Raw genomic sequence first — 128,478 nt, forward strand, 5'->3', positions numbered from 1 at the left:
GTGGAGAGGTTGTAAATTGAAATAGGTTTAATGGAAGTGTGTTTGTGTTTGTGAATAGGTGGAGAACTTGGTTGGTGAAACAGGGAATTGTGAACTTGTTTATGAATGTGGATAAGTTGTAAATGTAAGCAGGTTTTATGGAAGTGTATTTGTGTTTGTGTTTCAATTTCAATGTTGGAACTTGTAAATTTAAACAGGTTTTAGACATGTGTGTTTTTGTTTCTGAATGAGTAGGGAAGTTATAAATTAAAACATAATATGATGTGTGTTTGTGTTTGTGAACAGAATATTAAGTGTGTTTGTGTTTTTGTTTATACAGGTTTTAGACATTTTCAATTCCAGCAGCTTTACTCGGCTGGAAAAATGGTTGCTGACCCATTTTCTAGGTTGGTAACCCACATTCCAAGGTTAATAACCCAAATTTTTCTGGGTTGGTAACCTTAAGTTCCAAGTCCAGCAGCTTCACTCGGCTGGAAAAAGGTTGGTGACCCAGTTTCTGGGTTGATAACCCACATTCGAAGGTTGATAACCCAAAAAAAGGGAGGTTGGTAACCTTAAGTTCCAAGTCCAGCAGCTTCACTCGGCTGGAAAAAGGTTAATAACCCACATTCCAAGGTTGATAACCCACATTCGAAGGTTGATAACCCAAAAAAAGGGAGGTTGGTAACCTTAAGAACCAAGTCCAACAGCTTCAGTCTGCTGGAAAAAAGGTTGGTGACCCATTTTCTGGGTTGATAACCCACATTCGAAGGTTGATAACCCAAAAAAAGGGAGGTTGGTAACCTTCAGCTCCAAGTCCAGCAGCTTCAGTCTGCTGGAAAAAAGGTTGGTCACCCTCTTTCTGGGTTGATAACCCACATTCGAAGGTTGATAACCCAAAAATAGGGAGGTTGGTAACCTTCAATTCCAAGTCCAGCAGCTTCAGTCTGCTGGAAAAAAGGTTGGTCACCCTCTTTCTGGGTTGATAACCCACATTCGAAGGTTGATAACCCAAAAATAGGGAGGTTGGTAACCTTAAGTTCCAAGTCCAGCAGCTTCACTCGGCTGGAAAAAGGTTAATAACCCACATTCCAAGGTTGATAACCCACATTCCAAGGTTGATAACCCAAAAAAGAGAGGTTGGTAACCTTAAGTTCCAAGTCCAGCAGCTTTACTCGGCTGAAAAAATGGTTGGTGACCCTCTTTCTAGGTTGATAACCCACATTCGAAGGTTGATAACCCAAAAAAAGGGAGGTTGGTAACCCTAAGTTCCAAGTCCAGCAGCTTCACTCGGCTGGAAAAATGGTTGGTGACCCTTTTTCTGGGTTGGTAACCCACATTCGAGTTATCAACCTTCGAATGTGGGTTATCAACCCAGAAAAAGGGTCACCAACCTTTTTCCAGCCGAGTCAAGCTGCTGGACTTGGAACTTAGGGTTACCAACCTCCCTTTTCTGGGTTATCAACCTTCGAATGTGGGTTATCAACCCAGAAAGAGGGTCACCAACCATTTTTCCAGCCGAGTAAAGCTGCTGGACTTGGAACTTAAGGTTACCAACCTCTCTTTTTTGGGTTATCAACCTTGGAATGTGGGTTATCAACCTTGGAATGTGGGTTATTAACCTTTTTTCAGCCGAGTGAAGCTGCTGGACTTGGAACTTAAGGTTACCAACCTCCCTTTTTTTGGGTTATCAACCTTCGAATGTGGGTTATCAACCCAGAAAGAGGGTCGCCAACCCAGAAAGAGGGTCGCCAACCCAGAAAAATGAAGCCCTTGTCGGAATACACTTGATAACGGAGGAAAGAGGTTCGGAATAATGCAGGAAACCGACCAACTCCAGAGAAAAATGAGAGATCTTCACGCCGGTCACACCTCACGCCGGAGAAGATGGGTTTTAGGTGGTTCAAATGAAAATGGAGTAAAAGTAAAAAAAAAAAACCCTCTGTACAGTTAAAAACGAAGCGAAAAAAAGCCTCTCTACAGTTAAAAAAAAAAGCCTCTGTACATTTTCGTTCTCAAGAGTATTTACGTAAAAGGCCATGTCTAAGCTACTAACCTTCACTTACACTTCGTGGGTTTCAGGCGTTAATGGAAAAATTTGCAAGAGGTAGGCGGTAAACTTTGGTAGGTGAAAAGTAACAGAGAGAAAAATCTAGTATAGCGTGTTCTTTTTGCCATGAGGGGTATTTGGGTAAAAGGCCATGTCAGAAAAAGGTGTTTCGACCTCCGTTCACCAACTTTCAAAAGGGTGTCACCCATTCACTATTTTCATATTTTTCTGTCACCAGTTGACAATTTTTCCTTAAGATAAATCAGGAGAGATGATATATTAGCTCCCTTTTCTTCCTTGGGTCACCTCTTTATAGTGTAAATCTAGACTCTAGCATAAGTACGCAAGAGGGGGTGGCCCGGGAATAGTTTAGGAGATGGGCGGATATTGTGACAAAGAGGCATCATATTCATAATTAGGGAAGCGAAAAGGGGTATCTTTCATTCCACATCATATTTGTCGTTAACGAAGGGACTCGACCGAAAAAGCATAGGTCGTTTTTGGTAACTGTGTAGCATGTTTCACTATCGGAAAAGGGGGTGGCCCAAGGAAGAAAAGGGGATATGATGTACTGAGTCATATGATAGGGGAGTGTATTAGACGCCAGAGCTGGAGTGAAGCTCATGGTGGGACCCACCACTAGACAACATGATCACGACTCACGAGTAGAGCGTATCCAAGCATTTGTTGGTCCCCTACATTGCTCGCACTCGATTAAGATCCAACGGCTGTAATGTCTTGACCAATGGTGCCTTGCCTGTGCGTAATTCTATTCAAAAGAAAAGCATGTGCACTGAAAAGGTTTTAAAAATGGGAAGTAAGTGATAATACTCACCCTTGTTTTTACTTGGGACAGCCCCCTCTAGTGTATTTAGGACTTCTTTTTTTACACTAGAGGGGCTGTACAAAGTAAACAAAGGGGCTGTACGTAATATATCATTTTATTACGTCACAAACCTGAAAATCCCTTATCCCCTTTACGCACTTTCTGTTTTGGATTTTGAGAACTGATTGGAGTCCAAATCTGATAATTGGAATCAAAATTACATTTAATTTGTCATTATAATAAATAAGAATAGCTACTAATATTGGCACTACTCTGTGTTTGGGAAATGATTTTGGGGGAGGCAGGCACAACGTATTCGCGTTGTGGCCCATCAGATGGACGGTTTGGATCATCATATGCTCTAAGCCGTACGATATTTCTGGAAAAATAGCGGACTGTACGGGCTTACAGCATATAAAATGTCTTCCAAGTAGGGGTGTAAACGAGCCGAGCCGAGCCGAGCCTGGCCAGGCTTGGCTCGGCTCGTTAAGCTCAAAAGCTCGGCTCGGGCTCGGACCAGGCTCGGGCTCGGCTCGGCTCGGTCAGGCTTGGCCAAGCTCGCGAGCCTTACTGAGCTCGGGTTATATTAAGTTCACACCCCTCTTCTTCCCTAGACAGCCCTATCTAGTGTAATTTGACTATTTTTTTTACACTATGGGGGGTGGTCCAAGTAACAAATGGGGTTCCAAAAATGAAGTGACATATTTTGCCTCCCCCTTTCACTCCCTGGACAACCCTTTTAGTGTATATAATAATATTAAATATATATATTTAAATATATTAAATTCTTAACGAGCCTTAACGAGCCGAGCCTGGCCTAAATCGGGCTCGGCTCATTAAACTTAATGAGCCTGGCAAGCCGGCTCGGCTCTTTAAGGATTCGAGCCGAGCTCGAGCGAGCTTCCGAGCCCGAGCCAAAATTGACACCCTTACTTCCAAGTCATAAAAAGACAAGGAAAGGAGGTGAAATAGCTTAAATGATTGATAACCACACTACCATATATTTATTTATAATGACAGTGCTCACTCTGTTTTACATATTTTTAATTAGCATTTTAGAGGTGTTACAATTTCTCCATATGCTATCAACATCAATGAGAAAAATTTCAAAGAAAGTTAGTAGTGGTGCTATCACAACATAGTAGTGCACCAAGAAAAATCTAAGGAAGACTGACTGCCTTTTAACAAGTCTAAAAAGAAACCAAATTCCATTGGATATCTTTCAAGGGCCCACTGGGGAGCCAATAGAGGTGGGATTAGTGTCTATAGTGCTAAACTGCTTTCTTACACAAGCTTTGGAAAATGAAAGTGGAATCTTGAATTTTTCAATTTGGTGGAGACACATGCTCCCTCAGCATTTCCTATCTTCATTATTATCTTATTTAATTCCTTGATCAAACAAAACAAACTCTAAAACAATTAAACTAAGGGAAAGTGATTTATTCTCCTCCTTTTCTTCCTCAGGCCACGCCGTCCGGTGTATTTATGAATGCTCTTTTTACACTATAAGGGTGGCCCAGGAAAGAAAAAAGGGGTGAATATATAATAATTATAATTTCCCTTAAATAAGTTTAAAGATAACCTACTCTTATAATCAAATCAATAAAAATATTTAAGGAACATACATTTCATTTCCCCACTAGACATCGTACCTAGACTAGACTTCGAGATCGACAGCTATCATTCTTTGGAACCTAGCTCCGGCAAAGGTGGGGTCCCTTTCTCATCTTTAGAATCAGATATATGTGTGTTCATCTGTCCCTCTTTTTCTCTCTCTAGCATTATGAGAGGGACCCATATATCTGATTCTGATTAGTTAGCTATCTCTATCATGTTGAGATTAACCTCACATAGTCACATATGTGAAGTCATGTCTATCATGATGAGATTAGGTTATGGACCCTATTTATCCTTTTAATTAATTAGACACTTAGATGTGTGGGCTAATTGAGGGTTGACATTTTTAAACGTGTATAGCTGGAAATGGTTGAATCTCAAAACCTGTACGGTTGGAAATGGTTAAACATGTATATTCCTCCCACTCCCCCCAAAACCCCATTTTTCTTCTTACCTGGGACTGCCCCCATCTAGTTTATTCATGACTACTCTTTTACACTATAGAGGGCTGTCCCAAGTGGAGAAAAGGGGCGAATGTATCATTATCCATATAAGTACAAGGGAAAAATGATAATTCTACCAATTACCATTAGGATTTTTTTTCAAAATGGTACGGTTGATCCAATGCCTGATCACCAGTCCTTTTTTTTGGGTAGGTAAGCTGTTACGATTAATCTTCTGAGAGGGAAGATCAGCCTCTTGACTCGCTTTGAAGGAAGGGTCGTTCCTCCTTTGTGCGCAAATACACACTTTTCTTGAATAAAGTTTCTACTCCTGTTTTCTTCTTCATTCATTACGTTAAATACAAATTACATAATCGTTCAACACCACAAAACTAGGACAAGTCTCTCTTCCAATATAGAATCCTACCCTATCAAGACTCCACAGATAAATGAAATAAAAGACAAAATAAAACTCATCATTCTAATCTAACTAATAGATAGAAAGATAATCCTACCAATGTACGCACATAAAATCTAGATAATTTATTCTCGCCAAATGAAACCCATGTACGCACGTAACATTCCTCCCCCCTTGAAATCAACCTTGTCCCCAAGGTTGGATTAATTGGAAAAAATTATTTATTCCACCGGGATCCCAAATCGTATTGGACATGATTTTGTTGAGCCACACAAGTAACATCAGACATTGAGAGTACCAATAAGGCCGTAGAGATATTGGCTTGTTGTCTCCGCAAAGTGGGATGTCATGATCCTATGACCGATTGAGCAAGCTCTTCATCCATGGCTCCATCGAATATTTATTAGAATTTTGATGCACGGATGGTCGTGGATGAGGATCTTTTCGGTAGCGTTGAATATGTTGAGAGGAACGACAGATTTTCCGATGACAACCCTGTCGGAATTGACAACGCTGATAAACGCCTTTCTTTAGTGGCTTTTTCTCTTTTTCTTTTTTAGCTTGGGAATATAAGAATTCATTGAACCAAAAACACCTTTCACATAAAGGCCATAAGTTCTACGTCAACCATTACGGTTCTGGTTGTTGGAGCTTTCCTCCTGGCCGCGCGTATGTGTAGCCGCCATCTCGTCAAACCGAGCATGCATAGAAGAAAACATCACTCCATCTCCTTGATCATTCTCTCTTGTTCCACCACAAGAGAACGCACTGCAACTTCCAACCGTCCGATCCACGCCTTGCTCTGATACCACTTTGTTACGAACCTGATTCGGATCGCAACGTGATTGATCTTCTTAGAGGCCGGAAGATAGTCCTCTTGACCCACTTCGAGGGAAGGGTCGGTCCTTCTTTGTGAGCAGATACACACTTTTCTTGAATAAAGTTTCTACTACTGTTTTCTTCTTCATTCATTACGTTAAATACAAATTACATAATCGTTCAACACCACAAAACTAGGACAAGTCTCTCTTCCAATATAGACTCCACAGACCAATGAAATAAAAGACAAATAAAACCGATAATTCTAATATAACTAATAGATAGAAAGATAATCCTAATCATAATCCCACCAATATAGGCACGTAAAATCTAGATAACTTATTCCGGCCAAGTGAAACCCTTGTACGCACGTAACATAAGCTGGGATGGAACCTGCGACCTCAAAGTGGAGATACAAAGCGTCAACCATTGATCTACAGACCCAACCTGCTGACCATTGGTCTCGCCCATTGATCCTAACATATTAATGTATTCAGTTATTATTTAGACCCCATTTGTTTTGGCTTTGAGAATTGCGTCCACTATTGATTGTCGGACTCAAAATTAAAACCGATTGTGAGTCCAAAACTGTTTACAGTTTACTGGACTCAAAATTAAGGTCATGTTTGTTTTGGATTTTAAGAACCAATTGAGTCTAAAACTGATTATTAGACTCAAATTAACGTTTAATTTCAAGTATAATAATCAGTTTTGGACTCGCAATAAATTCTCAAAATCCAAAACAATTAAGGCCCAAACATAATTTTGATTCCAATAATCGGTTTTGGACTCCGGGATACTTAGAATCCAAAGGCCCTGTTTGTTTTGGATTCTGAGAACCGATTGTGAGTCCAAAACATAATTTTTGGTCCAATAATTGGTTTTGGACTCGCAATCGGTTCTCAGAATCCAAAACAAACAGAGAATAGTCAGTTTTGGACTCACAATCGCTTCTCAAAATCCAATACAAACAGGGCTTTTGATTTCTGGCAAGAGAAGCTGAACCATTAATTTTTGTAGGGTCCCGATCACACTGATGTGCCATGTAGAACCCAACGTTGCTTGTTAGGTATAAACTCTTAAGGGTGGTTGTCAGGGTAGTCTGCCTCAGTATCAAAATGTAGAGTAATAGGTAACCGAGAAGTGACAAAAATATCCACATCTTGGTTTGACACTTGGATAACTTGGGACAGTTTGGTTCGCAGATAATAGAGTCCAAACAAACTGGCTAATGCTTGTACATATCTGACAAGATTACTGCTAAGCCAGCAAGAGAACTAGGCCCAAACCTGAGTTTTATGCTTTGTCACTCAAGCATGGTTTAGGACTGTGGGCTTAAAAAATGACATGGTTTATTGGGCCTAAAATTTAGACCCAAATATATTTTGATTAGACTTGCACTCAAATAAGCCCATTTGGAAGATGGGTTGATTTCAACCCTAATCTTGACGAGAACTCCTCAATCCCTTGCAGTGAGATCTACAAGATAGGCAGCCTGAAAAAGTGGGTCTGAGATTTCCTCTTGATGAATTATCAGGATTATGTTCCAAACAACCACTTTAGAGATCTTTTAGGGCCCATTTGGATAGCCCTTAAATTTGAATTTGAGATTTTGAAATATGTGGAGGTCAAATCAATAATTCCCAAATCTACAGATTTGTAAATATTATGTTTGGATGGTCATATGATATTTGAATTTGAAATCCAATATTTCCAGATATCTCAATTGACTACTCTTTGGATTTGGATTTGAAATCTCACAAATAAAACAAAAATGTCCCCTTTATTTTATTAATTAATGACACTACTCTCTTGGGATTTCAAATCATTCTATTCTTCTTCCCTACATTGCATTCTTTTCTTTATTAGTAACAACCATTAGAGAACACAACAACTACTAACTTGTGCCACTAGCTATTTGTTCATTGAAAATAATCTCAAGCCCAAAATTTTCCATTGAAGATATTTTATAGGGCGGGCCAGTGCATGAGGCTCCAACCATTGCGGGGTCTGGGGAGGGCTAGATGTATGCAGCCTTATGCCTGCTTCACCGAGAGGCTATTTCCGTGACTCAAACCTGTGACCACCATGTCTAAATGGAGCAATAATGAGAAATGTCATTGTATGCAAGATGTTGAACTTGATCCAAAAAGTATCAACTTGTTGGGTCGCCGTCGACAGTAATGATTTGATCCTCTTTTATGACTAATAAGCTGTTCTATGTTATATGTGAGTATTTTTTTAGGAGTATCCAAAGAAGAAATTAGTTTAAAAAATAGTTGTTTGCCTAATAAATTTTGATTGGGACATAAACTGGATTAAAAGGGCTCTTAGGTCCCTCTTCCCATGCAACTTTAAAACTTCATAAAGCCTTTAGAGTCCACATCCAACAGTGTGTTTCCATTGCCCACAGTCATGCAAGGGAAGAGAAGATCAGAGGTAACGGAAATCAGAAAAGATAATGGGAATGAAAAGTGGGTGGATGAATGCTTTTGCAAAACGGGATTTGAGCTTTGAACTCCAAACTTGATTGTGCTTACAAATGACCAAAGAAGAAAATATCCCAACAATTTATGAGAATTACACTAATAAGCTTCTCAAAGAGATCGTATAACTGATACAAATCTTTTCTACGATAAACATTCTGCATGTTAAGAACAGAGAGGTTTGTTGTTTATTGGTAGATAAGATGGGATAAAAACAATGATCTATCAATAAAGTTATAGTGAAAGTTTTGTGGCAGATCAAGCATTAATTCCATTCATTTTGGAAATATTCAGCTGCATTTTTTTCATCATTTTAAAACGAATGTCTTGCTAATTGTATTTTGAACTGGAACCTTTTATGTTAATTGTGTACTGTTGGAAAATTTCAAAAAAAAAAAAATTATTTATTCAAAGTGACACTTTTTCCTGTGAAATGGTGTTTCCGTTCGAAAGACAAAAGGTGTGAAAATGGTATTTTGATCATTCAAAAGACTTGCATTCAAGTTTATTTATTGTGAGTTTTTATATGGTGTCCAACCGTCAAGTACCGTCAAAACAGTACCACCCTTGATATTCGATCCAACAGCAGCCCACTTTTTAAGAGGCTGCTATCCGATCAAATATCAAGGGTGGTACTTCCTTCACGGGACTTGACAGTCAGGCATCATATAATTTCTCATTTATTGTATATAAAAGGGGATTTACTAGCATCCATCACAGAAGGTGTGGCCAGGGGCGGAGCCTGTGACCACCATGTCGGTTGCAAGTCGGAGCAGCCACATCATGAATGAAGGCAAAATCAATCTGTTGAAAAGTGAGACGGTGTGGCCAGGGGCGGAGCCAGGGATTTTCTCCTGGGGGGGCAAAAATAGTTGTGATAAAATAATCAAAAAATTATTATAAAGTAAAAAATCAAATTCACATAAATTTCAATTCAAATTACTTCCAATTTAAAAAAAAAAACATTTATATTTTTTTGCCTACAGAAAATTTGCTCAATTTTATTTGTCAATTTTTCATGTTTTGATGTATTTAGTTATGAAGATTGGATTTGCGAATTATTAGGGTAGAAGAATGCTTCTAGAACATATTTATGAAGTTGTTTGAAGAGTATTTAAAAAATTGCGCGTATTTCTCCATTTAACACATATATATTCTTAGTACAATGTACTTATTTTTCTTAATAAATTGTAACTAAATAGTGGGCCCCACTACATACATGGGTTTGGGTGGAGATGGTGGGTCACACCCCATGAAAACATGGTATGAAATGATGGGCCCCATCCAAGCTATGCATGAGGTGGAAAAATATTCCGCAATATGAAAAATTCCAAAACTGAGGCCGATAATCAGTTAGACTCAAATCAAATTTCAAAATTTGTTGGGTATCCATTTAGGATGGTACCAAGACCATGTGGGCCACCGGATGATGTTTTTACAAGATCAATGGTCTTGATTTCATATACATGTTTTCCTTCTTTAAACCCCAAAATTCTTTTTTTCTTCTACTATTGATCATAAAAATTAAAAAGTGGACTTTGGAGGGTAATTTGTAAATTACAAGAAAGTTAAAGGAAATTTGTCTTTATCCTAACTTTGCCGCACAAACTTTATCCTAATATGTTCATCGCATTGTACTATTTCCAATAGCTTATAGTTATACCCGAGTGCATCTTGATATATTCTCTTATGATCCTTGTACGGACGTCTTCTGGGCGAGCGAATAAACATAAACATGTCTCAGCTACCCAAGCTGTTGTAACAAGAGGGTGATCATTGCCCCTTATTTTAGTTGTACACGTATGATTGGTAACGAACAACTTCACTATCACAAAGGTCATACGATTCACACTCATTATACGCCATTTGCAACCAGCTTCCTTGCATCGAACGGAATACTTTTTGCGTGTTGCCTTTGACTTCACGAAAATAAATCTGTGTAGAATAGCAAATTCTCGAACAACCTTCTTGAAGTATCTCATGTCAAAAATCATTGCCCCAACCGTTAACTAGTCAAATTGTAAATTATCATCTTCTACCTCATAGGCTCCAACAAACATGTCATCTACTTCCATTGGCAGACTAGTGTCAGTCAGAATCGATTGAGTACCACCTCCGATAGGAGTACCCCCTCTGATAGGATAACCTACTTCGATAGGCTAAGCGGTTGGACTAACACTGATGTTTCCATGATGATCCTCCTCCTCCTCCTCTGCATCATCATCATCATTTCTTTCTTCTTCAGAATCTAAACCCCTTAAACGGAATCCATCTTCAAAAACATTATTGAAGTCCAGTTCAAGATCTCCAACATTTTGTAACTCATCTATACCTCCGTTAGCATGGATGGCATGCAAACCACTTGCCAATGTTTCGTTTAAGTCAAATCGAGACCTGCATAGTTCGGCAATATATAATCGGGCTCGATCAATATGATTAATTCATAATTTGAAATATGGAAGTCTTCAGTTATTAACAAAGAACTAAAATACCTTGGGTTGAGCTCTCTTGGAGCACCTCCTATAATGGTATCAAGGATCTCTTCAATTACATATCTCCCATCAAATTCACTTTCGTAGTCTTTTTTCAAGTTCGCTTCAAAATGCTGGAGAAGTTTGACATTTTTCTTTTCGCGTTGACGTTTTTGGAGCAGAATCGAAGTAGATGGAATGTCAAGACTAGTAGAGGGTCTACTGATACAAACATTATTTGGGGGAAGCATTGACGAATTCAATGAATTAATACCCTTGTCACTTATGGTTTTCGTTATGTATATCATCACAGAATTGAACATGCATCTGTCAAACATCATCAATATTGTTTGGAGGTCATCATCATCATCGACGTCGATTAAAGTGATTATATATGGATCAACAACATATCGACATTTTATCGATAACAAAACATGCCTTTCTATTATACCAATTCTTCTTTGGATTACAGCTTGAAATTCTTCGAAATTGATTCAGCGGCTAACCGATAACAATGTTTTTCTCTCCCCGGCATATTCTCAAGAAACCTCATCCTTCAAATGCCTATCATAGTGTAAAAGAATAGAAACTATTGATTCAGGCTTTTTTCTACAATTTTACACAGGACTTCTAAACTCTCTAACATAAACTTCGAGTCTCTAAAATGGGCTATAAAGTTGTGGCTAAATGGGGCTTATCTAGGGTGTTTTCAATTGGGCAGAATGGGTTCTCAAGTCTAATAATAGGGTTATGGACTTCAGTACCTAAATTGGGGTCTTCTAAGAGATTATCAAGGCCAACAAATAAGGGATTATTTTTTGGATTATCCCTTACATAACCCTTATCACGTACAAATAAGAGATTACCACGTTCATAAACCACTGTTCATCTACATGCTTGTTATGAAGTGCCTAACAAGGGTTCAAGTCAATGGTAGCAACTCTATCAAACACTAAGAACCCTTATACACCCTTATACACCATATAAAAGAAAGGGTTATCAAATACATTAATGAGAAGAAACAAATATGAAAGCACATACCCTAATAGGACAAAAAAAAACTATCCTTTCTCTCCATTCTTTTTTTTTTTTTCAGGCGTTAATGGGGATTGGTGAAGTGAGAGGGGAGGTCAGTGTGGTGGGTGGAAAAAGGAAGAGAAAGATTTTCTTAGTTAACGTGTCTTTTTTGGATGGAGGGGTATTTTGGTAGAGTGAAATGTCAAGAAAAGTGAAATGGACCCATTTCACAAGTTTTAAAAGTGGTGTCTCCATTTCACTATTTCACCTCTTTTTTGTCCCCATAGGGCGACTTTTCCTATAAGAAAAACCTATCTAGGTTTGTTCATCAAACATCACCACGATACACGTGGTCTTATGATGGGTTTTGTCCACACAGTCCATATGGCTGGCACTTAATTCCTTGGATGATACTAACCATTCAACTAATTGTCTTCTGATCGTTGATTGTGGAAAGTTAGGCCATGTTTGGCTGCCATGAAAAAAATTTCCATGGAATATTAGTTTTGACTGTGGTGAGAGAGGGCCCACAGAATGCAGGGTCCAGATGATCTGGCTGTACCAGTATGTGTTGATGAACCCTTCAATATTAAGCTTGGTGTACCACGGATACCCTCTTTATTTCATGGTGGGATCATTATACTATCCATTGTCACAATTTGTCTAGGGAACTTCTCAGGATGGGTGCATCTCATGATATTTTAAATTTTTTGTTTAAAATAATGAAAAATAATTAAAATTAAAATACATAAAAAAATAAAAGTGAAGAACAAAATTAGGCCAACAAATAATAATGTGAATTTATAATGATATATTTTGTGATTTTATAAAAAATGCAAAATATAATGATATTTTCAAAGGAATGTCGGAGAAATTTGTAACTAAATGTTAGGGATTTGCTAGGGACCATCACAAAAGGCAATTTGAGGCTGATTTTGTCTTATTCAATTAATTCATCCGAGGTGGCTGCTCTCACATGCAACATTCCAGCCGCGAAACGCCTTCTGCGCTTGTCCCTAGCAAGTCCCTCTATGCTATTATCTGCTTAAAACTAAGGTGGATAATCCTAGCACCACCATTTTTTGAAATTTATTCTTCATTGTTTACTAGCTTCTACATATGTTTTTTTTATTGAGATTCACATGGCTATGTATTGTTGAATATTCAAAAGCACAGAAGTCAAAACTATGGACAGAGATTGAGATTGCTTCTCTGGCAATCCAAGCTTGGTTTTAACTTTTAACTACTCTTTGAGCTTGGCTAGTTTTTTAAAGAGAAGAAAACCATATCTGATCACAGCATTTAATAAAAAATGATTAAGTCATAACATACACGTCTAATTCATCACATAGTTCCCTTCACCAGTTCTTGCCACGGAATTTCAAACAAGGGAGAAGCCCACAGGAAGCATCCAGTCTGTAGGTGTTGGATAATATTCCTAAACTCTTTTGGGCAATCATTAACTCGGCCGAATCTACTCAGTTTGGCAACGAACAACTCAGTGAAAACTCAAACGAATAGTTAATTACAACGTTCGAATTTTAGAATAATTTGGTATAAAAAATTTAAAAAAAAATGATGAGGAAGTGATTGACAAAAAACCCAGTGTTGTCTTATTTAGAACACGAAATTTCATTTAAAAAATACTAATTGTTATCAATAAGACGTAAACAGTGTCAAAAAATAGTGATTTTGACAACTTACTTACAACATATCAGACAAGTGACTTCGGAAGATTTGCTTTCTCTCATTTCTATGATGTGTTCACTAACATGTAGGCTGAAGCTGGGGATATGAGAGATGATCATCACTACTGTGCTGGTTTAGGGATTAATAGAATCTGGATTGAATCTGATAGTCATGACCTTGTCAACACCGGCAAAGGTAAAAACATGACTACCATGGCTCATTCACTATATTTTAAAAGAAATAAGAAATATTCCATCTACTATAGATTTTGTTATTACTCATGTTTTCAGAAGGTAATAATGCTTGTGATACCAACATAAATGTTGGGAATGGGCTACTCTCCCCCAAAGCTCTAGAGGAGCGGTTAGATGTATCCCTTATATTCACACAAAATAAAGATGTATTGCTTTCTTTGTAAAGGGGTTTTATTTTTTCCAATTCTTGTATCTTGATGGGTTAGAGGCAAGGTTCAATGTCTTCCTCTTGTAACTATTTTTTTTTCCTATCAGTAAAATTTAAGGTGCTACCCTAGGTTCCTAGATAAATTCCTTACTAAAAAAAAAAAAAAAAAAAAAAAGGCAAATGACTTCTTGTCATTATCAAAACATGGTTGTTATGATATCAGTGGCTTTCCTTTCATATGTCTTTTCGTATAAATGGCTACATTTCCAATCCTTCCCCAAAAAGACATGAATGGAGATGGTCCAAAAGAGATGGGTGCATCTTTTATTATTCAGAAATTGACGTGGAACTAAAATTTTCATTTTAATTTGGAAAATTCGTATTTAAATAGAAGCCCATTAATGCAAGCATTATGGGACTCATTAACTGCATTTTAAGAAGAGCGTAAAATTCACTAAGCAAAAAAAAAATGGTGCTATTTTGTGCCAGGCCAACCCGAACCCAGTCCAACCCGCCCCTATTTGGAAAATAGGTTCGGGCTGTGCCGGGTTAGGGTTGAGGTAATGCTACCTTGGGTTGGGTTGGGTTGGGTTATAGGGTTTACCTCAACTCGACCAGGAATAACTAAACGTATAAATTTGGAAATTTTTTATACCTTTCACATTGGATATTCCTACCGGGTGGGACCAACACCACGTGGGTGTCACCTAGTGATGTTTTACAAGACCAATTGTCTTGATCTCACATACATGCCCATTCACACATCTTGTAACATCCAAATATTATCTTTTACCATTGGTCCTAAAAGTGGCTTTTTCGTTTGGTTCATAAAATCTTCTAACGAGGTGGTGGCCTAAGCTCTTTGGGTCAGAACACAAAAAATAATTCACCTAAACACTAAGGAAAGTTGCTGACCTCAGCCGTCAGAAAGTAAAATAATATAAAATGTTAAACTCAGTCGAGTTTAAACGATTCAACTCAGTGGAATCAACAAGTAAGCCCATGTCTGAGTCCGAATCCGAATTTTTAAATATTTATTTGTTATCTCACAGTGTTTACTACTTAGACCAAGTTGTGGGATTCCTTATATTAAATGTTTGAAAATGTAATTGTCTAGAGAAAGAATCAGCAGCCATGTACAAATTAGAGAGGGGCGGCCATGAATGAACCAGTCAAGAGTCTCTTTCAATCAAAAACACCTTTATTAAATATGCACCCATGGTTGTAAAAGATTCTTATAACAAGCTGGCAAAGACTACCAAACCTTATAAATCTTAGCTTCTACTTGTCATGCAAGGCAACTATTGTTTACCTTTCTTCCTCTTTCTCTCCTTTCATCTTTTTTTAATGGGGCGATTAGATACTAATCTAATTTATTTTAGGCTCATTTTGAGCGTTTTCCTCTTTGCTCAATTAGGATCTGCTCAGCTCAAGCAAAACTATTATGCCAACATCTGCCCGAATGTCGAAAACATCGTTAGACGAGCCGTCACCACCAAATTTCAACAAACATTCGTCACCGTCCCCGGGACGCTTCGCCTTTTTTTCCATGATTGCTTTGTCCAGGTATGGAAAATAAAAAAATGGGTTTAGACTAATTCTCTCTTATTTTCACTAATCATTGATCATGAATATATCCCCTCTTGTTTAGGGCTTCTTTGGATGCCACTAAGATATGATCACAAATGAGATATTAAGGCCACTTAATTTGGAAGTCATTAATTACACCATTTCTAAAACTTATAACCATGATTTGCTTCAAATAATCATAATTTGCTTCAAAACCATATGGATATAAGATTATATGCAGATAATGTTTAGAGGTAGCCATAAATTTTGTGTTGGCAATATTCATAAGGATTTGATACATTTTTTTTAAAATCTCTTCTAATTTGTTTAATTTTGGGTTTAGGGGTGTGATGCTTCGGTTATTATCGCATCTACACCGAGTAACAAGGCAGAGAAAGATAATCAAGACAATTTGTCATTGGCCGGAGACGGATTCGATACCGTGATCAAGGCCAAGGCAGCCGTTGATGCAATCCCAAGTTGCCAGAATAAGGTGTCTTGCGCCGATATCCTCGCCATGGCTACAAGAGATGTTGTTGCTCTGGTCATACTCTTCTCTTCTCCTCTCTTCTTCGTATTACTTAGATTATAAAAACTGAAACCAATGCTAAGGATTGTTTTGTTACTAACAAACAGGCTGGAGGACCATCCTACGCCGTTGAATTGGGGAGATTGGATGGTTTGATTTCTACTTCCGCAAGCGTAAATGGAAAGCTCCCTCAGCCAACCTTCAATCTTAATCAGCTCAATTCCTTGTTTGCAGCTAATGGTCTTTCTCAAACGGACATGATCGCTCTTTCAGGTGAAATGAAAACCCTTATGTTTTTACCTAAGAAATTGTGGCCGGGGGGCCGTGCATGCACGTGCAGACCAAAAATACAGTTGGCCCCACATTAACAGCATAGTATAAAAATCACCACAGATCAGAGGCCCACAGTATAAAAATCACCCACTCGATCTGTGGTGATTTTTATACTATGCTGTTAATTTTAAAATCTCCAGAAATTGGAGAATTAGGATCACCTTATGGTGATGAATTTTGGGGCACACCCTATCTACATCAGGGGCCAATAAATGAACGGTTTGGATCGCACAAACAATGTCGGGCCCACTGTATGTTTAGGCATGCACGAACGGACACCATATAATTTCTCTGTTTTTCTACACCCAACATGCATCACTGTGTTCATTACAAGGAGAAATTATATGATGTCCCACGTATTCAAGGGCCGTACCGCCCTTGAATACGCTTTATGGGACAACTGGGTGCAACTGGGACCGGGTTAAGGTCAACCCTAACTCAACCCGAGGCACTGCTACATAAAACCAAACCTGACACTACCATAAATTTCGGTTTCGGTACTAATTTCAGACCCCACCGAAATCCGAAATTTCGGGCCGAAATTTGGTACTTCGGTTCGAAATTTCAGACTGAAATTTGGTAACATTTTTTTTTTTTAAAATGGCATTTTCTTGAAATTTCGGACCGAAATTACCATGAATCTCCGACCCTAACCAAAACTGGCTAATCTGATTCTCCAAATCAGGTCAGGTCAGGTGGGGTTTGGGTTAGGTTAGAATTGAGAGATTCAAAGGAAGGATCTATGCAAAATGATATATGCAATCCTTTGTTATAGTAACACCACTCCCTTTTTTTAAGCTGTCAAGAGCTTCTTGGGAAAGATTTAGACATGGGATCCATGCAAGCAGTTCCACCATTCTTATCAAAATGAAAATCAACAACATTCACCCTCTTCCATTTACCATTTAATTTAAGAACCTCTTCCATTTACATACAAACAATGGTAATAATACTTCTATATTTGTCTTTGTTAATGTCATCCATTTGCAACAGAAGGATATACAATTTCATTTTGGTCATTGGACCGTCCATTAATATAATCATCGTTCAAAAAACATGTTGCAGGTGCCCACACATTGGGATTCTCTCATTGTGCCAAGTTCTCCAATCGGATTTACAATTTCAGCCCGAGTAACCCAGTGGATCCCACACTGAACAAGACCTATGCGACTGAACTACAAGGCATGTGCCCACGGAACGTGGACCCCACAGTAGCCATCAACATGGACCCAACCACACCCCGGACATTTGACAATGTTTACTACCAGAACCTCCAACAAGGGAAGGGCCTCTTCACGTCCGACGAAGTCCTCTTCACCGACACCCGGTCCAAGCCCACTGTAAACACTTGGGCCCAGAACTCCGCCGCCTTCCAGCAAGCCTTCATCACTGCCATTACTAAGCTCGGCCGCGTTGGAGTTAAGACTGGCTCTCAGGGTAACATTCGTCGAGATTGTGGTGTCTTCAATTGAAAATCATAAGATTCGCCTTATGGGGCCCTTGTCTCTTTTTTCTCTATTTCTTCATTAATTTCAGTTGAGAATGGAAGAAATTTTCGTCTGTAATCTGAATAATTTCAGGCAAGATTGGCATAATTGCCTTTTATTCTATGAAATGATATTTGTACTCTCTGGGTTTTTTTAGACCTGGCAAAAGCGACCCGACCCACCCGCAAATTTGCGGGCACGGGTCTGAGTTTTAGTGACCCGTCAAAACTAACCAGCGGGTGACCCAACCCGCAAAAACACGAGTCTGGTCGGGTCAACCCACGGGCACGCGCAAGTCACTTGGCTTTTTTAAGGGTGGTGATTTTGTTATGCTAATCTAGTTAGATGGCTTTTTTTTCTAATGTAAAGGATGGTGATTTTGTCATGCTAATCTATTTTTTAAGAGTTTGATGCCTGAATAGGTTATGGCTGGCACCATAGAATATAAATAGGTTGTGGCTAGCACCATAGGTTGATCCCAACCCTCCGATTTGAATGTTAGAGGGTTGATCACTTGATCCTAACCCTGTATAGATCAGAGGGTTAGGATCAACCTATTGAAATGATTTTTGGGGCACAACCTATTTAGGCTGTGAGCCATCTAATGGACGGTTTGGATCATCCCACGGTGCCGGCCATACCCCCCTCATCAAAATCCAGTGATAACATTTTCAAAAATAAACAACTGTTTGAATTTGCGGGTGACCCGCGGGCCGCGCGGGTCACCTAAATTCTGACCCGCAAAAATGTGGGTCATCTCCTGACCCGACCCGTGTGACCCGCACCCGCATCACCCGCGGGTTGACCCGGCCCGACCCACCCGTTTGGCAAGTCTAGTTTTTTTTAATACTTTTCCAAACTTCTTTGTCCTTGGAATAGCATTCCTTTGGCTTGACTATGGCATAACCCCTTTTCGATTGGTTCTTGAAAGCTTCTTGGGAATTGAAATAGACTCGGTTGCCGGAATTTTTTTGGTTCTTAGGACTTTTGTGGAATTTCCGCAGGAAACCCACGTTTGGTTGCTGGTTATATAGTGGGCCCAAAATAATCCCAGGAACCAAAATAACCCCGCACGAAACCCTACCCTGGAAAAAAAAATACTCCCAGGAACCAAAAATAAGCTTGCAGAAGAAATTTTTTTCTTCCCAACAGTTCAAGCAACCAAACAAAGCATTTTTTTTTCCTACCATAGTCCGGTCAACCAAACATGGGATTTTTATTTTACCAGGATACTTCCAAGGAGTTTTTTTTTCCCACCAATCTCCCAGGGAGTTTTTTGTTCCACAAAAATCCCAAGAACCAAAAAAATTCCACAACCAAACGGAGGATGGATTTGCTAGGCAATTTTGCATGAGAATGGCCAACTTACATGAATTAAATGAATAAGACAATTAGTTGAAAAGTGAGTCTCCGTAGTTGTTCTCTCTAGCAAAAGTCCACTCCTAAACAACTGCCATTAATGATACAGGGAGCCTTTTCTAAATGCAATAGAACGTGGTTTACTGACTAGAGTATTGTGGGTCCCACCTTTGATGAGCTAAATTGATACATAAATCATAGAGCACCAACAAAAGATGGAGATCACACAAAGCAGTGACTAAATCATCTCACAAGGGCTTGAAAACCCATACCACAGTTTTGGAGAAAAACTCCAATATGGCACGCAAAGCTCCTTCAATCACTTGAACGAGCCAAGGTTCTCTTCGCAAAGGATATTCCAAAAAAAAAAATTCATATTTGTTTTCTCCTTCTTCATGTCTTATTTTATATAGATGGCCAAAACCAAAATATAGAAACCCTAACAAAGCAAGTTTTTAGATAAAATAATATTTTGATGCATATGCAGGGATAATGCTATAACTGTGCTGGATTACTCACCTAAGAACACTTTAGTTTTTCCCTTATTCTTCTTCCTTCGTGATTCTCAATCACCTAACTATACAAAATAATTATCACAAAACTTGTCCCCAATTTTCAAGTTTGCCTTAGTCAAAGAAAAATCAATCTTCCATGTCTTTTTCTACAAAGAAATCTCAAAATCTTCCCAACATTAAAGTTGGTTCCTTTTCTAAGACCTACAACTTTCATGTCGGTCACTCCGACGAAAACGACCGTAATAATAAAATTACATTCTGCTGATTTTAAAGAGGATTTCAAGGCTTGCTGAAAACTTTCGAATACTATATCTCTTCATCAATAAAAAATTTTGAAAAGTCCCCAACATGAAAGTCGGTCTCTTTTCATCAAGACCTAGAACTTTCATGTTGGTTACTCCAGCGAATTCCCACCGAAATGGCTAAAAAAATCACACCTTTATTCATATTAATGAAAGAGGGTTTCAAGTTCAGCTGAAATCTTAAACTTAGTATATCTCTTCCTACAAACAGAATTCGAAGATGTCATAAAATAAAAGATGTTCAATTTATCATTTCCAAAAACTTCCATTTTCAGTCCTCCAGCGAATTCTCGTCGGAGGTGGCCGGAAAACATGAAAATCACCATTTTAAACCCTCTTTTTAGTTGGAACTTAAATTAACATAACTCACTCAATACTTTACCAAATTTTGTAAAATTTATATGAATTCCGATCTACACAAAAAGTTCTACAGCTTCCATGTTGAACTTTCCAGCCAATTCTCACCAGAAAAGTTCAAAACATCAAGGTTCAATTATAAACACAAGAAAATCCAATATTTAATTCAAATTTCTTCGTAACCTTGGATTTTTCTTGAACTCTTTCCTTTCCACCTTAATTCTTTCAACTTAATCAAACTAAGACCTCTGATTTTCATCAAAGATTTGCGCACAAATCTCCAAGCTTATTCTTTTTCTATTTTCTCATGTTTTCTTTATTTTATCTTTATTTTTTATTTCTTTCTTTAAGTCTAATCTTTATTAGATTTTTATTTGTTGTTTGACATCCTGTTTTCCAGATGTTAATCTCTCTCTCTCAGCAATGCTGAGTTTATCTTATTTAATTTATATGTGAAATTCCCATTTTGCCGTTAAGACAAGCTAGTTATTACATTTTTAGTCTTTTGTGTTAACTTTACTATTCTACCCTTATTTATTTTAGATAATGACGCTCACATCTTTGATGAATTTACCAAAATATCCTTTGATATCTTGTCATTTAAAAGGTTCTAAATGTGCTTACACTAATAATGGTTAATTTTCTTAGTCACTTGTTAGTGAAAACTCAAGTTTAGGGTACTTCTGTTGAATGAGAGAGCAGCCACATAAGTTCACTTTTCAATAAATCTTGTCATGATTCATGAGGTGGCTACTCTCTCAACAATTAGATCTCATTCAATCTAAGTATCTTTTCTAAATATTTAGAGGGATTTGCTAGCCAATTTCGCGGAAAACCATTTCGCGGCAGGCAGGCATTTGCATGTGAGAACAGCCACTTCGGATGAATTAAATGAATAAGACAAAATCTGACAAAAAGTCAACTTGTGTGGTTGTTCTCACATGCAAAAGCCAGTGGCGAAATGGCTTTCCCTTAAATTGGCTAGCAAATCCCAAATGCCGAATGTTAAGCCTACTATTAGCATGTGTCTGTGCTGTCCATTTAGTGAAATGAGTCCAGCACCTGTGACTGAGTTAAAGTTCTAAAGAAATAAACTAATGCTTGTCAGAAGAAAGAAAAAAAAATTTAATTTAAACTGCATACATGGCTTAGCTTATATGTAATAAGTTAATGCCTAGTTAGTTAGATTTGGAAATATACCAGAAAAGCAGTTGTACATTAGGCCGAGAGCACATGGAGTAGAAAATACTCAAAATGGCTCCATACCATAGTGCTTACACATAATTACAGTCAAGTAATAATAGATCATTACAGCTTGTAACTGGAACTGCCAACTTTGCCAGCAGACGGTAGTAGTAGGGATTTATCTTTTGGACTAATAACACCAAGGACCACCGTATCAGAGTTATTTGCTTGGTTGTCAGCATACCCAGGCCGCATCCAGATCTTTACATGTCCTTCTCGGCAGACAGTAAGAACAGACTCAGTTGTAAATATCAAGCCAGAAAGAGGTTCTGCATGCACGCGATGGGCAACTAGGGGTGATAGTTTTGGCACATCTCTCATGCTTGGAGCTGGTTGAAGAGTGCCTACAGGAGAAACATCGTCCCAATGAGAAGACTGGTTTCCACCACTCGATGTAGGTGATCCCCCTGGTGGAGGAATCCGGCGCAATGGCACCACAATCTCGTCCATTACCAGGTCCCATAAAAGCAACTGAGTGTCCTGCATGCAATAGAATAAAGAAACAAATTATGCTGTATATCTTATTAAAGCCCGCCCAAGATGCACAATAATCGGGGGATACATGCAATTTTATGGGTGAAAATGGGAAGCCACCCTTTTCTTCAATCAGAATTCAGAAAGAAAAAGAAATGCGTCGCCACACACACACACACACACACACACACACATATATATATATATATATATATATATATATATATATATAGAGAGAGAGAGAGAGAGAGAGAGAAAACAGTTTCTACACACAAGTGTAGATAAGTTATCTACACACTAGCTTAAAATATAGAGGCGGCCCACATTGTTTGGGTGATCCAAACCATTCATTTGATTGGCCCTCACATAGATAGGGTGTCCACAAAAAATCAGCTCCATAGGATCATCCTAACGCTTCGAACCGTGGAGGCAAAAACTGGACAGATTTGTGAAGGTTTATACACGTCCATTTTACCTCCACATATCGTAGGGTTGGGATGATCCTATGAAGCTGATTTTTGTGGACACCCTATCTATGTGAGGGCCAATCAAATGAATGGTTTGGATCACCCAAACAATATGCCCTCCACTGTATTTTAAGCTAGTGTGTAGATAACTTATCTACACTTGTGTGTAGAAACCATTCTCTCTCTCTCTCTCTCTCTCTCTCTCTCTCTCTCTCTCTCTCCATATATATATATATATATATATGTGTGTGTGTGTGTGTGTGTGTGTGTGTGTGAGAGAGAGAGAGAGAGAGAGATTTGCTAGCGTCCATCACAAAAGGCATTTCGCGGATGCTCTGTTATTGGTGTTGCGTACAGCTGTTATTGGTGTTGAGTACATCAGTACAATCAATACTGTAGGAATTTGTAAGTCACTCTCCCGACTTAGGCTTGGTAACTCTCTATCCTCTGAAATGTTAAGGTCGTGACAGTTGGGTTTTTTTTTTTTCGAATGGTAGGTCATGACAGTTGGTGATTTGCAGATCCGAGAATACATGTAATGCAGCTGCAAGATGTAATAATTAGACAATGGGACAGCTACATGCGCTGGAAGAAGTAATAATTGGCCAATGGGACAACTACATGCACACACGCCTGAACTCGGATTAAAAGCAAGGCTCCACAGTTCACGAGAGGGTCGGGCAACTCTTGATGTCTAAGCTTGCATAATAGGATCCATGCAGTTGCTGCATGCATGAATCTGCAAACTATGAGACCTTTTCATGGTCAATGACACACATAATGAAAGACTAACACAATTTAGCAGCGTTTTTGGGTTTTTTTTTTCTAATACTTGTTGCTGACGAAGTCATATCCTCACATTATCACCAGGAAAGCCCTTGGTTCTTTTGTATCAACTATTTTATTTTTTTTGAAAGTGGACATATTTCATTAAAATTAAGATAGCGATCGGGGCCAGTAGTCACATCCTGCTTTACAAAATAATAAGGTAGACTGAACCGACATGCCGGCACCAGTCCAAGAGACAAACAAAGCAACACCCAGACATCTATTCAATATTCAACTACCATCCAGGTCTTCCCAACATTCACTTGTTTTACCCAAAAAAACAAAACTAAAGCTCCCCAAGAAGACCCATCCATATAAACTATTACCCTAAAAATCCCGTTATACTTCCTTGCCATCTTTACATTTTCTCCATCCAGTCAAAAACTAATTTCTAGTTCCCCAAAAACCATCTATCAGAATCCCCTTTTAAAACAAAAGAACCAAACTAACTCTGGCACAAGACTATCATGCACAGTCGCACAACTCCACCAATAGAATCCCAATGTCTAATTATAATTCCATATCTTCTGAAAAATAATTTGAGGCGAACTGCGGATAGGGGACCTTTTCTAGCAGATTCATCTGGATTGCCATCAGTTCATATATCTTTCGAATGCAGAGGGTTTGCTTCGCCTCCCATTCTAACCGTCTCAAGTTATTCACGTACTCCAAACAACCTCGGAAGAAAGGAAATTTGTAGATTGGTATACGTATATTCTTTAAATTGTAAGTACCTGTTACCGGGAAATATTCTTCAACGATCAACCTATAGTCTTCCTGAAATTGCTTCCATTGCCGTTTAATAATTCCTTTAACTTGTTCAGGGATGGTAGGAGCTCCCGCCGAGGCTTTTACCCTATTGTATTTCAAATTACGGGCCCACCGGCGATGTTGATACCACTCAGAACAATCCGGAAATTCTCTCCTTAATCTCTTGTAAGTTCGAGATTCCGAAGGAGAAGAGGAAGCAGCCATTTTCCTAAAACTAGATAAAGATCGTACTACTTTTTCGGAGGAATAAACCGCCCATAACTCCATATCCTTGAGCCCACAACCAATTCTCGAAAAAAGCGGTTACTATGATACTAGGTTACTTCCCTAAGAAGACTCATCATAAAGACAACAAAAAGAGCCGTCACCACCTTATAATTAAATCTCTTCTCCCATGTTGCCAAAACACCTCTACATACCCATAATCGTCTACTCATTTTTCTTCATGAAGAAACCCTATGCTTCTCGATCCTACCACTGTAACTCACCGCCCTTTACTCAATATAGCAGTGATATGACTTATTCTTTACCACAGACACTCTTCCCTAGAGATTTGTATTGCGTAAGCTGGAATGCAACACTTTTCTACCTATAATAATCTTTAACCTTGAGGTTACATTTGGAGAGAAGAAAAGGCCTTTCGCCAAGCCTAACGACCCATTAGGTGATGTAGAGCCTGACACGTTCGAATCAGCCCAAATTTTGGAGGGGAGAATTAAAAGTCTTGACCCAAGAAGTTGCTCAAAAAACTCCCCATGATTTTGCGTGCTTTTAATTTTCGGAATTTTTTAATATCCTGACTTTGACATTCCCTCTGGCCTTTCATGACTATAGTAGTATCCATGCTGCTTTCCCTGAGCTTGTCCTTGACTAGAGAGTTAGTGAAACCACCTTGTTTAGGCAGTCGGTTTTGAAATTTGAATTTCAACAGTAACCCAAAGGATTCGCCCTGGTCAGAGCCACCCGGTTGACTCGACTGAGTTAGAGCCGCTTCCGAGTCCTTCTGCCGGATCGCTCCACCACCAACCATCTTTACATTATCTGCATCGTTGCCCAAGCTCTGCTTCACAGCAGACACCACAGTCTGATGGTCATGAGTAGGGGTGTAAATGGATCGAATTCGGAGCGGATATGGCTTTATCCGAATTCGATTACAATATACACTATCCGAATTCGGATTCGGATTTGACGGATATTTAATATCTGTTACCGAATTCGTATCCGCCGGATATTGTTCGAATTCGGATATTATCCGTATCCGTTTATCCGGTAAATTCGAACATTTTATTGCAGCACTTTATCTTTTTCTCCTTCTTACTCCTCGAATGAATTTTCCAAACCCTAAAACTAGACCTCTACATTCTCTTCACAAAATTAACTCTCAAACCCTAAAATATATGAGATCCTCTTCTTCCTTTAAAAAAAAGTCAGAGAGAGAGAGAGGTGGTGGGGATGGATGATGGTGTTGGTAGTAGTCATTGATCTTTGGAGTGTCCTTCTATGATGGAATGAGTTTGGACTATTTTGAACAAGAGAAGTGGGCGTGCTGATAGTGGAAGATGAAGAGAAATGGGGATGGAGATGGGGATTGGGTTAGAGATGGAGGTGACTAGCGGTGATGGAGGTGGCTGTGAAAAGGTGGAGAGAGGCGGCGGTGGATTTGGTGGGGTTGGAGGCACCAAGGAATGCCGAAGAGGTGTCTCAGCCTCCTCCTTTCTCCTCTCTCTTGCTTGCTTCTCTTTGCAAACCTTAGAAGTCCCCTATTTTAATTGCATTTTGAGTTTTTTTATAACCCTAAGTTGGAAAATTGATCTGAGCCGTCAATTTACCATTAATGACTTAGATGGGCTTTTTGCTTTAGAATTCTCTAGAAGCTATGCCATCTTCTTTCAATCACCATCATCCATTTGTCTCTTTCATCCTACAACCCACATCTGTTGCTTCATAAAGAAGCCATGTCAAACTCCAAGAATTCCCTTAAAATGAGAGATTACTTCATTTCCTACCAAAAACACTTTTTGTTTTGTTTTTTTTTTCTAAAAAGAAAATTCACTTTTCTTTTAGAAACAAAAGATATTGGGTCATAACTAAAAAAAAATATTAATGATATTATTAATAATAAATAAAAAGGATTTACTTCTCGGATTCGGATGTTAAAAGAATCGGATATACCATTTACCAGATTCGCATCCGCTAAGAGTCGGATATCTCATAAACGGATTCGGATAATATCCGCTTGAAACAGATTCGGATAATATTCACTTTAAACGGGTTCGGATGCGGACGGTAATCGAATTTCCGAATATCCAGTTACACCCCTAGTCATGAGACAAAGGGTTCGAATCCAATGGATCAAACAGGGAAGAAGAAGCCTTATTCAGTGGATCCAGTTGCTTAGGAGGACAAAGACCTACGCCAATTTTGAAGTTACTGTCCTGGACACGAATGTGAACGAAAGGCTCAATTTCATCCGATTTCAAGCGAAGGACCAACGCCGAGGCAAGATCCATTCCTTCCAGATTTACTCTTAATACATTTCCAAAAATCAGGCCTAAAGCTTCAACCGTTGATAGCGCCCATACATGAAGAGGGGTCCCTGTAAAATTGATCCAAACCGCCTTTTCCTCCTGATGGATAACTGGACTCCAAGCAAAGAGGGAGGAAAGAAAGTTTTGATAGATGGTTTTTTTGGGAAACTGGAAATTAGTTTATGACTGGATGAAGAAAATGTAAAGAGGACAAGGAAGTAGAACGGGATTTTTAGGGTAATAGTTTTGGATGGAATTCTTGGGAAACTTCAATTGGTTTGGTTGTTGGGAAGACCTCGATGGTGGAATTTTGAATAGATGTCCGGGTGCCGATTTGTTTATCTTTTGGACTGGTGCTGGCATGTCGGTCCAGTCCACTTCAATATTTTGTAATGCAGGATGGGACTACTGGTCCCGATTGCTACCTTAATATTAATGAAACATGTCAATTTTCAAAAAAAAAAAATCTCCCTTCATCTTCATCTCTCCATAGTTTGCACAAGGTTTTCTTCTTAGGCCCTCTTTTTCGTAGACAATGTGTTCAGCACACGAGTACTGAGATCTAGATGGGTTTTCCTTTTGTATCAACTAATTGTAAATAGTAGACCTCACCAGCAACCTTTATTTTCCGAACTAATGAACCTTGCTTTAATACTTTATTTTGCAAGTATGGTGATCGTTGCTCTTCCAAGAAACCAGAACAAAGTCGAGGTAATATGATGGGACAACTTAATATGAGGCTCGTGAGAAGCACCAAATTGGCTAACTACACATGCAACATGTGCGATATCAGTATGATTCAGCCAAGTTCTTTCGATGTTGGATGAGCTCTCAACTCCATTGGGATAGTGCTAAGCAGACACTGGAAAGAACAACCAAGAGAAAAATCTAGGAGCTAGACTAGGGATAGTGCTGAGTAGCAAGAAATCCAGAGCGAGAATAGAGCAGAATTTACACTGAACAATGTTAACATAAATACTGCTGAAAAAAAAGTGTTGACATAAATACTCAAGCACTGATTTTGATAACGAGGCACTGAGATAAGAGGTTCACTGCCCCAGAGGACATGGGTGAGACTGTTAATTCCGATACGTGTTGGCGAGGGTTTTATGGGTTCGGCAAAAGAACTAGATTTCAGTGAGGGGTTTTAGAAGGAAACATGGCGGCATGGTTCATGAGGGTTTTATCAAGTTCTTTTCTTTTACTTTAAAGGAAGAAATTGTCTGATCTTCAACTCAAGGGCAAATCATCCCAGAGCATAGATGAACCAATAGACATCTCTGGGAAGCGGGTTTTCGTAAATAGTTCTAGGAGGAAGCTGCGTTTCATATTACCTTATTCTTAAGTAGGTTTTGGTGAAAAGTACTTGAAAATTAAAGCAGGCTTCTGTAATCGTTCCTATAACATTAGGGTGCCCTCCCATTTTTGGACCATTTGCCATCCTGTTTCTCTTACTAAAGCCTCAATCCATTCATCTGTCGTGCTCTCCTAGGATTTAAGAACAAAGACAAGTCATTGTAGGACAAAATCTCAATTGGAGGACACAACCCACACAGTTAGTTTCGGGTGAAGGAAAAGCCCTCAAGATTTTTTTTTATTTTTTTTTTTTGAGACGGTAAAAGGAGAATATATTAAAAGGCGAACCGAGAAGGTTCAAAACAAATTACAGAAGGAGAAAGAAACGAAAATACAAAATCATGGTGGGAGATAATCAAACCGCTCCAGATTAGACCTAAAAACACCACCCCTTGCTAGGGAGTCAGCATCTGAATTAGCAGATCTCCTCACATGCGTAAACAATATAGACGAGTCATGAACTATATCATCAATTTCCTCGAAGAAAGATAAAAACCGCCACGGAGCAGAAGCCGCACCCAAAAGCCAGAGAACAACATTAGAGGAGTCCCCTTCCACTATCACCTTATCTAACACAGAATTATCCAAAAACTTGATCCCACAATGAACTGCTCTCACTTCCGCTTCATTAGAGTCCGCCACACCAATGGGGCCCGAGAAAGCCCAGAGAACATCCCCCTTGGAATCTCTGCATAAACCCCCAATCCCTGCATCACCAGGATTGCCAAGAGAAGATCCATCGAAATTCAGCTTTAACATCCCATCGGGAGGAGGGATCCAGGATTGAGTAATTTTGGCTTTGCTAACCCGCTCCTTGCAAATAATCTGCCAACCTTCCCATAGATCATACGCTGAGACGAAATGAAATAGAGGAAGGCTTCTAGCCCAAGAAATGACCGCTGGAATGATCTTGATAAATATCCAGTAAGACGATTTTGCCACTCCTTCAAATACTCGGGAATTTCTTTCCTTCCAAATGAACCACCATGAAGCCATCATACACATCTTCCACAGCGTCTTACCCTTTCTTTTCCAGGGGCACCAATCCCAGCTTTTAATAAAATCTGATATGGTGTTAGGGAGAGCCCATGATACCCCAAAGCGAGATAGGATAAAGCCTCACACATCTCTAGTAAACTTACAGTGAATGAATAAATGATCAATGGATTCGCCATCCGCTAGACATAAAGGGCAATGGTTCACCAAAATCATTCCTCTCTTCCTCAAAAATTCAATTGTCTGGATACGACCACAACATACTGCCCACGCAAAAAAGGAAACCCTCGGCGGGCAAGAAAACTTCCAGATCGAAGCAGATAGAGGCTCAACTTCACTACACACCAAATGTTGATAAAAAGATTTAACAGAGAAAAATCCAGATAAACACCAAAACCACACACGGGAATCAACCCCCCTCCTCTTAATATAACACCCTTCAATCAAAGACATCAACTCTAAAACTGAATTCAACTCTCTCTCAAAAAAGTCTCTTCTAAACTTTGGCTTCCAAACCACGTAACCCGCTCAAAACAATCCGCCACCCATGCCACCTTTTGAGAAGACACCAAAAACAGATCAGGGAATAATACCATAAGAGGAACTGCCGAGCACCACGGATCTGACCAAAAACGGATTCTATCTCCAGCATAAACCTTAAAGCGAATACCTTTGCTAAATAAAACCTCGACCTTCAAAATATCCCGCCAAACAGTTAGACCTTTGAACTTAAAATTATCCGCAGTACACCAATTCCCCTCCCTGAACCCATATTTGCTCCCTATCACTTTAACCCATAAGGCAGAGGGTTCAGACCCAAACCGCCACAGCCACTTTCCCAACAGAGCCGTGTTAAAACCTTTGATTCTCTGAATTCCCAAACCTCCATTTTTCAATGGGATGCACACATAACTCCATTTAACCAAGGGAATTCCACCAGAGGAAGAAGAACCTCCACACAAAAACCTCCTTTGAATTTGTTCAATTCTAAGCGCTACACTCACAGGGCATTTGAACAAGGAAAGAAAATAAATCGGAATGTTTGATAAAACTGCTTTAATGAGAACCAACCGACCTCCTTTAGATACCAAATTACGTTTCCAGGAATCTAAACGCCTCTCAACTCTGTGGATGATTGACTTCCAAAAGTGTTTATTCAGTCTTCCCACCCCCAAAGGAAGACCAAGATAAGAAGCAGGCAGAGAATTCAATGTACACCCCAGAATCCTTGCAAAAACAGAAGCTTCAGAAGAAGGAACGTTTATAACAAATAACCCTGACTTCGAAAAATTAGATCTTTGACCAGAAACCATCTCATAACACCTAAGGACAGCTTTAAGATTTAATATCTGGAAAAAAAAGGGGCACAGAATAGCAAAGTATCATCTGTGAATTGAAGGAGCGAAACCTCCACTTTATTGCTCCCAATTAAGAAACCTTCAAAAAGACCCAACTCACTTCCTTTTTTCATAAGCCGGCTAAGAGACTCCGCAACAATCACAAAGAGAAAGGGGGATAGAGGATCCCCTTGCCTCAACCCCCTAGAAGATTTGAAAAAACCTTTGGAAGAGCCATTGATAAGAACTGAGAACCAAGCTGAAGATACACACAGGTCCTAATCCAACCTCTCCACCTAGAACCAAAACCCATTTTTCTCAGACTACAGTCCAGGGAAGCCCACTCCACCCGATCGTAAGCCTTTTCCATATCGAGTTTACACAAAACCCCTCCTTCACCACTTCGCCTGTATGCATCAATAGCTTCATTTCCAATGAGAGAACAATCCAGAATTTGTCTTTTATTAACGAAGGCGCTTTGACTATCTGATATTATTGAAGGAAGAACTAATTTGAGACGATCCGCCAAAACTTTATATAGACAACCAACTAAGCTTATCGGGCGAAATTCCGACACCTTTGAAGCCCCCTCTACCTTTGGGATTAGGGTAATGAAGGTTGCACCAGTACCCTTATCAAGAGTCAGACCATCAAAAAATGCTTGGAAAAATCTCATCAGATCCGATTTAACAACTTCCCAACATACTTGGAAAAAAGCCAGACAAAATCCATCCGGACCAGGAGCTTTATCTTTAGCCAAAGAGAATAGACCTTTCAGTATTTCCTCCTCAGTAAAAGGGACTTCCAAGTTTGTGGCCTCCCCCAAACTTAAGCTATCAAACTGAACCTCTTGCAGGATAGGGCGTAAAATATCATCAGAAGAATACAAAGCCTTGAAAAAACTAAGAATTTCCGATGTAATCACCTCCTTGTTCGTAACTCTTTCCCCTGCCAATACCATAGATTCAATTCTGTTCCTTCTCCGATGAGCACTAGCCATAGCGTGAAAGAAACTGTATTTTTATCACCCTCTACTAGCCACTTAACTCTAGATTTTTGACGCCAAGTGATTTCTTCATTAAGAAGTAGACCCTTATGCTCTTGGCTGACCCTGCCCAACTCCTCACAATCCTCTTTCGAGGCCAAACCACATTCCCCCAAAGCATTTAATTCTAGCATACGATTCTCCAGCCAACGCTTTCGACCATGGTCAAGCATCTTTTTCTCCTTTACCCAAGCTTTCAATTTTGCCTTAACATATCTCAGTTTATTACCAATAACTAAGTCAGCCGGGCCTTCCGATTGACAAGAAGACCACCACCCCCCTAATCTCTCCTCCATCTGGTGAGACTCCAACCAAGCAATCTCAAATCTAAAAGGAGAAGGGCCCCACGATTCCATTCTAGGATCTAATAGAATGGGACAGTGATCAGACACCAAATGAGGAAGCGCTTTCTAAAAGACCTCCGGAACAATTTCCAACCACTCCCCAGAAATCAAGAATCTATCCAGCCTACTTCTACTCTGACCTCTGACCTAAGTAAAGGAGGCACCACCCAAAGGAAGATCCACCAACTCATTGGCTGCTATAAAATCAGAAAAGGCCTTCATATTATTATTGACTCTATTACACCCCAACCTCTCCCCTACTTCCTTAACTTCATTGAAATCACCTCCAATACACCAAGGGTGAGAACAGCTCTCTCTAACCTTTACCAGTTCCTCCCAAAAAAGACCTTTTTCTGCTGTTGAAATAGGACCGTAAACTCCAGAGAAGAGTCAGTCAGCCTTATCCACCATCTTTTGAAGAGAAACTGATAACGAGAAATCTCCAGTCCACACCTCCTTACTAGACCATCGAACATTATCCCAGGCTAACAGAATACCTCCGGACGCCCCTTTTGAAGCTAAGAAGACAAAATCCCACTCTCTTTTGAAACCCATACTTCTGATATCCAGTCTACTAATTGAGGCCAATTTTGTTTCCTGAATGCAAACAAGCTCTGGCTTCCAAACTTTTAACAATTCTTTTACCTGTAATCTTTTCTCCTGGGACCCCAAACCATTAACATTCCAAGATAGTATCTTCATAATATCACTTAATTAGTAGAAAGCTTCCCCAATCTAGCACCTGAAGATCTCCCTTTCTTCTTCAAGAGAGCGCTCTTCCCACAAGATCCTGAATCATAATTAATATTCGATTTTAATCGAATTAATTCCCTATCCATTCTTCTCGAACTAGATTCAGCGGACCCGTTAGAGCAAGAAATCCTACCAACATCTCTATGTTCCGCTTCCTGTATTTCAGCTCTGTAAGCTTCCTCCGGACCCGCAAGAACCAACCCCAATTTCTTACTTATGCTCAAGGTATGATCAACCATGTACTCAGACATTTCCTTTCGATGGACCCGACAATGGGACCATCCCACAAATTTCACCAAGATGTGACGCCATCAACAGAGAGGGTGATTCCAGCTTACTACAGATACTCAAATTGAAAGTATGATTGACTCCCCCAACAGAGATCCTAACTAACAAGCGAAAAGGAGGCTCCCTATGAGAACCAGAAATACAATTCATCAAGCCACAAAGACCACTAAGGTCAATCAAAAGCTTATTAGGGCCACAGAGCCATGGAAAACACGAGCCTCCCTCAGAAAACAAAGAAAAGTTCCGATCTACATCGACCTTCCCACTCACAACTTCACTCGAAACCCATCTCGTCAAATTAACACCGATAGAAACATCATCGACCTCTAACTCCACCTCCTCTATCCGATCCTCCTCAAAAACCAAATGAGCAATTATCCCACTCGCTAGGATCTTGTCAAGATAGCTTTCCTGATTTAGAGATTGACTTAACAATGACAAAGCATAAGTTTCAAGGTTATCACTACCAAAGACAGCGACCTGGGAATCTTCTCCAGGGGAATAAAAAATCTGCTCCATCTCATTACAAAAACGATTAAACCGGTAAGGTCTAACCTCAGAGTTTAACTCATTAGACTTCTATAAACCAAGGCCCAAAGCAGCTTCCGGAAAGGCCCAGTCCATAGGCCCAGAGGATAAGTCAGAGGGAGAAAAAAAGATCTGAGTCTTGTCAAACTCATTCACTCTACCGCCAAAAATTAAAGTGGGCTCTGTTACCAATGCATCAGAAAGAGAGTCAGTAGGAAAGACCAAGCTATGGCTTCTTTGCGGTGAGAGTGCAGAAATAATATCTTCAAAGCTGTTAACAAAACAAGCCGGCCCCACTCTAGAAGAGACAAGACAGTCAAGGCCACACATGCTCCTCCACCTGTAACCTTCTGGAGACCCCGATTTTTGAATTTCAAAAAAGCCGCCAGCTGTTTCTGTGCTAACTTGCGCACTATGCTGCTCACGATAGTTCTGGTGTCTAAAATGCACCGTCTCCACTGACCCTGCCACCCCATCTGAGACTCCATGCTCGGTCTCCAAGGTCTGAATTCCGTCCATGGCAGAAATGTCATTCAATGCATTAAATTGATCATTTATTGGTTTTAAAAAAGCTTCACCTGCTTCTTCTACATAAATCTCTTCATTTCCAAAGATCGAAGAATCCTCAACCTCTTCAAGCCTCTCCAAGCTAACTTCCCCAGAGAAATCAAATCCCACAAAAGGATTGTCACCTTCTTCTTCGACGGTTTCTTTTGAGGCAAAAACCCATCTGAGGGCCCCATCAAGAGAGACTTGAATCGAAATCTCCTTGCCCAAAACTCCAGACGAGATTACAAGAATACGCCCTTCTTCGTAGCCATTTCCGGCGAAGCAATAAGGGTCCACTTCCACAATCTTACCGATTTTTTTCCCAATTCGCCTGAAATTATCCTCACACTAAGCTTCCGGCGGAACTCGTGCAATACTCCACCAAAAAAGGTTGCCTTCTTTTGGGAATTTGTCAGCCCACACCCTAAGGTCTAAAAAAGGAGAGTTCACTGCATTCTTCCAGCACAATATTATCTGCGTTCTGTTTATCCCTCTTGGAATGGATATCTAAACTTCCAGTTCTGCAATTTTGTAGACCACCACACCCTCCATCATATTACTCTTCCGAGATAACCAAGACTCTAAAGCCACCAAATTCCCAGACCATCCCTCGCTAAGTTTTCCCCATAAGCCCAAATCAGCGTTGCTGATCGATTTAAGAGGAACCACCTCAATATTAAAAGCCATACCTTCCAAAATAGAGGGGTAGATCTTCTCCACACTCGAAGCAACTATTGGGTTTTCCAGAAAATCAGACTTGGGCATCCCTTTCGACTTGCCTTTTGGTTGAGAGGAAAAATTAACATCCAAATTTGACCAGAACTTGTTACATTTCCAGCATTTCACTTGTTTTCTGAAGTTTCTAAATCCACATTTACAGCACCTCCAATCCCCCAATAGCCCATTCTTTCTTCTCCCGAGGACACTTTCAAATCGTCTAACATTTCTACTTTTTACATTAGACCACCCAGAAGCTTCACCAGAATCCATACCTCCCACCCTATAGCCACCTTCAAGGCCCAAAGGAACCGCATTAGCTCCCGACGCTACTGATTTGTCTTTACCATACCCAGCTATTGATTCAGCTCCCACTCTCCTCATTTCAGGCAGAACACACACGAAAACCCCCCAACAAAATCAGAGAGATGTACAGACCCCTACTTGGGGGAACTCCACCAGAGTCCAACTCTGATACCCACGACAACACAGAAACGAAAAATAAAACAGATCCAGAAACCCCCTCAAGATATTTTTATAGGTTACATGAACTGTGGATTCATACAAAATTGAAAAGGCACCTTAAATGGCATGCAGAAATAACAAAAACCATCTTTGAAAGAAAAAGAGAGAATAAAGATAGCAATAAGATAACTGGTGTTCTCACATGCTTCAGTCATGGGAAACAAGTTATTTCTTTGAATGTTAACTAAAGTCATAGGAAGACACTGGACTGTCTTCAGAAGTTGAATATAGTTTTCACTTCGCATAAATACCTGACCAACCGACCCCAACTAGTTTGGGACAAAGGCTTAGTTGAGTTGAGTTGATACATACCTGACCAACAGAACCAAACCGATACATGACATTTTCACCAGAGCCATCTGAAGCCGGTGATGACCAATAAGAGTCAAAAGCAACCCCACTAACCTGACAATCATCTTAAAACGTATGAGATGCAAATTGAAGGAAAATATAGCAATCACAAATCTGGATATTTGACAGAGAACTTACCCATGAGTTGTGACCCTCCCCCCATGCCACTACCTTCCGATCATCCATACTCCAAACTTGTACAAGATCATCTTCCCCTCCGGTCAAAATGTACTTTCCATCAATGCTAAAAATGGCATGTTGCGACCAATTCTTAGATTCCGTATATAAAAAGGTACATGGTTAACCAAAACAAGAAAACTTACATATGCTTCTACGTGAATTTAAAGATACCAAAATAGTGCACACATAAAAAAAAATTGACTGGGAGATTAATAACAAACAAAAAACAATTATAAATTGTAAATCAAATTATCAATACAAAAAGAATGAAACCAGAAAAAAGTTCATACCTCCAAGCACAACACAGCAAAGCACCATAATAGCTTTTTCCACCGCATATTAATTGCTCTTTTGAGTAGTCAAATACTCTCAAATAACCTGCATGGGGCACTCCAACTCAGGGTATCAACAACTGAGTTATAATAGTCTTAAAGATGAAACATAAGTAACACAACTACAAGGCTCAGGGGCATCTATCAGTTCAAAGCATTACCATCTCTCCCAACAGTTGCCAAATACGTTCCATCTCTAGAGAAAGAAATGCTGTTAATTGAGCCTTGGCAAATATGCCATCTCGCGATTGGGTTGCTCTGCAAGTATATCCAGAAAGAAGTGGATTGCCACCAATTAGGATTAAATAGTGCTTGCATATGGTGAGGGAACATCAATCATTGCAGACGCAGAAATTATACCACAAACAACCAAAGATTATTCAAGACATATTTTAGAAGAAAGAAGGGGTACAAGAATAGTATGGACCCAAGGGGAGAAGTACAACTGATGTTAGCACCAAGTCCCACATGGTCTTTTGAAGCTAAAAATTTTAGAAAAGACGTTGGTTTTCCATCAGATAATCATGAACAATTTCTCAAGATTTATTGAAGCTGTTTAGAGGAAGGGATTGGCCTCACGACTCGCATACACAGATTTTTGGATAAATCTGAATATAGGAAGAGATTTACTGCAAATTTCAGAGAGTTTTGTTGGGATTGGATACTCAAAAACATGAAGGTCAAGTAAGGTTAAGGTTTTTGAATATCATAAAGAGTTTTACTTGATTTAGGTCTCTATGTTCAGCAAATAACATAAAGTTCTGGATTATAACTAAGAAAGTCCTAAGTAGTTTGACGCTATGGAAGTTTAGTTCCTGAAGTTTAGTTCCTAAGAGCTAAAAGTCTATTAGGGTCCATTTGGATCTAACAAGTATAATTTGCTGCCTTCACTACAGTGAACACACCATTCTGAGGATGAAACGAAACCCTATTCTTGTTCTGTTTTCTAGACAGAAGTCGGAAAGGATTCCAGGCACTGCACCGGAAGCAGGCGATTCTAAAATGAAGGTAAAAAGTAAAAACAGCTTCTGTGTTTCAAAAGTAATTTACATTTTACACATTCACAGAGAAAAGAAAATAAAAATGAAATACAAGAATGCAAGAGAAAATAGCAACCTATACTTCAGTTGATTTGTAGAAAAGAGTACATCAAGAAAATGGAAACAAAAATTCCTCAATCTAAAAAAAAGACAGAAAGCAGAGCAATTGCAAGCAAGAATAAGAAAACAAAAGCCTCTCGTTTCCATTTGATTGAGATAAAAAAACAGAAATATTATATTTATGTATCTCTACAACCGCCTCCGCTTTAACTAGGGTGAAACCCTTGTTTTATTTTGGCTCTCCTCTCTCGATCTTTGTGAGCTCTTGCTCTCTCTACTTAGAGATTGTGGCCTTGGCTCTCCTCTCTCAATCTTTCTGTCTCTCCACCCGTTCAACAATGTGATCCCAAGATGGCATTTTTTATCCACCTGTCCCTAAAGGCAGCCCAAGATAAGTGGATGGAAGAGAATCCACCTTGCACCCCATTATGCTAGCGAAACCATGGAGCGCATCCGACCCGATGTGTATTCCGAAAACTCTTTATTTATGGATGTTTGACCTCTGCCCAGTGATTGCTTCATAGCAACGTATGATAGCTTTGAGATTGAGAACTTATACCATATTAGGAGAGCTAAATAAAAGAGTATCGTCTGCAAACTGTAAATGAGATACTACCACCCCATCTCTCCCAATTTTAAACCCACGATTAGCCCGTTATGTTTCCCTTTTTCAATCAATTTACTTAAAAATCTCTGAAACTATCACGAATAGGAAAGGAGATAATGGGTCACCTTGTCTTAGCCCCCTGGATGACTTAAAGAAACCTTTATGCTCCGTTTGGTTGCCAGTAAAAATTTTGTCCTAGGAAGTTTTAGTAAAATTTTGGTCCCTTCCCATGTTTGGTTGCCTTTTAGCACTAGAATTTTTTTAATCCCACTCTTGTAATGATTGCTTGTGTGGTGAATTTTTTTAATCCCACTTTTGTAATAATTGCCTTTTCATCCCATCCCAAAATAATCCCAGGAACCAAAAATAAGCTTGAGAAGAATTTTTTTTCTTCCCAACAGTTCAAGCAACCAAACAAAGCTTCTTTTTTTTCCCACCATAGTCCGGTCAACCAAACATGGGATTTTTATTTTACTGGGACACTTCTAGGACTTCTTTTTTTCCCACCAATCTCCTTGGATTTTTTTCCTCCCACAAAAATCCCAAGAACCAAAAAAAACCCGGCAACCCAACAGAGCTAGGAACCCCGTTGATTAGAACAGAAAACCAAGTAAAAGAAATGCAATTCTTTATCCACGATCTCCACCTTGCACCAAACCCCATTCTTTCTTGCAAATAATCTAAGCACTTCCACTCCACTCTATCACAGGCCTTCTCCATGTCTAATTTACATACCAGAGCACCAATACCTTCTTTAGAATAAAAGTCCACAACCTCATTTGTTATCAAGGAGCAATCCAATATTTCCCTTCCATTGACAAACGCACTTTGGCTTCCAGATATTATGCAGGGAAGGATTCTTTTTAGCCTTTCTACAAGAACCTTTGCCAATACATTATATAAGCATCCCATCTAGCTAATTGGGTGAAAGTCCCCCACAGAGGAAGCTCCCTTCAATTTGGGAATTAAAGCAATGAATGTAGCTCCCGTTCCATGATCTAACTCCATCCCTTCATAGAATTCTTTGAAAAAGCACATAATGTCTTCCTTGACAAACTCCCAACAGCTCTGTAAGAAAGCAAGGCAAAAGCCATCAGGATCTGGGGAGCTCTATCCCTTCCCAGAGAAAAAACCCCAAGCTCAACTTCTTCTTCAGAAAAACGGGCTCTCTAGCTTGAGTCTATTTGCCTCCTAAAGGGAGTTAAATTCCACCCCCCTAGGATTGGCCTCTCTATTTCTTCAGATGAATATAAGAGGTGATGGAAGTTCACAATTTGGTCACCCCAACTCTTCAATCTCTTCTGTTCTGGCATCTTCGCCCTCCTCAGCTCTAGTTATTTCCTTAATTCTAGATACCAGCCAAATCTTTCTTTCATATCCTACCCTTTCCTTTTCCTGACACCATGCCTTTAGTTTCATCTTCACATACCTTAGTTTAGCTCCTATCTCCACATTTGCTGGACCTGAAATCCTACATTCTCCCCACTAAGTACCCAATTTTTCCAACATCTTAGGCTCCTCCAACCATGAAATATCAAACCTGAATGGAGAAGAGCCCCATGATTCAAGCCTAGGATCCAAAAGTAAAGGACAGTGATCTCTAGGGGTGTGCACTATTCGGTTAACACCGAATTAACCGACCGAACCGATTAGGATTTTCGGTTTTGGTTCGGTTACCTGTAAAATCGGTTCGGTTTCGGTTTTGAAACTCGGTATTAATCAGTTTCAAGTTTCGGTTTCCAACGTAAATAAATACAGTTAACCGAAAAACCGAAAAACAACATCTGTCACTATTGTTTGTCCACTTGCATTAGTTTCGCTAATATTTTTCAAGGCGTGAGGGGACTTTTGTGCCAGTGGCCATAAAAAGCAGATAGTGACAGATATGATAGGACATGTGAATATATTTAATTGCAAGTGGACAAAAGAGTAGGACCACAACAGGTGAATATATTTAATTGCATTCATATGAACAGCCCTGACTCCCCCAAGTGAATTGATATATCCACCCCTTTTTTAACTTGGTAAAGCCCCCGCTATACTAAAAAGAATACACAGTCACAAGGGGTTGTCCCGTATAAAAATAAGAGTGAATATATTGCTAAGTAATATTAACTTAAAATTCATCTTTCACTTTCGTGACCTAGGTCACACAAACAGAGCTTTTTTTCTTTTCTTATCTAGTTTTCTTTACTCTTGGTTTAGGGTTTGTCCACCGCCCCTCTAAGATTCCAACTCCGGCAACCCCATCTCTGCAGCCTCCGCCTCTCAAAGACTCCAACTCCGGCAACCCCATCTCCATGGCCAACAACTTCGGGTTCATTTGAAAGAGAAATAGGGTTTAACTGACGTAGACTAAAAGGGAAAGTTTTTTTGAGAGGTTCTATTAGGGTTTCAAGGAGGAACATAGAGAATGAGATTTTTTTGGAATTGTAAGAAGAAAACAGATAGGGTAATTATATCTTCTTCTTCCCCTGTTTATTCTTTTACTTATTTTTTTTCTTTCGGATATAACCGAAGAACCGATTTTTTTCGGTTTCGGTGCCCTTCTCCCACTAACCAAAATAATTCGGTTCGGTCTTTTCAAGCAAATTCGGTTCGGGTTTAACTGAATGAACAGCCCTAATGATCTCACACTGAATGGGCAAGCGCCTTTCGACAAATGTTAGGGAATAGCTCTAAGCCTCTAACCACCTGGGGCTAATAAAGAATCTGTCAATTCTGCTTTGAGAGCTATTTCTAGCCAAATTAAACTGAGCTCCTGACAACAGCAAATCAATTAGTTCATGGTTAGCTATTAAGTCAGCGAAAGCTACCATATTCTAGCTCAATTTGTTGCACACCACCTTTTCCTCTATTGCTCTAATCTCATTAAAATCCCCACGGATACACCAGGTTGATTCCACCTATCGCTGACTCCCTCCAGTTCCTCCCTGAACAAAAACCTATCCTCTCGGATCACCGGTCTGTATACTGCAGAGAAAGTCCAGAATGAGCCATCACAAGTTTTCTTTAACACAACTGACACTGAGAAGCTACCAGACCACGAGTCTATTAATTCCAAACAAGCCGAATCTCAAGTTACTAAAATCCCCCCTGACGCTCCAACTGCATTCCTTTATAAAAAATCCCAATAGCCATGCACTCCTAGAACTTTAACCATCACCCTGTGAATGACTGATAACTTTGTTTCTTGTACATAGTAAATTAGGTTTTTGAGATCGGATCAAAGATTTGACTTGGGCCTTTTTTCCAGAGACCCCAGCCCATTTATGTTCCAAGATAGAATCTTCATTGATAACAAATTATTTGAGAACCTTTACTCCTGGAGCAGCTCCTTCCACCACCTTCCGTCCCTTAAGCTTTTTGAATCTTTCAATCATAATTAATAGCAGATTGTGACCGGCTAGCTCACGCATCAATTTCTTTGATGTCTCGGCACTTGACATTTTAGTTTGCTCATACATTTGGATTTGGCAGTCTCTTTCCTCTGCGCGTCTAAACAAAGCACCTAAACTATCTTCATGGCCCAAGTACGCTAGCCCCAATATCTTGCATGCAGATAGAACATGATTCACCAAGATTTCAATTATGACAACATCCGGACCCTGCCAAGCTATAGGAATAATCTCCTCTTCCGAACTCACCACCATAGACAATCTGCTCTCAACTCTTTCTGCTCTACCTCGAATATCCCATTCATCCCCTTCATTGATTACCACAGTCGGTGGGAACTCATTAGGAGCAGCTCAGACAGAATGGAGAGTATTTGGACGTCGATATGGAACTTTGACTTCAGAATTAATGGAATGATGCCTGATACTAGCCCTTATTCCTTCAGGTTAGTAGAGGATGAAAACAATCCAGGCACAAATTCAATTTCATTAAAATGGGTACCTTGATACATAGAAGTATTCTCATCATGATGTCAACGAATGAAGTCCTCCCAACAAGTGCACAGCTTAACCATATTCGAAGATGCCTGCAAAACTGGCATAGGAAGGGGCGATTTAAGTGGCTCGGAAGTGCAATGATTGTCAAAGTCTATATCAAACCCGATACAGAAAAAATCCTCCCAGTCAGCAATGGTTCTATAGCCAAGATCCCGCTTATATTCATTCCAATGATTTATGAGTACAAGGGGGGCCGCATCGTCATCCACTTGAGGCATCAGAAGGCTTATCGGCAACTCTGAGGCTTCGGAGCATCTTTGAGCAGCTGCTGATGGAGGTGAGAATGAGATTATGTCCGACGAGACAATAGCTTGATCATGGCTGAAGAAAGAAGCCAGAGCCACCACTCCACCTGGCCAGAGAGAAAGTCCACCTGCGACATTTGAATTCTCGAAGCACTTGAGGGTGAAACAATTTTTGTCTGATGGATGAAAGACCCAAATACTATATTTGGGTGGGTAGATAAGACGGGCTGCCCGATAGACTCTAATTGGGCCCAAAAGGATCCGATACCAGCCCATTCAAAATAGAATTATTACTTGGCCTTGGAAAGTCTGGTGAACCCCTCGCATGACTTTGATTTAGCTCACTATTGGGACAGGTGTAAACGTCTCCTCCATTAGCAACAGCTGGCGATGCATTTACAGCATTCTTACCGAATAATAACTCTGATTCAGAAACTGACACTGGGAAACTTTCCAGATGAGTCAAAAGATATTGAAAGCTGTCAACGCACAATAGCTTTCAAAATCTAGATTTGAATTGCTAACGTGCGCATCACCTTCAACCTCCTGATCTCCTCCTATCAGCCCCACCCGCCTCCCAGACAGCCCACACAGATCTACATCTACTTGAGAGGGTATTACACCCGGCTCAGAATTTTCCTCCGATTTACACTTCCGGGCAGAAATCCAAAAAATATCCTCCTCAATCTTAACTGGAAAAGACGCCGTCTCCGGCGAACTCCCATGCGTATTAATTTTTAATCTACTAACCTTATACCCAGAACCTCGAAACATGACGGATTGATCTCTTCAATTGACCCTAAACAAGAGGCAATGATCCTAAAAACAATTTCTCTATCCACGAGTTGGCCGGTAATCCAGTGATTTCCCACTAGACAGAGGAGAAATTATCTGCAAGTTTATCCTTCCATTTCATTAGTATTTCAAAGGGGGGTCCCAGTTTGATGCGCCACACTTGGATTAACCAAGCCGTATTTGTATTCCGCAGCGGCACAATAATAACTTCAAAATTGTAGATGGAGTATAATTCCAACCCAGATAAAAGACCAGATGCCCTATACAACCAAGTAGATAGGATTTCAGGGGTTCCCGACCATCTATTTGCTAACTTTCCCTAAATTCCTCTCGCACTAACGTCCGGAAAAGCCTGAAGACCAATAACTCCCCCATACCACTATCAACCCCTTCCATGGTCATCATTAAATCATTAGGGTTACCATTAACAGCTTCTACCATATAGCTTTCTCAAGTATTCTGAGAAATAAAAACCGGCTGGCGATTAGGGATGTTCTGGTCGCGATTGGACCAAAGTTTTCCACATCTTAAGCAAGCCATTCTTCGCCGGAAATTATGGTATCTGCATTTCAAACATCGCCGATCGCCCAATCGTCTACTTTTTTGCTCCATCGCTGCTCTTTTACTCTGCCTAGACTTTCTGTTCTGGACTTTTTCCCACGGCCTTTCCTCCTCTCTTCCACTATCTAAGGGAGGAGGATCACCATCACGAAGTATCTCTCCTTCCTCCAACGGCTCTTCGTTGTTCTCCACTGGCTGCAGAATCACCATCTTTCTTACAGATCTACTCAAATACAACTCAAAATGAAAGAAAAATATAGATGTAAAGGCAAATCCAAAACTAAAAGGGGGATCATAGATGGAATCTTACTTCTAAGCAATATCAATCCTTGGCAGGAAAAGGATCAGAGAGTTATCATGTCGGGACCCTAGGGCCCAAGACTTCTCATCTTTTTATGGCTATAAATCCGCCTTCACTGGGACAAAAGAGTTCAGTGAAGGCTCCTTCCGTAGCTTGAACAGAAGGCGAGCGAACCGAGCCGGAATTCTTTATTAGAAAGGGCAGTGAAGGTCCCTCTCCTTCCGTAAACTTCACCACTCGCCCGTATCAATCTATCATCCAGGCGGGTGCCTTCACTTTCGGAGCTTTCCGTTTCGCTTTTGAAATATATTTTGAAGCTTTTAGTCAACAGGGTTTCTCCTAGGACCAAAAAGCTAAGCTGCTGATGTTGTACTTTATGAATTTTCAGGAGGTGGTTATTCTGCTGATTTCTAGAATGTTCAGCTAAATCAGTAAGTTCGGGATTCTGATATTTTAACAAGAATTTCCAGGCTGTGATTTTCATGGGTTTATTCAGCAAGTTCAAAAGTGAAATATATTTTAGAACAGTTACTTGCATGAATTGATATTATGAAGCCTGACAAATTACACATACAATGCAACCAAAAATTTCATTAATGATCCCTTACATATAAGACTCATCCCCATTTTCCTGGAAATATTATTCCAGCATAGAATTTGGAGGATGCAGACTTCAAAGCTCATGCCTTTTTTAAAAATAATAATAATAAGTTTGGTATAATATTTATTAGGAACATCATCACTAGCCTCCCCCCGCACCTCACACCACAACGACCACCACTGCCACCTAGAAATAGCAAAGGAGAAATGATACAACCATTTTGCTAGAGCATTATTCCCTTTTAACCATGGTTCAAATTCAAAGAACTTGACATGGAAAATTTTTAAAGGTAACAGAAGAACTTGACTTCGATTGGCCAACCAAAACTTTTTGATTTGGAGAGTTGAGTTGGTGATGCAAGCAAGATGAATAAATTTTGACAAGGGTAATGCAAAATTGAAAAAACAAGAATGAAAATAATGAAGAGAAGGTAAAAATATTAAAATTTTATAACAAAAAAAACAGCGATGTAAGAAAATAGATATTAAATCCCATGAATCTGATAACTGATTTTTATTTTTTTAAATTTAAAGCAAAAGATATCGATGCAAAAATTCAATTGGATTTTTCACAATCATCAATGCCCTCCCAGTTTTGCTAAATTCTTCAATACCTGATCTTTCTAGTACTTACTGTCATTATCTCACCAATATTAAATAAGAGAATAGTCTCAAGTCTCAACACAAAAACGTGAAATCACACCAAGATAGCTCAAAATACCACCAAAACATTTGATATAAAAAAACACCATCAAAACATCTATTGAGACATTACCTTGCTAGATCGTACGTGTGCAACAGAAAACTGAGTTTGATCTTTGATAAAAGGGAATGAAGAATCACCCGTGCCATCCTTGTTCTAAAACAAATAACAAGCAAACTGAGACTCATCCGGCTCATGGAAATACACAAACTTTGTAAGCATGAGATGGATTGGTGAACATTAATGAATCTTGGATTTACTTTTTCATACACGTATAGGTTTCCATCTGCATGACCAACAACAAAGGCCCCATCACCTTCAGGAACCCATGCAATGCTAGTGCATCGACTGCGGTAAAAAAAATTGCTCTTCAGACTAACAAGTAAAAGCGAACTTCTATGGAAATAGTGAAACAATAATACAGATATATAAGAAAATGCATGCAATAAACAAAACCAAACAAGATAAATAATAACTTTACCTAAAGTTATTATTTCTTATATTAATAGGGAAAAGATATCAAAACATCCATATCAAGGGAGTTGTTCCCAGTGATTATTATGAACCAAAGTGACTCAGTATTGAGCTAAGAGACTAAGACTCCATTTAAGAAACAATGTGTTGACTTGGGATTTGAGAACATTTGATTAACATAGATATTGAGTCATGTTTTGCATAACTATATTTGCTTATTTGTATGATTATATGGTTTATGATATTGATTAGGCTCATCAAGAGCCAATTAGATGTTGATTTACATGTCAAGTTAGGCCAATAACCCACTTCAGGGTCCACCATAGTGGCACAATGCGTGAACTCCTAGAAAGCCTTCCAACACATACAATTCCCCACGCGCATCCTAGGAAAAAATAACATTAGTGGAACGGAAAGACTAGAAAGAAACAGCCACAAAAAGGTGATGGCACATGGTAATTGAAGTTGTTAGAGCACAAATACACAAATAAATATTAGTTTTTATTTGTTATTAGTTTTGAGACAAACGCTTAGTTGAGTTGAGTTGAGTTAATTGTCACTTTACAAACTTTTCTCTAAATTTTCCATTTTAATCTGACATTATTTTTCCGTGTGCTTTTCAAAACAGAATAACGAAAAAGGGGAAATGCTGAAATGTTCCAATCCAAATAAAAGGCATAATGGCCTCCGGGAAAAATTGGCAATTGTAGTTCCATCTGATGTGGGAGTCTGCTTATTCACTACTAATCCTCTCTTTTATAGTATCAAAGTGCAACTCAGATTGCAGATAACTTTGTTCTTCACGGGCTAGACCAAGCACATCAACATTGAATGTTATTTTGAGTCATCATTACCAAGCTGGGACCAAAGGTGGACGAATTTTCCATATCCTGGGAAAATACTTTTATCTACTATCAGAAAAAATCCTAATTCTCCTTTTGGGGGATTCCACTCTCACATAAAGTTCTTGTTCACTAACTCAGTTTTTGTTTTATCTCCATATTGTGAAATTCTTTTCGATGTCCAAAATTCGTACCGAGCAAACTCATTCTGTGGTTTGTTTTAGCCAAGCCAACAATTAAACATTTCAAGCCTAAGGAACAACAATTAAACATTTCCGGTGGTGGCTGAAACCGACACTGAAACTTAAAACCTTGTCCACAATTTGCCGGACCTAGAAACTGAGGGATTGCTTCATATGTTTCATTTCAATTAGTGAAGAATATTGGGTGTAATAACACTTAAATATGCTCTTCAAAAGTATACCAAATAGGTTTTTATGACAACTTAAGTTCATATTTAGGGCTTTATTAGATGAAAGTTTACCTCTTTTAGCAAATTCTGGTTAGTTTCTTTTTTTGGTAGATAAGCTAGGATCGAATCTGCGACCTCAAGGTTGAGAAACCAAGCTTCAACCATTGAGCTACATGCCAACCAAAGACCAAGCCTCATCCATTCTAGTTGCAATCCGTAAGGATTAGAAATCATGGCCAATTAAACATTTTCTTCAATGAAATCACAGCTAGTCCACCAAAGACAAAGGAACATACATCATGTAGTTTATAAGTTCAGACACTAATGATATGAAGCGTATGATCGTAATTGTGTATAGTTCTAGAAGGTGCTATAAATTGGTATTTTCATTAAGTGTATCTTCTTCACATTAAATAAATGTGAGGTTGAAAAAACACATGGATGAAAAAACTTAGCCATCTAAATGAACATAAATGGCATGCATAAGATATGAGCACAATGTGAGCATGTCTAACAACAAAAGTTTCACAACAAACAAACAAGTGGATGAAAAAAAGAACACAATTAGGTTTCAGCAGGTCTACTTACCTATTATTAAGTGAACCATCCTTGTTGTAATGTAGAGCTCCAACAAGCTTCTTCCCAACATCCTGCAATTGTTGTCTCAAAGACACTGAGTAGACTAAAACACATACAAAGAGCATGAACACCTTAATGAGAGGGTGAGGGAAAATGTCATATAAGGAAACTATGTGATATATCTAGCTCTGGAAAGAAGAGATTCACCATCTCCAGAGTTTAACCCAATAAGGAGGTCATGTCCATCCTTGGCTTCGGTGTTGAATGCATGACATACAGGGTTTGAGTTGCTAAAATGGATGGACTTGATAGGTTCCTACAACAACAACAACAAAAAAGGTTCAAGTCTTAAGTTGAGCCTTTCAAAATGTATTAATTAACAAAATATTGTTGAAATTAGCACGAGAAGGACCTTGTCTTGCGAATTAAAATCACTAATGAAAAGAGTATCGCTGACATTGAAAATCAGGTATGTCCCCTTTCCATCAAAGTTGGAAGGAATTGAAGAATTACTCAAGCCAGAAACTCCCGTGGAACCAATCTTACTACTTCCAGTGACAGCTTTAGTCACACCATTTCCTCCAACAAAGCTCAAAGCTCGGGTCCCATTCCCACCACCTAATAACCTCGCAGCTGCCAGCCTTACTCCACTGCTAGCACTCACATTAGAGGGAGGAGGTGGTAAAGGGAAAGATTTATCTTTAAGATGTGCAAGAGTCACCTGAATAACTTGGCATTGTCATTCTTGATCTTGATGTCAAATATAACGGAAGAAAAACATCTAAGAAAAAAAATCCTAGTACCTGGGTGACAGCTTTCCCATGGGTATGGTGAAGGAGTCCAGCAGGGTGAGTCTTTTCATACTGGAGCTTGTAACGGCCTTCAGGAGTCTTGAAATAGGTCTTTAGCCCTGGGGATTGGGCATTCCCCAATGACGATGACATTCTACTATTGCTCATAACCACAACAACAGTTCAAAAGAGCATAAGACCATAATAATGAGATTGTCCTCTCTCTTTATATGTTGTCGATGTTTCATGTCCCCACCATTAGGAAATCAAGCCACAAAAAAGCATTTCTACTATCACAAATGCCTGTTATGCATAATGCCCATCAGTCTGAGAACAATAGGGAAAAGATAAAGATGTAATTATTATAGATTAGAGAATAAACATGAAAAAAACATGATGGTTAAACCAAAGCATATTATTTCGGGTTCTTATATGATTGATGGGAAATTAGAGGGTTAGAATCATCCAGTGAGAGTGGATTTCGATGCATTGCCCATCCATATCAAGGCCTAACTAATAAACGGCCCGGATCATTGAACAAGTGGACCCCACTGGATGCTTGTTTTTAGCTTCCAAAAAGACCGCCTCATACTTGACAAATGTTCTAAGGACTGTTGGTCTGCCTAAGCTTATAAATCTTGGTTCAAAGGTACATGTGAAAATCAATTGACACCACAGACATTGATGCTCTATGTTTGTATTACACAAATAGGCATGGGAATCAAAATGCGGGGATTGATAAGAGGTTCAATCTATTCCTACATCTCAGGTTAAACACTAATGGTCACAAGTTAATTCAAGTTGACGTCGCCATATCAGAATTATGCTATGTGGACTAATGATTTTTTTCAGTGGAAAACAGCTTTTCGATTAGGGGTGGCAACGGGGCGGGTCGGGGCCGGATGTTGGGGTCCCCTTCCCCTTCCCCTCTGCGGGGAATTTTCCCCCTCCCCTTCCCCTTCCCCTTTGCGGGGATGGTGGGGAATCCCCCTCCCCTCCCCGCGGGGAATATCTAATCCCCTTCCCCTCCCCGCATCCTTCGGGGACAAAATCCCCGCCCCGCCCCCTCTTTGGAACCCAACCAAACCAGCAAACAGAGCTTCTTTCTTCTACGTCCATTACAGACAATATTGTGATGAATGCTATGATTCTATTCATGTGATCAACAAACAGATGGACAAAATCAGAAATGCATGGATGAGACAACAAACATAAATAACAACAGGACCTAATCTTTCAGCAATTTTCTGCATAAATTATGGAATGATAAATAGGAAATGAGCACCAGGATTACCTTCATTAACAGGCAGCCAATGTGCAAAAAGTAACTATTTCAGTAGTCACAATGAACTTTAAAAGTCCATAAGTGGGCGCTCACACACACAAAATAATGTTCATTAGTTCATTCTGTATAGCATGTTAACCCCCAGATGAGCATGAGAAATGAGAATGGAGAAGAGAACAAAATCAACAAATGACTTATTTCTTTAACTGCAATTCAGTCTAGTGCTGACATGAAACAAATTTCTAGTAGCTAAATTTTTCTTGTTGAAAATTAAAACCTGCAATCCAACCCTAAAATTCTGTTGGCACTACGATTTTTTGATAATTGCATACACTCAGCGTCTCAGGCTCTCAGCTTGTCTTTATTATTTCAACATCTGTGAAAAGGTTATTATAGTTCCCAAAATGCTCTCAGAAGCTAATTAAAAGGAAAAGACAAGCTAAGTTTATGTTTAGGGGAATCTTGTAGCCGATCCACAGAGTTTCTAGTAGTTTTCCTTAAAAAAAACACTTAAAAATTTACAAAAAAAATGGCATTGATTAGCGGGGCGGGGACAACTCCATCCCCTTCCCCTTCCCCTCCCGCACCGGGGAATTTTTATATTCCCCTTCCCCTTTCAAATCGGGGAATCCCCTCCCCAAACGGGGCGGATCCCCGCTTTTTCGGGTGAAATTGCCAGCCCTATTTTCGATTCACTTCTTAACTAAATTCCATAAGTAGTGTAACCTTCACAAACACCTGAGCATAAGAGAAACAGCAACTTCAAGTTTGACAGGTGCACTGATCTTTGTGCCTGTTTCCTCGTTTTTTACATGCTTAATAGTATTTGTTAATATAGATGTTTGCTGCCTTCTATGATTTCGAATTCTTCATGATAAATGGCTTCTCTTGTTTGGAACTGAAATGACTCCCAGATCCACGAACAACTAAGGATTCTTAGAGAGATAAAAGTCTTTGTTAGACACCAATAAATCCTTAATTGAAAGTCCCTAGTTTAAGGGCTGAACATCATACCTCCTGCAACCCAATCAGTCCCCACAACCAAATATTTATGTTAGCCTGTATCAATGACTTAGCTGCGGAATTACTTTGCGGAATTCTATATTGGAGAAGACTCTTAAAAGAGGGCTACAATTACTACTAATTTGTGAAAGCTTGGAATTCAAATCGAAAGGTGCTATTCCCAGCCGAAATTCCCCTTACCTAGTCCAGGAATTCTGAACTAGTCGCAATTCCAGCAGCTTTATTATTTTACTTTTGGAATTGATCATTGCCCTTGCACTTGATCCCTCCCTGCAAAAATTCTACATGAGGTTTCCTAGTCTGGTGGATCCTAGGAGTGAGCTTCCCTCGCACTTGGCCTCGCAGCTGGATGCTCTACTTATAATTAGCTTGTTATTGGATGCTAGAATCATGTGATAGTGTTTGTGGACTGTTTTGATTACTATACTATGCTCTTGACATATCCGGATCAGAGTCTTCATTGATATGGTTGTTTGTCATTGGCTTTGGTCCTAGATTGTTTGTTAGTGGTTATTGGCTTGCTTTGACATTGTTTTCCGAGGGTTACCAATTATTTGGGTCATATATCGCTTTGATTGCATGCCTGCTATTTTTTCTTAGTTGGCGGCTCATATTTGAGGATCTATTTGGCATGGCTCCACCGTTTGCACCACACTTTGAAGGATTTGACCACTACGGTCACTACAAGACGACGTGTTTACGATGGATCGTCACATTTGGGGATTATCATGGGTATTATCATGGGTATTATGGCTACAACTTCCAAGCTACCATTCGCCGAGTCAGAGAGACTGTGGTCAGAAATGCTGGATCTATGTAGGTGGGTATGTTGACAGTGGATATGTTGACAGCGCGACTTGCAGCAAACGAGACTCGTTTTAGTCGATGGGAGGAGGTCCGTGATGAGTTCATGAGGGTCTATGCTCCATTGGCTTATTGTCGGTACCGCCATAGTTTGATGCGAGAGGAGGAAGCGCGTCGTAACAAGAGGCCAAACCGCCAAAGCAAGGATGAAAAAGCTAGAGCTTATGTTGGATCAGATGGCCTTGCAGAGGAGTTGACATTTCCACATTAGAGACAGAGGCATTGGTAGATTTTCAAGAAGATACAATGCCAGAGTCGACAGAGGACCACTAAGTCACAGTGTGTAGTGACTTATGACACTTTGCCAGAACTTAGGGAGTATCGAGGACCACTCAAAGTCACAGTGTGTAGTGACTTATGACACTTTGCCAGAGCTTAGAGAGTATAGGCATTTTACTGAACATAATGCCAGTGTTGATTCCACAGTAGATGCACACATTGAGCAGGTTGAGACGGAGATTTTTAGGGTACAGGATGATAGTGTGTCTGACTTCACTGCTACTGGCGAGCATATCAGCCACATTGATCAGGAGGCGATGGCATTCATAGAGATTACTCATGTAGAGCCAGATGAGATCACAGAGGAAGACATCATCGAGGAGTTTTGCAGAGGATTGTTACGAGATGACCATACAGATGATGAACTAGGATTGGCGTTGCCCTTAGCCAACATACCAGTCCAGGAGGAGTACACTGTTCTGTTTCCAGCTTCTATGCTTTTATGCTTCTCATGGTGGCGGTGGTTGAAACGGGCGATGGTGAAGGGATGATGAACTAGGATTGGTGTTGCCCTTGGCCAACATACCAGTTCAGGAGGAGTACGCTGTTCTGTTTCCAGCTTCTATGCTTTTATGCTTCTCATGGTGGCGGTGGTTGAAAGTTTGAAACGGGCGATGGTGAAGGGATTGACAGTGGTAATGAGGTTTGTAAGTTGTTTGGATCAGATTTTACAAAGACGCAAGGGACTGATGGGATTGCAGAGGAGGGAGTTGCCAAAATCCATGGTAGTTGCCAAAGGTTGTAGGGGTGATGATTTGTAGGGTGATGAAATGGATTTAGATGAGCTTGGAGAAGATAATCAGAGATCAGGCATTGACGGAGATGGAGGTCGAGCGCTTGGATTCCGGTGGAATAGCCTGAGAAATAGGGTAGTGGGTCTGGTAATAATTGGGTTTGGGAGAAGAAAATGAGGTCTGTCGATGGTGGTTGTGGAGATGGAGCGATGGAGGTGGTGGCTTGAACTGAGGGGATGAGAAAAATGGTGGAGGAGATGAAGCAATGAATGGATCAGATGGTGGAGGTGGTTATCTAGGACAGAGGTGAAGGTGGAAGATGGTAGTGAGATTCAACGGGGATTGGTCGATTCGGCAAGATTGCCGGAATCAATGGAGATGGGTATGGTGGCTAGGTTCTGGAATAGAGAGAAATGGGTTTGATGGTGGAGAGGGTGAAGGTGGGTGTTGATGTTGGGGATGGGGACAGTGAGGTGGGGGTGATCGGAGCACCGGCGAGATCGGCGAGGAAGGAGATTGAAACCCTTCTCTCTCTATCTCTCTCTCCGTCTCCCCCTCTGCTAAGATCCAAGAAACCCTTATGCTCTGTTCACTTGTCGGGAAAGGAAGGGAACGTAAAGGGAAGGGAAGTAATCTGACAGGGCAAAATGGAAAAGAAAGGAAAAGAAACCAGACAGAAAACCTGTCAGATGAGTCTTTCGTTGCCAGTAAACCTGACAGAAACTAACAAAAAATACAGAAACATTTGTTTAGTTGCACAGAAACTCGACAAAAACCTGTTAAACATAAACCTAACATGCAAAATGAAGCCCGCATAGAACCTACGCCACAAATGTGACCGCAATAAGTGGGTCCAACATCTGGGACAAATCAAAATAAGAAAACTACCACAATCAAAAGAAGAAAAATAACCATGCCAATGACAAGTACCAACCTAAGTCACAATAACATGTGGGTTGCGTGCTTGGTTGGGCGACCATCCTCGGTCTTAAGTCTCCTATCGTCCATCTAACAAAAACATGTGGGTGGTTCTCAACATTTCGTAAGTAGTATGAAGCAATGACATGTGGGTAGTCCTCTTACCTTACATTTGGATGTCATATTGTAAGGTAAGAGACAGATAGTGCAAATGTAACAAGTAAAAGAAACAATAACGTCTGTGTGTCCATGGAGCATGCTAGCAGATAATCCACAAAGCTCCAAAAGGCAAGCACACGAAGAAACTAAAACAGGGCTGTCAAATTGCATGATAGCAAGTGGCACTACCCTAATGTCTGTGTGTCATGTGTGTGTGTCAGTGTGTGTGTATATAAGCTACTCAATGTGTGTGTGTATAAGCTTAATGTCTGTGTCCATGTGTGTGTCGGTGTGTGTGTGTGTATAAGCTAGTCAATGCAGCCTCAAAATGGAATAGAAATCCTAGCATAAAATATATCACACAATTAAAGGGAATTGATTAGATCAGCATCAACACCATTCATAAAGAGCAAATAAAGAAAAACACTGCATATAGAGAAGACCAAAGCATAATTTGTTCCAGCAATTAAAACTCTACCCAAAATCAGTAAAATAAAAGCCCAAAACCCAAATCTGTAAAATCAAAACCCAAAACCCTAAAATCTATAAAAATATAAACCCAAAACCCTATCCAAAATATGTAAAATCAGAACCCTAAAACCCTGTAAATATGTAAAATCAAAGCCCTAAACCCTAAATATGTAAAATCAAAACCCAAAACCCTCAAAAATCGAAACCCGAAACCCCAACTCTGTAAAATCCAAACCCAACACCCTACCCAAAATATCAATAATAAGCTTTTAAAACAAAAACCCCAACCCAAAATCTGAAAAAAAAGATAAGGGAATAGAAGAAAAATAACAAGTCAGAGAGAGAGAGAGAGAGAGAGAGATAGAGAGAGTGTGATTACCAATTATGGGAGGAGCCGGCGATTTGGGTTGGGGAAGTGCTAGGGCAGAGAATGGAGAGAGAGAGAGAGAGAGAGAGAGAGAGAGAGATGGCGTGAAAAACAAAAAGGTCTCTCGATAGATACTGTCGATTATTGCTAACTATCGGAAACTTTAGGCGGAAAAAGTCGCGGAAACATATGAAAATTCTATAACCCTCTCTGAAGGGTTAGGATCAACCTATGAAAATTCTTCCTGGGCACAACCTATTTAGGGAGTGGCCCATCTAATGGACGATTTGGATCATCCTGTGGTATGGGCCATTCCGTACATTTTAATAAAGTGAGGAGTGCAATCGTCAAAATTCAGTGAGTAGTGTCATTATAAAATATGGTAGTGAGGACATTAGCACCATGGTTTAAAATTTCGGTTTCGATAACCATTTCGGACCCCACCAAAAACCAAAATTTTGGAGTCGGTTTCAGTAACCGTTCCAGACCCCACCAAAAATCAAAATTTCGGATTTCGCCGAAATTTGGTAATTTGGTTCCAAATTTCGGCCTAAATTTTGTAACACTTTTTCTTTTACTAAATAATGTCATTAAATCGAAATTTCAGACCGAAATTACCAAAATTTGGTAAATGGTGAAAAATTGAATTTCGGAAAATTTCGGTTTTGATCCCCACCGAAATTTCGAATTTTAGTCGAATTTTAAACCATGATTAGCACTATATATAATTTGAAACCATCGTTGTTATTCAAGAAGTACAGAATGATTTATGCCTTTGTTTGGATTGCCACAGTCAGGCAATGGAACCAGTATGTGATTCCGTGTCATTATCAAAATCATGGTTTTAAATTTCGATCAAAATCCAAAATTTCGAACCAAAATGACCAACACCGAAATGACCGTTATCTGAAACGTTACTTTATTTCGGTCGAAATCAATTTCACCCAAAAAATCTGTTTTGTTAAATTATTTTAATATTTCACCGAAATTTCAACCGAAATTTTATATTGAATAAAATACACTTTTCTTTGGTGTACCAGATTTCTTATTAGGGGTGTCAATGGACCCAGACGGTCCAATGGACAGTCCGAATTCAAACCTTAATAAACAGGATCTAGGCACATGAGAAGGATCCATGGACATATTATGGATCCTCTTCGTAAGATCCGAAAAATTTCAGATCGTGATCAAGACATGGCAAAAAAATCCGATGGATAGTCACAATCTGAAATCATTTTACTAAAATACCCTCAAAATATTTCTTATATTAATACTTAAAGGAGGGTTATTTTCATAAAAATGTAAATATTACTTAGCTTACAACTTTCCACTTCCCCCCTTTTCCAGGCATCTTTTTTCTATTCATATCCTCTGTCGGTGTTTCTTCCTGTAAACTTGCGACTCACCTTCAACAAGGATTAGTTACTCAAAAGTTTTATCGTCTTGCACCTCGAATAGTGGAGTTCTTTTCAACAATAAATCCTATTCTTCACCGAAATCATGGGTTATTATTAGATATAGTGACTAATTATTTTATAAATTGAGGAAGTTTTGGAGTTCGTTTCAAATGAAGAAGGCTGAGACTTTTTTGTTGTTTTGTAAGTAGGACCTACTAGGACACTCCGATGGACGGTCCGATTTGAAATGGATCGTGACCGGGACACAAGAAGTAGGATCCGAAGAACACTCCGAATCCGATCCGACCGATAAGGGATTTGAATGGATCGTGACTAAGACATAGGTGGATCCAATCCGAAGTGGATCCGTTGACACCCCTATTTCTTATCTTGGAAAAAAAGACGAATGACAGATGAAAAAAACATACTTAGTATTTAGTATAGATAGATGATAAATGTTGGGCCCCTTTTTCCATTCAGGATAGAGCACTTCAATGTATTAATTATTTCTTTTTGCAAAATGCGCGGTCGCGTAGTTTTGGGGGGGGGGGGGGGGGGGGGGGGGGGGGGTGACTAAAAGGAAATGGTATATTTGCTCTCCTTCTTCCTCTGGCCATCCCTTGACTAGGTTATTCTTTACACTACAGGGGTGGTCCACGCAAGAAAAGGGGAAGTGAATATGTCTTTCTCTTTAATTTTTTCCTAGGAAAATGCTATTGGCCCCCACTCAGCTTGTCTTTTCTTCAATTTTGGCTTGTAAGGAGTATAAAATACTCGAAAGACAAGAGGGTAGACGTACGAGTCAAAATAGAGTATGCAGGTAAGCATCGGGACTCGAGGATTCGCATAGGGGAGTGCCAATGCCAAAACTCAGGGGTGTTTCTCTAATTTTTTGATTTTTTTTACAAAAATAAAGGAAAAGTCGGGGGCAACTAACAAAGGGACTTAATAGGGGTTGGGGATCATTCAAGCATTCAAAAGATATAGAAGTGGCGTGCGTGGAGATCATTATGGAAATGAGCAGTACCAAAAAAAGAGAGTTTTATTCTTGGGCATTTTTCTTCTTACGCTTATGTACCAAACAAAGAAAATAATAAAAAAGGTACCCCCGCGTCTTCCATCTTTTGCCAAAACGCACCATCCATCTTAGATCCCCAAAATTAATATACGCAACTCATTTCCATTCTAATTTTTCTCTTATCTTCAATTCCTTCTCTCCTTCTTGAAAACAATCCTCATCATGTCTTATGCACAACACAAACCCCAAATTTGATATGCACACTAAAAAAAGTTTCTTCTTTCGTGCCTTTGCTGTGGATATTTGTCATGACACTTTCCAGCTGTTATTTGTCGCTCTCATATCTGCTTTTCATTCTCTCTAGGTGCGTGCATGAAATGTGAGCTTTACTCAATTGAGGGCCTCAATTCCTTGAGGTCCGTGCTTGAGAGAGTAGTTTCTATTTCCATGAGGAGCGGCCCATGATGTCTAATCCCAGGAGGATCGACCCATGATGTCTTGCCCATAGAGGCTTTCTTTTGCCCATTGAGGCTCGGTCCACTGCGACCCATTTCCAGAAGATTTAGAATTCTAAACTGGCCTAAAGACTCGCCCATGCAGGCTTGAGTCCAATCCAGTTCGTTGAAGCTCTTCACGACTCATCTTTCATTTGGCACGTTCTTCAACAACGTGCGGCGATCATGCAACAACATCGGACATCATCATCAAGGATATTCGTCATCAACTTTCTATAGTGTGCATCAATTTGGTAGATTTTGATTACATTCGTAATTTTGGGCATTGGGATTTTGATTGTAATCTGGGGAATTCTATTATACTGGGGAATGCGATTGTAATCAAACGTATGTTAATTTTTCAATCCACATACTTTTGAGAGAGCATGTTAGAGAATAAAATCAAATCCATCTTAGAATAAGATCTTATCTTCCAAGATTTGATTGTGGGATAGATTGGGGTAGTTTAAGCAAGTTGGTTTAGATTATGCAACAACGTTTAGATTATGAATATCTTCTTGCCATGTTTATCTCATAAGTGTTTTATATAAGCACCATTGATTCTCATTGTAATTCATCCAAAAATAATCGAAATTCTCTAAACTTATCAAAAGCTAAGCCAAGTTACTCGCGTAAAGATAATCTAAGATGTCCATGCATAAAATTGTAGATGATCTGACAAGCACATGTACTAAATAATGAACCCAAACACAAATTGCACAGAAGAGCCTTTAACTTTAGCATGAAGCAAAGTTTTCAGAGGGCTACTGATATTTGAACTAGAATGCTTTGATAATGAGACAAACTCACCTTGTCTTTTATTCCCTTTACCCATCTGTCAAAAGCTAATACAATTCTCAAAAAACTATCAGCACCCAATTAAAAAAAGGGAAAAAACAAGGTGGGTGAGCTTGTCTCATTAACAAGATGAGTGTCTTGTTAGACCAAAAATCGGTAACAGGTACAGCAGTGGCGTAAGAGCTGAGAGCGAGCGACGAGGGAGGTTGAGTATGAGTCCTGCGGTGAGTGCTTAGTCCTGCACAAGGCAAGCGAGGTCAGAAGACCAGACCGGGTTTTACTCCGGACAGGCCCTTCGACACTCAAGTCAGTATGAGCAGGAGTGAAGGGGAGATGTCTTAAGAGTTTAGGGAGAGAAGGGATTTTCGCATTACCCATCAGTCTGAGCTTTAGTCCCCTATTTATAGGGAAAATCTGTTGAGGTGTCCTGGACAGGTGTCCAGGACAGGTGGCGGCCTGTGAGAGGCTGGATCTCACCTACTCTGAACAGGTGGCAGCCTGTGAGAGGCTGAGACTCACCTACTCTGGGACAGGTGGCAGCCTGTGAGAGGCTGAGTCTCACCTACTCTGGGACAGGTGGCAGCCTGTGAGAGGCTGAGTCTCACCTACTCTGGGACAGGTGGCAGCCTGTGAGAGGCTGGTGTTTTCACACCCCATCAGTTGCCCCCCAGTTTTCCAAGTCATTGAAGGACTTGGGAAAGTGTGATCACTCGTTGTTCTGGATGGGGAGACGTTGTTCGGGGGTGAATCGAAGAATTTAGCACGGAGTCCGGAGTTCGCAGTCCGGATTTCGGAGTTCGGAGTTCGCAGTCCGGCGTCCGGAGTACGGCTTCAACCGGACTGGCTCCTGGCGCAACACAGAGTCAAATATCCAGTCCGGAGTTCGCAGTCCGGAGTCCGGAGTTGGGAGTTCGCAGTCCGGAGTACGGCTTCAACCGGACTGGCTCCTGGCGCAACACAGAGTCAAATATCCAGTCCGGAGTTCGCAGTCCGGAGTCCGGAGTTGGGAGTTCGCAGTCCGGAGTACGGCTTCAACCGGACTGGCTCCTGGCGCAACACAGAGTCAAATATCCAGTCCGGAGTTTCGCAGTCCGGAGTCCGGAGTTGGGAGTTCGCAGTCCGGAGTACGGCTTCAACCGGACTGGCTCCTATTGCTTCATAGAACGCGTTATATCTAGTACGGTTTTTTCCGGACTGAATTTTGTCTTCTAGCGGCCAGTTCGGTGCGGACCGGACTGATTTTTGTCGTCTTATGAGAACGCGTTATATCCAGTACGGTTTTTTCCGGACTGAATTTTGTCTTCTAGCGGCCAGTTCGGTGCGGACCGGACTGATTTTTGTCGTCTTATGAGAACGCGTTATATCCAGTACGGTTTTTTCCGGACTGAATTTTGTCTTCTAGCGGCCAGTTCGGTGCGGACCGGACTGATTTTTGTCGTCTTGTGAGAACGCGTTATATCCAGTACGGTTTTTTCCGGACTGAATTTTGTCTTCTAGCGGCCAGTTCGGTGCGGACCGGACTGATTTTTGTCGTCTTATGAGAACGCGTTATATCCAGTACGGTTTTTTCCGGACTGAATTTTGTCTTCTAGCGGCCAGTTCGGTGCGGACCGGACTGATTTTTGTCGTCTTATGAGAACGCGTTATATCCAGTACGGTTTTTTCCGGACTGAATTTTGTCTTCTAGCGGCCAGTTCGGTGCGGACCGGACTGATTTTTGTCGTCTTGTGAGAACGCGTTATATCCAGTACGGTTTTTTCCGGACTGAATTTTGTGTGCGGAGTGCGGAGTGCGGAGTGCGGAGATCCATCTTTGGGACGTGAATGTTTACGCGCGTGCTTGATCGTATTGATGGTGGGAGAATGTGTCCGTCATAAATAGGGGACACGTGGCGCAATCCGGATGGCCTCGAGATGCGTGCATCGCATTTATTACCCCACCGCCTCTGAAAAACTATATAAGGAGGTTTACCCCCCTTCACTTTTTACTTTTTACCTTTCATCTTTTTTCTCTTCTTGCTCTGGGAGTTTCCACTTCTCAGTTCGCAGCTCGCAGATCGCAGATCGCAGATCGCAGTTCGCAGCCCGTAGCTCGCAGTCGCGTTTCAAGATCTTTTAAGAGCTCCACTCACCGGTATTCCTCTCAGCCCTTCCTTTTACTATGTCTGATAGTACTTCCGATTCCGAGTCCGGTACGGGGTCCTCCACTAGCAGTATTTCGGAGTTTAGGATGCCTCAGGAGCCTTTTTTGGCTAGTCCGTCTGATAGGATAGACCTTGTAGATAGTGACGACGGAGGGGATAGGGATGAAGTGATCTTAGATCTGAATGCCACTCCACCCTTTACTGGCAGTCTCCCGCGAGCAGGAGGGAGTGTTGAGAGCGACGTTGCTGAAGCGTCCACAACATTCCTTCCTGGCCGGGCCGTGGAGGTGATCGCTAGAGCGCGGATGGATGCCGATCCAAAATACAACTTGCAAGCTCTAGTCGAGGAGAACTACCTCACCAGGTCTATGCTGGGAGATATCAGGGATAAATACTGTGTGCCCCCGAGATTTGAGCTGAGGGCAGCTATAGAGGGAGACAGAGCCTGCAACGAGAGCCAGGATCTCTGTATTTATGAGGAGTCACTGAGGGCAGGACTCCGATTTCCGTTGCACCCCTTTTTCTCAGCGGTGCTGCGATACTACGGACTAGCCCCGGCCCAGGTAGCTCCGAACTCATGGAGATTATTAGTTGGGTTTTTATACCTCGTCCACGGTCGGTTAGAGAGGAGCGTGACTTTGTCACTGTTCCGTGCTTGTGCACACCTGAAGAAGCATAAAGAAGGGGGCTGGATCTACATTAGCCGGCGCCCTGAACGGAAGATAATCACTGGCATTCCTTCGTCGATTCACTCGTGGAAGAACAGATTCTTCTATGTTGTGGATCAGGAGGCCAGTGAGCCCTGGTCCGTCCCTCTAGTGTGGGACACTCCAGATACCTCAAAACTGAGTCGAAAGCCGCTCCTCGAAGGTGAGGACAGTATAACATTCGCCTTGATGCGGAAGGAGATTGAGCAATCGGGCCTCATCCGTTGTAAGGAGTTTTCTGAAGAGGCGATTCTGGTCGGGCTGGGCGTGAGTGCCGCGACTCCAGAACGTATGTAGCTAGACTTGTCTATGCAATCTGTTTATTTTTTTATATACTTGCTTCTGACCGTTGGCTGCTCATTTGTCTTGCAGAGATGAAGAAACAATCAACCGTCGAGAAAATCAGGCAGGGAGCTCAACCGCGGGCACAAGAAGGTGCTCAACAGGCGCAGCAGGAGCGCCAGAAGAGAAAAGCGACTGTGCTGGGGAGTCCGGCCCCGTCACAGGGCATTCCTCCCCCATCCCAGAGGCCCAAGACTAAGGTGAAGCTAGTAGGCCCCTTTGCTCAGGGCGGTGGCTCTTCTAAGTCCGGTGGTGCTTCTACCGGAGCCGGTTCTGGGGCTCGCCCTCCTGCGGGGATTAGTGAGCGAGTCTTTCGACCCAATTGGGCCGTTCTGAAGGATGACACTGCCTTAGGCGAGAGCCGGGTAGCAGCAGAGCTTATGAGCAAGTGTTTGCTGCAGAAGGACAAGCAACAGGTCCTTTACGAGCCGCCAGCTACAGGAGAGGAGGCTGTGTTGTCCTCCGCTTACCAGGTAAGGAAGTAGTGCTTTGATTTGCTAACTTTCTGCCCATTTCTTCCTTTCACCATACTGATGCCTGTTTCTTTCTGTTCTTTCTTCAGATCTTGCTATACTATAATGACCTCAAGGAGAAGAGTAAGAGCTTCTCCCAAGCCATTACTTCATCTGAAGAGGTGAACGGAAAGTTGGCCGCTGAGGTGCAGGAGCTTCAAACGAGCATTGGGCGAATAGAGGAGGAGAAGAAGATGTTAAAAGAAGATCTGGCCGCAGAGAAGAGGAAACTGGCCAAGGCTGCTGAAGCCATGGAGGCTCAAAGAGGAAGGGCCACTGACAGGCAGGAGAAGGCAGTAAAAGAGGCCACAGAGGCAAAGGAGGCTGAACTTTTCAGCCTGTCGAGCGAGGCTTACAGTCTTGGATACTACGACTGCCTCCAGGAGCTCCAGGCCTGCAATCCAAATCTATTGATGCAGAACATGACTCTCCCTGCCAGGCCGAAGATTACTGATGAGGAGCCAGATACTCCTGCTGATACTCCTGCTGACATCACCTCTCTTCCAGATGCTTAGAGATTTTTTTTTTGTTTTGTCTTTGTTTTGACCTCTTTTTGTAATGGTCCTTGAGACCCTACAGCTTTTACCAGCATGTTTAAAGTGAATTTTGTAATGGCCCTCGAGGCCCCACATATTCTGATCAATGAAATTTGTCTGTCTCTGATACTTCTCAGCTGAGTGATTTGCTTGACTTTGTCTTTTTATTTTGATAACCTGTGAGTGAGGCCGTTGATGGTCGAATTTCGACGAACTGGTCTTTTAACAAGTACCCAAGTTTTGTGAACTGGGTTTCCAGTGAGTACCCAAGTTTTGTGAACTGGGTTTCCAGTGCATACCCAAGTTTAAGAACTCGGTTTCCAGTGAGTACCCAAGCTTTGTGAACTGGGTTTCCAGTGCGTACCCAAGTTTAAGAACTCGGTTTCCAGTGAGTACCCAAGCTTTGTGAACTGGGTTTCCAGTGCGTACCCAAGTTTAAGAACTGGGTTTCTAATGAGTACCCAAGTTTTGTGAACTGGGTTTCCAGTGCGTACCCAAGTTTAAGAACTGGGTTTCCAGTGAGTACCCAAGTTTTGTGAACTGGGTTTCCAATGAGTACCCAAGTTTTGTGAACTGGGTTTCCAGTGCGTACCCAAGTTTAAGAACTGGGTTTCCAGTGAGTACCCAAGTTTTGTGAACTGGGTTTCCAATGCGTACCCAAGTTTAAGAACTGGGTTTCCAGTGAGTACCCAAGTTTTGTGAACTGGGTTTCTAATGAGTACCCAAGTTTTGTGAACTGGGTTTCCAGTGCGTACCCAAGTTTAAGAACTGGGTTTCCAGATATAAAAATGACACTGAATTTGCAAGAAGATTATTTATTCATAATAACAAATATACAAATTTACAAGATCACCTTTTCACGCCGGATAATTCGACTACTGATAATATTTCCTGAGGTTTTTGGAGTTCCATGCATGAGGTAATAGGTGCTCCTCCAGTGTCTCTAGCCTGTAGCTTCCTGGCCGGATAACTTCCTTCACTCGATAGGGTCCCTCCCAAGTTGGGGAAAGTTTCCCTACTTTCGTCGGCTGGGAGACGGCTGCCTTTCTCAGGACCAGATCCCCTGTCCTGAATTCTCTGGGGCGGATTTTGGAGTCGTGATAATTCGACACCTTCTGCTTATAAGCGGCGACCCGGATTCGAGATTCCTCCCGGATTTCTTCTAATAAGTCGAGGTTGGCGCGGAGTCCGTCGCTGTTCAGTTGCTCATGGAAACTGATGACTCTGGGAGATGGGGTGCCTATATCAACAGGTATCACGGCTTCAGTTCCAAAAGAGAGGTTGAATGGTGATTCACCAGTCGTCGTGCGAGGAGTGGTGCGGTAAGCCCACATAACATGGTAGAGCTCATCTGCCCATCGGCCAGCCTTTTCATCCAGCCTTTTCTTTATCCCTTGAAGCAAGATCCTATTGGTTACTTCTGTTTGCCCATTGGTCTGGGGGTGAGCAACCGAAGTGAATCTCTGTTCAATCTTTAGGTCAGAGCAGAACTTCCGAAAGTTCCGGCAGTCGAACTGTTTGCCGTTATCTGTGATTAAGGCACGGGGAATCCCAAATCTGCAGACCACTGTCTTCCAGAAGAAATTCTGTATATTCTGCTCAGTGATCTGGGCTAGAGGTTCTGCCTCCACCCACTTGGTGAAGTAGTCGATTGCCACTACTACGAATATGCGCTTTCCGGAAGCCGGTGGAAAAGGACCAAGAATGTCCATCCCCCATACTGCAAAAGGGAGTGGACTGATAATTGGGGCCATCGCCACAGCAGGCTGGTGGATGGTGGGGGAGAATTTCTGGCACCTCTCGCACTTTTTAACCAAATTCAGCGCGTCTTGTCGTATGGTGGGCCAATACAATCCTCTGAGGAGTACCTTGATCGCCAGGGCTTTGCCCCCCAGATGTTCTCCGCAGATTCCTTCATGAGTCTCTTGCAATGCGTACGCGGCGTTACTTGGTCCCAGACACTTCAGGTACGGGAGAGTGTAGGACCTTTTATACAAAATGTCACCGCTGAGGGAGAATCGGGCGGCTCTCTGTATCACCTTACGGGCTTCCTTCTTATCTTCGGGAAGTTTCGCGTCCCGTAAGTAATGAATGATCTCATCCATCCAGCACGGCTCGTTCTCCACCTGCATTATATCTGCGGCTTCCCTTTCGATGCTAGATCTTTGTAGAAATTCCATACGTATGCTTCCAAGAGTGGTGTATCCAGAAGCAGCCAGCTTCGACAGTACATCTGCTTTGGCATTTTCTGTCCGCGGTATTCTGATGACCTCGAAACTGGCAAACCGGCTGGAGAGTTGATGAACCTTAGCAAGATACTTACCCATACGCTCATCTCGGGCTTCGTAGACCCCTTGGATCTGATTTGCTACCAGCTGTGAGTCGCAGTATGCTTTTAATTTCCGGGCGCCGGTCTGAATTGCTAGGTTCATTCCGGCAAGGAGGGCTTCATATTCTGCCTCATTGTTGGACGCACGGAATCCGAATCTCAGAGCATAATCCGCAGTGAACTCCTCAGGCCCAGTGAGGATGAGGCCTGCTCCACAGCCGTTTTTATTTGAAGAACCGTCGACATATACTTCCCAAGTTGGTGTGCTGGTCATGGAGTCCTGCTCTGCCAGGGGTTGCAAGATTTCTGTCTGAGTTTCTGCTATGCATTCGTCAGGAACCGCTTTCTCTGCAACTGGGAGTTGTACCGTTTCAGGGTCGGCGACTTGCTGGGGGATGGTGCACTCCGCTACGAAATCTGCCAGTACTTGGGCCTTGATGGCTGGCCTTGGAGCGTACTGGATGTCGAACTCGCTCAGCTCTACGGCCCATTTCACAAGTCGTCCGGAGATATCTGGTCGATGGAGTACTTGCCGGAGCGGCTGGTCAGTCAAGACCTTTACAGTATGAGCTTGAAAGTACGGTCTTAATTTTCTTGCAGCCATTACCAGCGCGTAAGCCAATTTCTCGACCCGCTGGTACCTTGTTTCTGCGTCGTGAAGAACCTTGCTGACATAATAGATTGGTTTTTGCTGGTGGTGCTCCTCGCGGACGAGGACAGCTGCCAGTGCCGTGGAGCTAACGGAGAGATATAGAAATAATTCCTCACCTGGCTCCGGCTTTGTTAATAATGGCGGGGAGGACAGATACCTTTTCAGCTCGTCGAAGGCAATCTGGCATTCTTCCGTCCAGGGCGCAGTTTTGAGGCCCTTAACCGCACTGAAAAAAGGCAGGCATCTCTCCGCCGATTTGGAGATGAAGCGACCCAGCGCCGCTATCATTCCCGTGAGCCGCTGAACTTCTCTGATGGTTCTTGGGGCGGTAAGCTCTACCACAGCTCTGATCTTCTCGGGATTTGCTTCTATCCCTCGCTGACTCACCATGAATCCCAAGAACTTCCCCGAACTGACACCAAAGGTGCACTTGGTGGGGTTGAGTTTCATGTTGTGCTTCTTGAGGACCTGAAATGTTTCTCTGAGATCAGACACGTGGTCCTGTGCGCTTCGACTTTTGACCAGCATATCATCCACATACACTTCCATATTTCGGCCGATCTGGTTCTGAAAAAGTCTGTTCACCAGCCTTTGATAAGTAGCTCCGGCGTTTTTGAGGCCGAAGGGCATGACTCGGTAGCAATAAGTCCCTTGATCTGTGACGAATGAGGTCTTTGGTATATCCGATTCGTACATCCTGATCTGGTTATATCCGGAGAAGGCGTCCATGAAGCTCAACAGTTCATGACCCGCTGTGGCGTCGATGAGCTGATCGATCTTCGGGAGCGGGTAACTGTCCTTGGGACAAGCCTTATTCAGATCAGTAAAATCGACGCAGGTTCTCCACTTTCCATTAGTCTTCTTGACTAGGACTACATTTGCTAGCCAGTCCGGATATCGAATCTCGCGAATGAAGTCAGCCTTCAGAAGCCTCTCCACTTCTTCTTTTATTGCCTGTCGCCTTTCAAAAGCAAAGTGTCTCCTTTTCTGTTTCACCGGTCTGCAGGTTGAATCGACACCAAGCCTATGAGTGCTGATCTCTGGATCGATGCCGGGCATATCGGCAGGAACCCATGCAAAGACATCTGCATTGCCCTGGAGAAACTCGGTGAGTTGATGTTGAATGCTACTACTAAGGGAGGAACCGATCAGAGCGACTTTCTCACCGTCCTCCGGGCACAGTGGGATGGAGAGTAGGTCCTCAGCGGGTTGAGTACCCCTGAGTTCGTCCCTTACATCAAGCAGTTCGATTGGCAGTGATTCCACTGCGTTTTTTCCTTTCAGTGCCATTGCATAGCACTCCCTTGATTGAGGCTGATCTCCGCGAACTTCCCCCACACCATTAGGGGTTATGAATTTCATTTTTTGGTGGTAGGCTGAGGCGACTGCTCGGATCAGATTCTGGCCGGGCCGTCCCAAGATAGCATTATAGACCGAGGTGGCCTTCACTACCAGGAAGTTAACCATGGCGAATGCTTGACGAGGTGGGTCTCCGACAAGAACGGGGAGCTCAATCTGCCCTACCACTTTTACGACCTCTCCGGAGAAGCCGAACAAATCTGAGTTCGCCGGCCTTAGACGGTCGTTGCCTATCATCATTTTCTCGAAGGCATGGTAGTATAGAATATCCGCTGAGCTCCCGTTGTCCACAAGAATTTTCTTTACCTCCCAGTTGGCAACGAGCATGGTTAACACCAATGCATCGTCGTGGGGCAAAATAAGGCTGTCCAGATCTGCGTCTGAGAAGGAGATCTCATTCTCCGTTCTTGACTTTTTGCTGGTTGTGTGAACGGCGTTAACTCGCCGTGCATATGCTTTTCGAGCAGCAGAGGAGGTGCCCCCGGCGGCTGGTCCGCCCATGATTGTATTGATAACCCCCCTTGGTTGAGATCGGGGTGCCTCAGGCTGCGCGTCGGTGACCTGAGAAGTCTTATCCTGAGGAGGGGGCTGCGGTGATCTTCGAGGGCTACGGCCCTGGGGACTCTTTCCTTTGCGCCCTTGGGTGCGGCCGTCATTCTGGATGTATTTTTTCAAATAACCCCGGCTGATCAGCTGCTCAATTTCTCCCTTGAGCTGCCAGCAATCCTCTGTGTCATGGCCGTGGTCCTTGTGGAACCGACAGTACTTTGAAGGATCTCTTCTGTTTCCTTTGGAGATCATTCTGGGCGGCCACTTCACAAACTCCTCCTCACTGATCGCTGCCAGTATGTGCTTTCTAGAGGTATTGAGAGGTGTGAAGTTCTCTTCTCTTCTCTGAGGGGGTGGAGACTTCTCTTTCCTGGGAGGTTTATCCTCCCTACGCTGTTTAGGCAGATTCTTCTCTTCAGAGGTTATCCTCCGGTTTGAATTAAGAGCTGCCAGTGTTTCTTCCACTGTTATGTACTCTTCTGCCCCGGCCATGAGATCCGCCAGTGAGTGCGGATTTTGCCGAGCCACCGCTCGACGGAAATCATCAGATCTTGCACCGGTGAGGAGTGCGTTCATAGCCGCTGAGGGATCTAAATTGGGCACCTGTAGTGCCTCCCTGTTGAAGCGGCGGACGAACACCTTCAGGGGCTCATTGTCTTCCTGTCGCAAGGCCATCAGGGAAGCTGTTGTTTTCTTTGGCCTGCGGCTGCTCATGAAGTGGCGGACGAGGTCCTCTCCAAAATCGTCGAAATTGTTGATGGAGTTTGGTTTGATCCTGGAGTACCAGTCTCTTGCCGCGCCAGTGAGCGTCGTTGGGAAGGCTCTGCAGATGAAGCCGTCGGAGGCGCCGTGGAGGAGCATCATTGTTCTAAATGTTTCCAGATGATCCACGGGATCGGTAGTGCCGTCGTACTGAGGGACGACAGGCATCTTAAATCCTCTGGGTGCTGGAGCACTCAGGACATCCTTAGTGAATGGCGTTCTGCTTGAGAACGCTCTAGAGGCGGGCCGGCTCTGATCCTTCGCCAATTCCTCTATCCGGTGGTTCATCTCCTCCATTCTCTGTAGCAGCGGATCCGTTCTGCGGTCTGGGGACCTGATTCTTCCCACAAATGGGCTTGCCGCAGAACCGGACTGACTTTCCGGACTCCTACGACGAGGTCGAGATTTTGCCGGTGGCAAACGATCTTCGTGAGGCCGGCGCCTCTGCGTGGAGCGAGACCGCGATCTTTCGCGGTGATGAGGTTCTGTCTGGGCGTGCCTCACTATGGGGCGATAAACTTGTCTAGCGGAGTGATGAGTTCTGCCCTCCCCGTGACGTGATGACTCTCCCCTGTGGACTCCTTGGGCAGATCGCGGGGCCTCTGGAGGAGGTGGAGGGGGTGCTTGAAGTAGTTGTTGGTACTGACCAACAAGGGCCGTCATCTGCTGGAAGAGGGCTTGGACTTGCTCCGAGGTGGGCACGGGATTGTGATGCTCCGAGCGAGAAAGGCTTTGGTCGGCAGAAGCTGCCACTACCATCGAGGCGATTCGACCACTCCGGGTCCTGCGAGGTAGCGCGGCTTGGTCGTTCTGCGCAGAAGCTAATCGCGCACTCTTGCGCCCTGCCATTTTGTAAGTGAGATGTAAGAACAGCTTTTAGTTCTTGGTCCCACGGATGGCGCCAATCTGTTAGACCAAAAATCGGTAACAGGTACAGCAGTGGCGTAAGAGCTGAGAGCGAGCGACGAGGGAGGTTGAGTATGAGTCCTGCGGTGAGTGCTTAGTCCTGCACAAGGCAAGCGAGGTCAGAAGACCAGACCGGGTTTTACTCCGGACAGGCCCTTCGACACTCAAGTCAGTATGAGCAGGAGTGAAGGGGAGATGTCTTAAGAGTTTAGGGAGAGAAGGGATTTTCGCATTACCCATCAGTCTGAGCTTTAGTCCCCTATTTATAGGGAAAATCTGTTGAGGTGTCCTGGACAGGTGTCCAGGACAGGTGGCGGCCTGTGAGAGGCTGGATCTCACCTACTCTGAACAGGTGGCAGCCTGTGAGAGGCTGAGACTCACCTACTCTGGGACAGGTGGCAGCCTGTGAGAGGCTGAGTCTCACCTACTCTGGGACAGGTGGCAGCCTGTGAGAGGCTGAGTCTCACCTACTCTGGGACAGGTGGCAGCCTGTGAGAGGCTGGTGTTTTCACACCCCATCATGTCTCATTATAAAAAACATGATGGTGGAAAAATCAGTAGCCTTTTGGAGCAGGAGTGGCAAGAGCCCGGGTAGAACTCACCCCTAAAAGCTAGCCAATAGAGGGAGGGTGCCCATTCCCTTATAACCTATCCCCATCCAATCCACTTTATCGATATGGGACTACTTTTGGAGTTGTAATCAAATAAATCCTAGCCCAAGTAAATTATTTTAACTCTGGGCCTGGAAAATAAGCCCAAGCCCAAGCCCAGATCAAGTGAGCAAATAGTAGCCCAAAAACCCAACCCATAGTAGGTTCCTTCGGTTTTGAGAATGTTTAATCCCTCCAAAAGACATCTTCTAGAAGGAAATTGCTCTATGCGGCCTCTATAGACGTTCTTGTAAGCCAGATACGGCATCCATGCGACTAGAGTGCAATCCCCAATAATGATATTTCCACCCTTTTAAAGTACCTTCGACCTATTAATTGGGTTTGCTGATAGACTTATAGGCGGGGTGGGTTAGGGTTGTCCATCCTTGACCCGATGGTCGAGTTGGGCCGGGTTAAGGTCGAGGGAATGCTATCTCGGATTGGGCTAGGATTGGTCTCAACCGGTCCCAACCCGGCCCGAGTTGCATCACTATTAAGGTGGGTGGGTGGGTGGAAGAATAAAAACAGAATGGGGATGAAAATATGGTCGCTGGCTTTGAATTCTTAAAGCCAAAAATAGCAGTAAGTGACGTTAGCAAGCACGTGATACGTACCTCTATTAATTATACGACGCTCCTGGTTAGACAAACTTTAATACACTTCAAACCATACATATTTAGACACGTGGCATTCGACCACATGCACAAAAAAGTTTATGTCCCCCTCTCATCATTACACCATGAAAGCGAATTTGCTTACGTGCCATCATCATGGAGCAGCCAGACGAATATCAGCCACCCATCTATAAGAAAATATCTAGCACCGTACGATCTGTCAGAAATGAAAAAAGCCACAAAACTTCGCCACGTGTAGGGTCCAAAATGTTCTACGCGTTTAGTCTTAGTCACAGACAACGCCCGTTACGGCTATGGATCCGGACAAGGCCACAAACGGGTATGACCGACACGTGTCAGTTCTTCTTCATAGAGAGAGAGAGAGGCGTGTTTATAAGAGAGAAGAGAGGATTGTTGGGAGAGGGTTTGAAGAGAGAGAAAGAAAAAAAGGGTTTTCTTCTGCAACTATTTCTGCTTCCCGAGAGATTGATATCGCCACACCCCCCCCCCCCCCTCCCGATTTTTCGTTTTTTCTTTTCTGATTGGAGGTTTTCCATCTGGAAAGAGGGAAAAGAGGAAGAATTTGTGTGATGGATTGGTGGGAGAAGGTGATTTTTCCGGTCAGAAAGGTCTGGATTAATGTGGCGGTGCGTCTCGGGATTCGGAAAAGCGGTAAGTGGGTCCCACTTGATCTTAGATTTTTGGTCTTTTTGTTGTTCCGGTAGGTGGGATTTTTTTTTTTGCTAACGTGATCTGAGCCGTTAGATCATATATGGTAATGTATCTGATGGCTTGGATCGTTTGGCGTTCCACCATTTGCAGGCAATCGTATCAAGGAGTGTGCCATTATCAAAATTAAAATTTATAAGGCGACTAATTTGAATGAATTAGACCCATTAATCGAGTCCGTAGATGAGCCACGGTCCAAACATCTTACCGATCATAGAATCCCAGCCCTCCGATCCGAAAACGTTCAGGTTCCCATTCTTTCTTAAGAAAGTGATAAAACCAAACAAACTCAAATCAAGTACTATGAGATGGCTAATCTTCCGCATTCAAAGATCTATGATTGAACGGCTAGAAATGTTCGATTGGAGCGATTTAGATACTCCGAGATGAAGGATCTGGATTGGGTCAATTGACATCATGTGGGTGGGCCCTTCGTCAAACTTCTCATGCCCTTGTACACTTAAATTTCAACATGGAGATGGAAAAAACATAGTACTCTAGTTGTCCGAATTGGGTCAACTCGCTATTGAAACTGGTTTGACTCACAACCAACTCAGTAAAAAAGATGAAGAATCAACCTAAGCTGGAACACTCAAACTAAAGTGCTCGAATTTTGTTCGAGTCGAGTCGAGTTGAGTCGGCTTGAAATTGAGTTTTTTTTTTTATATGATAAAGTAATTGATTTTAATGTGTATTAAAAAATGCACAGGATTGTTGAAGCTGAGGCATGAAGTGAGGACATGTGAGTATGATGACGTGCACGTGATGTGGGAGATGTTGCAGAGGACGGAGACGGAGATTGGGAGAGTACCGCCGGCGAAGCCTAGGAGACGATCCTATTGGAAGATGGTTGCATGGGCCACTCCTGCTCATCTCTGCCGTTAATTCCTACTGATCTGATAATGTTGTCTTGATATATCTATGGCTAAACACCATGTTAATTACAGAGTGCAACGTCAAACGTGTCTCGGTCGGACTGTGTAGATACAATCCATTGGACCCAAAAAAAGCTCTTCTTCCTCGTACTCAAAAATGATTTTTCTTTCTACGAATAACATTGCATCTAGTGCTTGGATTTTGAGTATTTTATGTTCTCCTCTGTAGAGTAAGTATAACTTTTTTAATGAATGTTTGCTTAGCTTTTGAGTTCTTCTTCAAGTCCTTTGTATTGGAAGTATATCTGAATGTCTCTTTTTGGCCATGGTTTAAAATTTCGGTTTCGGTAACCGTTTCGGACCCGACCGAAAACCGAAATTTCGTAATTTGGTTCGAAATTCCGGACCCAAATTTCAAAATTTCGGACTGAAATTCCGAACCGAAATTCGGTAAATGGCGAAAAATGAAATTTCGGTAAATTCCGGTTTCGGTCGAAATTTAAAACCATGTTTTTGACTTGGAAATGGAACTTTCATCACATTCTTGGCATTCAACTAATACAAAGGCAATTTCCAAGCGGTAACAATAGCAATAAGGATTCGAACTAAAGGCCATAGATTCCACCCCTCAAACCCATCATTTTTACTCATTGTTCCCATCTCTATTCCAGAACTGTACACTTACATGAGATTCTGGCTTACTACAAATCATCGATGGCCACAAATCAATCTAAGATGCATATGGGGTAGTCCCTAATTAGACCAATGGAATTTTCTCTGCTATATAATAACAGAAAATAAGTACTTTCAGATTGCTCTCATACTTTACTTTTTATGTTACTTAAGAACTTAATCCTTTAATAAAATATTCGTATCAGAAGATATTTCAGACTCAACTTTCATTGACGAAAAAAAAGAAGAAGGAAAACTACTAAAAACCCCCCTAGATTAAAACATATCTACCAGAATCCCCTCAAAATTTTCATAATTACCAGTCATACAATTTTGAGCCTTAAATAGCTTTTTATTTTTTCTTTTACCCATTATTACCCTTAGAAATCCGTAAAATCTCTCCATCACTAAGCAAAGTTAAATCCTTTGAAATCTCTCTCTCTCCCTCTCTCTCTCTCTCATCTATTATTCTATTATAATATAGCTGGATGGGGTTTCACTATTAGCTGCTGAGGTGGCAGCACGAGGAAAAAGAAATTTGGCTCCTTTTTATTAGGGATTTACACGTCAGCATTAGTCTTTTACCATTAACCCCTTTGTTGATATCTAAATCTATTTCTATGAGAAGGGTAAAATCGTAATCTACAAGAGGTCAAGAGATATGACAATGACGACAAAGGTACTTTGTATTACTCATGCAGGACACTTGCAAAATATTGACGAATTCCGGGCACCTGACGGGTTGATCAACCTATGGAAATCATTTAACGTGGCACAACCGATTGATGTTGTGTTCCATCCCATGGACGGTTTGGATCAACCTATAACCCTCTGTAGATCGGAGGGTTCGTATCAACCTATGAAAATTGTTTTTGGGGCACAACCTCTGTAGGCAGTGGCCCATCTAATGGATGGTTTGGATCATCCTATGGTACGGGCCATACCGTATATTTTAGTAAAGTGAGGAGTGCGATCATCAAAATACGGTTACCAGTGCCATTATAAAATATGGTAGTGAGGACATTAACACTCGCGGCTCGGGTTCAACCCGAATTTGGGTTGGGACGGGTTAAGCTTTTTCGCAAATCGGGTTGGGTTGGGGTGGAAAAAATCAACCCAAATTGGAAATCAGGTCGGGTAAAAAAACCTATAGGGTCATCTTAACCATCAGCTATATAATTTGAAACCATCGTTGTTACTTGGATGTTCCCACGCGGGTCGGGTTCAACCCCAACCCGATGGGTTCAACCCGAATTTGGGTTGGTCCGGGTTAAGCTTTTTCGCAAATCGGATTGAGTTGGGAAAAATCACCCCGAATTGGAAATCGGGTCAGGCAAAAATATATATAGGGTGATTTTAGCCATCATATTTAGGAGGAGAGAAAAGGCAACGATTTTTTAAATTATTTGAAAATTCTTTCAGATTTAAGAAGAGCAACATATGATGGAAACCTCTATACATTGGAGAGCTAGGATCAGCCTATGGAAATGATTTTTTGGGCACAGCCTATTGATGTTGTGTTCCATCACATGGACGGTTTGGAACAACCTATGATTTGGTCTGTACACTTCTATGTCGGCCTGTGCATCGTGGCAGCAGGAGAGAAAAGGCAAGGATTTTTTTTAATTATTTGAGGGACTGATTTTTTGAATTTTTGGAAAATTCTTTTTTTGACTTTTTTAAACAAAGACACCCATTCAACCCACATATTTTCAATCCTACCCCTCCTAAATGCTTTTTAACAAAGGCACCCATTAGAGCCACATAATTTCAATCCTACCCCCCTCCTTTATGTTTTTTAAATAAAAAAATCTAATGGGTAATCTTAACCATCAAATTTAAGAGGAGCAACATATTATGGAGACCTCTATAGATTGGAGGGCTAGGATCAGCCAATGGAAATGATTTTTGGGGCACAGCCTATTGATGTTGTGTTCCATGACATGGACGGTTTGGATCAACCTATGATTTGGTCCGTACACTTCTATGTCGGCCCGTCCATCGTGGCAGAAGGAGAGAAAATGCAAGGAATTTTTAATTATTTGAAAATTCTTTCAGAATTACAAAATATGGTCAGTTGTGCCATTATAAAATATGGTAGTGAGGACATTAGCACTATATATAATTTGAAACCATCGTTCTTACGTGGATGTTCCCACGCGGGTCGGGTTCAACCCGAATTTGGTTTAGGTCGGAATAAGTTTTTTCGCAAATCGGGTTGGGTTGGGTTGGGAAAAATCAACCCGAATTGAAAATCGGGTTGGGTAGGGTTGGGCTGTCAGGCAACCTGACCCGACCCGAAACCCGAATTTGGGTTCCATCTGAAGAAGTTCTGTATATGTGTTTTTCTTTTTCAACATTGAAATAGTTTCCATAGTCCACCATGGACGGTTTGGATAATCCTATGATGCGGGCCATACCGTACTTTAATAAAGTGAGGAGTGTGATCATCAAAATATAGTAGTGCGGATAACATTTCCCTTTGTTAATTGTTAGTCCCTAATTGTTTTGGATTTTGAGAACCTGTTGTGAGTTAAAAACTGATTATTGGTGGCTCACTATTGCTTCTCAAAATCCAAAACAACCCTGCTCTAGTTAAGGCGGTCAACAATTGGTACCATATCAAATTGGGTCAACCCAACCCAACCCAAATTGGAAATCGGGTTGAGGAAATTGCAAATCGGGTTGGGTCAGGTTGAACACAGCCGGGTTGGAAATCGGGTTGGGTCGGGTTGCACCTATATATATATATAGGAGAAGAGCAAAGGAAAGGATTTTTTAAATTATTTAACAATTCAATGAGAATTACACATATATAGATTAGAGGGCTAGGATCAGCCTATGGAAATGATTTTTGGGCACAACCTATTTATGCTGTGTTCCATCACATGGACGGTTTGGATCAACCTATAATGTGGTCCGTACAGTTCATTCATGCTAGCGTGTCAGCCTCACCTTCGTCTAAATCTTACGTGTCAGCCTAACGTCCAGAGAGAGAGAGAGAGAGAGAGAGAGTAGACGGCAAAAAATTATCGCTCGCGCTACTGCTAAAGTCTTAGCTAAAATCTCGGTATTTTCTATGTTTTCGCTTGCCAACATTATACAATACGATAGGCTTTAAAAAGTTGCCGAAATTAAACATCAACCACAGGTCCAGGGGAAACACAATCCCACAATTATATTAAATTGTGAAAAAGTATTGATTTTTTCTTCGTACTGAGACGGGTTTTAGCCTACTAAAGATTTTGTTGGACTTTATTCGTGCTGTTCCGGTGAAAAACTTTTAATCTTAAAAAATTTGGTACATAAAAATGGGTTGCGAAAAGGCTCTGACATTCAATTTGCATCATGGAATATTTTTTTCAAGAAAAAAAAAACGGGCATACCCAATCATGCACTATGACATTTTTTTCTTAGTTATCCAAACTTAGTGATTCCTTTTTTTCCTTGATAGATGAGTTGTTTTCTAAATAGACTAAAGGAGATGGAAAAATCATAACTGCAACTACTCCTTAGAATCTTCCTTCATGATTTTAGTTAACATTATCTATATATAATTATTTTCCTTCATCTGCTCGTGGTTTCTGCTACTTCTCTGTTTCCGATTTTCTTAACATTCTCAACTGATACATGATTACGAGTTTTTATTTTCTTTTTTTAGGTTATAAAGTCTTAGGATGACCTATGTTGCTAAATACCCAAATTTCAACATTACTAATGTCCTCAGAGAATATAGTCCATCCACTTACGTCGTACCTAGACCTGGCAAAAGCGACCCGTGCCCGCGGGTCGACCCGACCCACCCGCAAATTTGCGGGCATGGGTCTAAGTTTTAGTGACCCGTCAAAACTAACCCGCGGGTGACCCAACCCGCAAAAACACGGGTCGGGTCGGGTCAACCCGCGGGCACCCGCATTTTTACCGTATTTTAAATTTTTTTTTTTTTTTTGAGAATGTTATCAGCACAGCAGCACTACTGTTTTTTATGAGGGAACTCCTCACTTTATAAAAAGTACGGTATGGCCCGCACCATAGGATTATCCAAACCGTCCATTAGATGGGCCATAGCCTAAATAGGTTATGCCCCAAAATTATTTCCATTGGTTGATTATAACCCTCCGATCTATAGAGGGTTAGGATCAACCCTCTAACATTCAGATTGGAGGGTTAGGATCATCCTATGGAAATGATTTTTGGAGCATAACCTATTTAGGCTATGGCCCATATAATGGACGGTTTGGATCATCCTATGGTGTGGGCCATACCATACTTTTAATAAAGTGAGAGTGCGCTCATAAGAAACAGTAGTGTTGATAACATTTCCTTCTATTTTTTATTTTATAAGAATTTGCTACCAAATTTCTCCTATGGCAACTTCTCGGGATGTGGCCATCGTGGTGCAAAGATGCGCACAAATGTTGCTGGCAAACAAAAAAAAGTAATCATTACACAAAAAAAGTAAAATAGCTAAAGTTATAAAGTGAAAATGTTTTAAATGAAAAATTACCTAGAAATGGCTATAAAGTTGTAAAATTACGAAAAAAATACCAATAAAATATAGAAAGTTATGACAATTACGGAAAAAACAGATGCGATCGAATCAGGAGAATTATTACAATCTCTTATTTGCGGGTGACCCGCGGGTTGACCAAGCCCACCCGAGGGCCGCGCGGGTCACCTAAATTCTGACCCGCAAAAATGCGGGTCATTTCCTCACCCGACCCGTGGACCCACACCCGCATCACCCGCGGGTTGACCCGGCCTGACACACCCGTTTTCCAGGTCTACTCGTACCTAAAGCAGGCATGTGTATCATGTTATGCTAAGTTATCATGGAATTCATGATGAAAATCACGAAATAGAGCTACAAAAATACTATCCTAATTCCTCATCATGTTATGCTAAGTTATCAAGGAATTCATGATGAAAATCACGAAATAGAGCTACAAAAATACTATCCTAATTCCTCATCATGTTATGCTAAGTTATCAAGGAATTCATGATGAAAATCACGAAAGAGAGCTACAAAATACTATCCTAATTCCTGACCGCTCTGTTTGGATGCCAGGGTTTTTTTTTTTCCTGGGATTTATGTGGGTATTGTAGGAGACAAAAGAGGGGACAAGCATTAATTAGAGAAAGATATTATGATGAGTGGAGAGAGATGGTGGAGAGAGAAAGAGAGAACACCCTTTTCAAGACAAGATTTTGCTGATGTCAGCAAGAAAAAGCTGATGTGACCACTAAACCTTTACCCACATAAATCCTGGGAACAAAAAAAACCCAGCAACCAGACATGAAAATAATTGGGATCTGCCTAGACAATTCCATGGAAAGCCATTTCCCGGGCCACTTTTTTAGGAGAAAGCAGCCACACATACTCACTTTTTAGTAGATTTTGTCTTATTCATTTAACTCATCCATCTGAGGTGGCTGCTCTCTTCTGCAAAGGCAAGCCGGGAAATAGCTCTCCGCAAAATTTCCAAACATATCTCAACTCTTTTTTTTTGTGGGTATCTTTGAAAGCTTACAGTTGTGAGTAAATTACACTTGAAGTTTCATGTTTTGCTTTGTTTGTTTAAATGAAGAATATGTTGTTGCTAATTAGATACTTAGTGAAGGTCTCATTAGAGAATATCAGACGTTAGATCTAGATAAGAGTGAGAGAGAGGTAGTAAAGATAGATTTGGCAAATGGTTAGGATTAGGATTCTCTTAATCTTATCCTTATCTTCTTATGTTTATCTGTAAGTGCTTATTTAAGCACATGTCATTGATTAGTAAAATCATCCAAGATTAGCGGATTTCTCTAAACGAATATGGTATCAGAGCCACCGATCCTTTTGCCTTGATCATAAAACCAGGTTGTTTTTCTTTCTGGCAGGCAACCACATCGATCGCCCGCCCGGCATCCCAACATCCGGCCTGTTCTTTTCTCCAAGTTTTTAGTTTCATCAGTTGCTTGTTTCCTGAAATCACCTATATCATCATTCAATAAAAAATAGTGCAAGAACCCCTTCCTTCTCTATGCAAAATATCTTCTAATGTCGTAACCATGGACAATCAAGAAAGAAGAAAATCAAACAATGGAAATGCCAAGAGCAATCTTGAGGCTCGATAGCCGACTCACGTTTTGGAGAGAAACTCCAATGGGTAGAAGTGAGAGCAAATTCTCTTCACGGAGTACAGTTCGTTCAATCATCAAAATTCAGCCGTTCATTCTCTTACAATATATAATAATAATGGCAGCCCTAGTTCAGCCAACATCCCAAAAAAAAAAAAAAAAAAAAAAATTCTATGAGAAGAAAAAAAGACAAGAAAAATCAATAAATAAACTAGGTAGCCTGTAAAAGTAAAATTGCCTTAGCTATCTTTCACATAATAGCGACATTGCCTCTGCCATCTTTCACATAACAACATGCAAACATGCCTCCTCACGCGCACTTCACGACGGCAAATTCCCAATATAAAAGATTTAAGCTACTTGTAAAGGCAAGATGGTGACATGGTGTAAGCTCGAACAGACCATTCTTATTCAAAAAAAAAAAAAAAGTTACGTACCACTTACCCTTGGATGATCAAACCGTCCATTTGATGGGCACACCATAGTAAGATCTAACCGTCCATTTGATGGGAACACCATTGTATGATCCAAACCATCCATTTGATGAGCCACAACTTAAATAGATTGTGGCCCAAAAATCACTTCCATAGGATGATCCCAACCACCAGATCTATAGTAGTTTCCATAATATGCAGTTCCTCAATGGATCAGAGGGTTGGGATTATCTTATGGAAATGATTTTTGGGCCACATCCTATTTACATCGTTGCCCATCAAATGGATGGTTGGATCATAGAACAGTGTGCCCATCAAATGAATGGTTGGATCATACTACGGTGGGCCCATCAAATGGACGGTTCGCATCATCCCACAGTGTGACATGTACAATACATTTTGAAAAATAATGGACTATCGTGCTTACACCACATAAAATCTTGCAAGAGATGTTGCCTTCGTAAGCGAGATTTTTAGGCTGTCAAATGAGAGATGTTAGAGGGGATTCTTGTAGATACGTTCATATTATCTAGGGGGTTTTTAGCAGTTTTCCCAAAAAAGAATTAGGCACTACATTAGTTCACAAATCATGAGGAGAAAAGTATGAATACGAATGGGATGGGGGAAGGAAAGTAGACAACAATTTCTGCTTCAGTTTTCCCCTTAAGCACATCATCCATTTGGAAGTTCTTTTGGTCGACTCCAAAAGGTATAAGTTTCATCTCGTAATTCATTCATCATAAGCTTCCCATCCGTAACAACCTTTGGAGGTTTCTCATGGAAAGCAATAGATATTGTCCATGTGTAGGCACCTTATTTTGTTCCCCTTTAACGACTCTAGGGATGAAGGATGTTGAAGTTTACTCCTTGTAGAAAGAACTCAATTAAGGTATGATAGAAGCTCAAGAAATATAGCTAGGTATGAAAGATGCTGTAGTTTTCCCCTTGGATAGAAAGAGCTCGATTAAGGTAGCTCAAGAAATATAGTACAAATATCTCCATGGGTTTCACATGATGAGTTGCAAACCTGTTAGTATTCTTGTACCATACAATAGGAAATGAAATACAGGACCGAGTGGCGAGTCACACATTCCCTTGGAGATTTGCCCAATGGTTTGATGAAACACAGGACCGAGTGGCGTCCTCATCTATTTCTTTCCACCATGTTAGGAAGGTCGGCAAACACAGAAGCCCGATAGACTGGCAAGGGCGAGGGTATATAAGGAGAGTTTAGAATTGTATGATTAGCTTCGTCCTTGAGCTCTATAGGTTCTTCTTGTAATTGATTATGATATAGTTTAAAGTAATGACTGTTAGTGTATTAGGGTTTAAGCAAGGATGCTTAAAGCATTACACCCAAGGTATCTAATTTGGAATACCAAGTTTGTTGCCTCCAGCCCCTATATATAGAGATACACTAGGGTTATGAGAGGTTAATGGGCTCTAGCCCAAATGGGCCCACTACACCTGGTCCATTACCTATTGGGCTTATATTAGAACATACATGGGTTATATTATATATACCCAACAATCTCCTCCTATGTTCTACATATAGCACAATCCAATAGATAGATAATGTGATGTCCAAACAAAATTATTGAAGCACCCATATCACCATATCAATAAAGATTTGTAATCCAATTGAAAACAAAATACTTTAAAGAATAACCAAAAGTTTTAGAAATAATCTAAACTCAAACATAAGCAGTTTCATATGTAGGTGAACTATTTAATCAACGGAAAAGAAATAATAGTTCCCACTGCGCTATAAGGATTCACTCATCAAGTAAGTCATCCTCATCAAGATCCAAATTGAGGCAATCTCCTCCATTTTCGCCAATTCCTGTAAATTATTAAATATGAATTTCATTAAAAAATGAATCCAATCATTTGTGTATTTTACTAAAAGTATCTAGTTCTACCAGAAGAACTTAGTACAATTTCATAATGGCTGAAAAATAAATATTAATATCAATAAGCATCAATGTCAAGTTTCAATCAAGAACAAGACCTAAATAGTTTCTTTTACAAAGAACCATTCCATGTTTCCATTTGGAATGTTACAGGCATCATATCCAAATTGAGTTAAGTTGTATCATCAAGTTTGGAATGAAACAACATTTCCCAAGAAGGACATGTCATCAAATGTGGAATGACATAAAGATAACTGTAAACATCATTGAAACATATCAAGTGCTTATCTTGGCCAAGATAGGGAGATTCGAAAAAATTCAAAATAATAGGAATGTAGGTTAAGACACGTCTACACAGTCTTTAACCCCATCTCCCCCACAGTTTTGAATATTTGATCTTTGTTCAGTTCCTTCGTAAGAGCATCGGCCATATTATCCTTCGATCGCACATCAACCAAAGTGATAATACCTTGTTCTAGAAGATAATTCAGCATGACATGTTTCAGCCTGACATGTCTCCTCTTACCATTAAAGAGTGAGTTTTTCACAATCGTAATTGTAGCTTGATTATCACAGAACAAACTTAAAGAGTTAATCTTTAAATGGGTCAATGAAATGTCCAGGATCAGATCTCTTATCCACTCTGCTTCATCTCCTGTAGAAGCTAAAGCATAAAGTTTCGATTCCATAGATGACAGAGCAATACAAGTCTGTCTCTTTGACTTTCACGCAACAGCAGCTCCACCCAGTGTAAAAACATAACCACTGGTAGATTTACTATCTCCTAATTCTGAGCCCCATGATGCATCAGAATACCCTTCCAGGATAGGAGGATGGCCATTATAACATAGAGCATATCCTTGAGTACCCTTAAGGTATCTCATCAGCCTCAGAAGGGCATCCCAGTGCTCATGGCCAGGATTACTAGTGAAACGACTCAGCATGCCAACTGTAAAGGCTATGTCTGGTCTAGTGCAACTCATAGCATACATGAGACTACCAATCAGTTTAGAATAATCTAACTGATTCACATTGTCTCCTTCATTAGAGATCAGCTTCTTGGTATAATCAAATGGTGTCTCAATTGGTTTACACGCACTGTATCCCCATGTAGAAAGTAGTTTTTCAATATAATGGGCTTGGCTAAGAGTAATCCCTTGCCTTTCAAAACTTACTTTCATACCAAGAATGATGTCAACCACACCAAGATCTTTCATGTCGAATTCTTGAGCTAAAGTGGTTTTCACGTCACTCACTACAGAGAGATCGGAACCAAGAATCAACATATCGTCTACATACAAACAAATAATCGCAACCTTATTCGACACAGAACGATAGTAAAGGCATTTATCTGAGTAACTGGTCTGAAAACCAAAGCTCTTTACTACCTTGTCAAATTTTTGATGCCACAATTTAGGTGCTTGTTTAAGACCATACAAAGATTTGTGTAACTTACAAACTCTGTTCTCGAAACCTTCCATGACAAACCCTTCAGGTTGGTTCATGTAGATTTCCTCTGTGAGGTCTACATTAAGGAAAGCCATTTTTACATCCATTTGATGCACAACATACTTCTCAATAGAAGCCAAAGCAAGAAGAATTCTTATCGTTGCCAAATGACAGACCGGTGAGTAAACATCAAAGTAATCTATCCCACTGACTTGAGTATAGCCCTTAGCTACTAAACGTGCTTTATACCGAGCTATGGATCCGTCAGGATTAAGTTTCTTCTTCAAAATCCACTTACAGCCCACAGTCTTAGCCCCTTTTGGCAAATCGACTAGCTGCCAAGTTTGATTTTGTAGCAGAGAGCTCATTTCATCATCAATGGCTTCTGCCCACAACAAAGAGTCCCTAGATCTCATCGCTTCCTTATAGGTTGATGGATCATTCTCTACATGGTAGGTCACAAAGTCCTCACCAAAGTTCTTGGGTACTCTATCTCTTGTAGAAACTCTTAAAGGTTCTGATGTAGAAATCAGTGTAGGACAGGTGTCAGAAGTATTCTGTTCAAACTCTACATGCGATTCTGTAACCATTTCAGTATCGCCAGGTAGGTTCAAACCATGATCTCTGAGAAATTTATTCTCAAAGAATACTGCATCTCTAGATTCTATAACCAAATTGGTAGATAGATCCAAAAACCGATCAGCAGCACGATCTTCTACACCACCTAGATAAACACAAGTGTTTGTTCTAGGTCTTACCTTAGGTCTCCTAGGGTCTTGTATCCTCACATAAGCAATACAGCCCCAAGTCTTAAGAGTGTCATATCTACAAGGATGTTTATGCCATAACTCATAAGGAGTAGTGGTCAACTTAGAGTGGTGTACTCTGTTCAGGATGTGATTTGCAGTTAAAACTGCTTCTCCCCAATAGCTAGTAGGCATGCCAGCTGTCAATAACATAGAGTTTAACATTTCAGTTAACGTCCGGTTCTTACGTTCAGCTATGCCATTAGATTGAGGTGAGTAAGGAGCAGTAGTTTCAAGTATTATGCCCTGAGAGACACATAATTCCTTGAACTCTGTCAAAGTGTATTCTCCTCCTCGATCACTCCTAAATCGCTTAATTTTCAAGTTCAATTGATTTTCAACACGATTCTTGAAAATTTTAAATTTATCAAAAGCTTCATCTTTCGATTTTAGGAGATAAATATGACAATATCTAAAAAAATCATCTATAAAAGTGATTAAATACTTCCGACCACCTCGAGTAGTGAAACTTTTAAAATCACAGAGGTCAGAATGTATTAACTCAAGAAGTTGTGTGCTCCTAGAAACCGAACGAAAAGGTTTTCTAGTGATCTTGGTTTGTGCACACACTTCACATCTGTCAAATCTAATCGATGTATCTAAAGGTATATTATAAGTTTTAGCAAGTTTGACCAGTTTTCTATAGTTCACATGTCCCAATCTAGTGTGTAACAACTTAGGATCAATCAAAGTGGAACTAACCTGACTAACGGTTTCATTTGCTAAACTCAGTCTATACATACCATCGATTAAGAAAGCACAGCCAAAATAATAAAAGTTAACAGTTAAAGTTACTCTTCCACCCAAAAAAGATGAACACATGCCAGCATTGTCTAAAAGACTAATAGAAATTAAATTCTTTTGAATAGCAGGAACTACTTTTAACATTTTTTAAAGTTAGTATTTTACCTGAAGAAAGGACCAGGTTCGCAGTTCCAGTGTGAGTCACCTTTGCCTCAGCTCTACTAGCCACTGTAACGGTCTCTCTCACGCCAACAGCATCCGTAAGTAGTTTCTTCGAGTTGCAAACATGGCAGGTGGCTCCTGTATCTAACCACCAGTCTGAAGAAGTACTGGCCTTACCATTGCCTAACATGACAATAAAATTCTTAGGCGCAGCACTGCCCACCATCATATGAGCTTCCTTTTGTGGTGTGTCAGATTTAGCCTTCTTTGGTTGTTTACACTCTGCAGCAAAGTGACCCTATTTCCCACAGTTGTGGCACTTGCCCTTCTTTTTCTGAAAGATAGTCTTTTTGGCCTCCAACTTGGGATGTTCACTTTTAGGTGACTTGGATTTCCGAGGAAATTTCTTGGGATATATTACCGCGTTAGCAGCAGATTGTTGCTGTCTAACCATCTCTAAGTTATTCCTAGCTCGATTCTCATCTTCGATTCGAATGAATCGTTTGAGATCATCCAGTCCCACTTGCACATTTTTCCGATACATCTCGGTTTTGAAAGAGTGCCATGCAAATGGTAACTTGTATATAATTGCACCCACAAGAAATGAATCACAGACAACTATTTTTTCATTATTCAACTTAGATCTCAGATTCTCTAGATCAGTAACTTGAGGAGTGATTTCCTTGTCTTCTTGAAACTTGAAATCCATGAATTTGTCCACAAGATGGGTCTTGGACAATTCCTCCTCCTTCTTGAATTGAGCATCTAAGTTGTCCCATATTGCTTTAGCAGTGTTAAATTTACTATAGGTTTCTGCAAGACGATCTGAAAGACAATTCAACAAGTAGTCTTTGCAGAAATCATCATCCCTAAGCCATTGAGATTCATCAACGTCTTCATCCGTCTCAGCAAAGGTACTCAAAACAGTGTAAAAACAGTTCATGTATTTTAGACTGAATTGAGTCTTTCGCTTCCAAGAGTTAAACTCAGACCCACCAAAGGATTGAAGTTTGACCATCTCAAAAGGCATAGAATTCTTTTCCATTTGATATTTCAGATGAAATTAAAAAAAGGAAAAGAAAGAGTGCACCTGATTGGAGAGAAACCCAAAATATATAGATGGTAGTTGAGAAACGTTCCCAAAGATGGGACCACCGAGCAATTCGGGTCCAACAAGTTTTCTCCGAAATCACCAACAAGAGTGGCAGCCAATGGAATATGACGACAAAAAATTCGCCCAACAAAAATTAGGCAACGAGTAGCTGATTTGCCCACCGAACAGCCAAAAACAACAACAGAAATTGTACGAAGGCAAACCCTCGGCCAAATCGAATTCTCTGGGTGATGAAACCCACGCCCAAAAAATTGCTGCGAGGCTGCAACTCTAATGGCTTCTCGGCCTCCTCTGCAAGAATATCAAAATCTTGGTCTACTCTGTAGAACAGATGGAACGATGTGATTGGGCGTGAAAAGAGAACGACTAAGAAAAAGAGAGGAACCCAAAATCGATTGTGAGAGGGGGTCTCTTGTGCACGATGGAAACATCTACAATATTCTGATTCTCACCAAAGTGATAAAACTCCTCGAGATGGTTCGGATAGCAAGTAGTGCGGCAAAAGAGGGTTTGGCAACACTCTATAAACAAGAGGGTGTTTTGATGTCTGGTCTTGAGAACGGCACAAAACGATCCCAAATTGATGCAATCCAACGGCCCTAAACGATCCACTCCTGGGAGATGAAACCCACTTCAAAAAACGTTCCACTCCCAACAACTTCTGTGGGAGATGAAACCCACTTCAAATAACGATGGGAGAGAGAGTCTCACACCCCCATGAGATGCAGACAAAAGCCAAAGCCCTAAAATCCGATTCAATACCACAACCAAATCTATTTGTTTTTGTTGGAGTAAACCCACGCCAAAAAATCGTCTCTGGGTGATGAAACCCACGCCCAAAAAAAAAAAAAAAAACACGAAGCCCTAAAACAATGATGCTTTAAGATTGTTAGTGTATTAGGGTTTAAGCAAGGATGCTTAAAGCATTACACCCAAGGTATCTAATTTGGAATACCAAGTTTGTTGCCTCCAGCCCCTATATATAGAGATACACTAGGGTTATGAGAGGTTAATGGGCTCTAGCCCAAATGGGCCCACTACACCTGGTCCATTACCTATTGGGCTTATATTAGAACATATATGGGTTATATTATATATAGGGCGATGATATTGTCACCCCCCCTGCGTACGCATTCGCCCCCCTTATTAATGCTTTTTGACGTCAAATCAAGCCAAAAGGGGAGCGAATGCGTAATTTAGGGGGGGTGACAATATCATCGCCCTATATATACCCAACAATGACTGTGTCGGTCGTGGGGTTTCCGACTTTTTTCCTCTTTAATAGAATCAACTGGCATTTAAAAAGGAAAAAATGGGAAATGAAAAGGAAAAGTAGGAGACAAGGTCAAAGATCAACTGATATATTATAGCATAATGAGAGCACTGCAAATCCTCACATTGATGAGACCTGATATTAGTTATATTATAATTGTATTTTCAGGTCGCAAAAAGTATCATGAGGTACATAAAAGAAGCACTCAAGATCATGGGTTGTTTTTTAAGACTCAATAATCAAACAAATGAATTAAGGTTGAGGGGTATTTTGATATAAATTGGGCTTGTGATCCTGACACCAAAAGGTTAGATTTACTGTTTTAATTCCTGGAGCAGCAAGAAGCAACTCATTATTGTGAAATCATGCTAAGTGTCAAGCTATGGGTTGAAGAGCACAAAAGTCTTAGACGTCTCCTACAAGAGCTTAGTATAGTACTTATGTTCTTTTATTGTGATATTGGTCAGCAATCAAGTTATAACAAAATCAAATTCTATGTCCATCCTACCTCACGACTTATCTTCACCTCTCTTTTCTCTTCTTCCTTCTAATATTATATTCAAGGAGTTATAACTAATACAAACCCCCATCACCATATTGTCCATTATCTCATTAGCTTCCCAAGGAATGTGAGTGATGGGGTGTGAAAACACCAGCCTCTCACAGGCTGCCACCTGTCCCAGAGTAGGTGAGACTCAGCCTCTCACAGGCTGCCACCTGTCCCAGAGTAGGTGAGACTCAGCCTCTCACAGACTGCCACCTGTTCAGAGTAGGTGAGATCCAGCCTCTCACAGGCTGCCACCTGTCCCAAAGTAGGTGAGACCCAGCCTCTCACAGGCTGCCACCTGTCCCAGAGTAGGTGAGACTCAGCCTCTCACAGGCTGCCACCTGTTCAGAGTAGGTGAGATCCAGCCTCTCACAGGCCGCCACCTGTCCTGGACACCTGTCCAGGACACCTCAACAGATTTTCCCTATAAATAGGGGACTAAAGCTCAGACTGATGGGTAATGCGAAAATCCCTTCTCTCCCTAAACTCTTAAGACATCTCCCCTTCACTCCTGCTCATACTGACTTGAGTGTCGAAGGGCCTGTCCGGAGTAAAACCCGGTCTGGTCTTCTGACCTCGCTTGCCTTGTGCAGGACTAAGCACTCACCGCAGGACTCATACTCAACCTCCCTCGTCGCTCGCTCTCAGCTCTTACGCCACTGCTGTACCTGTTACCGATTTTTGGTCTAACAGATTGGCGCCATCCGTGGGACCAAGAACTAAAAGCTGTTCTTACATCTCACTTACAAAATGGCAGGGCGCAAGAGTGCGCGATTAGCTTCTGCGCAGAACGACCAAGCCGCGCTACCTCGCAGGACCCGGAGTGGTCGAATCGCCTCGATGGTAGTGGCAGCTTCTGCCGACCAAAGCCTTTCTCGCTCGGAGCATCACAATCCCGTGCCCACCTCGGAGCAAGTCCAAGCCCTCTTCCAGCAGATGACGGCCCTTGTTGGTCAGTACCAACAACTACTTCAAGCACCCCCTCCACCTCTTCCAGAGGCCCCGCGATCTGCCCAAGGAGTCCACAGGGGAGAGTCATCACGTCACGGGGAGGGCAGAACTCATCACTCCGCTAGACAAGTTTATCGCCCCATAGTGAGGCACGCCCAGACAGAACCTCATCACCGCGAAAGATCGCGGTCTCGCTCCACGCAGAGGCGCCGGCCTCACGAAGATCGTTTGCCACCGGCAAAATCTCGACCTCGTCGTAGGAGTCCGGAAAGTCAGTCCGGTTCTGCGGCAAGCCCATTTGTGGGAAGAATCAGGTCCCCAGACCGCAGAACGGATCCGCTGCTACAGAGAATGGAGGAGATGAACCACCGGATAGAGGAATTGGCGAAGGATCAGAGCCGGCCCGCCTCTAGAGCGTTCTCAAGCAGAACGCCATTCACTAAGGATGTCCTGAGTGCTCCAGCACCCAGAGGATTTAAGATGCCTGCCGTCCCTCAGTACGACGGCACTACCGATCCCGTGGATCATCTAGAAACATTTAGAACAATGATGCTCCTCCACGGCGCCTCCGACGGCTTCATCTGCAGAGCCTTCCCAACGACGCTCACTGGCGCGGCAAGAGACTGGTACTCCAGGATCAAACCAAACTCCATCAACAATTTCGACGATTTTGGAGAGGACCTCGTCCGCCACTTCATGAGCAGCCGCAGGCCAAAGAAAACAACAGCCTCCCTGATGGCCTTGCGACAGGAAGACAATGAGCCCCTGAAGGTGTTCGTCCGCCGCTTCAACAGGGAGGCACTACAGGTGCCCAATTTAGATCCCTCAGCGGCTATGAACGCACTCCTCACCGGTGCAAGATCTGATGATTTCCGACGAGCGGTGGCTCGGCAAAATCCGCACTCACTGGCGGATCTCATGGCCGGGGCAGAAGAGTACATAACAGTGGAAGAAACACTGGCAGCTCTTAATTCAAACCGGAGGATAACCTCTGAAGAGAAGAATCTGCCTAAACAGCGTAGGGAGGATAAACCTCCCAGGAAAGAGAAGTCTCCACCCCCTCAGAGAAGAGAAGAGAACTTCACACCTCTCAATACCTCTAGAAAGCACATACTGGCAGCGATCAGTGAGGAGGAGTTTGTGAAGTGGCCGCCCAGAATGATCTCCAAAGGAAACAGAAGAGATCCTTCAAAGTACTGTCGGTTCCACAAGGACCACGGCCATGACACAGAGGATTGCTGGCAGCTCAAGGGAGAAATTGAGCAGCTGATCAGCCGGGGTTATTTGAAAAAATACATCCAGAATGACGGCCGCACCCAAGGGCGCAAAGGAAAGAGTCCCCAGGGCCGTAGCCCTCGAAGATCACCGCAGCCCCCTCCTCAGGATAAGACTTCTCAGGTCACCGACGCGCAGCCTGAGGCACCCCGATCTCAACCAAGGGGGGTTATCAATACAATCATGGGCGGACCAGCCGCCGGGGGCACCTCCTCTGCTGCTCGAAAAGCATATGCACGGCAAGTTAACGCCGTTCACACAACCAGCAAAAAGTCAAGAACGGAGAATGAGATCTCCTTCTCGGACGCAGATCTGGACAGCCTTATTTTGCCCCACGACGATGCATTGGTGTTAACCATGCTCGTTGCCAACTGGGAGGTAAAGAAAATTCTTGTGGACAACGGGAGCTCAGCGGATATTCTATACTACCATGCCTTCGAGAAAATGATGATAGGCGACGACCGTCTAAGGCCGGCGAACTCAGATTTGTTCGGCTTCTCTGGAGAGGTCGTGAAAGTAGTGGGGCAGATTGAGCTCCCCGTTCTTGTCGGAGACCCACCTCGTCAAGCATTCGCCATGGTTAACTTCCTGGTAGTGAAGGCCACCTCGGTCTATAATGCTATCTTGGGACGGCCTGGCCAGAATCTGATCCGAGCAGTCGCCTCAGCCTACCACCAAAAAATGAAATTCATAACCCCTAATGGTGTGGGGGAAGTTCGCGGAGATCAGCCTCAATCAAGGGAGTGCTATGCAATGGCACTGAAAGGTAAAAACGCAGTGGAATCACTGCCAATCGAACTGCTTGATGTAAGGGACGAACTCAGGGGTACTCAGCCCGCTAAGGACCTACTCTCCATCCCACTGTGCCCGGAGGACGGTGAGAAAGTCGCTCTGATCGGTCCCTCCCTTAGTAGTAGCATTCAACATCAACTCACCGAGTTTCTCCAGGGCAATGCAGATGTCTTTGCATGGGTTCCTGCCGATATGCCCGGCATCGATCCAGAGATCAGCACTCATAGGCTTGGTGTCGATTCAACCTGCAGACCGGTGAAACAGAAAAGGAGACACTTTGCTTTTGAAAGGCGACAGGCAATAAAAGAAGAAGTGGAGAGGCTTCTGAAGGCTGACTTCATTCGCGAGATTCGATATCCGGACTGGCTAGCAAATGTAGTCCTAGTCAAGAAGACTAATGGAAAGTGGAGAACCTGCGTCGATTTTACTGATCTGAATAAGGCTTGTCCCAAGGACAGTTATCCGCTCCCGAAGATCGATCAGCTCATCGACGCCACAGCGGGTCATGAACTGTTGAGCTTCATGGACGCCTTCTCCGGATATAACCAGATCAGGATGTACGAATCGGATATACCAAAGACCTCATTCGTCACAGATCAAGGGACTTACTGCTACCGAGTCATGCCCTTCGGCCTCAAAAACGCCGGAGCTACTTATCAAAGGCTGGTGAACAGACTTTTTCAGAACCAGATCGGCCGAAATATGGAAGTGTATGTGGATGATATGCTGGTCAAAAGTCGAAGCGCACAGGACCACGTGTCTGATCTCAGAGAAACATTTCAGGTCCTCAAGAAGCACAACATGAAACTCAACCCCACCAAGTGCACCTTTGGTGTCAGTTCGGGGAAGTTCTTGGGATTCATGGTGAGTCAGCGAGGGATAGAAGCAAATCCCGAGAAGATCAGAGCTGTGATAGAGCTTACCGCCCCAAGAACCATCAGAGAAGTTCAGCGGCTCACGGGAATGATAGCGGCGCTGGGTCGCTTCATCTCCAAATCGGCGGAGAGATGCCTGCCTTTTTTCAGTGCGGTTAAGGGCCTCAAAACTGCGCCCTGGACGGAAGAATGCCAGATTGCCTTCGACGAGCTGAAAAGGTATCTGTCCTCCCCGCCATTATTATCAAAGCCGGAGCCAGGTGAGGAGTTATTTCTATATCTCTCCGTTAGCTCCACGGCACTGGCAGCTGTCCTCGTCCGCGAGGAGCACCGCCAGCAAAAACCAATCTATTATGTCAGCAAGGTTCTTCACGACGCAGAAACAAGGTACCAGCGGGTCGAGAAATTGGCTTACGCGCTGGTAATGGCTGCAAGAAAATTAAGACCGTACTTTCAAGCTCATACTGTAAAGGTCTTGACTGACCAGCCGCTCCGGCAAGTACTCCATCGACCAGATATCTCCGGACGACTTGTGAAATGGGCCGTAGAGCTGAGCGAGTTCGACATCCAGTACGCTCCAAGGCCAGCCATCAAGGCCCAAGTACTGGCAGATTTCGTAGCGGAGTGCACCATCCCCCAGCAAGTCGCCGACCCTGAAACGGTACAACTCCCAGTTGCAGAGAAAGCGGTTCCTGACGAATGCATAGCAGAAACTCAGACAGAAATCTTGCAACCCCTGGCAGAGCAGGACTCCATGACCAGCACACCAACTTGGGAAGTATATGTCGACGGTTCTTCAAATAAAAACGGCTGTGGAGCAGGCCTCATCCTCACTGGGCCTGAGGAGTTCACTGCGGATTATGCTCTGAGATTCGGATTCCGTGCGTCCAACAATGAGGCAGAATATGAAGCCCTCCTTGCCGGAATGAACCTAGCAATTCAGACCGGCGCCCGGAAATTAAAAGCATACTGCGACTCACAGCTGGTAGCAAATCAGATCCAAGGGGTCTACGAAGCCCGAGATGAGCGTATGGTTAAGTATCTTGCTAAGGTTCATCAACTCTCCAGCCGGTTTGCCAGTTTCGAGGTCATCAGAATACCGCGGACAGAAAATGCCAAAGCAGATGTACTGTCGAAGCTGGCTGCTTCTGGATACACCACTCTTGGAAGCATACGTATGGAATTTCTACAAAGATCTAGCATCGAAAGGGAAGCCGCAGATATAATGCAGGTGGAGAACGAGCCGTGCTGGATGGATGAGATCATTCATTACTTACGGGACGCAAAACTTCCCGAAGATAAGAAGGAAGCCCGTAAGGTGATACAGAGAGCCGCCCGATTCTCCCTCAGCGGTGACATTTTGTATAAAAGGTCCTACACTCTCCCGTACCTGAAGTGTCTGGGACCAAGTAACGCCGCGTACGCATTGCAAGAGACTCATGAAGGAATCTGTGGAGAACATCTGGGGGGCAAAGCCCTGGCGATCAAGGTACTCCTCAGAGGATTGTATTGGCCCACCATACGACAAGACGCGCTGAATCTGGTTAAAAAGTGCGAGAGGTGCCAGAAATTCTCCCCCACCATCCACCAGCCTGCTGTGGCGATGGCCCCAATTATCAGTCCACTCCCTTTTGCAGTATGGGGGATGGACATTCTTGGTCCTTTTCCACCGGCTTCCGGAAAGCGCATATTCGTAGTAGTGGCAATCGACTACTTCACCAAGTGGGTGGAGGCAGAACCTCTAGCCCAGATCACTGAGCAGAATATACAGAATTTCTTCTGGAAGGCAGTGGTCTGCAGATTTGGGATTCCCCGTGCCTTAATCACAGATAACGGCAAACAGTTCGACTGCCGGAACTTTCGGAAGTTCTGCTCTGACCTAAAGATTGAACAGAGATTCACTTCGGTTGCTCACCCCCAGACCAATGGGCAAACGGAAGTAACCAATAGGATCTTGCTTCAAGGGATAAAGAAAAGGCTGGATGAAAAGGCTGGCCGATGGGCAGATGAGCTCTACCATGTTCTGTGGGCTTACCGCACCACTCCTCGCACGACGACTGGTGAATCACCATTCAACCTCTCTTTTGGAACTGAAGCCGTGATACCTGTTGATATAGGCACCCCATCTCCCAGAGTCGTCAGTTTCCATGAGCAACTGAACAGCGACGGACTCCGCGGCAACCTCGACTTACTAGAAGAAATCCGGGAGGAATCTCGAATCCGGGTCGCCGCTTATAAGCAGAAGGTGTCGAATTATCACGACTCCAAAATCCGCCCCAGAGAATTCAGGATAGGGGATCTGGTCCTAAGAAAGGCAGCCGTCTCCCAGCCGACGAAAGTAGGGAAACTTTCCCCAACTTGGGAGGGACCCTACCGAGTGAAGGAAGTTATCCGGCCAGGAAGCTACAGGCTAGAGACACTGGAGGAGCACCTATTACCTCATGCATGGAACTCCAAAAACCTCAGGAAATATTATCAGTAGTCGAATTATCCGGCGTGAAAAGGTGATCTTGTAAATTTGTATATTTGTTGTTATGAATAAATAATCTTCTTGCAAATTCAGTGTCACTTTTATATCTGGAAACCCAGTTCTTAAACTTGGGTACGCACTGGAAACCCAGTTCACAAAACTTGGGTACTCACTGGAAACCCAGTTCTTAAACTCGGGTACGCACTGGAAACCCAGTTCACAAAACTTGGGTACGCACTGGAAACCCAGTTCACAAAACTTGGGTACTCACTGGAAACCCAGTTCTTAAACTCGGGTACGCACTGGAAACCCAGTTCTTAAACTCGGGTACGCACTGGAAACCCAGTTCTTAAACTTGGGTACGCACTGGAAACCCAGTTCTTAAACTTGGGTACGCACTGGAAACCCAGTTCACAAAACTTGGGTACGCACTGGAAACCCAGTTCTTAAACTCGGGTACGCACTGGAAACCCAGTTCTTAAACTCGGGTACGCACTGGAAACCCAGTTCTCAAACTCGGGTACGCACTGGAAACCCAGTTCTTAAACTTGGGTACGCACTGGAAACCCAGTTCACAAAACTTGGGTACTTGTTAAAAGACCAGTTTGTCGCAATTCGACCATCAACGGCCTCACTCACAGGTTATCAAAATAAAAGACAAAGTCAAGCAAATTACTCAGCTGAGAAGTATCAGAGACAGACAAATTTCATTGATCAGGATATGTGGGGCCTCGAGGGCCATTACAAAATTCACTTTAAACATGCTGGTAAGAGCTGTAGGGTCTCAAGGACCATTACAAAAAGAGGTCACAACAAAACAAAAAAGAAAAATAAAATCTAAGCATCTGGAAGAGAGGGGATGTCAGCAGGAGTATCAGCAGGAGTATCTGGCTCCTCATCAGTAATCTTCGGCCTGGCAGGGAGAGTCATGTTCTGCATCAACAGATTTGGATTGCAGGCCTGGAGCTCCTGGAGGCAGTCGTAGTATCCAAGACTGTAAGCCTCGCTCGACAGGCTGAAAAGTTCAGCCTCCTTTGCCTCTGTGGCCTCTTTTACTGCCTTCTCCTGTCTGTCAGTGGCCCTTCCTCTTTGAGCCTCCATGGCTTCAGCAGCCTTGGCCAGTTTCCTCTTCTCTGCGGCCAGATCTTCTTTTAACAACTTCCTCTCCTCCTCTATTCGCCCGATGCTCGTTTGAAGCTCCTGCACCTCAACGGCCAACTTTCCGTTCACCTCTTCAGATGAAGTAATGGCTTGAGAGAAGCTCTTACTCTTCTCCTTGAGGTCATTATAGTATAGCAAGATCTGAAGAAAGAACAGAAAGAAACAGGCATCAGTATGGTGAAAGAAAGAAATGAGCAGAAAGTTAGCAAATCGAAGCACTACTTCCTTACCTGGTAAGCGGAGGACAACACGGCCTCCTCTCCTGTAGCTGGCGGCTCGTAAAGGACCTGTTGCTTGTCCTTCTGCAGCAAACACTTGCTCATAAGCTCTGCTGCTACCCGGCTCTCGCCTAAGGCAGTGTCATCCTTCAGAACGGCCCAGTTGGGTCGAAAGACTCGCTCACTAATCCCCGCAGGAGGGCGAGCCCCAGAACCGGCTCCGGTAGAAGCACCACCGGACTTAGAAGAGCCACCGCCCTGAGCAAAGGGGCCTACTAGCTTCACCTTAGTCTTGGGCCTCTGGGATGGGGGAGGAATGTCCTGTGACGGGGCCGGACTCCCCAGCACAGTCGCTTTTCTCTTCTGGCGCTCCTGCTGCGCCTGTTGAGCACCTTCTTGTGCCCGCGGTTGAGCTCCCTGCCTGATTTTCTCGACGGTTGATTGTTTCTTCATCTCTGCAAGACAAATGAGCAGCCAACGGTCAGAAGCAAGTATATAAAAAAATAAACAGATTGCATAGACAAGTCTAGCTACATACGTTCTGGAGTCGCGGCACTCACGCCCAGCCCGACCAGAATCGCCTCTTCAGAAAACTCCTTACAACGGATGAGGCCCGATTGCTCAATCTCCTTCCGCATCAAGGCGAATGTTATACTGTCCTCACCTTCGAGGAGCGGCTTTCGACTCAGTTTTGAGGTATCTGGAGTGTCCCACACTAGAGGGACGGACCAGGGCTCACTGGCCTCCTGATCCACAACATAGAAGAATCTGTTCTTCCACGAGTGAATCGACGAAGGAATGCCAGTGATTATCTTTCGTTCAGGGCGCTGGCTAATGTAGATCCAGCCCCCTTCTTTATGCTTCTTCAGGTGTGCACAAGCACGGAACAGTGACAAAGTCACGCTCCTCTCTAACCGACCGTGGACGAGGTATAAAAACCCAACTAATAATCTCCATGAGTTCGGAGCTACCTGGGCCGGGGCTAGTCCGTAGTATCGCAGCACCGCTGAGAAAAAGGGGTGCAACGGAAATCGGAGTCCTGCCCTCAGTGACTCCTCATAAATACAGAGATCCTGGCTCTCGTTGCAGGCTCTGTCTCCCTCTATAGCTGCCCTCAGCTCAAATCTCGGGGGCACACAGTATTTATCCCTGATATCTCCCAGCATAGACCTGGTGAGGTAGTTCTCCTCGACTAGAGCTCGCAAGTTGTATTTTGGATCGGCATCCATCCGCGCTCTAGCGATCACCTCCACGGCCCGGCCAGGAAGGAATGTTGTGGACGCTTCAGCAACGTCGCTCTCAACACTCCCTCCTGCTCGCGGGAGACTGCCAGTCAAGGGTGGAGTGGCATTCAGATCTAAGATCACTTCATCCCTATCCCCTCCGTCGTCACTATCTACAAGGTCTATCCTATCAGACGGACTAGCCAAAAAAGGCTCCTGAGGCATCCTAAACTCCGAAATACTGCTAGTGGAGGACCCCGTACCGGACTCGGAATCGGAAGTACTATCAGACATAGTAAAAGGAAGGGCTGAGAGGAATACCGGTGAGTGGAGCTCTTAAAAGATCTTGGAACGCGACTGCGAGCTACGGGCTGCGAACTGCGATCTGCGATCTGCGATCTGCGGACTGCGAGCTGCGAACTGAGAAGTGGAAACTCCCAGAGCAAGAAGAGAAAAAAGATGAAAGGTAAAAAGTAAAAAATGAAGGGGGGTAAACCTCCTTATATAGTTTTTCAGAGGCGGTGGGGTAATAAATGCGATGCACGCATCTCGAGGCCATCCGGATCGCGCCACGTGTCCCACCATCAATACGATCAAGCACGCGCGTAAACATTCACGTCCCAAAGATGGATCTCCGCACTCCGCACTCCGCACTCCGCACTCCGCACTCGGCATTCAGTCCGGAAAAAACCGTACTGGATATAACGCGTTCTCACAAGACGACAAAAATCAGTCCGGTCCGCACCGAACTGGCCGCTAGAAGACAAAATTCAGTCCGGAAAAAACCGTACTGGATATAACGCGTTCTCACAAGACGACAAAAATCAGTCCGGTCCGCACCGAACTGGCCGCTAGAAGACAAAATTCAGTCCGGAAAAAACCGTACTGGATATAACGCGTTCTCACAAGACGACAAAAATCAGTCCGGTCCGCACCGAACTGGCCGCTAGAAGACAAAATTCAGTCCGGAAAAAACCGTACTGGATATAACGCGTTCTCACAAGACGACAAAAATCAGTCCGGTCCGCACCGAACTGGCCGCTAGAAGACAAAATTCAGTCCGGAAAAAACCGTACTGGATATAACGCGTTCTCACAAGACGACAAAAATCAGTCCGGTCCGCACCGAACTGGCCGCTAGAAGACAAAATTCAGTCCGGAAAAAACCGTACTGGATATAACGCGTTCTCACAAGACGACAAAAATCAGTCCGGTCCGCACCGAACTGGCCGCTAGAAGACAAAATTCAGTCCGGAAAAAACCGTACTGGATATAACGCGTTCTGTGAAGCATTAGGAGCCAGTCCGGTTGAAGCCGTACTCCGGACTGCGAACTCCCAACTCCGGACTCCGGACTGCGAACTCCGGACTGGATATTTGACTCTGTGTTGCGCCAGGAGCCAGTCCGGTTGAAGCCGTACTCCGGACTGCGAACTCCCAACTCCGGACTCCGGACTGCGAACTCCGGACTGGATATTTGACTCTGTGTTGCGCCAGGAGCCAGTCCGGTTGAAGCCGTACTCCGGACTGCGAACTCCCAACTCCGGACTCCGGACTGCGAACTCCGGACTGGATATTTGACTCTGTGTTGCGCCAGGAGCCAGTCCGGTTGAAGCCGTACTCCGGACTGCGAACTCCCAACTCCGGACTCCGGACTGCGAACTCCGGACTGGATATTTGACTCTGTGTTGCGCCAGGAGCCAGTCCGGTTGAAGCCGTACTCCGGACTGCGAACTCCCAACTCCGGACTCCGGACTGCGAACTCCGGACTGGATATTTGACTCTGTGTTGCGCCAGGAGCCAGTCCGGTTGAAGCCGTACTCCGGACTGCGAACTCCCAACTCCGGACTCCGGACTGCGAACTCCGGACTGGATATTTGACTCTGTGAAGCATTAGGAGCCAGTCCGGTTGAAGCCGTACTCCGGACTGCGAACTCCCAACTCCGGACTCCGGACTGCGAACTCCGGACTGGATATTTGACTCTGTGATGCGCCAGAAGCCAGTCCGGTTGAAGCCGTACTCCGGACACCGGACTGCGAACTCCGAACTCCGAAATCCGGACTGCGAACTCCGGACTCCGTGCTAAATTCTTCGATTCACCCCCGAACAACGTCTCCCCATCCAGAAAAACGAGTGATCACACTTTCCCAAGTCCTTCAATGACTTGGAAAACTGGGGGGCAACTGATGGGGTGTGAAAACACCAGCCTCTCACAGGCTGCCACCTGTCCCAGAGTAGGTGAGACTCAGCCTCTCACAGGCTGCCACCTGTCCCAGAGTAGGTGAGACTCAGCCTCTCACAGACTGCCACCTGTTCAGAGTAGGTGAGATCCAGCCTCTCACAGGCTGCCACCTGTCCCAAAGTAGGTGAGACCCAGCCTCTCACAGGCTGCCACCTGTCCCAGAGTAGGTGAGACTCAGCCTCTCACAGGCTGCCACCTGTTCAGAGTAGGTGAGATCCAGCCTCTCACAGGCCGCCACCTGTCCTGGACACCTGTCCAGGACACCTCAACAGATTTTCCCTATAAATAGGGGACTAAAGCTCAGACTGATGGGTAATGCGAAAATCCCTTCTCTCCCTAAACTCTTAAGACATCTCCCCTTCACTCCTGCTCATACTGACTTGAGTGTCGAAGGGCCTGTCCGGAGTAAAACCCGGTCTGGTCTTCTGACCTCGCTTGCCTTGTGCAGGACTAAGCACTCACCGCAGGACTCATACTCAACCTCCCTCGTCGCTCGCTCTCAGCTCTTACGCCACTGCTGTACCTGTTACCGATTTTTGGTCTAACAGTGAGCAAATTAGGTATCTGCCTAGCAATAGTTGAAGAGAGATTCCAAAATTCCTCTCCTCAAGCGTAAAGAGAGAAACCCCTCTCTTCCAAGGGTCACTTGAAAGCCCCCTAATTACAAAGACCAGTGAGGAAAAGCTATCTGTCTTGTTCAAAATCTTTGGTTCCTATCTGCATTTGCATTAAGTTGAAAGTAAAATTAATTTTGGCAGCCCTCCAAAAAGATTCAAATGAGAAAAGATTGTACTGGGTTGATATTCATGGCATTTCCTGCCTCTTTTTGTATATTTCTCTGAGAAAATGGGCAAGCTCAGTGAAGGTAGAAATTGCATTTACTAAATATATTTCGCTAAAGAAAGAGTGTGCTCAAAGCTAATTTGAACATGCTCAACCACAAAGCTAAATGCAGCTGGTAGTTCTGTGTCCAACTTGTAACTCACCAAATCTAATTTCCTGACCTTCATTCATGCATCTGATTATGCAGTCCTGGAGTTATGTTTGTAGAAATTAGAATAATCATTCCCTGATTTTTTCCTTCATCCACATTTCATCATGTTTCAAATATCACCAGTTGCCATCTAACAAAGAAAAACTGTTTGCAAGATACACGTCAGTAAATTACAAGGCAAAATTTTAATTGAAGATATTTTGTGCATGCTTTCTAATATATGAAAGCGGGTTGAGAATCTGGACCTTAGATCCAAGCCTGAAGATTATGAACATTCCTTTTCAAAATCAGATCCTATTGATTGGAAAAACATAATTATAGTTACCAGAACTCTGAAATAATGAAACTATTAAACCATTATCCCCAAACCTCCAATTGCAATTAAGTTCATTTGACTTTTCAGTTCAAGGGCAGACAAATATCACTGCAGAAACAATTTTATTTTATAATCAAAAGAAGAAAATGTTGTCGAGCTCCCTGCTCTATAGTTTGCATTCTGTAATTTTAGGGAAAATTACATGTATATTTTTGTCAAATAGATAGAAGTAGAAATACATATTCTTACTTGATCAACGGAAATTAATATCCATACCATGATTCCAGGAACTGCCTAAAAAAGCTTCCATGCAGAAGCCCATGCCTTGAGCTCTTCAATTCCTTTATGGCACTGTATTTGCATTGGTAAACATGAACCTAGCCAAATAAATTTCAGCCAACAAATGATTTTTGGGTTACATTGTGATTAATCAGTGGCAAGCTACATCTATTACAATAGCTTTTGGCAGTTTCCAGAATTTTAACATTCCATTGTAACTGCCCTACAAACTAGCATGAAATTCTGATATTGAGGGTCCTGGCTTCCACGTTAAAGAGACCCATGACTGAGCATGCTACATTCACACTGACATTCACAGTAACTAAGAAAAGACAAGGTAGGGAGTTACTAGGCCAACATGTCAAAACTCCAAGTCATCCAAATGGCCTAGTTGAGTTAGATGGTTTTTTGGCTTGGTGTATGCACACAAATGTGTGGAGAGTTCTTTAACTTCTGCCCAATATTTTCAGCTAAGTCCATAAACACAATTTTTACCCTTCCTCTCTTTTCTCCATCATTAATATTTAAGGTGGGACCTAATGCTGGGAACATTTGATATATGCAAATGAAATGAGTACATTTGATAATAGGCACAACCCTGTTTGGATAATAGGAACGAACTCAACTTGTCCCATATGCTTTAACGAGCTGCCAAAGGCTGCTGATAGCATTTTGGGATTTGTATATAGGACAAGGTGAGTTCGCACCTATTATCAAAACATGGTTGTGCCTTTAATAACTAATTAATATGTGAAAAATAAAGAAGTGTTATTATCAAAACAAGGGACTGCAGCCTTCATTTGCCATTATCAAAACAATGGGCTCGCTGATATCATTGCAAAAGTAGGTGTTTCCTTGTCTTTGGGCAGAATTGCATCCAGCGTGTGCTGTTCCTGCTTCTAAACTTGCTCCATCTGTTTTGTTTTTCCTTTTCTTGTCAATAAAGCATGGTTTTCTTCACAAGGAAATGTATATACATTGCTGCTTTAAGCACTCCACCTTTACTAGATGTTTTAAACTATTGGGAATGGAAGGCAATGAATGAAATTGTGATGACTCAGACTTATAAAATCCATACCACAGCAAGCTTCAAGGTTTGTTCAATGCAAAAGATAATGGGATAATGCACATGATCTTTTCTCACAGCGTAAAGACAGATTGTGACAATATCAAACAATGTGAAGAAAGCATCACTGTGTACAAAAAATCTTTGAACCTTAAGGAGATGAGTTTGCCTATAATCAGCCTCTTCCTTCTTGCTGATGCTGTGATTTATAACAGCTAATGCAATCTAAGAAAGTATCCGGTAACAAAAAATAGAAACAGATAAAGCATTCAACCTTTCAAAAAGGAAAAAGATAATGCATTCTATTTTTTTCCGTTTTAAAATGAGTTTGAGGATATCAAGATACAGATCTTGGAGAATGACTCTGAACTGTTATAAAAGTATTACCTATCCTACATTCCTACTCAATGCAGAACTTCAGGCTCCTATACCGGTGGAATGAAGCATGTAGGTTATAATAAATATGAAAGGGTTGGTCACAGCAGAGTCGGTGTTGGATTCTCTGCCCCACATCTGAAGCCAGTAATGCCACCGACTAAGGAGGTAATAACATACCTATTATAATTTTGACTAAGTGAATCTTATAGGTTCTATTTTTAATTTATTATTGATTCCTCATGTATACCTTCTCAACAAGGATCAACCATGATGTGCAACAAAACGTCAAGAAACGATGCAGAGAAACACAACAACACAAGAAAACACAAAATTTACGTGGTTAGGTAGTGTGCCTACGTCTACGGGAGAAGAGCTTCATTATTTCGGTTTTAGGGTTACAAAACTCTCATTTTCCAAGAAAACTCATAGAAAACCTTTTTTTTAAGACAATAATATGTTGCTTATATATCATCATATCAACGCCACTACATAAAGAAAATGACCAAAATACCCTTTGGGGCAAAACCAAAAATTAAATTTTCCTTCTAGGGAGTTGCCTCGGAAACTCCGGCAGGGGCTCATTGTCCCCTCCACCCCAAGCGAGCTGACCACGTGTGTGTCACGCACATTAGTCCGTCAGGGTCCTGTATACTACCAGAATACAAGACATCTGCACAACACCTCGTATAAATTAAATCTACTCAACTATTATGGTATTTTAGTTAAAGATGCCGTGTCATATTTCAAGGCATGGGACACCCGTATCTATATCTGTGTCCTACATTTTGGAAGATGCGATCCCTGTTCCCATTCCCGTGTCCGTATCCATAACTGGGTACCATTGCTTTTATTCACCATACTGTACCTGCAGACATAATGAAAAGACGCCTTCAAGGAACTTGAAGAAGTCTAACTCAAATGTGGATAACAATATTTATCTCAATGCGAAAACATCACTTGTTGCAGATGAATATTCTCTTCGCTGGCAATTTAACTCTGATACAACAGAACACATGGCGTGCACCTCTATTTCATTTCCCAGGCTTTTATTTGGTAATATATCGATATTTCTTGTCATCTATCCCAATTGTTGGCACTGGACTAAAATTACTGGATGCTTTAAATACTAATTAGTTGAACAAAAGCTTGATGTCTATAAGACAGTTGAAGAAGGATGTGAAATGTCCACCATATTTTTCCCTCCGTTTTTTCATCTCAGAACCTTCAGGTGGAGAGAATGATTAGCAAGGCAAATGAAGGAGAGTTTGTATCAACATCTTGGGTGGCTAAGCAAGTATCCCCCCTTCAACAAATAAGGTTGAAAAGTATTGTATTCAATCTAAAAGTGAAAAGGACCCATGGGAGAAAAGGCTCCAAATCAAAATCAATAGAAACTTCAAGACGCAAGTCAATATAGTACTGAAAGTTGTCTTTGTTAAGAAATCAAGCAGTTTTGCCCATGTCAATTGTTAAAAAGACACAAATTGCCATTCTTGAATAAAACAACTGAAGCTCATTGCAGACATTGATTGGAAAAATGCACGAGCTGATTGCGGTGGTTGAACACAATTGATTGACTGGCCTAAATCGAATCGACTCCACTAACATTTAATTCTGCACCCATGTTAGGGTTTAGTTAGTAAATGGCTTTGGTCATAGTAGCAAGGACCGGTGAGAGCAGTTTTAGCTTCGATGGTAGGGCCACAGAAAGCACTTTACCAAATACCAATACACATGGGACTGATTGATCTCCACAACCCTTATGGAAAATCAATACACATCAATCATCAGGGTTAAAGCTTTTAAGTACTAACTCTTACCAGATAGGCAACCACAATATGTTCAAATAATAGGCAATACGTTGTTCCTCAGTTTTGTGATATTTACTTGTAATGTTAGCATATAGAACACCTTTGTGTAATCCCTTATACTCCGATCACGTGTCATCAATTTTGAGAACACTGATATAGATCTCAGGTGTATGCAACTAGAAAAAATGTTCTTCTAAGTTATTTTCTTATCTTTTCCTTTGTTCGAATATTTTCTTTCCTGCATCTCATATGAATATTTTGGAGTTCGCCCCACCATATCAGGGTTTAGCCGGACAACCTAGTGGACACTAACTTCACCTTTTTGTCATCAATCATCTCTTTGTATTTAAACATCCTTTATATTTTTGAGACCCAACCAATGAATTCTCTTGTGTGCATGCGCCAACAGAATTTGGTTATTTCCCCTCTTTTTCCAAAGTCACGACTATGTTCCAATGCCTGTACGGTTCCATCTTCATCAAATCGTCTATTGTCAGCATGATGATTAACCGAAGCCCCACGAAAATGTTGTGGTGCATGCTGATTATTAATCTCAGAGATTCTATCCTTGACTACTTCTCTCCCGAGTTTTCTCCAATAGCTGAATTCACGGTCGCTACTAACTGATCCAGTCATTGTCGTGCCACTTGTAATGACTCTTCAGTACGATCAACCCATTCTTCGGAAGTAGCCTTATGCAGAGCCATCTAGTCCATGACTTCCACATGAAAACTTTCTCGGATATCAATCTTGTATAAGGGGTTGAAAAGTATATTGGAGCCATAAACGCATGACTCGCCAGCCGTTGTATCTTGTGCAAACAAGCCATGGAGACGCTTGATCACCTTCTTCTATTTTGCCCTTTCACATTTCGGATATGGATGGGGTTGATTCGTTCATTTGGAGTTTCCTGGGTTTTTCAAAAATCGATTCGGAAGGTGATACTGAATTGGACGGGTGGACTGTTCGGGGATACTGGCCAGAAGATGTGGAAATTACTCCCATACGTGATCATATGGAATGTATGGAAGGAGCGGAATAACCGGATTTTTGAGGAGAAAGAAAAGCGCCTTGAACGGATCAGTATTGAGGTGAAAGTTGAACTTATATCATGGACCAAAAATATCCGAGGGGCATCTTACGGAACTGGTGACATTTTGCGGAATTGGAAAGCCATCATTCTGGAAAGGAAACAGGTGATAAAGAAAACCCCTAAATGGAAGCCTCTTCCTACGAGATTTTTGCAGCTTAACTTCGACGGAAGTTCGATTGGCAACCCCGGAAAAGCAGGAACAGGGGGTGTTATACGTGACAAGTTGGGCAGAATTGTCATGTCCTACTCGGGTCCAGTTGGGATATGTGACGCAAACGAGGCTGAAGTTAGGGCACTTTTGTTCGGGATAAAGTGGTTCTCATATACATGCTCAAAACGGTTGATTGTCGAGGGGGATTCCACGAACTCGATTGCGTGGGCCAATAACACTTCAAAGGCACCCTGGCGGATACATTATCTCGTCGTAGAAATTAAGGATCTGGTGCGTGCGTTAGGACTGCGGATAGTGCATAGAAGGAGCTCGGCTAATGAAATGGCCGACAAATTGGTGAAAAAGGGTGTAACATCGGACGACATGGTCATCCATTGTGTACGCGAGGCTTTCGGGAATAGTTGTCAGTAGAATAACGGAATCATCATGATGTAATTGGGGATGTTAAATCTACTATTTCAGGGGACATCTTGTCCCTTGTTATAGATTTTATTAATAAACGTCAATTTTCAAAAAATAAAATAAAAGCATGACTCGCCCATGATTAATTAAGTTAATTTTCTGGAAATTCAAAGTTTAAATTTATTTCAGAGTTATTTCCAATAAAGATTTGTCCCCAGAATTGCATAGATATCAGAAATCAATAATCTTTTTTGAAATGGAGAAATCAATAATCTTTTTTTTTTTTTTGAAAGATGACATATTTCATTGATATTAGAACTACAGCAGGGACCAGGAGTCCCGCACTAAATTACAAAATATCAAATTGGCATAGGCAAACCCTTGACCAGGAAAGTAAGACAAACAAAGCCAAAAAACAGTAACTTCTTGTTAGCCCAAGGGTTCCCCATGGGTTCACTCAATCACCTTGTTTTGATGATTAACAAACGCAAATTGATTAGTCATTTATGGACTAATTATTTGCCTTGAGTGTTGTGCTATAAACAGGTAATTCACAGGTCAATCTATGCTAGCACACACACAGATGGCCTAAGCTTGAAGATGAACCAAATAAAGGACAAAGGAGCTAGAGCATACTTGGACAATCCATACCTTGGAGGATCAACCAAGGAGAAGTTCCACACAACCATCTCAAAGCATTGAACAAACAAAGGAAGATCAATGAAGGCCAAAGCTTGTGGATCAACAACTTTCAAAGGAGCTTGAACCAAATGGTGGCATCATCCTTGGAAGGTGTCAAGCAAAAACGCTCAACCTTGAAGATCCCAAAGCAAGCCAAGCACACAATTGAAGATCAAATGAAGATTGGCTCAAGAGAACAAGAGAGTACTTAGAATGGTAGTATGTATCACCTTTCTCTCTTGTGTTTTCTCTTATCAAGGCACATCTTAAAACCCCTAAAAATATGTTTTTCAAAGAGACTAACACACCCTTTAAGGACTTAAATGGATAAGTGAATGGCCATGGTGGTGTACCAACATGTTGTGACCCATATGACATTCAGCACAAGAATGAACAAAACAGAGTTCCGAAGCAACAACCTGGACCAGCAACTAAATCCCATCAAAACTTGTTTAAAATATTTTCAAATATTTTTGAAAATATTTTTAATAGATATCTCTCATTTTTCTCATATCCGTAGAGTATAAGAACATCGAAATCCGATGCGAAACGAATGAGATATGAATTTTTCAAATGAGACACTGTTTGCTGGAAATCCAGTCTCGGAACTCCGAGAATTATTCTTGGAGCTCCGAACTCGGAACTCCGAGAAATGATCCAGGTTCTAAAATTAAAAGCTCTGTTTGAATTCTCGAAACTCCGAGCAGTGTATTTGTTCAAAAAATTATAGCCGTTGGAGGCCCAACGGCTAGTTGACTGTTTGACCCGAAAATAACCGTTTTGCCCCTAAAATGGTCATATTGAGTTGGGACACCATATATACCCATCTAATGGGTCTAAAACACTAGAGGAACATTGTCCAACTCTAACAAACTGTAGAAAATCATTTGTGAATCATTTTTGGGTAAAAACTCTCACCAAACTCATTGTGCCTTGATTTTGGGAAAATCATTTGAGATTGGTTTAGGCTTTCATTTGCAAATTATTCTTGAGAGAAAGTGTGTGAGCTACAACTTGTAATCAAGCCTAGTAAGAGGCTAATACTTCTTCTTTTTCATTCGATTGGTGGCAAGGGCATCCGTGTTTAATTCCCTTGGATGAAGCACTTAGAACTCGGCGGAGAAGGAGAGTCATTGTAAAGGTGGAAGGGCATCCTCATTTAATTCCCTTGGGAGTGTAATCGCCTCGGAGCCGGGCGTCGTGGAGGTCTCAATAGTGGAAATCCTCAAGTGCGACCTTGAGTAAAGTGGAGTAGGCCTTTGGCCGAACCACTATAAATCCTTGTGTCGCTTGCGTTGGTATTTCTCGATTTCTCACTCCCTCTCTCACTCTCTTATTTGTGCTTGTCTTAATATTTAGAATTGAGTGAGTTAGCATTGCCATCCAACGTGAATATCTTTACATTGCTAATTAGCCCACTAAATCTCCTAATTAAGTTGGTTGTTTAAACAAGGGTTTTTAAGCTTATATGCATTTGTGAAAATTGGTTAAGCTTAACTAATTCAACTTAATTAACCAAAGGATAAAACTACGATGAAATTAGTAAAAGTTTTCAAAAGGCAAAAGTTTTATAAACATCCTATTCACCCCCCCCCCCCTCTAGGTTGCCAAACCAAGTCTCTATTTAGATTTCAATTGGTATCAGAGCTTGGGCTCTTGATTAAGACCCTAACCGGTTAAGAGTTAAACGATCTAATTTTTGACAACTATAAAAGATGGGATCTAGACTACCTATTTTGGATGGTTCGGATTATGGATCTTGGTTGATCCATATGAAGACATATTTAAAAGGTCTAGATAAAGATATGGTAAAGATAATTGAAAATGGTTTTGTTTTAAATGTTAAATCTAAAAGATTAAATGATTATGATAAAAAATTATCTTTACTAAATATAAAAGCCCTAATTGCAATATGTTGTGCATTACCACCTAACATTTATGAAAAAATATCCTCTTGTAAAAATGCTAAAATGTTTTGGACTCTATTGAAAATCTTCAAAATCAAAACATGTGCTTAATGGGATTATTTAATTAAGACCCCTTGGATAATGCCGAATTCACATTTGAAGAACTTGTTGAAAATGTCCAAGAATTACATAAGAAACTTGAGGATCAACTAGCTAAGAATTCAAACTTGAAAAATATTTAGCTAGTATTCACAAGGAGTTTAAGTCACTAGAAATAGATCATGCACATCTTAGTAAGGAAAATGAAATTTTAAAAAAAGATTTTATTGAACTAAGTGATACCATTGCTTCACTAAGAGAGGAAAATCAACTCCTTAAAGAAGAAGAAGAGAAAATCAAAATGCTTTCATCTCTTGAATTAATAAATTTTAAAACGGAAATCAATGACTTAAACATCAAGAATGAAACATTAATGTTGGAAAATCATTATTTACAAGAAAGTGCAAAACATAGTTTTCATCATAATCATTCTTGTAAATCATCTTGTTCATCCCGTCCATCTACCTACTCATATGTGTCTTGTGATTTTTGTGGTAAATTTGGACATTACAAATCTAAATGTATGTTTAGATTTATAAAAAGTAGTAAGTTTGTTTGGGTTAGAAAAGATACATCAACTAGAACAAACTTGCTTGGAACCAACATGGTTTGGGTTCCAAAATCCCCTATTTGAATCACATCATATGATTAGTAAATTTAGGGGTAACGAGTTTCAAATGAAATATCATTTGAAAATGAATTTTTGATACAATATGCTTATAGTTGGTTAACCTTTTTGTATCAATATCCAATGTGCTTAATTTGAAAATCTTTTCAAAAAAGAAAAGAAAAAAAGAGTGTATAGATACTATATGCCTATCTCTGTTTGAATAACATGTATGTGCTTAATTTGAAAATCTTTTGTGCTATGCTTGTTTATCATGATGAGCTAGACTATGGCTATCATTTTATCATGATAAACCGACACTTGGAGAGTAAGTGTCACTGTAGCCCAAGGGTTGAGTTTAACTTGGTATCTTTTGGAAAATATATCCAAAAACCTTTGAAGTCTATGCAAGGACATCCCCTTGGATTCATGCATTGCATGATTCATTTTCAAAGGGGGAGCCTTAAAGGCCAATCTTGTCATTTATTTCTTATCATATGATTCTAAATGTGTATATCATTCCTCATATGATAAGTACACTCATTTGGAGCATGATTGCTCCATGTGTGTTGTTTTGGGCTTGTCTTGTGCTTTTATGTGTGTTTTAAAGTTTAAGACAAGAGGCCCATAGCCTATGTCTTAGTGACATATTCTTCTAGGTTTTTTGACTTATCTTGGATGATCTAATATGATGTCATCTATTCTGAGAATAAGTTTTGGTGGCCAAGTATTCCATTGTCATATCTTTGGCCTATTATGTCACGTCACGCCATATATCCTAATAGTTAACCATATTAGGATCAAATGTCCATTTATATGCATGACAATTTAAGAAAATATTTTTAACTTGAAAATATATATTCTTGCTTATCATGATGAGTCTATAACTCCACATCACCTCATGATAAGATTCTAATAGGAATTTCAAAAACAAAAGGGGGCTTATCATGCTAAACTATACACTTGCTTGTTTTCTTTCATGATAAGTAAAATATAAGCTTTAACTTGCTAATCTATTATAATATATGGGTCATAGGGTAGATTTATATTGGATTTATATATATATACTAAGATACACCCTAAAAGTTTGTGCTAAAATTGAAATGTCTCTTTGTTTTGCCAACATAGGCTTGATTTGTTTTGTGATTATTCATCTCCTATGTTGATTGTCTCTTATCATGCCATATATACTTTGGATTATACTTTGATTTTAATTGGTAACTCATGATAAGAAGTTAGGGGGAGCATCATATTCTCATTGAATATCTTTGATGCTTTATGTGATTGTGCTTAAATGCTTAATCCTTCTTTTTTGCTAATGCCAAAAAGGAGAGAATTTGTGTAATTGATTAGATCCATAATCATATGCATTCTTGTACAATAATTTATTAAATATAACTTATGCATATGTTGAGGGGGAGTAGTCGCACTCATCTTGCTTATCTAATCCTCATAAGAGGATCCTCCTCCCTCTCTAATCAATTTGGTTTGTCATCATAAAAAAGGGGGAGATTGTTAGCCCAAGGGTTCCCCATGGGTTCACTCAATCACCTTGTTTTAATGATTAACAAAACGCAAATTGATTAGTCATTTATGGACTAATTATTTGCCTTGAGTGTTGTGCTATAGACAGGTAATTCACAGGTCAATCCATGCTAGCACACACAGATGGCCTAAGTTTGAAGATGAACCAAATAAAGGACAAAGGAGCTAGAGCATACTTGGACAAACCATACCTTGGAGGATCAACCAAGGAGAAGTTCCACACAACCATCTTAAAGCATTGAACAAACAAAGGAAGATCAATGAAGGCCAAAGCTTGTGGATCAACAACTTTCAAATTAGCTTGAACCAAATGGTGGCATCATCCTTGGAAGGTGTAAAGCAAAAACGCTCTACCTTGAAGATCCCAAAGCAAGCAAAGCACACCATTGAAGATCAAATGAAGATTGGCTCAAGAGAACAAGAGAGTACTTAGAATGGTAGTATGTATCATCTTTCTCTCTTGTGTTTTCTCTTATCAAGGCACATCTTAAAACCCCTAAAAATGTGTTTTTCAAAGAGACTAACACACCCTTTAAGGACTTAAATGGATAAGTGAATGGCCATGGTGGTGTACCAATATGTTGGGACCCATATGACATTCAGCACAAGAATGAACAAAACAGAGTTCCGAAGCAACAATCTGGACCAGCAACTAAATCCTATCAAAACTTGTTTAAAATATTTTCAAATATTTTTGAAAATATTTTTAACAGATAGCTCTCATTTTTCTCATATCCGTAGAGTATAAGAACATCGAAATCTGATGCGAAATGAAGAAGATATGAATTTTTCAAATGAAACACTGTTTGCTGGAAATCCAGTCTGGGAACTCCGAGCTCGGAACTCCGAGCTCGGAACTCCGAGAAATGATCCAGGTCTAAAATTAAAAGCTTTGTTTGAATTCTCGGAACTCCGAGCAGTGTATTTGTTCAAAAAATTATAGCCGTTGGAGGCCCAACGGCTAGTTGACTGTTTGACCCGAAAATAACCGTTTTGCTCCTAAAACGGTCATATTGAGTTGGGACACCATATATACCCATCTAATGGGTCTAAAACACTAGAGGAACATTGTCCAACTCTAACAAACCCTAGAAAATCATTTGTGAATCATTTTTGGGTAAAAACTCTCACCAAACTCATTATGCCTTGATTTTGGGAAAATCATTTGAGATTGGTTTAGGCTTTCATTTGCAAATTATTCTTGAGAGAAAGTGTGTGAGCTACAACTTGTAATCAAGCCTAGTAAGAGGCTAATACTTCTTCTTCTTCTTCATTCGATCGGTGGCAAGGGCATCCGTGTTTAATTCCCTTGGGTGAAGCGCTTAGAACTCGGCGGAGAAGGAGAGTCATTGTAAAGGTGGAAGGGCATCCTCATTTAATTCCCTTGGGAGAGTAATCGCCTCGGAGCCGGACGTCGTGGAGGTCTCAATAGTGGAAATCCTCAAGTGCGACCTTGAGTAGAGTGGAGTAGGCCTTTGGCCTAACCACTATAAATCCATGTGTCGCTTGCGTTGGTATTTCTCGATTTCTCACTCCCTCTCTCACTCTCTTATTTGTGCTTGTATTATTATTTAGAATTGAGTGAGTTAGCATTGCCATCCAACGTGAATATTTTTACATCGCTAATTAGCCCACTAAATCTCCTAATTAAGTTGGTTGTTTAAACAAGAGTTTTTAAGCTAATATGCATTTGTGAAAATTGGTTAAGCTTAACTAATTCAACTTAATTAACCAAGGGATAAAACTAGGGTGAAATTAGTAAAAGTTTTCAAAAGGCAAAAGTTTTATAAACATCCTATTCACCCCCCCTCTAGGTTGCCAAACCAAGTCTCTACTTGGATTTCACTTCTTCTTCCTTTACAGTAAAAAAGTCACACCCACCTGGTATTCCACACCTGCTCTTACTTATCAAACCAAAAATTGTAAAGTAGAATCCAGTCTTAGCAAAAGAACTAACCTTTCATACCAAACTTAGTTATGTGGTTCAACAATTTAATCCCTAATCTATAATCTTATGGTTCAACAATTTAATCACTAATCTATTTACCTAACCAAAGACTTTCATCTAAAATCATGGTCTATACAATAAATCACAGATCTCCAATATTTTAGAATGCGCAGAATTATTGACAGAAAGGCAAAGACTACAAGGAATGAAAGACCACTATTTCTCAGAGGGTGGGTTCATAACACACCATAATGGGTGAAATAAATCACGATATATTTTTTTTCAACAAAAAGGCTCAAAAAATTGCAAGCAATGAAAGAGCACTATTTCTCAGAGGGTGAGTTCATAACACCAAAATGGATAAATGAACGCAGGCTCCAAATTAAGTCTTAATCCTGAATCAGATGATAAAAATCTACAATATGCTTTCAAATCTAGTAGGAAACATGTTTCATAGATATGTTCAAGTCGGCAACATTAAAAAGAAGAAAAAAAAGTAATAATATCCACGATTTGGATTTTGTAGAGGAAAAACTCTCATAGGATGATATGCTTGGTGCTGAAAATAACAATTCCATATGGACAATAAGATGCTCCAAAGAACTCGTCTAGAGCTTCCCCCTTATTTTTATAAAAAATTAACCATATGATATTACCCAATCTGAAAGGAGTCAAACACTAACACCCATAAATTCTCCTCAAAATCTATTCCATCATACTTTTCTAAGCATACCAAGGCACAAAAGAGGGATTTTCATCCAAAATAAGAAACCTCAAAAACTCATCCTAACAAATATAAAAATTCCATAAAAATACTCAAAAAATGCAAGGGTGTCCGCACGGGCGCGCGGTATATGACTATATGCTACCTGTATGGGTGTGGCTCTTTGGCTTAAAGTCATGGGTATGCTCCCCATTGACGCGAGTTCAAATCCCCCCGGGCTTACCCGATGCGTGTGGTTTATGGGTGATAGTCCTGCCCCAAAAATTGGCGTAGGGATACCCTATGTCAAAAAATAAAAAAAATGGTATATGCTGATGCCAGCATTATGTCACTATTTCAGCCCAATTCGGTCCTCTTTTCTTCGCCTTTTCTCCTATACTAAGTTTTAATGACCCTTAGATTTATTTCTGCATCAGTTCATTTCACTTGACTAGACACTTTTTGCAATGGATTTCTTAATCAAGCACTGGTAACAGAGTTCAACACACAAATGCAATGGAAATAAGTACCAGTATACGTTCAAAAAAGAAAAAAAATGAATAAAAACAAGAACAATTTACACAGGGTCAGCTTCTTCAATTCGCCAAGTAACAATAATTTGCAGCAACTCTCAAGTACATTAACAACAACTATTTAAATGCAGTAAATAACAAAAGAAATAAATTGGAACCCATTGAACTTTTGAAACAGAAACTGTATTGGCAGTAGTATAAATCGAGTGAGGATTTACACTTTATTGCTGAAACATGGACACATCCCATGCAGGTAGCTATGGTAATTAGTCCCAATCCATCAGTCCGATCCAAAAACTTCTGAAGGAATTCGCTTCTTATTTTCATCTTAAGTTCATGGAAAAAATGTATAAGATAAGATGCTCAAGACCTACTGTTAGTGAATCTTGAAACACATTCCCTCACAATGGAACCATGGCACACCCAAAATTTTTTATGGCATCCACCGACCCGCATGCCGATATATTACTTCACTCTCAACTCCAAAGTTAAAAAATGGGGTAACTTTCCAATAAAATTAAAGCCTTCAGAAGGACATGATGTGTGGGTTGTTCCAAAATGGGGATACAAACCAAGGACTTAAACCTTTTAGTTATTCCTCTGATGCACGGAAGCATATCTTCTCAAGCTGCACAGGCCAATCTACTCCGAGTAGCTGAGGTCTTAGTTCCATTGCAGTCCGAAAATCCACCAATGACGCAGAAAAGCAATGGTCTGATCTTTGAACACATTGATCGGGCGGTGTAAGCTTACCATTTACCCGCTTCGTATATTTCTCGGTGCACTTTGTTCCTGCTAGTTCCATACAAGGCTTGATCAACCTCTTCAGATACGCACCCAATGCTTTGTTTAACAGATTAACGTAGTCATCTGACACATCCAGACCCTCAAGGTCCAGCTTATGCTTCAAACGTTTCTTCAAAGATCTGGCATCGGGAAGCTTAGAACTACTATGACAAGTCTCGGGGATTTCTGACCCATGGAGATGAATGCTTGGAGACCTTCTTTTACGCGCAACACCGCCACCCATTGTGATACCGAGAGGAGCCTGGATAGGACTTCTACTTAGAACACATGGGCGGTCAGCTACTTGTTCGACCTCTTCCCCATCTTCCAAAGAGACAACTTCAGACAAAGCTTTGCTACCAATTGAAACTTTCCCTACAGCACTTTGTGGCTCTTGGGAACTTTTTAAATCACAAGAATTAGTTACTGACTGTACATTCTTGGCAGGCTCAGAATTGAGCTCATCATACAAGAGAGCTTGAATCTTCCCATAGGGTCCAAGAGGACTCATACGGTCCCTGAACTTGCGATCACGAATGCTTGGAGACCTTCCTTTGCGAGGGGACGGAGGAATTGCATCACCCCAAAGAGAATTGAAATTTTTATGATGTCCATTGGTAAATGTAACATTTGGAGAACCTTCCCCTTTGGTCAAATTAGTGGGAGGTGACTTGGCGAGAAAAGCATTCTTAAGAATGGACCCAATAAACTGATTGTGAAGGGATACATTCGCCCTTCCAATCATGCTAAGACATAGCTTATTGAATTCGGACTTGCTAATTCTATGGCTAAGAAATCGCCTAAGGTGATGGAAATATTTCTCCGATCTCTCGTGCCCAATCTTCCTAACAATTTGATCTTTGAGTTCCAAGATATTGATTCTAGAGTATTGTCGATAGGGCGGCATTTCGATTTCCAAACAACAAATATCATCAAAATGCTCTCTGTCAAACACTATAGACAGAAATAATTAAACCACAAAGTTTCGACGAAGAAAACCACATCTCTAGATTTTAAATCCGAAAACCTAACTTCAAACTTCCAAACTTTGAGCTTATCTGGATTTTCTGGAAATCTCAATAAAAGAAGTACACAATTCTTCCTGATTTTAGCTGGAGAGTTGAATACTGGAGCAAAAAACAAAACCCACCAAAGATATTAGCTAAAAAAAAAAAAATCTGCAAATTTCATTGGACTAATCAACTAATAGAAACCCATCAATCAAGAAAAGCAATACTTGAAGATTAGAGATAATAAATGAAAAAAAGAAAATGAAAACAACAAAGTTTTGTCTCAGTATTTTTCGATCCTACCAAACAAAGTGCAATACCAACAGCATCAAAAAAATAAAACCAAATTGCAGAAAATTCAAAGCTGGAATTTAAAGTCCATACAAAACCCACTTGTAATTTTGCACCAAAGAACCCATAAAAGCAATCAAGCAGCAAAAAGGGGAGAAAAGAAAAACTAAATAAACCGAATAGGAAGACAAAAAAAAAAGATGGGTATGGCGAAAACCCACCTGGTTTGAAGGATAGTGTAATCAGGGCTTGCCCTTTGCAGGGTTCTTTCGTGAGAGAAAGAGAGAGAGGGGTGTTTGCGAAGCTTCTCACGCTCGGGTCAAAGATACGTGTATATTTGAGCTTTTTGCGAAGTATCTAAGGTTTGAGACTTGTCCAGTCGAGTTAGAACTTAGAAGTAGAACTTTCAAAGGCTCAGAACCCAGCTTACAAACCTACTAAGTGGGGTCTTGTTTGACTAGTGGACAAGAGTTATGCCTGTTTTGAATCCCACATATGGTTCTTTTCTACTGATGACTAATGGCTCAATGGCTCACCAATGACAAACAGGGTTGTGATTTTATAGGAAAACACTGGTCAAGTTTGGTTGCACATAGTTGCCTTGTTGAGTAATAGTGAACTCATGGCACATATGTACACAATATTTTTGAATAAAATGATTAAAAAGGTCATAGGAATTTGACAACAAACTCTTGGAAGTAAAAACATTGCCTTTTTATCGTTACTCAATATGTCACACTGAAGAAAACAAGTTCAATGTCTAGTACATGTGTAAACACATGATTTTTTTTTTTAAATCTCCTTTGTTTTATCCCTTTTTTAACCTAAGCCAAAATGTCATGAGCTTTTCACATGTTTACAGCCCATACCCCTCTCCTTTTAAGTATCAAAATAACTAGAAGACTCATTGTATGTACAAATATATTATATATGCCATTTGATTGCTGAAAACTCATTGGATTTTTGCCTATCCAAATCTAGTCTCTTCCCCAAACGAAAGCCCGCTCAAATCTTGCCTTAAATATGTCGTATCTCAAGGGATCCCAATCAATCCCATACCATTTCTCCTCTACAAATGGGCACACCAGCAGCCTTTCAAAGCACGAAAATCAACATGGCAACAAGCCTCTACAAGCTACAAGCTCTCTCTCTCTCTCCCTCTCTCACACACACATTTTTCAAGCAATTTCTTCTATTTTCTTCACCTTTTCTTCATTTTTTTTTTCGCCATTTTAACGCCAGGGCAACGGCTCGCCATCCAAGTCATCAAACAAGGGCCATACGGCCCACCTACACTTCTTCTCTTCCATCATCAGAACAAGAACACTTGCCTCGTTACATCAAAGCGAAGGCCTAATCTCATTTTACATTTATTTTGCTCTAAAAATCTGATTTTAATCCTTCTTTCTATTTGATGTTTATAGTCTGAAACAACAAACACTTGCTATTTGCTGTTGTTTAAAATTTGTAAATCTTAAGTCACCATCATCTTATACTCATTTGCCTGTGAAATAATTAAGTCTGGTTGTTAAACCTCTCATCTTAATTCTTTTTACCGCACCTATACTGTTGGGTGCTGTCTGTTTTCATTTGCCATATCTCATATATTTGGCTTAGGATAATTACTCAATTCACAGTCAAAGGGAAGGAAAGTCTCTGCTCTTTGTCGTATTTCTATCATTGGAACTTAAGATTTACCAGGTTTCTTGTCTCTTTATTGTTTTCATGTCTGAATTAATTTTATTACTAGTTTCAAATCCTGTTTAATCTTTTATCTGTTTTCAACATGCAACATAAATAAAGGGAAATGATATCACCATTCACCACTACCGTATTTTGATCATCACATTCCTCACTTTATTGAAAAGTACAGTATGGCCTGCACCATAGGATGATCCAAACCGTCCATTAGATGGGCCACAGCCTAAATAGGTTTTGCCCTAAAAATCATTTTCATAGGTTGACCCAAACCCTCCGATCTATAGAGGGTTGATCCTAACCCTCTATAGATCAGAGGGTTAGAATCAACCTATGGAAATGATTTTTGGGGCACAACCTATTTAGGCTGTGGCCCATCTAATGGACGGTTTGGATCATCCTATGGTGCGGGCCATACTGTACTTTTAACTAAAGTGCATGAAAATACGGTAGTGGTGGACGGTTTGGATCATCCTATGGTGCGGGCCATACTGTACTTTTAAATAAAGTGAGGAGTGTGATCATGAAAATACGGTAGTGGTGATATCATTTCCCTAAATAAATACTTAATAGAATTTTTTTTTCAAAATTTCTTTTTTGCTAAATCATTTTTTACAACGTCCTAGCAGATTATATTCTATAAATTAAATACTTATAGTTAAAAATCCTTTTCTCAAATTCTTCATGCATACACAAATAAATGTATGAGCACACACATGTGTGCACATACTGAAACAGACATATTCATATGCATACACACAAATAATGGATGAATATTTTGTGATTACCTCCAATTTGAATGAGTTGCCAATTGTGACAACCATGCATGGAAGTAGACTACCAAAAATCAGGCTTGCTTGCAAGATCCCCACGTTTTCTTTTCCTATATCACCAATTCCATAATATCGTCAGATAGGGACTATCTCTCGAGTTGGATCATTATAAGAACCTCGTGTGGAAAAGCCCTGCCATAGCTTCTCAAATTCTATGTCATTGATGGCAATGGACTACGATACCAAAAAAGGCTTGGTTTGGAGCCTTGTCATGGGGGCTATCCAAAGAAAGTAGAAAAGGCTTAGGTAGAGGTAGGGTAAGGGGCCTTGCTTTATAGGGAAAATGACCTCGAAATTGAGGATACATTCAGTGACACTAATCAATCAGATAATCACACAATATCTTGCAAAGATATTAGCGTACATTTCATTTTCGAAATTGACGATACATTCAGTGACACTAATAAATCTGACAACCAAACAATATCTAGCAATGATATCGGCGTGCATTCAAACATGGTGATATACTCTGTATGGCATTATCTTCCCGGATGCCATTTTTGTTAGGATTTTGTGACTTTTATTGTCGCCTTTCAGGATAAGTTAGTCGTTAATCTAATTTATCTTCTTTTATACTCTTGTGTACATCATTGTATGATGGAATATTGGTAAATCCCTTAACCGGTTGGGACCTATATTTCCACGGTGAACGGGGTATCAAGAATGTGTACTGACCTAGTTAGTGTCAGGACAAGACCACCGAATACATCGTGCAAGGGTCATAGGACCATGGGACCCGCCGATTGAATACAACCCTTGAATGTGGTACTTAGAATGTTTCGCCAGGGTTTGTCTAAAGGGATCGGCTCCTGAAGATTGTTGACCGTATGTGTTTGAGGAATCACATGTATCATGTGTTTGTGTGTCACACTTGAAAAATACTCATTCACAGTATGTGGAAATACACGCATGTGCAAGGGATCAGAAAGTAATTCGACGGAATTGGGCTAATGTACATTTTTTTTCGGAATACATTGAATTACGTGCACTGACACACTTAACTAGAGATATGTGCCATGTCTTGAATTACGTGCACTGATACGTTGAATTACGCAGTACACTTAACTAGATGATGTTGTGGTGAAATCTTTGGTATGGGACATAGGGCACTACATTGTAAAGTGTGACAGATGCCCATGATGGGACTCATTGCAATGTGCCATACGAAGTTGAGGAATTAATTGTGGAATTTTTTATTAAATTATATTTAATTTGAGTGTGTTTTTAGAGCTCTCAACAAATACATGAAACTTGAAAATAAATACCTAATTGTACTTGACGGTTGGTCAAGCCAAATTGGAATTTTATCGGAATATTTTTTATGAAAAATTAGTTAATTTTTCCAAAATTATTATAGTATTAAATTATTATTTTCTGGAATAATTATGTCACGCAAATTTACTAAACGATTAACTATTTGGCTGCTCAAAGTTGAGAACAATTTGAAATGAGGCAATCCGAAAATATACGGCTAATTGGAAAAACGGAAACTTCCCTTGATTGAACTCGATTCAAAGTGAAGGGCTTCATAAGTACAATTGATCAGGAAACTGTCCGAGGGTTATGTACACTTGGCTTTGTGGAAATTACCAGTGTATGATGGTTTAACCGGTAATTACGGCACTTGGGAATAGGGCTGTTCATTATTCGGGTTTAACCGAAATAACCGACCGAACCGAATTCGTTCGGTTATTTCGGTTCGGTTGGAAGATCAATCGTTTCGGTTTCGGTTTTCATGGATGCCAAATTTCGGTTTTCGGTTTCGGTTTCAGTTATGTCAAAAAACAATTCGGTTAACCGAAATAATGATAAAAATCATTATTTTTTCAAAAAAAGTATGATACGGGCACTCCAAAGGATGATCAAAACCGTCCATTTGATTGATCACAACTTAATTAGGTTGTGCTCCAAAAATAATTTCGATTGGATGATCCTAGCCCTCCGATCGAAACCAAGATTTTACATTTTTCCCTCTTTTTTCCCCACTATTCGGTTATTCGGTTTATTTGGTTATAACCGAATAACCGAATTTTTAATCGGTTCGGTTTCGGTTCGGTTTTGAAAATTTTCGGTTCGGTTTCGGTTACCGAAATTTGATAACCGAAATTATTTCGGTTATCAAATTTCGGTTATTTCTATTCGGTTATAACCGAATAACCACCCCTACTTGGGAAGACCAATTTGGTCCTTACAAATTGGGAAATGCAAGACCTAACCCTAGACCAAGGGTTTTAGCGAATGTCTATAAATGGCAGAAAGATCCCACTCCCTAGCACTTTCACTATCATATAATTCTGGAATTTGGATTTGGAAGAGAGCACCACCGGACTTGAAGGTGAATAGGGGAGTGGATCAATTTCATTGACGGTCCAAAACATCCAACATCCGCAATCACATTGTCCGCTGTGCACTACGTTTTGAGGTACTATTCTCACTCGTTTCGGATTAAAAGTTTAACTTTATAACAATTTTTACATATTTAGTAGGGGTGTCGGTGGACCAGACGGTCCGATAGATCCAAAAGGTCCGAACTTCATTGTACAAGACGTGGGCAAAATAGTTGGATCTGTCGAATCTAATTTGGATGAATATCATATGGTCCCTAGCAGATCCCTAGTTACAAACTATATATAAGCAAATTTTATAAGCGACTGTTCCCATCCAAGGACAAACAATATACGTGGTTAGATGTTTCAATGTGGGGAAGATGAAGACAAAGATGCCAGTGAAGAAGAAACGAATTTCAAGTTTTACTCAATTTCCTAAGGCTATCGATATTTGCACTACCATGTTTTGATGATCAGAATAACTCACCTTGTCTTTTCTCTTTAGCTGCTGAGAGCTTTTTGGGATGGGATTTGTAATAGCCTTTGACAGCTGGTTAAGTTATAAAAGACAAGGTGAGTTCGTCTTATTATCAAACCATGATAGTGCGAATATCAGTAGCCCCATGAGAGGTACTTTGATGAAATGATTGTAAGAAAACATGGACATGGGTGTATTTGTGTTAATATTAAGCATATAATCAGAGTTAATGGAAATGTGGTAAGAGTAGGAGTCTAGCGGTATAGGAATACAGTAAGGGCGAAATTCTATTGGTTATTGGCTTCTCCATGGAACGAGCAACCCTTTAATTTGTGGCCTCTAAAATGGTGGGTTCAGAAAATATAAGGTTTAGAAGAAAATGATCCTAAGATTGAATTTCTACTTCAAGATGGATTCTGTGCTCATCTTTGTAGTGAAAAAATCATCCCAAACTATATGTTTGTAGTGCATTTATAGCTACTTCTTTGCACAAGAAGGGGCTGTCCCAAGTAATAAATGGGGGTGAATTTATTAAGTTAACATTTTATTGAAATGTTACTTTGGACAGCCCCTTTTCTTGCTTTGGTCAGCCCCTTCAAGTGAATTTATAACTACTGTTTTACAGGAAGGGGCTGTCCCAAATAATAAATGGGGGTGAATTTATAAACTTAACATTTTATTAAAAAGTTAGTTTGGGCAGCCCTCTTTTCTTACTTTGGACAGCCCCATCTAGTGTATTTATAACTATTTTTTTACACAGGAAGGGGCGGTCCCAAGTCATAAAGGGGGTGAATTTATAAATTTAACATTTTATTAAAATGTTACTTTGGACAGCCCCCTCTACTGTACTTATAAGTTATAGCTGCTTTTTTACACAGAAAGGGGCTGTCCAAAGTATTAAATGGGGGTGAATTTATAAACTTAAACATTTTATTTAAAAATAGTGGGGCCAGCACGGCACGGCATGACGGGCCGTGCCGTGCCTAACCCCAATCACATTCGTGCTGGCAGCCTGGCACGACACGTCACAGCATTTCGTGCCGTGCCGTGCCTAGCCCACGGGCTTCAAATTTTCGTGCCGGCCCGGCCCGGCCCATTTGCCACCTTGATACGGTAATTATTCAAAGAGAAGTAGGGAGTATCTAGAATGAGTCTCAAAGGGACAGTCCTAAATTGCTGAAATTTGTATTCCATGTGCATCACGGGAAGTCCTAGTATGGACTTCATGTTTGGCTTACCGGGAAAGCAATGGAGGTAATAATTCTTCTGCTTGGTGTTTCATCCATGCTGAATGAGTCAAGAAGCTATGCATGTTGCCCATATGTTTTCTTCAAGGAAGTTGTGTGACTACATGGCTTGTTGAAGACTAAGTTCTAATTGAGACAATTTATAGCCAATTTTGAAGGATTGTCGACGAAGAAGAGAAAGAAGCTCCAATTTCAAGAGCCTCCCATCTGTAAATTGACATTCAAAGTGTATTGCTAACTACAAGTATGATTGGGGTCAATAAATCTCAATGGGGAGCCAAATTTGTATACCTTTGAACATTAAACACTACAAGGTGGTCTGCATTTGAGATGGTCCAATGAGAAACCCAAGCAAGTTCTAGACTTGGTTCCTTTTTTCTTTGCTAACAAAATATAGATATTGATGGCTCTGACAAGCATGCAAGCTCAAGTTAAAAGATGACTGAGGCAACACGTTGACAATGAAAGATTTTCACTAGGGGGAGGGGAGCATTATATGTTAGTGAAGGAAAAGATATTGAGAAGGAATAACATCCAACGTTCCAGAATCCAGATCTATGATGATTTCAATGAAAAAAAACTTGAGTAGTTCCTTCCAACCCAGGGAGGAGGATGGCGATACTTTAACTGCCAATGATAAGTCCAGATCTGCTTAGGATTCACAGTAGTGGCCTTGAGTAGTGGTGATGAGATCAGTAGGGGGTTCCATCATCATTGAAAAGCTTCAAACTTTGGCATCCAAGATATTAGAAACCCAAAATTCCCAGTATACATGAAATTTGATATGGCTGAGATGCAGTATGTTTGCAGGGTAAAGCAGAAGCTAGGCTCTATAGTAACCAAGGAATGTGTTCAAACAAATAGTAGCACATGTTTCTGAAAAAAATGGAGGTAATGATGTAATGGTAACCTATATGGCAAAATTATACAAGCACCCAATTCTCATTTCCAGCAACTCTTCAATTCAAATCGAACCCTGTAAACCCAATGGGCAGTCAAGCACAAGTCTCTCAGTTGTCAATCCAACATAGTAATGAATGAAGCATTTCCTATCATTTCAAAGACTTCATTCCTTAAAGAAAATCTTAAGGTATCATGCGTTAAACCGTCTTCTTTCAAGGTCATTCAGAGAAGTAATAATAACTGCATGAGCTTTAAGGAACATTTTCATAAGCATGATGCATGCATTCGGCTATAAGGATTGTATTAGCTTTCAGCTTCAATAACTTTTGAACAGAAGCATTTCTAACCAAGGATATAATAGAAAAGGAGTAAATGTAGTGAAAATGCCCACTCTGATTTCAATTTTGTTAGAGGCCATAGCCATAGCTAATTAAAATCCACTACCATACTCATTCAACACTTGCCTTATCCTCTGATCTCATATCACAAATTCCATTTCAAGTACAGAAATCATTCTCAGATGGCTCATTCCCAAATGAACTTCCCACCAAGAAAACTGATGATAAAGGATGCTAGGAATTTAATGCTTCGATCAACCAAGCAGACTAGGCAACTCATGAGTCTTTGTAGGATCCATTTAGGAGTTGATGTCAAAAGGCATTCGGAACTGAATTTAGTCAAAACTACAAGCATTTAGATCTTAAAAACTGTCAGTATTATGTGCTTTGGCAGAAACATGCAATTTGCACAAAAAAGATCAATCTATTCCAGAGCTACGATAAAGTGGGATGAACTTCACTGAAATTGCTACAGAATGGTAGGATTCACGAAGGATTAAGTCAGTGAGATTTTCATCAATTTGAAGCTTGCAAAACTTAAAACAAGAGCCAAAAACGATCATGGCAGCAAGTTCTCGGTTTCTGAAGTGTGCTGTCATGAATTCTCATTCTTGACACTTTTGATCCTAATTTTCCATTGCTTTTCTATCATGGTGAGGATGACTACAGCACTCACTTAAAGATGGAATTTGGCATGAAGAAATTCCCAATCATAATGTTAAAGTATAAAAGATAAATAACGCCTTTCTCTAACAGCTTAAGCTTTTGGAGAAGTTGGTAAGTTAACATGGTATTAGAGCCAAAGGTCTCGAGTTCAAACCTCCCGGATAGCAAAAAATCCACATGCTATGGTCGGCCCAAAGTGGGACCACATGTGCCATGTGTTTGCCAAGTGGGCCACACATGCGGGGGAGTGTTAAAAGTATAAAAGATAAATAGACCCTTTCTCTAACAGCTTAAGATTTTGGAGAAGTTGGTAAGTTAACACATAATACCACAAGGACTGATGTTTCCCACAAGAACATTCCATCAACCAGTAATTTGAGTTCCAACTTATTTTCCTTGAAATTTCTTTGGATGGATTTGGTGAGGTACAGCAAGGAGAAGACAGTCCAGTGACTTTCTGATGAAATCCTTGAAAGCGCAAGGATCGAATTTGAAGAGCAAGAAATGAGGCTTGAAAATCAAGCTGTAAAAACTCTTGGGTAAAATTCAAGAGATTTTTCCCCAAAAAAGTGGAACTTCCCTCCCAAAAGAAAATCTAAGATTCAATTCTCCAATTCAAATACAATGTAAAAACTAACTACAAGATGAATCTAAAGCCCTTATATAGCCCATTACATTTATCAAATCCCTAAAGTACCCTTAGGCTACTAAATGACATTTAAAAACATGGATTAAGCTCAAATGCCTAAACTACCCTAATACATAGAAAGTGATGAAAATGAACAAGAACTTAGCCTAAGGAGCCGAGTGTAGGCCAAGGTCTTTCCAAGGGGTGCTCCTGCATCAGTTACCGCTCATTCAAGATGAATTCGACAAAGGAATGTTTGGTTTCTCTGGAGCCTAAATTTCTAGAGCTTGAGTAGAACTAGGAGATTAGTTTGGGAGGCTATTATTAAATTTTGGATAAAAGTTTCTAGGTGCTTGGACAAATTTACAAAGAAAATTTTGAAGTTGCAGTCAAGAACAAACCGTCTTCCATAATTATTAGACATAACATCTCTAATTTAAGAGAGAGAGAGAGAGAGAGAGAGAGAGAGAGAGAGAGAGAGAGAGAGAGAGAGAGAGAGAGAGAGAATTAGAGTGTTTGTACTGTTTTAATGGGGAACTGACTTAGTATAGCAGGTTAATAGTTTTGTTAGGGCTGTTAAGAAATATGTACATACAATCATTTATGAAGATAATCTGAATCTTTTCTCTTTCATACTTTGTGCCTACAGCTTGAAATTTCAGTGCTGGCACTTTATTTTTCCAGCTTCAAGTTCCTCTCTAGTTAAATTTACAGCCAACCTCATGTGGATTTTTATAATTGTTCAAACGATCTTCATTAATGGCCACTTGATAAACTTGAATTAATTCAAGTTCTAGTGATTGGACTTTCTACAAGTTAGTCCTCCCGACTAATTTCAGATGATTTGCATTATCCTTGTTGATGGCTTTGTATTCTCTCGAACCGATGGCTTGAAAATTTCCCCAGCACAAGCAATAGCCCCAGAATCAGTTCCATGTAAAGGACTTTGGTCCTTTGGATTTCCTTCCCAGTGAGATGGCTTCCTTGTGGGCTATGTAATCTTTTAGTTCAAGTCTGCAAATGACATAAGTTTCTAAGGCACACAAAATTGAATACAGAATGGTTGACACCTCTCTAGAGCTCAATGAAGCATTTGAAACATTTATACATCTAGGTGTTGGCACGCTACCTATAGACAGCTAGTTGTAGGCCTCATCTTTTTAATGATTACTCCACCAGACACACTACAAGAAAGTTGGGTTTTACTGGCAGTCATTTGTCGGCCGGTATAGGTTGCGCGGTTGAAACCGCCACTAATGATAAGGGCGGCCCAGTGCACGAGGCTCCCGCCATTGCGGGGTCTGGGGAGGGCTAGATGTATGCAGCCTTACCCCTGCTTTGCAGAGAGGCTGTTTCTGTGACTCAGGCCCGTAACCACCAGGTCACAATGGAGCAACCTTACCGTTGCACCAAGGCTCGACCTCTAATGAGGTTAATAAAAAAATTATTTCACAGTTTTAACGTAAGATATAGAACCGGCACCACATTGCCCATGTTATCTATGTACTCAATTAGTTCACAGTGCTCCACAACAACCTCATTGCCATCCAGTGACATGTTCGCGCTTTGACAGGGCACGATATCTGATGGGTCATCCATCCCACTTTATTCATTGCCTTAACTGATGTAAATTGAGCAACTTACTATAATTCTTGTCATTTCAGAGCTGCAAAATTACATGTTCTTAGATCCTAGCTTATTCCAGGAAGCAATTTCCACAGCAAAAGCTAGAGGGGACATAAGAGTATGTCTTCCGTCTGTGGTGAAGTTGTTTGTTAAGAAGTTAAGATTCCCTTGCTTTACCTTTTATTATAGGTAATGGAAGTTTATTGAAAGGAAATATACAGTAGGGCACATATACATTCAAAGAAGAGGAAGACCAAAAAAGCACAGAAAACCTTGAAAGTCCCTCAGCTAAGGTCATGTCTTCCAAATTTGTCTCACAATAGAACATCAAGCAGTTCACGTGCATCCAGTGTCCTCAATTCTAACTGCTAACTTCCCCAAAGTTTCTCACCCTTACTCATCCACCTAATGACATCAAGAGATCTGGTGCAGAAAAATGAACAGAGAAAGGTTTTTTCCCCTTGAAGAAAAGAAATCGCTTCAGCCTGAGTGCCTGAGTTGAGGCACTAGAATAGATAGCACCTGAGAAAATTGCCCTTAGTTATCATAAATGATCTCAAATGAAACCATCAATCCTCAAAGGACAAGGGTTTTCAAGAGAGAAACCATCAAGATTCAACCTCAGATGTCCATTCAGTGAGGGCTTTCCGTCATTGAAGAGCCCTTTGAAAACTATACACAATGTCCTCCCTCATCTACGGAGATCCTAAACTATAACGACACTTAATTCTCGACAGGAAATTGTTTTCTTCTTTATCTTGTTGATCACCTTCTTCCAAAAAGAAAACACTATAGGTGACAACATAAGCTTTTGATTGCCTCCAATCTAGTTTCTTACATAAAAAAAAAAAACATACAATTATTATAAAAGAAATACGATGGTCACCCCCTAACCTATATATCGCACTACAAGCAGGCAACTGATATCTTCATGAAATCAATGAACCATGAATGAAATTTATTTTTCATTGGCAACTTATTCCCTCGTTGACATCTACATCATAGCTTGAGGGAGAAACCAAGATGTATTTTCTATAAATGAAGGTATAATCTTCCACTTCTCTCAAGTTGGTATGTCTCAGACTCAGAAACTCAGAGTTGGAATCCTAAAGAAAGACTCCGGAGCACAGTTACCTCACCCAATGGGCTAGTTGCAAGCTGAGACACTGTCTTATAAAGCATTAAAATGCGATTTGGGCTCAACTGATTAGCAACAGTGATGCTCTAAACATGTCCAACCAAAATTATGTAAAACACCTAAAATTATATGTAGACTTATAAAATGAAGCTCAGGAATGGTGATCATCCAGTGACAACAGGTCCATCATGACTAAATTATTGTTGTGAATGACGAAATGGCATGCTGAAAACCATGAATGTGAAACTCCTTGACAAATGAAAGGCTGGCAGACGAGGAGTTCCACTGACAAAGGAAGGAGAAAAATATCATTCCTGAAAAAGGAACCTAGGAAATGCTTATTAATTGTATGCCTCAAATTTGAGGGAAATAATTTTTCAAAAGAATGAAAAGCAATTTACAAATTCCAGGGAAATGGTTGATCAGGAGTTACAAAGTTCTGAAGAACCAGTTTCGAATTAGTTCCCAAATTGTATCCCTAATGAAGTTTACTCTAATGTCCATCAAAGAGAGCATCTCAAAAAGCTACCATGGCTTACCACTAGGATATAGCATTCCCAAAGCGGCTCTATATGACCTGGTAGTGGAAAGAGTTGAAAGGAAGCTGGCCACATCGAAAAAGCAATGTCTATTGTTAGGGGGAGGATTACACTTATAAAAGCGGAATTGTCAAACATGCTAGTGTACTTCATGTTGCTTTACAAAATTTCCGGCAAAAGTGGCAAAGAGGATAGAGAAACTTCAACGAGACTTTTTAGGGAAGGGAGCAGAGAATAACAAAAAGGCTGAAACATATAATGAAGTGGGAGAAAGTGTGCAGACTAAAGTCAAATGGTGGACTAAGAATTGGCAAATTAAGATTGAGAAACAAAGCCTTGATGGGAAAATGGCAAGGAGAAGAAAAAGAGGCTTGCGGCATAAAATCATTGGAGATAAATACGGGCAGGGATGGAGGGATTGGGAGAGTAGGAACCTTTTTTTTTATTTTTAAAAATAGGGTAGGAACCCTGTTATAGGCAAAAGTTCGGGTGCATGGAAATATATATGTGTCAAGACCTTTGTATGAACCATTAGTTAGATTGAAGGTACCCATTTTTTGTAAAAATGGGGAGGGTACCCATTTTTTGTGAGACCTATGGATTGGGGAGTCCTTGTTCTATCATACTTCAAACCTATTATGTCTAGCAAGTAATAGCGGGCTTAGGGTCTGTGAGTATACAGAGAGGGGTTTTGGGGATCATCTATAAAAGTTAGGAGAAACCTTAAAGATAGTAAAACCATCAGTTTTTCCCAACTCCTTAGTCTCCCATTATTACTCGTCGTCGTCTAATAACTACCGTGTCTGGACCCCTAACAGAGGGGTTTTGGGGTCATCTATAAAAGTTAGGAGAAACCTTAAAGATAGTAAAACCATCAGTTTTTCCCAACTCCTTAGTCTCCCATCATTACTCATCGTCGTCTAATAACTACCGTGCGTGGAACCCTAACACTATTGATTCTTTTTCTATTCGCTCTTTCTTCAGCAGGTTGTTCCAGGAGGAACACCAAACACACACACCCCGAATTACGGCCTTAGCATGGAAAGTGGTGAGCAAAAGAATCAACACGAGCAAACGGCTTAAAAGGAGGAACATCTCCCTTGCCAACATGTGCATTTTCTGCAAGAATGATGAAGAATCCCTTGATCATATACTACTTGACTACCAGTTCTCCTTCAACCTATGGAGGGCGAGTATCAAAAGTTTTGGTATGAACTGGGTGTTTCATAGAACCATAAAAAACATGATCTTGCAATGAAGCAAAGGCCCCTTCGGC

The 128,478-nt window shown here is 41.3% G+C and overlaps 7 protein-coding genes and 1 long non-coding RNA gene across 8 annotated transcripts in view; 4 read left to right on the forward strand and 4 right to left on the reverse strand.

Moving 5' to 3' along the window:
- Positions 1-137, forward strand: part of LOC143875930 (uncharacterized) — a 1,822-nt gene extending 1,685 nt beyond the window's left edge. Inside the window, exon 6 of the mRNA XM_077377512.1 lies at positions 1-137. This exon is cut by the window's left edge and continues 283 nt beyond it. The gene's annotated coding sequence lies outside the window, so the exon portion shown is untranslated.
- Positions 138-15,351: 15,214 nt separating this feature from the next.
- Positions 15,352-18,277, forward strand: LOC143876054 (peroxidase 51-like). The gene is made up of 4 exons (XM_077377662.1): positions 15,352-15,783; positions 16,130-16,330; positions 16,423-16,588; positions 17,714-18,277. Exons 1-4 carry the CDS (start codon positions 15,508-15,510, stop codon positions 18,118-18,120), a joined length of 1,050 nt encoding a protein of 349 aa, XP_077233777.1. The 5' UTR covers positions 15,352-15,507; the 3' UTR covers positions 18,121-18,277.
- A 3,492-nt stretch (positions 18,278-21,769) lies between these two features.
- Positions 21,770-54,516, reverse strand: LOC143876055 (uncharacterized). The gene is made up of 12 exons (XM_077377664.1): positions 54,358-54,516; positions 48,258-48,548; positions 47,867-48,175; positions 47,662-47,770; positions 47,464-47,557; positions 45,408-45,495; positions 45,220-45,303; positions 36,444-36,540; positions 36,241-36,328; positions 35,909-36,014; positions 35,732-35,824; positions 21,770-22,393 (listed from the first exon to the last, which is right to left on the reverse strand). The coding sequence occupies exons 2-12, from the start codon at positions 48,411-48,413 to the stop codon at positions 21,977-21,979; spliced, it is 1,641 nt and encodes a 546-aa protein (XP_077233779.1). The 5' UTR covers positions 48,414-48,548; positions 54,358-54,516; the 3' UTR covers positions 21,770-21,976.
- LOC143875931 (uncharacterized) lies at positions 52,467-62,359 on the forward strand. The gene is made up of 5 exons (XM_077377513.1): positions 52,467-52,577; positions 60,867-61,191; positions 61,275-61,717; positions 61,807-62,070; positions 62,336-62,359. Exons 1-5 carry the CDS (start codon positions 52,467-52,469, stop codon positions 62,357-62,359), a joined length of 1,167 nt encoding a protein of 388 aa, XP_077233628.1.
- A 1,131-nt stretch (positions 62,360-63,490) lies between these two features.
- On the reverse strand, positions 63,491-64,619 carry LOC143875932 (uncharacterized). Its single transcript, XM_077377514.1, has 2 exons — positions 64,332-64,619; positions 63,491-63,532 (listed from the first exon to the last, which is right to left on the reverse strand). The coding sequence occupies exons 1-2, from the start codon at positions 64,617-64,619 to the stop codon at positions 63,491-63,493; spliced, it is 330 nt and encodes a 109-aa protein (XP_077233629.1).
- A 5,822-nt stretch (positions 64,620-70,441) lies between these two features.
- Positions 70,442-72,000, forward strand: LOC143875719 (uncharacterized). Its single transcript, XR_013250179.1, has 2 exons — positions 70,442-70,785; positions 71,552-72,000. It is a non-coding gene; the product is annotated as an uncharacterized LOC143875719 (long non-coding RNA).
- Positions 72,001-93,998: 21,998 nt separating this feature from the next.
- On the reverse strand, positions 93,999-96,258 carry LOC143875720 (uncharacterized). The gene is made up of 3 exons (XM_077377319.1): positions 95,235-96,258; positions 94,709-95,151; positions 93,999-94,619 (listed from the first exon to the last, which is right to left on the reverse strand). Exons 1-3 carry the CDS (start codon positions 96,211-96,213, stop codon positions 94,155-94,157), a joined length of 1,887 nt encoding a protein of 628 aa, XP_077233434.1. The 5' UTR covers positions 96,214-96,258; the 3' UTR covers positions 93,999-94,154.
- A 16,440-nt stretch (positions 96,259-112,698) lies between these two features.
- Positions 112,699-115,188, reverse strand: LOC143875721 (uncharacterized). Its single transcript, XM_077377321.1, has 2 exons — positions 115,003-115,188; positions 112,699-114,607 (listed from the first exon to the last, which is right to left on the reverse strand). Exon 2 carries the CDS (start codon positions 114,385-114,387, stop codon positions 113,287-113,289), a length of 1,101 nt encoding a protein of 366 aa, XP_077233436.1. The 5' UTR covers positions 114,388-114,607; positions 115,003-115,188; the 3' UTR covers positions 112,699-113,286.
- Positions 115,189-128,478: the final 13,290 nt, after the last annotated feature.

This window comes from Tasmannia lanceolata, unplaced genomic scaffold, assembly GCF_043159265.1.
Source record: "Tasmannia lanceolata isolate RefF3 unplaced genomic scaffold, GAP_Taslan_0.1 ptg000004l, whole genome shotgun sequence".
Classification (NCBI taxonomy): domain Eukaryota; kingdom Viridiplantae; phylum Streptophyta; class Magnoliopsida; order Canellales; family Winteraceae; genus Tasmannia; species Tasmannia lanceolata.

Coding starts and splice junctions, on each gene's coding strand:
- LOC143876055 (XM_077377664.1), bottom strand. CDS start 48,413: ATGAGCAATAGTAGAATGTCATCGTCATTGGGGAATGCCCAATCCCCA. Junction 45,304..45,407: donor ACCTATACGTGTATGAAAAA/GTAAATCCAAGA, acceptor TATTTGTTTTAG/AACAAGGATGGCACGGGTGA. Junction 36,541..45,219: donor CACACGTACGATCTAGCAAG/GTAATGTCTCAA, acceptor ATATACTTGCAG/AGCAACCCAATCGCGAGATG.
- LOC143875720 (XM_077377319.1), bottom strand. CDS start 96,213: ATGTCTGATAGTACTTCCGATTCCGAGTCCGGTACGGGGTCCTCCACT. Junction 95,152..95,234: donor GAGTGCCGCGACTCCAGAAC/GTATGTAGCTAG, acceptor TTTGTCTTGCAG/AGATGAAGAAACAATCAACC. Junction 94,620..94,708: donor TGTTGTCCTCCGCTTACCAG/GTAAGGAAGTAG, acceptor TTCTTTCTTCAG/ATCTTGCTATACTATAATGA.
- LOC143875931 (XM_077377513.1), top strand. CDS start 52,467: ATGGATTTAGATGAGCTTGGAGAAGATAATCAGAGATCAGGCATTGAC. Junction 52,578..60,866: donor GAAATAGGGTAGTGGGTCTG/GTAATAATTGGG, acceptor GCACACCTGAAG/AAGCATAAAGAAGGGGGCTG. Junction 62,071..62,335: donor CAGTAAAAGAGGCCACAGAG/GCAAAGGAGGCT, acceptor GAGACCCTACAG/CTTTTACCAGCATGTTTAAA.
- LOC143875721 (XM_077377321.1), bottom strand. CDS start 114,387: ATGCCGCCCTATCGACAATACTCTAGAATCAATATCTTGGAACTCAAA.
- LOC143875932 (XM_077377514.1), bottom strand. CDS start 64,619: ATGGGTAAGTATCTTGCTAAGGTTCATCAACTCTCCAGCCGGTTTGCC. Junction 63,533..64,331: donor ATAAGAAGGAAGCCCGTAAG/GTGATACAGAGA, acceptor CTGTTGATATAG/GCACCCCATCTCCCAGAGTC.
- LOC143876054 (XM_077377662.1), top strand. CDS start 15,508: ATGCAAGGCAACTATTGTTTACCTTTCTTCCTCTTTCTCTCCTTTCAT. Junction 15,784..16,129: donor TCCATGATTGCTTTGTCCAG/GTATGGAAAATA, acceptor TTTTGGGTTTAG/GGGTGTGATGCTTCGGTTAT. Junction 16,331..16,422: donor CAAGAGATGTTGTTGCTCTG/GTCATACTCTTC, acceptor ACTAACAAACAG/GCTGGAGGACCATCCTACGC.